The sequence below is a fragment of the Capricornis sumatraensis genome, chromosome 6, assembly GCF_032405125.1.
Source record: "Capricornis sumatraensis isolate serow.1 chromosome 6, serow.2, whole genome shotgun sequence".
In the NCBI taxonomy this organism is placed as follows: Eukaryota; Metazoa; Chordata; class Mammalia; order Artiodactyla; family Bovidae; genus Capricornis; species Capricornis sumatraensis.
The window spans coordinates 82,710,686-82,827,440 of NC_091074.1; the positions used below are offsets into that span (position 1 = coordinate 82,710,686).

The 116,755-nt window shown below is 39.5% G+C and overlaps 2 protein-coding genes across 4 annotated transcripts; one reads left to right on the forward strand and one right to left on the reverse strand.

Moving 5' to 3' along the window:
* The first annotated feature begins 18,444 nt into the window (after positions 1–18,444).
* On the forward strand, positions 18,445–108,743 carry PPP2R2A (protein phosphatase 2 regulatory subunit Balpha). Of its 3 annotated transcripts, none has more exons than XM_068974595.1 (10): positions 18,445–18,551; positions 20,391–20,465; positions 72,286–72,383; positions 84,891–85,056; positions 96,033–96,145; positions 97,667–97,844; positions 99,754–99,918; positions 101,011–101,180; positions 103,259–103,350; positions 106,364–108,743. In XM_068974595.1, the coding sequence occupies exons 1-10, from the start codon at positions 18,545–18,547 to the stop codon at positions 106,641–106,643; spliced, it is 1,344 nt and encodes a 447-aa protein (XP_068830696.1). In that variant the 5' UTR covers positions 18,445–18,544; the 3' UTR covers positions 106,644–108,743. The 3 variants fall into 3 exon arrangements, with proteins under 3 accessions (XP_068830696.1, XP_068830695.1, XP_068830697.1); XM_068974594.1 differs by lacking the exon at positions 18,445–18,551 and adding an exon at positions 19,960–19,996; XM_068974596.1 differs by lacking the exons at positions 18,445–18,551; positions 20,391–20,465 and adding an exon at positions 70,897–70,906.
* Positions 91,093–92,653, reverse strand: LOC138081522 (nuclear factor interleukin-3-regulated protein-like). The gene is given in 2 exon segments (XM_068974707.1): positions 91,093–92,145; positions 92,147–92,653. Coding segments are annotated over 2 exon segments (1,389 nt in total). The 3' UTR covers positions 91,093–91,263.
* Positions 108,744–116,755: the final 8,012 nt, after the last annotated feature.

The window sequence follows — 116,755 nt, forward strand, 5'->3', positions numbered from 1 at the left end:
TGGCATGTGAACTGGTGGTTGCAGCATGTGGGGTCTAGTTCCCTGACCAGGGATTGAACCCACGCCTCCTGCACTGGGAGCTTAAAGTCTTAGCCACTGGACCACCGGGGAAGTCCCATTGGTCATTTTGTTTCTGTGACACTTAGTTAAAGATGGACCTTGGAGTCAGACTGCTGCTGCTGCTAAGTCACTTCAGTTGTGTCCGACTCTGTGCGACCCCATAGACGGCAACCCACCAGGCTCTGCTGTCCCTGGGATTCTCCAGGCAAGAACACTGGAGTGGGTTGCCATTTCCTTCTCCAATGCATGAAAGTGAAAAGTGAAAATGAAGTTGCTCAGTCATGTCCGACTCTTTGCGCCCTCATGGACTGCAGCCTACCAGGCTCCTTGTCCATAGGATTCTCCAGGCAAGAGTCCTGGAGTGGGGTGTCATTGCCCATGTTTAAATCTCACATCTGTCTCTTATTAGCTGAGAGACCTCATCGAGTTACTTACCGTCTCTGTGCTTCCGTTTTCTTACCTGTACAATGACCATGATGGTCCCTCCCTCCTAGGACTGTTGGAAAGCACAAATGAGTTAATGTACATCAAGGGCTTAGATCGCTGTCTGGCACTGCTGGTAAGTGCAAGGTCAATATTTGCTGTCCTGTGTTTTTGTTGCTCCCTCCTGAAAGTGCTTCATTTTCCCTGGGTACCGGCCATGCTGTTGCTTCACATGACACACCTGTGGGACAGAACAGGCGGCATTAACCCTGTTTCATCAGAGTAGAGGACCTAGAAAATATACATTTCTTTCTTGTGAGCGATGCTTTTTTCAACCAGGAGCAATGACTCCCAAGGTCTATCCTCGAAAGGGCCAATATTCTACCAATATAAGGATATTTACTATTCTAAATTGTGTTACTTAGTTGCTAAGTTGTGTCTGACTCTTTGCAACCCCATGGACTGTAGTCTGCCAGGCTCCTCTGTCCTTGGAATTCTCCAGGCAAAATTACTGGAGTGGGTTGCCATTCCTTTCTCAAAGGGATGTTCCCAACTCAGGAATCAAACCTGAATCTTCTGGGTCTCCTGCACTGGCAAGCGGATTTTCTACCACTGATCCACCAGGGACTCTGTACCTTTTCTGTGTTTGGTACAATATACTCTGTCAGCTAATAATTGTCTTTCACCTCATGTCACTGAGAAATGTATTGTTCAACTTCTACTTAAAAAAGACTTCATTTGACTCAGAAGTTATAACAGACAGAAAAAAAAAAAAAAAGAAGAAGCAAAAGAAAACCTTTGCTGGATTATTGAACTCCATCCAATCTCATGACAGTATGCTTTACCGAAAGAGCAAAAGACAAAGAGGAGGTGGTGACCAAAAAAAAAATTTTTTTAAGCTGATTTTGAAAAGGTAGATGACTCAGTTAAATCTGCATGACGTCCAGAGACAAGGCAGAAACATCTAAGGAGGGATGTTCCTTTCATCGTAGGAGGTGAAGACTAAGGTGAAGACTGAGTAGGTGGGATTGAACAGTCAAAAAACAAAAAGTTTTTTCCTGTAGCCATAATTTTAGAACTCAGTGAGACCACTGAGACAGTCAAGTGCCATTTCTTTCATTTTATAGATGAGAAAGCAACCCAAGCTGGTGATGCCCCTGCCTCAGATCTCAGCTTGGAGTGGCAGGATCAGGCAAAGGGCCCAGATTGTCTGAATTCAGTGTTTTGTCATCTTCTGTGATGCCAGGCTGATTGGGGTTCCTATGGCTGAAAGAGATCTGGTGAACAGAGAAAGCTAACATAACTCATTAATAAGGTGACCATACACCTATCATCCAAACCTAGGCACTTTTGAGGGGAAAAGGAAAAAAACAAACAAACAGGCAAACCTAGACTTATTTCCCTTTAAAATCCACTTACTATTATTTGTCATTTGATGTTATCTGTCACCATATTAATAATTCTACCATCAATGATTCTGGAGAGTGGCTGTTAGTATCTTTTCAATACCCTTCAAGTCATCTGCCAGCTCTTTCCATTGAGAACACTAAGTTGTCAATCAAAAGAGAAGTTGGCTGGGGACCACCTGGTGGTTCAGTGGCTAAGACTTCATACTCCCAATGCAGGGGCCAGGGTTCGATTCCTGGTCAGGGAACTAGATCACATATGCCACAACTAAGTGTTTGCATGCTGCATGCAATTAAACAAAGAACAAAGATCCCAAGACTTGGTTCAGCCAAATAAATAAATGCTTAAAAAGAAAAAAAAATCAAACTGGCTGGTAACTCCTGCTATTGCTCTTTTTTTCCCCTCTTTCATCTGGAACCTAGCATTCCAAAGCAGTAACACGTGGACTTTTCAGAGAGTGGTTTCATGAACACATCCTCCTTGGTAGTGAAATCTCAGATGTATGTCCTGTACCTCCTGCTTCACTTCTTCCCTGTGGAGTTTATGGTTATGAAACCCTCACTCCGTATGAAGTCTCTCTGAGTTGACTTCTCTTTTCCAGAGATGCAGTGTTGCTTCCCAGATGAGTGCACTGGTTCTCTTTCCCACCAGAGGTTTTCTTTTCTTTTGAGGTTCTCTTTTTGAGAAGATGATGTTTCAATTTCTGTAAGTTTTTTGCTTGTTAAAAAACAGAGCTGGGACTTTCCTGGTGGCCCAGTGGTTAAGAATCTGCCTTTCAATGCAGAGGACACAGGTTTGATCCCTGATCAGGGTACCGAGAGCCCACATGCTATGGAGCAGCTAAGCCCAGGAGCCACAGCTAGAGAGCCTGAGCGCTACAACTACTAGGTCTGGCCATGCACTCTGAAGTGCACACACCACACCACAACTAGGGAAGCCCACGCACTGCAACAAAGACCCAGTGGAGCCAAACATATTTTTAAATACATAAAATAAAAATATACTAAAAAGGTAAAAAAAAAAAACCAAAAAAAACAGATCTGCCTTCTTTCCAAATTAGGCTCTGTTTGATTAGGGCTGGATTTCAATATCTGCCAAATCTTGAGTAACATCAGTGGGACCTCCAGTCAGTTTTCTGTAGGTGCTAACTCTTGTGAGTTAAATTGTTGGGTTTTACCCTTTGGGGACCCTCCAAGAACAGAGTGCCATCTTATTATATGTCTCTCTTGCACCACCTGGGTTTTCCCCCAAAGGGTCTAATGTAGTTACCAGACTCTGAGATGTTTGATAAGCCTTTATAATCTCACTGCGTTGATATGGAGTGAATTGCTAGTATAAAACTTGTGAGATTGGCTTTTGGGACTCCATTTCTCATCATGGTTGGGACCAATTGGGAACAGGAGTCAGTCAACACAACCCCTTTAAAATATTTAGATCTCAGTTATTAATACTTCAACATCCACCCAGGTGTTGCTGTCTCACCTTCAGATTTCCTAACATAGCATCTGGTTAATTCAATGATTTTAAATGAGCAACTTACCAAGCACTGGTGCTCTTTAGTCAGTTGGCTGTTACTGTCCTTTTGCTAAATGGAAATAGCTTAAGCCTATTGACTTGTTTATTTTTGGCTGCCCTGGGTCTTTGTGGCTGTACACAGGGCTTCCCTAGTTGCGATGAGCAGAGGCTGCTCTCTAGTTGTGGTGCATGGGCTTCTCATTGCAGTGGCTTCTCTTGTGGTGCATGGGCTCTAGGACTCGGGCTCAGTACTTGTGTCCTACAAGCTTAGTTGCCTCTAGGCATACGGGACCGTCCTGGACCAAGGATCAAACCTATGTCACCTGCATTGGCAGGCAGATTCTTAACCACTGGAACACCAGAGGAGTCGCAAGCCCATTAATTCTTTATCTGTGGCACTGTTTTCCAATTTTGTTGGAGTTCCAAAGAATATCACGGAGATAAGAAAGCCTTCCTCAGTGATCAATGCAAAGAAATAGAGGAAAACAACAGAATGGGAAAGACTAGAGATCTCTTCAAGAAAATTAGGGATACCAAGGGAATATTTCATGCAAACATGGGCACAATAAAGGGCAGAAATGGTATGGAACTAATAGAAGCAGAAGATACTAAGAAGAGGTGGCAAGAATACACAGAAGAACTATACAAAAAAGACCTTTACGACCCAGATAATCACGATGGTGTGATCACTCACCTAGACATCCCGGAGTGCAAAGTCAAGTGGGCCTTAGGAAGCATCACTATGAACAAAGCTAGTGGAGGTGATGGAATGCCAGTTGAGCTATTTCAAATCCTAAAAGATGATGCTGTGAAAGTGTTGCATTCAATATACCAGCAAATTTGGAAAACTCAGCAGTGGCCACAAGACTGGAAAAGGTCAGTTTTCATTCCAATCCCAAAGAAATGCAATGCCAAAGAATGCTCAAACTACCACACAATTGCACTGATCTCACTCGCTAGCAAAGTAATCTCAAAATTCTCCAAGCCAGGCTTCAACAGTACGTGAACCATGAACTTCCAGATGTTCAAGCTGGATTTAGAAAAGGCAGAGGAACCAAAGATCAAATTGCCAACATCTGTTGGATCATTGAAAAAGCAAGAGAGTTCTAGAGAAACATCTACTTTTGCTTTATTGACTATACCAAAGCCTTTGACTGTGTGGATCATCACAAACTACAGAAAATTTTGAAAGACATGGAAATACCAGACCACCTGACCTGCCTCCTGAGAAATCTGTATGCTGGTCAGGAAGCAACAGTTAGAACTGGACATGGAACAACAGACTGGTTCCAAATCGGGAAAGGAGTATGTCAAGGCTGTATATGGCCACCTTGCTTATTTAATTTATTTGCAGAGTACATTATGAGAAATGCTGGACTGGATGAAGCACAATCTGGAATCAAGATTGCCAGGAGAAATATCAATAACCTTGGATATGCAGATGACACCACCCTTATAGGAGAAAGTGAAGAAGAACTAAAGAGCCTCTTGATGAAAGTGAAAGAGTGAAAAAGTTGGCTTAAAACTCAACATCCAGAAAACTTAGATCATGGCATCTGGTCCCATCACTTCGTGGCAAATGGATGGGGAAGCAATGGAAACAGTGACAGACTTTATTTTGGGGGGCTCCAAAATCACTGCAGATGATGACAGCAGCCATGAAATTAAAAGACGCTTGCTCCTTGGAAGAAAAGTTATGACCAACCTAGCAGCATATTAAAAAGCAGAGACATTACTTTGCCAACAAAGATCTGTCTAGTCAAAGCTATGAATTTTCCAGTAGTCATGTATGGATGTGAGAGTTGGACTATAAAGAAAGCTGAGCACCAAAGAACTGGTGTTGGAGAAAACTCTTGAGAGTCCCTTGGACAGCAAGGAGATCCAACCAGTCCATCCTAAAGGAAATCAGTCCTGAATATTCATTGGGAGGACTGATGCTGAAGCTGAAACTCCAATACTTAGGCCACCTGATGCGAAGAACTGACTTATTGGAAAAGACCCTGATGTTGGGAAAGATTGAAGTCAGGAGAAGAAGGGGACAACAGAGGATGAGATGGCTGGATGGCATCACCAACTCAATGCCTTGAGTTTGAGTAAACTCCAGGAGTTGGTAATGGACAGGGAAGTCTGGCATGTTGCAGTCCATGGGGTTGCAAAGAGTTGGACACGACTAAGTGACTGAACTGAACTGATTGCTACCTTATCACAGTGTCATTTTGATCAGCCTCTCCCTCCAGGCACAAAGCAATATTTTCCCCTGAATGAGTTGCCTGGGGCCAGGAAACCTAATAGTGGGGTTTATGTCTCTGTGTGCTTAATTATGTCTGACTCTTTGCAACCCATGGACTGTAACCTACCAGGGTCCTCTGGAGTCCATGGAATTTCTCAGGCAAGAATACTGGAGTATTTTCTTCTCCAGGGATCTTCCGACCCAGAGATCCAATCTGATTCTTTAATCAAAGAGGCTAAATTGTTGAGGCAAGTACTTGTGATGGATGGAAATCTTCTTAAGTTGGGAAGGACTCTGGCAGCAGACATAGGTGGGGCACTCGATAGCATCCTCTTGTGACCTTCCAAAGAACCACAAATTTTTCCTTTTGCAGTTTGGTGGGGATTGTGAACTTTGCTATGGTGGAGGAGGTTAGGTTGTGGAGGTGGGTGCTTCAAATAGCATGTGCAAAGAGGTGCCTCAGCTAATTTCCCTTGCCAAAAGCAATTTTGAAGTTTAACTTTTGTTGTAGCGTTATTGCCTTCCAAATTAAGAAGTTATTAAATTTAAATTTTTACTGAAAAGCTACCAACATACCATGTCAGAGAGGGTTTTGCAGGTCTATTAAGTGTAAGCTGGATGTGATTCATTAAGCTTTCAATTTTCTCTAAAGCCATCTTCAAGTGTTGGTGGAAGTGTTTATAAGCTTTTAGGGGGCGAGAGGGGAGTCTGTTCTAAAGATGATGGGGGAACCTCGCTGGTGGTCCAGTGGCTAAGACTCCAAGCTCCCAATGCAGGTGGCCCAGGTTTGATCCCTGGTCAGGGAACTAGGTCCCATATGCCGCAACGAAGAGCCTGTATCCTGCAGCTAAAACCCAGTGCAGTCAAATTAAAAAAAAAAAAAAAAAAAAAAACAAGTAAAGATGAGAGGTACACTCATATTAGACTATTATTTTAGAGCTTCATAGGTGAGTTTATGTACATTGGGGCTTCCCTCACAGCTCAGTCAGTAAAGAATTTGCCTGCAATGCAAGAGACTCAGGTTCGATTCCTAGGTTGGTTGGGAAGAGCCTCTGGAGAGGAAATGACAATCCACTCCAGCAATCTTGCTTGGAGAATCCCATGGACAGAGGAGCCTGGCAGGCTACAGTCCATGGGGTCACAAGAGAGCTTATTTGTGTTACCCTCATGGAATTTTTACTTGACCAATTCTAGTTTGAGTGTTTGTTTTTGGCTGAACTGGGTTTTAGTTGCCACACATGGAAATTTAGCTGTGGCCTGTGGGGTCTAATTCTCTGACCAGGGATCGAACCCAGGGCCCCTGTATTGAGAGCACAGACCTTAACCACTAGATCAGCAGGGAAGTCCCAGTTTGTTTTTGAAGTATGTATTTGAGGATGTATCTTCCGTTAAGTGTTCTGGACAAAATATGATACCAAGGAAAATAGCAGAGAAATAAGCAGCTGGGTGGGATGACAGGAGAAATACTAGATTGAGTGGATAGAGCCCAAAACCGGTTCACAGCTCCCAGCCTCTCCACTAACCAGCTGGGTGACCTCAAACAAGCTGTCAGCATTTAATAACAAATGCCTTTATCTCTTAGAACCCCAAGGTGTCCTCATTTATCTTATGAACATCTTTGAGATAATACACATGACAAAGCTGTTCAAATGCAAGACATTATTGCTGATTTTGTTGTCATAAATAATAATGTGAGGTTTGAAACCTGAATTGTGGTAAAAGCTGAGATGAGCAGGGTTTTAGCTCACTTAAATACTTGCATGGTGAACGCAGGAAGACCTCACTGGCAATCCTTGCCCCCTACCCTTCAGGAGTTTTCAGTGCTTAAGGCAGACTCATTGTTGGACCAGTGTTTGAATTCAGGAGTGCTACTCTTGAGGTTGGACACTAGCAAATGTGTGTGTCAATATCAAAGGCTATTTTCTGGATGGTTAAATGACAATTAAACTGACTGTTGCTGAAGGGCCTCGAAGAAACATGGACTGAACTTGGATATGGTTGAATAGGATTCAGTAGTCAATATTAGAGAACCCCCAGGTTCTTGAATGTATCAGATCCAATGAAAGTGAAAAGTGAAAGTGAAGTTGCTCAGTCCCAATTCTTTGGGACCCCATGGACGGTAGCCTATCAGGCTCCTCTGTCCATGGGATTTTCCAGGAAAGAGTACTGGAGTGGGTTGTCATTTCCTTCTCCAGGGGATCTTCCCGACCCAGGGATCAAACCCGGGTCTCCCACACTGTAGGCAGATGCTTTCCTGTCTGAGCCACCGTAATTACCCAATAGCTTATCAGACCCAATAGCTTATCTAAATAGTGTGAAACTGATGAATAGAAAGTCTATTCATCCTACATCAAAGATCTAGGATTTGGGGTTGAGTGTTCTATGGCTAAGAATGTGTGTAAGTAAGGAAATATGTGTAAGTAAGAATTCACAGGGACTACCCTGGTGGTCCATTGGTTAAGAATCTGCCTGCCAGTGCAGGAGATGCAGGAGACATGGGTTTGATCCTTGGGTCAGGACAATCCCTTGGAGAAGGAAATGGCAACCCATTCCGGTATTCTTGCTTGGGATATCCCATGGACAGAGGAGCCTGGGGGGCTACAATCCATAGTGTCACAAAGAGTCAAACACAACTGAATGACTGAGCAGCAGCAGCAGCCAATGAAGGGAACAATGGGTTTGATCCCTGGTCCAGGAAGATTCCACAGGACTTGGGCAGCTAAGCCCGAGCACCATTAACTACAGAGCCCCCATGTCTCAACTAGAGGATAATCCCACCACTCACTGCAACTAGAGAAAGCCCATGTGCAACAGTGAAGAGCCAGCACAGCCAAAAATAAGTAAATTAAAAAAAAATTTTTTTAAAGAACTCATGGAAGAGCTGCTTCATCAGTGTTGTTAATGAATCCGTAGAAGGATGAAAAGTGAAAGTGAAAGTTGCTCAGTCGTGTCCAACTCTTTATGACCCCAATGGACTGTTTGTGGAACTCTCCAGGCCAGAATACTAGAGTGGATAGCCTTTCCCTTCTCCAGGGGATCTTCCCAACCCAGGACTCAAACCTAGGTCTCGCACATTGCAGGTGGATTCTTTACCAGCTGAGCCATAAGGGAAACCCAAGAATACTAGAGTGGTAGCCTATCCTTTCTCCAGCAGATATTCCTGACCCAGGAATTGGACTGGGGTCTCCTGCATTGCAGGCAGATTCTTTACCAACTGAGCTATCAAGGATGAAGGACAATGCCAATTCTCCTGCCAGAGGGTTTGGAAGAACAATTAGCACTCAAGAATTTCTTATGACTTAACTATAGAATGCTCTGCGTGAGATATGCATAGGACAGGATAATGGCAATGTGTTGACAATAAACAATATAAGAAATGTCCAAACTGAGGTTGAAGCACAGAAACAATAACTTAAGTCCTAAAGTACATTATCAACCACTGGAGCAGGGTCGTGGATGGATGTCTGGGGGGAAATTATGGAAGCAACACTAACTGGCAAGAGGGTTAGAAATGAATAGGTAACAGCTTCAAGCACATCCAAATCAACCTTTATTGCAACTCAAAAACAATGTTAATTTGTAAGCATTGATACCTTTCGATGGTGTTTAGTCATCTTTATTCATGACCACACATGTTCAAACATCACTATTTTGCCATCTCGATAGGAAAGAGATTCATACCCAATGTACAGGCTTGTTTTAGTAAACATCTTAAAACTGAAAATTATTTTTTGGCTGCTTGGAGTGGCTTGTGGGATCTTAGTTACCTGACCAGAGGTGGAACCTAGGACCCCAGCAGTGAGAGCGTAGAGTTTTAACCAGGAACTTCCCTAAAATTGGAATTTTAAAATATAAAGTTCAGATTTATTATGGAGATGAGGCTCATCATAACTGAAATACATCAATGCAATGAAACACTTTAGGGTAAAAATGTGCCAATTAGGAAGGAAAGCAGAGTATAACTGTCAGACAGAGACTTACTTATGTAGGAACGCTGCTGCCCAGTAAATGGACAGTGATGTGCCAGTAAATGTTTAGCAACTTTTTCCAACTTTCTGATGTGGGATGGAGGGAGCCCTAGCATTTGTTTATTTCTGAGGTGCAAATATTCCATCAAGACCAGTTTTCAGTTCCCTACAAATACAATAGACATAAATAACCCCAAGAGCCTAGTAAATAGTAAGATGTAATAGAATAATTGGGAAATGATGAAATTTGAATATTTATTACTTATTACCATTGTTTATAACTTAGATGATTTCATTGTGTTTTTATTATTTATTTATTTATTTTTGGCCACTCCAAGAGGCATCCAGGATGCTTGCTAGTTCCCTCACCAGGGATCGAACCCATGCCCCCTACAGTGGAAGCTTGGAGTCTTAACCACTGGACCACCAGGGAAGTCCATCTAATTAATTTTTCATAATGGCTGTTTTTCTTTTTTTAACAACCAGCTCACAAAATTCCTGAAAATTTTAACAATCAGCTCTTAAAAGCCAGTATAAACAACCACAGCAATGAATGAAGGAACATCAGAACACTTTTAGGGCAAGATAAAAAAGAAAAAAAAAGAAAGAAAGGAAGGAATAGCAGTGAATATTATTTTACTTATAAGAAAATATGGAGAAATGTGAGTTTAGGTTCTTCTTCATTTAAGTTACTTCACTATTGAATGATTATAGTCAAATAACTCTGGCTCATGGATCGAAGTCTCTTGTCCCGTAAGTTTGGTGATGTTTCATGTTAGATCTTTTCTGCTGCAGATTCACAATGTACTGTTGACCCCTGAACAACACACGTTTGAACTGCATCGCTTCACTAACTGGCAGATTTTTTTTCAATAATAAATACTATAGTACAACACAATCCATGATTGGTCAAGTCCGTGGCTCCGAAACTCGGATGGGAGGAGATGCATTGGCAGAGGGCCGACTACAAGCTAAAGGCAGATTTTCAGCTGTGCAGAGGGTGGGCACCTCTAACCCAGTTGCTCAAGGGTCAACTGTATAGTTAAAAAATCACGCAGTAAAGAACCCATTTATACCTCATGTTCCCCAACATTTTTGACCATAGAATCCCTTTTTCCCCATAGAATACTTAAAATCTTGTGGAAAATAGGTGGAGGAACACTGCTCTATACTTCTGCTGTAAGAAGCCTGACCCTCAACATTTGCTATTAATGATTCCCATCAGACACTTTATAGCATGTTGATCAAAAATGTGGATATACTAAATCAGTGATTCTCAAATTTGTCTGCACATCAGATTTACCTAGAGGATTGACTGACTGATAAAAACTGTATATATGCAAGGTATACACTATGGTGTTTTATACACAGACTGAAACGATTACTACAGTCTAGCTAATTAATGTATCCATCGCCTCACATAGTTACTGGTGTGTGTGTGTATGTGTGTGTGTGTTTGTGATGAGTGCATCTGAAATCTACCATCTCGGCAAAATGTTCTTTTTTGGCCATGCCAAAAAAGATCATGGCATCCGGGATCTTACAGAAGTTCCTGGACCAGGAATGGATCATACCTGGGCCCTCTGTAGTGGAAGTGCAGAGTGTTAACCACTGGACCACCAGGGAAGTCCCTAAATATATTATTAATTATAGTCGTCATGCTGTACATCAGATCTCCAGAACTCATTCATCCTACATGACTGCAACTTTGTACCCTTTGACTAACATCTCCCTATTCCTCTTTCCCTTTAGCCCCTGGCAACCACCATTATACTCTTTGCTTCTGTGAGTTTGACTCACAGTTTTAGATTTACATATAATTGACATCATGCAGTATTTTCTTTCTGCATCTGGCTTTTCACTTAGTATAATGTCCTCCAGTTTCATCTATATTGCTTCCAATGGCAGGATCTCCTTTTCAAGGCTGAATGATATTCCTATATACACATCACATTTAAAAAAATCATTCTTCTGTTGACAGACTCTAAGATTTGTTTTGGAGTTTGGCTATTATGAATAATGTTGCAATGAACTTGATAGCACAGATAATTCTTTAATTAATTTAATTTCCCTTGGATATCTACTCAGAAATGGGGTTGGTTGGAAGCTTCTTAAGAGACCTAGTAAATCAAAATATTTGGAGCCTGGAAGCTCTCTTTTTAAGAGGCTTACCCTGTTGGATATATGAGCCAGCTATATTATCTTTGGTTGTGGTAGTCCACTTTTTGCTAATAATTTGTTAATGTGTAATGTACAAATTTTGAGCATGTAATGTGACTGATAATCATGAAATCACAGGGCTCTGGATATAAGAACTTATAAATGCCTTAAGACAATATATTTGAAATCTTTTTTTTTTTTTGGCTGCACCAGGCAGCTGCTGGGATCTTAGTTCCCCAACCAGGGATCAAACTCATGCCCTCTGCAGTAGGATTGTGGAGCTCTAACCACCAGACTTTGGCCACTTGATGTGAAGAACTGACTCATTGGAAAAGACCCTGATGCTGGGAAAGATTGAAGGCAGAGGGAGAAGGGGACAATAGAGGACAAGATGGTTGGATGGCCATCACTGACTTGATGAACATGAGTTTGAGCAAGCTCCAGGAGTTGGTGATGGACACGGAAGCCTGGCGTGCTGCAGTCCATGGGGTCGCAAAGAGTCAGACACAACTGATCAACTGAACTGAACTGACCTGAATCGAACTGAATCACCGGACTGCCAGGAAATTCCTTGATATCCTCTTTTTAAAAAACATTTTGCCACCAAATCTTAAGGTGAAAAATCTTTGGAATAATTCTCTAGAAAGAATTACAACTACATGGCTTTTTAGACTTTCTGTACAAATTAATTGTCATTTCTATGAATTGATCACCAAACTATTACCAATAAAATCTCAATTATAGGAACTTTCCTGGTAGTCCAGAGGATAAGTCTCTAAGCTCCCAGTGCAGGGCGTCCAGGTACAAGTCCCGGTCCCACATGCCACAGCTAGAAATTCTCTGAGCCGCAACGAAGACCTGGCGGCAGCCAAATAAATAAAAAAAATATTTTTTAAGGTATCACTTATGAAGGAGAAAAAGATAAAACTTTCGATTTGTTTATTCAACTTATCAAGTTCCTACTATGTTCCAGAGAATACGTATCAATCCAAAAAATGAGCCATTGGGAAGAAAGATTAAGGAGCTATGTATTAACACCTATGCATGCAAAAGGGCCTAGATTGCAATATTTTTTTAAAGACTTTTTGATGTGGGCTATTTTTTAAGTCTTTTCTGAATTTGTTACAGTATGGCTTCTGTTTCATGTTTTAGTTTTTGGCTGCGAGGCAGCCAATCTGGGGATCAAACCCATACTCCCTGCATTGAAAGGTAAAATCTTAACCAGGAAAGTTAATCTTAACCACCAGGAAAGTTCCCCAAATTACAATATTTGATTATCAAGTCCAGTAGACTCCTGGCAACATTAATGGAAACAGAGTTTGCACAGAAGAGGGCAGGTAACAGTTTTACTCAAATGGGTAATTGTTGGGCCTGAATTGTTATATTTATTTCTGAGCATCACTGTATGATACTTTGGGAATAATTAGATTTTATACAGAGGATATTGACTGAGATAATGCACTGATACATAGACCAAATCTGCATCAAGGAAGGAAGCTTTGAAGAAGTTAAGTTGATTATTGTGGAAAAGAGAAAATGTGGGAGACGTAGCTCTATTCCAGTATCTAAACCACATCTGTGTTCATGTTGAAGAGGTCCCTTGTGGGAGGGCCAGAGTTTGCAGAAGAAAGCCGCAGTGAGGTATTAATACATTTCTGTACAATATAGGGAAGAATGACAGTGATTATAGCTGTCTAAAAATAGAATAGATTTTAGTTCTTGGTTAATTGGAAGTTCCTAAGCAAAGACAAAATGAACACTGGTGGACATCTTGATAGTGAGTTCTACATCTTGAATATTGTGGAATGAATAGTTTTGGGAAACTGTCTTTCAGGCCAAATTTGTAAATATTAAGAAATTATGTAAAAAATGCTGACATCTGCTTATAATGGGCTTTCCAGGTAATGCTAGGGGTAAAGAATCTGCCTGCCAATATAGAAGGTATAAGAGACTGGGGTTTGATCCCTGGGTCTGGAAGATTCCCTGGAGGAGAAAATGGCAGCCCACTCCAATATTCTTGCTTGGAGAATTCCATGACAGAGGAGCCTGGTGGGCTATAGTCCATGGGGTCGCAAAGAGTCAGTCATGACTGAGAGTCTGAACATACGCACCACTTATAATATTCCCTGTAAAGTCCTTGAACCTGCTCCATATCAGAAAGCATGCCCCTGATGGGTATGCCAGAATTTTAAACCATATTATTTTATTTTTCTTAAATTTATTTTATTCAAATATAGTTGATTTATAATGTGTTAATTTCTGTTATACAGCAAAGTGATTCAGCTAAGCACACATATACTCTTTTTCATATTTTTACCATTATAGTTTACCACAGGATATTGAATACAGTTCCTAAACCAAATCATGTTCTAATCAGGAACCTCTCTCATTTTTATTTATTTTTTGGCCACACTGCATGGCATGCAGGATCTTTCCAACCAGGGATCAGACCTGTGCCCTCTTCAGAGGAAGTGTAGAATCTTAACCACTGGACAGCCAGGGAATTCCCAGGGACCTCCCCTCTCATCTTTGAGTTGATGATCTTTCCTAGACACCCTAAGTCCTAATCGCCTAGAGGAAAGGAGCATCTAAATAGTGCCACTTCTATTTACTGAGGAGGAGGTTTGTGTTCATCTTAACTCCTAGGAAAAGAACAACTTTCAAGTGATTCTCCCCTCATCACATAATATTCTTTAAAAAGCCGTCTTGCAAAAACCCACAGATAAGTCTTATTATCTGTGTCCTACTGGTGAGATTGTGGTTGTCCTTTGAGTCTTTCAGTTCAGATTGTAAGCAAAACATGTCCAGGCCTTACAGTCTTTATAGGAGCCCCTCAGGAAAACCCAGAGGGAATTTTCCTCTTCGTGTAACTAAGCCAAACCCAGTTCTGCTGGCAACTATTACTCTGTACATCTTACATGTGGTCAGTTGTTGATGTTCTGGCTCAGGCTCATATGGGAAAATGCTTGCATAATAGCACATGGTTCATATGAGTGAGGGAATGGTGCCCTATGGGATTCTCTTGGGTAATATGTATTCAGGGACATAGGACCACTGGAAGTAGTAGGGGTGACTACCTATAAGCAACTTACATATTTAACCAATTACTGCCTAACAAATGTAGATTGGTATGACCAGCATAATTTGTAAAATGTCTCTTTCTTCCAGGATTAAGAAGGGTGAGTGAAAACACCCACTCAATTTGTGATATGACTTGGTGGTTCAGCAGTAAAGAATCCACCTGCCATGCAGGAGATGTGGGTTCGATCTCTGGGTAGGGAAGATCCCCTAGAGAAAGAAACGGCAACCCACTCCAGTATTCATACCTGGGAAATCTCATGGACAGAGGAGCCACAGTCCATGGGGTCACAAAAAAAGTTGGACATGACTGAGTGACTAAACAACAACAACAAAGCAGTAAGGAGCCAACAAGTCACCATTTTTCTTCCTAAACCAGAGAGATGTGTTCATTCATCCATCAATCCAACAAATTATGTGGCTAATGATATGGAAATGATTAAAACAAATCTCCTGCCTTCACAGAACTCAGTCTAGTAACAGACACATATTAAGGTAATTCTAACATAGTCAAGATGCTTACTTCTTGGAAGGAAAGTTATGACCAACCTAGATAGCATATTGAAAAGCAGAGACATTACTTTGCCAACAAAGGTCCATCTAGTCAAGGCTATGGTTTTTCCAGTGGTCATGTATGGATGTGAGAGTTGGACTGTGAAGAAAGCCGAGCACCAAAGAACCAATGCTTTTGAACTGTGGTGTTGGAGAAGACTCTTGAGAGTCCCTTGGACTGCAAGGAAATCCAACCAGCCCATCCTGAAGGAGATCGGTCCTGGGTGTTCTTTGGAAGGAATGATGCTGAAGCTGAAACTCCAATACTTTGGCCATCTCATGAGAAGAGTTGACTCATTGGAAAAGATTTTGATGCTGGGAGGGATTGGGGGCAGGAGGAGAAGGGGACGACAGAGGATGAGATGGCTGGATGGCATCACGGACTCGATGGACGTGAGTCTGAGTGAACTCCGGGAGTTGGTGATGGACAGGGAGGCCTGGCGTGCTGCGATTCATGGGGTCGCTAAGAGTCAGACATGACTGAGTGACTGAACTGAACTGAACATAATCAAGTAAGAGAGAAGTGCATTAGATCTTATGAGACTATTTCGGAAGGACACCTAACACAGCTGAAGGTGAAAGGGAGCAGCATCCTATGGTCCTTGCCGTACCCCCTCCACTCCCCGAGTCCTCAACCTGACTTTTGTCTGTGGAAAACTTAGTCAAAGAATAAATTTAATCAGAGATGTGAGAAATAGGGAAACAAAAGAAAACAATCAAAGGAGACTAAATAAGAATAACGTACTCATTAAGCATAAAGACTTTTAGCTCTTTCTCAAGGGCCATAGATAATATTCTGAGCCATAGCCTGTAAGCTGCCTTATAGATATTCAAACACCATGTGGAGACATTAACCACTTGATGACCAGAGTATACCCAGGACATGAGCTGCCACAATTCCAAGAACTGATCACAAAGAAATGGGAACAAATGACCCTGGAACTGAAGATTAACTGTACCTAAAACAATCAAGATGTCACACTGCATTGAATTTTTGTATCTTTCAGGTAGCTGAAAGATATACAGGGTGGATTTTTAGTTTGGGTTTGTTCACTGGTTAAGCGAGAAATACTAATGTAGAAATGGAGACATAATACAACACTGCAGCTGTTCCATCTGGAGGGATTTTGAAATTTGCTTTTTGCTAAGATGGTAAAGAATCCACCTGCAATGCAGGAGACCCAGGTTCAATCTCTGGGTCAGGAAGCTCCCCTGGAGAAGGAAATGGCAACCCACTCCAGTAATCTTACCTGGAGAACCCTATGGACCGAGGAGCCTGGCATGGTTATAGTCCATGGAGTTGCAAAAAAAGAGTCCGGACACAACTGAGCGACTGATAGTTTACAATCAAACTCCTCTGCAGATCCAACAATCAGGCAGTGGGCTTTCCTGGTGGCTCAGTGGTAAAGAGTCGGCCTGCCAAAACAGGAGACACAGGTTGGATCCCTGATCTGGGAGGATTCCACATGCCCTGGAACTAAGCCTGTGAGCCGCAACTATTGAGCCTGTGCTCTAGAGCCCAGAGACGCGACTGCTGAAGCCCAGGGCTCCCTAGAGCTAGTGCTCCACAAGATAAGCCACAGCAAAGAGAAGCCCAAGCTCGGCTACTAGAGAGAAGTCCCCACCCCCGCAACGAGGAGAGAAGTCCCCACCCCTGCAACGAGAAGAAAGTCCCAGCAGCAAGGAAGACCCAGTACAGCCGTCCCCCGAGCCCCCCAAAATAAGAATTAGGCAGAAAGTGGAAATAATGTAGAGGAGGTGAAAATAATCGTAAACTTTTCTTTGGTCTCTGAATGCCTTATCACCCTCTTCTGCCTTAAAGTCGAATCCTGGATGTTTTTCGAGGTGTTTCTTATGTGGAAATCGCGATTCTCTCTTCTGTTGGAGTACTGCAGAGACTGAAATATGTAATGTGCATGTTTTTAGGGGCTGCATGCATCATTAGCGCATCTTTTTAAACAAGTACGCATCCTCTCTGGGCCGATGAGGGGTGTTTCCAGTTTGTTTTTATTCTTCAACTTTCTAACTCCACTTTCAATACAAATCTAATAATACCGGCAGCTCAAGTTTATGATGTATTCAAATAATTTAATCTTTGAAGCAATCTTATAAGGTAGGATTGTTACCCTTATTTTCCGCGTGGAGTCAGGATCGGCTGCGTGGTTTCAGCCCAGCACTTAACTACTGTTTCTGTACTTTTGGAGGAACAGATCTGGCTCATCTTTTCGACCATAATCTACTAGCAAACTCAGTTTTCCTTTTTGAAACCATTCTCAACTGTCTTCACTTATCAAGGGCTCTCGCCTTCGTTCCCGGGCTCAAGGGAAGGTAATTTAATTCACCCAAATGGCACCCGCCCAGCCACGTCCTTCTCAGATTCGCGAACTTTCAGCTTGGCTGAGCAGCGAGTCTGCACCACCGTCCCTTTTCCTGGTCTCGGGGCTGCCCGATAGTCATTATTTTAAGTAGCAATACAGTACGAGTATTCTCTAAAGAGATACAGGACCCCATCAACTCTTACGAGCGAGCACGTTAACTGGACCACTGAGCCTGCTCCAGAGTGCAGGCACTGACGCGAAGGTGTGGGCACCGAAGCGCAGCAATACCTCGGACTGGTACAGACAGTGCGAGCACTGTGAGGGCTACAGCCAGGGACCAGAAACGCGCGGGCCGGGCCCGCTGGGACGCAGCGGGCGGGGCGGGGCGGGACGAGGCGGGGCGGGGCCAGGAGCCCGCCAGGCCGCTCCCCGCCCCTCCCCCTCCGCTCCCCTCCACAGCCCCGCCCCGCCCCTCCGGCCCAGCCCGGCGGCTCCGCCCTCCGGGTGACGTCACTGGCCAGGCCAGCCGGCGCCATTTTGAAAGTGGAGTCGCCTGCCCTGCCGCCGCTGCCGCCGTCGCTGTCGTAGCCGCCGCCGCCGCCGCCGCCCGCTGGAGAAAGAGCAAGAGTGGGGAAGCCCCTGAGTGAAATCCACCATCCCGCCGCCTGGTCTGCCCGCCCCTCCTTCCTTCTCCCCCGACCCCTGCCCCCTCCCCCCACAGGTGCCATCCGCGGCCATCCGCCCTCTCTACCCCCCCATCCCCAGGTGAGGGGGGTGAGTTCAGGAAGCGGAGACCCCGAGGAACCCAGCAGGGTCACCATTTGCAGCGCAACATGGCAGGTAAAGGAGAAATCACCCTCTCCACTGACAAGGCACCGCTTCCTTCCTCCTCCCTCCATCACCCCCTAGCGACCGCCTGCGCCTGTCGAAGAGCCACGGGGCGCCCCTCGGATTTCAGGGAATTGGTCGGGTGGGGTGGGGGTGGGGAGGGTTCTGGGGAGGTGAGTGGTCGCTGTGACATCGCCGTGGCTTTTAAAATGAAGGCTGGAGGCTGGGCATGGGTGGGGGTGGGGTGTATGCCGGCGAGCCCAGGGGTAAGGCGTGGGTGGGGCGGGGTGGGGGCGACTGCCGATTTGTCCCTGCGGCCTGGGAGCCGGGAGAAACCTCCGCCCCCGCCCACCCGCGCCCCCCCGGGGGGCTTTTTTGCCGCTCTTCCTTCCGGTAATTCCTATTTTTCTCTCTTCTGCAAGGCTTCTCCGGTGTTTTTACAAATAATCTATTTTGCACAGAGAAGGAAGAGTGCTTTACAAGTTAAAATACAATGGGGACATAGTGTATTTCTTTCCACTGTGGGTGCGTGTATTTTTGAGACTGTAAGCCTGAATTTTTTGGAGGGTCTGGAACCATTCTCCCTTTGGTTTCTTACCCTTTACATCCAAAGAGTGCAAGGCCTCTAATACAGCAAGTTGCGTGAAAAATGTAATTTAAACTTAGGTTTTGCATGTTAGCTTTTGTGCAGATGTCCTTTTCCCAAAAGGGTTTCGTGGAGTTAGTTAAAATAGTTGTGGAGTTCAGAGATATAAATAGCCAAGGGAAGAGAGATTTAGGTAAAAGCTTAGAGGGGGAAAAAGATGCAGAGAGAAAACCAGGTTGGGATATTTGGCAAGGAATGGAGGTGAAGGGGGAGAAAGGAAATTGCTTCGAGGATTATTTTTGTACATTTTGATGTTGCTGAATATCTTCCTTCATCTAGTAGAATCAATTCTAGATCTCGATCCAGTTTCTTGATAGATCCAGGACATTTCCCTCTCTGTGCTTGAAAGTGAAATAGAAACATTCAGGGACTAAACCAGTTTTCTGTGCTTTCATCAATATTTAGACAGATCATTAAATCTGTAAAAAAGTTAACACGTTGGATCGACTTAGGGTTTGCTGTGAATAAGTTGCTTTTTGGCCTCGTTGAATAATTATGTGAAATTACAGTTGTTTTGCACAAGATGATGACAAATGAGCAGAATTCATTCTTTGCAAGGTCCTTTGGCTTCTGAGGGATTAGGTGAACGGGAGGGGAAACAAGCTTCCTGTGGCAGTCCCTTCAGCATTCAATTCAGTTTCTCTTCCTCTCAGTCTGGAGCCAGTGATTTGCTGGTAATGAACTGCAAAGAAATGGGTGGTGAGGTTGTGTTTGCTGTATGAGCGCTTGTGGTGATAGGGTTCATATGAATCACTGCTCTTCACCCAGGCAGTAATGTTCCTGAAGTTTTCTCTTCGTTCCGTGTTTTATGGTAGCTTAACCTTATTAACTCTTCTGCAGGCTTTTGTACCCTTAAAGAAAAACTCTGACTTTTGGTATTTACGTTTTTCTGGTAGGTCTTGCTTGAAGTGAGGCTTTTACTGTATTTGAAGGGAAGGAAAACTGGAAGGAAAGTTTTGTACTCGTATACAGTGGTGATGATAGTACATGGACGATAAATATTTCAGACCTGGAATCTCTCTCTTTTCAACACAAGACCAACTATTGGGGACTAACCTTTTTCCAAATTAGTGCTCGGGATGGTGGTTGTATCTGTGGGTAGTATCAGGCGGTTAGTCTCATGCCAGCCATGGATACCATCACTGTGTTTACGAGAGTAAACATGAACAGAACTCAGTTTTAATTGGTATGTTTTCTTTTTCCAGGAGCTGGAGGAGGGAATGATATTCAGTGGTGTTTTTCTCAGGTGAAAGGAGCAGTAGACGATGATGTAGCAGAAGGTAAGAGAGCTTTTAATAATGCAGAATTTGGATAAAGAATCTTCAAAATCTTGGTTGCTGAAGGGCTTCCTTGCAGCTGAGTGTAGTAGTTTAAGAACGTTTTATGTTTGTTGTCCAAGCAGTGGGAGAACAGTTTTAAAAGATATTCTTAAAATATTTTATTGTTTATGCTGTGTTTTATTTTTTCCTGATTAAAATAAGGAGCGCTAGATAATGATGTATATAAAACTGTCACAAGAAGAGTCAAAGGTCCATATGCTAAAGGTGTCTTTGCTGTGTAAATTTCATGTACCAATAAATGGTGATATATTTTCATGGTTATACACTGTATTTTTATTTTTATTTTTTGAAGCATCTTTATTGAAATATAATTGACATAGAGTAAGTTGCTGTTTTTGAAGACAATGGTCTGCTATTCTGGTTGCCTGATGTCTTCTGCCAACCTACAGAAGTTGTTTTGTGGAGTTTGCTCAGCGTTGAAATGTTCTTTTGAGGAATTTGTGAAGGAGAAGGTGGTCTTCCCGTCCTATTCCTCCGCCATCTTAGGACCGCCCCCCTACACTGTATTTTTAGATAGTTGAGATAGATGCCATCAGCATTTAGCTCAAAAATATTCTTGATGGCATCTTTCATTTTTAAGGGGGGTTTTTAGTTTTCTTTTAACTTGGCTACTTTGAGAGTGTGGTGTTGAAATTGGCATATTCTGTGAAGAAGTGCTGGCTCAAATGATGCCTTTAATTGTCTTTTAAAAGTTAATTTAGGTGGATAAGAGAAGACAGTGTAATGGATATAGAGCATGTCTTCTGTATTCTTAGAAACTGGATTTGATCAGTTGAATTGCTTAAGTATTTATTTTCCCCCCAGATTTATTAGCATATTTCAGAATTCTCAATTTTTGAAACTTCAAGATTTTTGATTTTTGATGGCATTTGAGATGGTCTTAGACGGAGGAGACATTTTTCATAAAGTAGTTGTATTATTTCATTGTCCAGAAATATTAAGGTATGAATTTTAATAGTATTCTGTGTCTTGAATTATAGTAGGAATTGTCTAAAACTCAGATAAAATAGGTACTTTTAATTTTCAAAAATTTGTATAGTGAAAATTTATAAATTCTCTAGATTGTGGTGTTCTCATAATAAGATCCTGTTTCTGACCTCCTGTCCGTGTACCGTTTGTTCTGACAGTTTTTCCGGGTGATGGTAGGATGGTGGCCTTGTGTAGAGCCATTTGAATGCTCGGATTTGCTTGTGTCAGTGTCATTCTAGATTAAGTACCTGATCAAGAGTTTGTGGAGCCCTGTGGGGGAGCCAGCTGGCTTCCATGGCACTTCTGAGACAGCTCTCTCACGTTTCTTTCTCTTGAATCCTCATTCGTTTTGCAGATGAGAAACTGGAAGCTTAAAAGAGTTGAGACTCACTGCTGGTCATACAAATAGTGCAAATCAAGGTTTTCTGGTGAAGCCTGTGGCATTCAGCTTGTTCAGAGAAAGAAATCCTAAGTCCAAGGGAGGAGTCATGTGTTACTCATTTTGTAACTCCATTACCTGTTAAACAGTAGGCACTCAAATATTGGATCATTAGTTCTGTGCTGTTGTGTAATACGCACCAAGTTATGAAAGTCCTGGATCCTTGAAAAACATTCCTTTGTTGATTTCCATTTATTCCCTTTATCAGAGATCTGCTGGGTGCCTCCTAAACACACTAGGGGTCCGATGTGTCTAGAATATAAACCCTGCCCTGAAGGAGTTCATAGTTTGCTTGTTAAACAGGCAAAGACCACATGAATTTTATTTAATCAGAAGAAATTGATGATTTCAAACTTAACTAACTGAACCAAATGATAGTTTGTGACATATATGATGGATCAGGAGTTTTCTTCTGCTAATACTTAGTAGCTGCATTTTGCTACTGATTCATTACATAATTTTTTTCATCTGAGGTTGTTAAATATTACTTTTAACACACAGTATACTCTTGGCATTTTAACATGCTGAAGTGTGGTATGTATTATTTTAATAAAAACATGATTTATTCTAGTACCTGTGTCCATACAAATGTAGTAAGTATAAAAAGCACTCACTTTTCAAAATATGTAGCTTTAATTTGGGTATTTTTGCATAGTGTAGTTTGCATACTATAGTCTGATATGTTTATTTTACTAAGAAAAGGTTTATTTTTCTGAAATAAAAAAAGATTAATACATTTTCTCCTGGCTTCAGAGTGTGATCTGTAAATGATTACATCTGGCTCAGTCTTTGGCTTGCCTGCTTTCTGTTAACGATACATCCCAAGTTCTTTTCCATCAAAGGCTCCAAATTGTCTTTTCCTCCTACACACAGTCAGCTGTCATGGCATGCCCTTTTTACCTCTGTAATGCTTTAATCTTCTTTCCATGCCCACTTTCACCTTGGTTAAGGTTCTCAGTATTTCTCATCAGGATTGCTGTAACTTCCTAAATGATTCCTTGCTTCTTGTTAAATGTTTTGCTTCTAAGTTAATCTTAAATGCTGCCCAAGTTTATTTTCCTTAGATATTTTTAGTGGTCACTGTGTCCACAGGATTATGAATTACCTTCAGATATTTTAGCCTAGAATGTGAGATGAGACTTCTCACCAAGATGACTCCTACTTCTTCGTTTCTTTGCCAGTGTGTTTTACTATCCAGGTGAATGGATACTGTTCTTCAGACAAGTCCTATACTTATTTTGAGGTCTTCGTTTTGTTTTCGTTTTTCTTTTTTGTGCTGCTTCCCTTGGAATGCCTTACACTCCTCCTACTCTTCTCTTATCAGAATCATATTCATCCTTCAAGTCACGTCTGTAATCCTTATACTCATCTCCCTTTTCCAGAAATATTTAAAATCTTCCTTCATAGCACTTTGTATCTATAATATTTAGTACCCCCAACCTTCACTGTTGCACTATAAGCTTAATGCAGGTCTGCTGTATCTTTGTCCTCTATGTGGGACTTTCTACATAAAAACTGCTGTGCTTAGAACAAAGCCTGGAACCGGTAGGTGTTCAGTGTTTACTGAATGGAGGGATAAAAATGTACTGTTATGAGGTTATGAAGGAGGACAAATATGGGTGAAAGATACGATGATTGAGACATACTTTTTACTTGGCAGCTATTTAAGTGGATTGATGATACACATATAGCTGAATAATAGGAAGAAGTGAGGAGACCTTGAGTTTCTATCCTAGTAACAGGCTAGTATATGTCACTCTGGGTTCCAGTATGCTTAGCCTTAAGAAAACAGAACTGGATTAGGTGATTTTCTGTTGTTCCTGGTCCTGTAATCTTATTAATTCTCAAAGATGTCTTAGAAAAGAGGCAGCCTCATGTTGTTACTACTGGTAAGTTAAGTTGGTTGAGATGTTGGATTCTCTGGGGGCCTTAATTTAAAAAGAAGACAGTGGTCTTGGTTACTCAGGGCTCAGGATTTTTCCTTAAGTACATTTCAGAACATTTCAGGGGGACTTCCCTGATGGGTCATATGGTAAAGAATCTGCCTGCAATGCCGGGGACCCAGGTTCGATCCCTGGGTTGGGAAGATTTCCCTGGAGAAGCGAATGGCCCACCCACTCCAGTATTGTTCCATGGAGAATCCCATGGACAGGGGAGCCTGGAGGACTATAGTCCATGGGGTCTCTAAGAGTCAAACGCGACTGAGCGACTGTCACATTTCAGAACTGAGACGGAATTTTGACATTTGATCATATTCTCTTACTGTCCTTTGGTCCAAGTAGGCCCTTCAGAATGTTTACAGCCAGTGTTGGGGTGCTTATTCTGTGCCCTATGCTCTTTAGGCACTTCAAGTAGTTTACCTTTGATGTAGCTGCTTGTCTTGGAGAAGGATGAGGCGCTAAAACCCCTAGCACTCACATAGTCTCATGTAACGTAGTTTTTATTTTAGCCTTCATGGTAGCTTTAACTACATTTTATCATCTTCTGCTTTAAGTTTTCCCTTTGTTGATAGCTGTTCTCTTATGAGACAGTAGTTTGAGCACAGACTGTAGGGCTAGGCTGCATGGTTGGAATACTACCCGGTTGCCTGATGGCTGTGTGGTCCTGGGCCAGTTAACTCAGCCTCTTTGTACCTGTTTTCCCCTCTGTAAAGCGAGGATGACAGTAAAATGTGTCCTATGATGTTGTTTTGATGATTAAATAAGCTAATGTTCCTCGAAAAGAAACCTAGCACATAGTGAGGGTTTAGCTCTTGTTACTTGAACATTTATGGAGAGTAAGGGAGAGTAGGAACCTGGGCAGTTGTCTTTAAAGGCAACTAAAAGCTTACCAGCCAAAGTGAGGAAAATGGCGCGTGTGTTATTGAACTCTGTATGAGTGGAGTCAAGATTACGTATAAGTGGGATGGTGAATGGACCTGAATGGTGGTTGTACAGATGTTTGTAATAATTGATTAATTTTAATTTTCTATATTTGGTAGATTTCACAGTAAAAAAGGTTTCAAAAAAATCCAATACTGTACTGAAGGGTTTGAATGAAAAACGGCAGTCCCTTCCACACTCTGTCTCATATCCTCTCTAGTCCCTCTCATAAGGGCAGTTATATTGAACTCTTCTTCTAGCTGTATTCCGTTGGGCTTAATTACATTTTGTTTGGTAAATAAAATGATATTTCTGTTTCTCGTTGACTTTAAACATTTCCGATTGACTTCCTTCCCTGGTAGATGAAGATTTAGCTGTTGATGTGGTTGTCCCCTTGCCCCAGTGCTACATCACGTGTTATGGTCAAATTAGAAATCAGTGCTTGCGTTGTCATGAGGATGCAAATAATTCATTCCTGAGCCAACACTACTCTGCGATGTTGCTCACTTTTATTGCATCCCTTTATTTTCCCTGAAGCTAATGATTGCCTGTTTTATAATTTGCCTAGTTCTTCAAAAAATTTTTTAAAAAAACTTCATTATGGAGATTTTGAACATTACAGGAAGTAGATGGAATAGTGTAATGAACTCCCATCACCCAGCACAGACATGTGGCTGATGCTGTGGATCTCTTGACTCCTTCCCAGCTCTTACTGTTTAGTAATAGAAATCTCATTGGTTTTGTTTTTAAAATCTAGTTTCAACAAACTTGAAAATCAAGTTCATTTTAATGTGAAACAGTAAGGAATTTTTCCTAATGACTCTATGCAGTGACAATTCTCATAATTTGTTAATTTGTTCAAATTTGACTTGTGAGCATAGGCTTGTTAAAAATTCAGATACATGTGGGCAATCTGAAGTGTGTAATTTTGAGTAAAAAAAAAGAAAAATTTAACCAATATGGTTATTTTAATTATTTTAATGCAGATTTTCACTATTTAGTATTGAATATTAAATAATGAATTTTTATTATTTTCATTAAGTGTAGTTTTTCTTATCTCCAAATTTGACCATCTTAAACTTTCTTTCATAGGGTATTATTTTAGGATATGATTTTCCTACATGAGCCAGTGAAACTTGGATCCAAATGTATTGCATCTTTTCAACACTGCTTCCTGTTTATTTTTGGACTTAGACTTGTGGACTAGTTCTTGGGAAAAAAATTTGCAGTGGGAGAATCTAAATACTCCTCAAGTAATGAAGTAAATAAAATTTAAGAAACAGTCTTTGGGGCATCACAGAATTTCACAGTTTTAAATCCATCCAGCATGTTTAATGCTATAGTATAACAGAACATAACATCATTTGTGTTCTGTGTTTCTTAGAGTAGTATGCATGTTAGATTTACGCACTAGGGTCAGTTAGTAGAAAAACTAGTAGAACCTAGTTTTTTGCAAATTTTAGAGTATTGGCACATCGGCTGTATTCCAGAACTTAATGACTTGGGGCGAAGGTCTTAACATTTTCACTTTGTAACACACGTGACAACTTCTTTCTCTTAACACTAGATTTACTGCTGACAGAAGTCTGGTACTAATGCAGTGCGATCGCATAAAGTAGAGTCACTTTGCTCATTAAACAACATGGATGACTGTATTTCTCTAGTAGTAGGCAGTATCCTTGTTTTCTCCTAAGGTACTAAGGAGTTTTTTCGTACTCCTTTATTGGTTTAAAAAAGGAAAAATGAAATAATGGTGTTGATTGTCTCAGGCTATAAACCAAAAATGACACTTAGGTATTTCTCAGTACTTTTAGTGAACTATACTTTAAAATTCTTGAAAATTGTGGAATAAGCAGAATGATGAGAGATTGAAGCAAAGAATTAATTGTATTAAATCAGTTAAAAAAAAAAAAAGATTGCCATATATTTTGTGTTTATACATCTGTATTTGCCCAGTTTAGTTGAGTTGCAGGGAGAAAGGTAAACTTTAAGATTCTTATGTTAAATAGGAAAATGAAAGGGTTGGAAATAGATATTTTAGCTAATGCCCTCAACTGTCATCTTTTTTCCCTTCTCTTGGGTGATGATGGAAATTAAAATTGAGTAATCACAGGTTTGCAAGTTGCTCCCTTAGTAGAAGGAAAGAGAAGTAAAGGCCTGGTCATATATAAATTAGATCTCTTAATTTTGTGCCAGGTGTTGTTTTAGTGCTTTATTTATATTATTAGTCTGTGAAATACATAGATGCTGTTGTTATTCCACAGATACAGGAAACAGGCCGGAAAGATTAATTTACTAACTGTATCCTTAAGCAGGTGGTGGAACTAGGATTCTCACCTCAAAACTTTAGATTTCCCTACTGTAAGTTTATTTACTTAACTTGAGCTCCTTTTAGTTAAGGTGAAGGTGTTTGAGATTGTTGGAATGTGACTGGTTTAGAGTTAATTTGTAATGCCTAGCATATTATTGTTTTGAAGTAATTGAATCCAACTTGGAGATTTACTGAATTTTCTGCTAATGGAATTCTTAAGCTAGGACATGTAATGTATGTCCTTGTACATTGGTGCATTGTCAAAACAGTGGCCATTTATTCCATTTTGAAGTGTGGTTTGGCAGCCTCTCTTTCTAAAGGTCTCTGAAGTTGAAACTATTTTCATAATCATACTAAGACACTATTTGCCTTTTTCATTATGTTGACATTTGCACCAATGATACAAAAGCAGTGGTGGGTCAATCTGCTAACTTCTTAGCATGTATTAAGGCCTTGGCACCCAAGGGTGGTAACAGTACCACCACAGTCATCTTCATTGCCATGTATCAGCCATTTGAAAATGCACGTTTTACTTAATAATGTCTTTGATGAAGCAGTAAAAATGGATTTTGTCAAGTCTCTACTCTCGAAAATCTTGACTCTTGAGTACACGTGTTGAACATTCTGTGTGACAAAATGGAAAGTACACCTGAAGTGTTGTAAACCAGAGTACAGTGGTTGGAGGAAAAGCATTAGTGAGTGTAGTTATTTGAGTTTGAAGATGAACTAACTAGCTGCTTTTGGGGGACATCATTTTTACTAGAAAGAGCTATGTGTGTGTGAGTTGCCCAGTCATGTCCGACTCTGTGACTCTGTGGACTGGAGCCCACCAGGTTCCTCTGTCCATGGAATTCTCCAGGCAAGAATTCTCCAGTGGATTGCCATGCCCTTCTCCAGGGGCTCTTCCTGACCCAGGGATTGAACCCACGTCTCCTGTGTTTCTTGCATTGGAGGCAGATTCTTTACCATCTGAGCCAGCAGGGAAGCCCCCCCGTACTGAGAAACTATTCAGACGTGAATATTTGGCAGACATTTTCTTAAATGAACAGTGAATCTGTTATTGCAGTGGACAGTGTTTGTTGCTCTTGATAAAATTTGAGTTTCCAAGCAAAACTCAGAAAGTATTGGAAAATGTGCATCTCCTGAGCTTGATTACTTCTGAATATTTACAGATATTGTAGATGAGATCAGTAGTAGTGTTTAATGACAGTGATTTTTGACACTGTATAATGAAATGTGTCAACATTTGGAAGATCTACATAATGGAATCAGTATTTTACAAATGGCCAGTACCTGTGGTGTTAAAGAATTGTGCATAAGTTGAAGTGTAAGAGCATTAGGTTTTTTTAGTGTATGTAATTTTATTTATTTGTTGAATTTTAGCTCTGCTGGGTCTTCGTTGCTGCTTGGGCTTTTGTGGTGAGCAGGGGCTACTCTAGTTGTGATGCATGGGCTTCTCGTTGTGGTAGCTTCTGCATTGGAGCACTAGCCTTGAGGCATACTGGCTTCAGTAGTTGCAGCACATGGCCTCAGAAGTTGCGACTCCCAGGCTGGGTTTTAATATAACAGACAGCTGATAATGATTTCAGATTCCACAGACCTTTAAGAAACTGTCACATGTTGAGTTTTGCAATAGTATCAAAGGGATATCTGTAACTACCTAAAAAACCTGGAAACTGTTCCTACCTTCACAAACACACACCTGAGTAAGACTGGATTTCTTCATATATTTAACCTACACAACATGGTGTAGTATGTTGACTGCAGAAGGAGTTGAATCTCAGCATCTTTTGTTAAGCGAGACCTTGAAAAGAATTGCAGCAGTGTAATCACTGCAGATGATTGCAGCCATGAAATTAAAAGACACTTGCTCCTTGGAAGCAAAGTTATGACCAACCTAGATAGCATATTGAAAAGCAGAGACATTACTTTGCCAACAAAGGTCCATCTAGTCAAGGCTATGGTTTTTCCTGTGGTCATGTATGGATGTGAGAGTTGGAGTGTGAAGAAAGCTGAGCGCTGAAGAATTGCTGCTTTTGAACTGTGGTGTTGGAGAAGACTCTTGCAAGGAGATCCAACCAGTCCACTTTAAAGCAGATCAGTCCTGGGTGTTCTTTGGAAGGACTGATGCTAAAGCTAAAACTCCAATACTTTGGCCACCTCACGTGAAGAGTTGACTCATTGGAAAAGACCCTGATGCTGGGAGGGATTAGGGGGAGGGATTGGGGGCAGGAGGAGAAGGGGACGACAGAGGATGAGATGGCTGGATGGCATCACCGACTCAATGAACGTAAGTTTGAGTGAACTCCAGGAGTTGGTGATGGACGGGGAGGCCTGGCGTGCTGCAATTCATGGGGTCGGAAAGAGTCGGACATGACTGAGTGACTGAACTGAAGTGAAATGCCATTCTTCACACTAATTTTGGAGGGAGGGGAGATAGTCTTTTTCTTTTTATAACTTCTTTGTTAACATGTAGGGCTGCTTGTTACATTTTTAAATGAATAAATATTTTAAAAGGCCTTTGGGGGTCCTCAGATTTTAATAGTGTAAGGAAATCCTGCTATCCAGAAATAGCTTACAACTGTGGGTTTAATCTGTTAATTTCATTGTACCTTTGCTTTAGATGAGTCTCCTGAACTACAAGATTAAGTGAACAAACAGAAAGAATCATAAAGTGCTGCTTTTGTGTGTGAATGTTTAAAGCTTTCCTGTAACTTCAGATTGTTTCAGCTTACTCCCTTGCTGTTCTTTTGGTACCAAATTAAATATGCCTGAAGTTTTTTAGGGGTTTTGTCACTATCTGATGAGGTCCACTATCATTAATACTTAATGTAGGATTAAAAATTCCTTAATGTCTAGTCTACTGCCATTTCTGGGTTGGCTGCCTGGTCATTAGAAATAAGTTGATGCCCTTGCCATTGTGTTTTATTTTGAACCCAACATGTAGCAGTTTTATGTGTTTTTTTTTTTTTTCCCTCCCTTTCTGAGAGCTGCACAGAATTGGCATGGTAACTATTTCTCAACTTTTAAGGGAGAGGAAAGGAGAAGGAACAGTGTTTTTCTTTAAATTCTGCTTTAAAGTGCAGCATAATCCTATTTTTAAATAGTTGCTGAGTTTTCCATTCTAAGAATGCAGTCTCAACTATTTATTGCTCAGTATTTTTGTGGCTATTTTTCTATCCTTTCAAAAAATTTGTCAACCTCTATACAACTTTTAAAACTAGCTTCACTAATTTTCCATCCATGTTTAAACACTGAGTTTATTAAAAAAAACCAACTAGCTTTTTACTAATATGGACATTTTTATTTTTATTTTTATTTTTTTTTGTGCCTTTGAAAGTGAAAGTGAAGTCACTCAGTCGTGTCTGACTCTGTGTGACCCCACGGACTGTAGCCTACCAGGCTTCTCTGTCCATGGGATTTTCCAGGCAAGAGTACTGGAGTGGGTTGCCATTTCCTTCTCCATAATATGGACATTTTTAATGTTAGCTGTAGCTGATTAAAATGTCATCTAGATCTTTGTCTGTGACATACGTGGAATTCTTGGCAATTTATTATTGAATGCTTCTGTGTGCCACTGTACCAAGGTCGGACTTTTATGATTTTAGTTTCTGTATGTTGACTTTCTCTCTGAATGCTCACATATTAACTGGAATTTTCTTTTCCAAAGTCCTTGAATGATCTCTTTTATCCAGTTTGAGGGGATTCATAGACCAGTGACTGTGTTTAAGAACCTCTGCCTTAATCTAAAAGTTTGTCTGTGGCTAATATGCCTATATGGTTAATTTGGAGAAGTCAAGGATATTTTATATGAGAATGATAGTTTTTCATAAGCCTATTAGGATTATTCTTTCTTAGGAATCTTTTTAGTATTTAAACTCTCCTGATATAATTTTAGAGGGATGAATCTTCTGAGATATTGGACTTGACAGCTTTAGTGTAGTCCCATCTTAATTTTTTTTAAATTGAAAAACTGTTGTCTCTTTAACCGTGGATAAAAATATTAGAGAAATATGTTGGATTTTTTACTTGACTTGACTACTTGTTTATACTTCATTCAGAAGGAATCTAAATTTTCATTAGTCTATTAAAAAGGGATTGGTGGGAACATGTTTTAAATTGTTTGAACTTCTGAAACAATGTTACCTTTTAGAACTTGCCACTGTAGAGTTTCAGGTCTGCTCTGTGTGAAGTGGAAACAACCTTTTTGGTGTTAAACATGCATGTACACACACACCCCACCTCCCCACCCAGCCCAGTTTATCTCAAGGTGAGAGTCTTGTGGGCCTGAAGTAGGTGTGTTTTTAAAATAGCATAAGAGGAATCTTTAATATTTTCTCTTGGCTAATAGATTGAGAGGGCTGTATTTCAAGAAAACAAACTGTGGTAGGCAATCAATAATTCTTGTCAAAGTCCTTACCCAGGGATGCACCATTAAAAATGATTATTATCAGACTTGGTAGTAGAGAAGGGATTGCTCCTAGTCTTCTTTCTTTCCTTGAAAGGAGAATTATTTTTTTCCTAGCAGCAAAACTTCTCTAAGTATTTTTTAGTGCCTTGATATTTTTATGTATTTTGCACTGTAAAAAACCCCACAAGTTTACTATTGTGGCCACTTTTAAAGGTACACTTCAGTAGTGCCAACTGTATTCACATTATTGTGAAGCAGGTTTCCAGAACAGGTTTTCATCTGCAAAACAGATACTGGACCCTTGAAACAACTCCCCATTCTCTCCTCCCCTCAATCCTGTATCGATCAGGCTGCTTTCTGATTCTGTGAATTTGACTGCTTCAAATACTTCATACCGGTGGAATCATAGTATTTGTTTTTTTTGAGACTGGCTTATTTCATATCCTCAAGGTTCGCCCATGTTGTAGCATATGACAGGATTTCCTTCCTTTTTAAGGTTGAATAATATTCCATTGTATGTCTATCCCATATTTTGTTTTTCCATTCATCTTTTGACAGGCAGGTTGTTTGCACCTCTTAGCAATTGTGTGCTCCCAATCTCTTTATAGATACACCTGGGGTTCTGTGGGGGAGGAACATTCTAAGAATCCTACTTATTCTGTAAGTAGTTGGAGGTAGACAGGAAGAGCCCTAAGCAGAAAATGGAAGTGTCAGATTAGAGGATATTGAAAAATACAGGTTGTTACTGCTGTGATACAAGTCTGTTATCCCAGATTAACAGTTTGGGAACAAGAACTGGGTTATTTTGTAGGCCATTTCAAGATAAGATTAAGCAAAATCTACATTTTTGACCAGAGTTTCACCTTATTTGTTTTGCAGTTTCTGGTTAAAAGTAGAAAATCCCATGGATTTTGTGTCACATTTCATTACCGTAAAACTAACAATAAAGACAGTACATTGTTTTGTGTGTATTTTAATTAGGCAAAGTCTTCAGCATAATAGGAAAATTTGATAACTGCATTGCATTTCTTTGTAATGAAATTATAGATAAGGAATGACCAAGGTTGCATTTCTTAACAAGCCTTTGAGGTAGACATTGTCATTTTGTACAGAAGGACACTGAAGCCAAAAGAAGTTGAGGAATGTTAATCTAAGATTATGAGTTAGTCAGAAAAACTATTCCTTCTGCCTTTTAGGCTCCCATGTTGCTTCTCTGTGGTTCACTTTAAAAAAATACTATTTGATTAAATCTAAATCACTGGTAATCATAGGGAGTAGTGCTCAGGTGAGACCCTAATTATTCATGTACCAGTCAATAAGTATTTGTTGAGTGCCCAGTATTTTGGAGAATGTGAGGGAAATAGAAGACATAGTTCCATCACTTTAGGTATATTAAGAAAGGTCAGTTTTATTACAGTAAGCATTCTCCATAACACACTGTGGCCTTTGGTATTAACTTGTTCATATTACCAGGAGATGCTTGACTAAGCCCATGTAAAAGTTTTATTAGATGATGCTGGGGTGTGAGTAGTAAATTATTTCCCGCGTTCCAGGTTGAGGTTACTCTGCCTGATGCTGAGGTGGTGTTTAGTACAATACTTAGCTGTTCAAAAAATCATAAATATCTCAAGTCTTTTTTAAGACATAACTATGTCTTTGTGGTTACAAATGGTTGTGAGTTGGATTTACTAATGAATAAAACTGGAGATTTCTCCAGGCAGATGTTTGTGGGAGTTTACATGTCCTTTTGTCTCTTTCCTTTGTATCCTATGTTTCAAAACCTTCATTTGAAACTTTGGCAGTTCCTTAAAAAGTTAAACACTGATTTGCTATGTATATATAACCCAGCAATTCTACTTCTATGTATATACCGCAGGGAATTGAAAACTTGTGACCGCAAAACTTGTGCATGAATATTTATAGCAACATTGTTCTTAATAGCCAAAAAGTGGAAACAGACCTCATATCTGTCAACTGGTGATGCATAAAGAAAAGGTGATGTAGCCATTATTGTTGTTGTTGTTCAGTAGCTATGAGACGGTAAATTTCTGTTGTTGGAGCCACCTGTGTTTTTTATTTTGTCATGGTGGCCCCGCGTGAACTAACACAGGATTTTTCTTGTTCAGTCGCTAAGTTGTGTTCGACTCTTTGGGACCCCATGAACTGCAGCACACTAGGCTCCTCTGTCCTCTACTATCTCCCAGAGTTTCTTCGCATGTCCTTTGAGTTGGTGATGCTATCTAACCGTCTCATCCTCTGCCACCCCCTTTTCCTTTTGCCTTCAGTCTTTCTTTTCTAGGGAGTTGGCTCTTCGCATCAGGTAGCCAAAGTACTGGAGCTTCAATATCAGTCCTTCCAATGAATATTTAGGGTTGATTTCCTTTAGGATTGACTGGTTTGATCTCCTTGCAGTCCAAGGGACTTTCAAGAGTTTTCTCCAGCACCATGGTTTGAAAGCTGAGCAGTTCTTCAGTGCTCAGCGTTTATGGTCCAACTCTCACATCTGTACATGACTACTGGGAAAACCATAGCTTTGACTATACTGACCTTTGTCGACAAAGTGATGTGAGGTCTCTGCCTTTTAATATGTGTCTAGGTTTGTCATAGCTTTCCTTCCAAGGAGCAATCATCTTTTAGTTTGTAGCCACAGTGAACATTGTATAGCCATAGAAAGGAACAAAGGCCTGGTACATGCTGCAGTGTGGATGAACTTTGAAAACATGCTAAGTGAAGAAGCAGTTATAGAACCGACATGTTACATGGTTCTGTATGAAATGTCCAGAATAGACAAATATGTTGAGGCAGAAAATAAATTAGTGGTTGCTAGGACTTTGAAGGATGGGAGAAAGGGAAGTGACTACCAGTAGGTACAGCATTTCTCTAAGGGATGATGGAAGCATTCTGGAATTAGAAAAGTGATGATGGTCACAAAATTCTGTAAATTTAGTAAAAACTGCTATAATGTACACTAAATTTGAAAACATAATAATTGTAAATGAGCTAAAAAATAAACAGAGACAAAGTAGGATTCTCTTCCTTAAAAAATTTCTAGAGCCAATAAAAAAACTCCCATTCACAAAGAAAAAAGTAGTACTTCTCACACACACAGCACATCTACGTCTGACTTTCCCTTCTGTAATAACCAAATTTAGTTTGCATGTTTTTTTTTACAAACCAAATGTAAGACAATTATTTTTGTGTTTTATTAACCAGGATTTAATATAAACATTTCCCACCACCACTGCATACACATAGACATATATACTGGTAAATCCACATGGTACAGGAGGTATACGGTAAAAACATTTCTCCCTCTTAGCATTCTCCTAGGTCCTATGTCCCAGATATACTGTCAGAACTTTCATATTTATTATTGCAGAAACATTTCATATTTGCATGTTTTTGAGTAATGCAGCATGTTCATCATTTTAGATTTAAAGTGGGTAAATATATTCCAGAAGTCCTTGATGGGCATGGTTTGTAGGCAGGATGTTTAGAGAGGATCTAATGAATTGCCCAAGTAGCTACCGTTTCTTTTAACTGCTCTGTGATTTCTATAGCTTCAGTCTGAAGAGTTGCTGTGAAGATTGTACATGTTTGAGATGTGAATCTAGATATGTGATCAGTGTGTTATAAATACAGCTAAGTAAAATTTATAATAGCTTCTAAGATATCAGTGTCTTTAAAAATAACATTTGGGTTTATTGATTCCTGGTGTCCCTGTCTTATTCCTTTTTAAATTAGACCTTGAGCTGTTTTTAGTTGAATTTTACTCTTCCTGGTAGAGTCTGAAGCCACCTGGTCTTTTTGGTGATTCTTTCATTAGGCTTATACTGGATGTTATAGAGTAGGCTGGTTCCCAAGGACCTAATTTTTTTTTTCTAACGTGTTTTTCTGACTGTTGAGTAAATACTTAGGTCCTTTAGTTAGTATATCCACCATCTCTAATTTTCAACTGAATTTCTTGGGAATTTGGTTAACATTGTGTAAAATGCCAAAATTTGGTTAATGTTAGTGTACTGCTCAGGTTGATGAGAATATAGCTTCATCAAATTCTTGCTATGTGGATATTTGCTAATGTTAAAAATTTTTATTCTTTCTGAATATGTTTTAAAAAATAAGTGCTCAAGGAACATAAAGTGAAAGTCACTCAGTCGTGTCCGACTCTTTGTGAACCCGTGGACTATACAGTCCATGGAATTCTCCAGGCCAGAACACTGGAGTCGGTTGCCTTTCCCTTCTCCAGGGGATCTTCCCAACCCAGGGATTGAACCCAGGTTTCCCACATTACAGGCAGATTCTTTGCCAGCTGAGCCACCAGGGAAGCCCCAAGAAACATAGCTGATTGCCTATAGTGTAAGCACTTTGCATGCATTGTCTTGTTTAATCTCTGAGGGTGGGTGGTATTATCATTTTCATTTTGTAGATGAGGAACTCAAGGATTAGATAAAGTATCTTGACCAAGGTCACACAGTTGGTAAGTGGGAGAGCCAGGGGATGAACCTGGTTCTTTTGACCTCAGAACCATCATAAGTAAATGAAGAAAATCACTTGTAATCTCACTATTTTTAGGTAACGTCTATTAACATTTTTGCATAGATTTTTCCAATGTACAGTCCGTTTTCTGCTGTGAATATGTATTTTCAAAGCTGGCATTAAATGTATAGTTACGTATTAAGCTTTTTTCCCCAGTTAACATTTAAGAAGATAAGTGGCTATATTTAATTGGCTGTGTGCTGTGCTGTGCTTAGTTGCTCAGTCGTGTCCGACCCTTTGTGACCCCATGAACTGTAGCATGGGAATTCTCCAGGCAAGACTGGAGTGTGGTTGCCATGCCCTCCTCCAGGGGATCTTCCCAGCCCAGGGATCGAACCCGGTCTTCTGCATTGCAGGCAGATTCTTCACTGTCTGAGCCACAAGGATGCCTAATATATTTAATTTGGGCATATTTATAATTTTTGCTATTATAAATTATGATGAACATCCTTGTGCGAATCTTACTACTTTAGGGCATATTTCTAGCAGTAGAAGCTAGTGGTCAAAAGGTGTGATCTTTTCTTAAATGGCTGATGGTAGTACATGGCCACCCACTCCAGCATTCTTGCCTGGAGAATCCCATGGATGAGGAGGAGTCTGGCAGGCTACAGTCCGTGGGGTCAAAAAGAGTCTGACAGAACTACAGCAACTTGGCGTGCGCGCAATGGTATATATTATCAAATATCAGTAGAACTTGGTGTTGACTTTCCCTTTCTCCACCAGTGAATGGGAGTGCCCATTTCCTGACCTGTTGACAATGTCTGGCTCAATACTACCATTCAGAAAAATCTTTTCCACTTATTTGCACATGTTTTAAGTGTGTAGATTCTGTTCCTGTCCTTTGTCTGTTGTTTGGGGACGCTTGTCTTTTTCATATGTATGAGCATCCCCACCTTACCCCCTGCCCTTCCTGCTCCCCCTCCCAGTCAGGTGATACCTGAGGGAGGTTGTATGGAAGCACAGAGAAGAAATAATTTGGGTCTAGAGTAGATGGGGGAAACTTTCTAAAAGAAGTGGTTTTGTTTGTTTTTGACAAGCAAAGGAAGGCCAGAGGGTAAAAAACCAAACATTTGAGAACTACTGTTGTGTTTTCTGTCTATAAATGGGGATAATTACTAGACTTGCTTTGTTATTCGGATTAAACACTTGTGTGTCCTTCGTTTTAACACATACTAAGTGCTCAGAAAATTTAGGTGCAGTTATTTAGCTATTTAATGCTAACAGGTTAGCAATCAACATAAGAATAAAAGCCTATTTGAGCCCATACATTTTTTTTAAAAGTTAGTTTTGAGATTTGGGGCAGGTTTGTACAAAAAAGATCTTCACGACCCGGATAATCACGATGGTGTGATCACTCACCTAGAGCCAGAAATCCTGGAATGTGAAGTCAAGTGGGCTTTATAAAGCATCACTAAACAAAGCTAGTGGAGGTGATGGAATTCCAGTTGAGCTATTTCAAATACTGAAAGATGATGCTGGGAAAGTGCTGCACTCAATATGCCAGCAAATTTGAAAAACTCAGCAGTGGCCACAGGACTGGAAAAGGTCAGTTTTCATTCCAATCCCAAAGAAAGGCAATGCCAAGGAATGCTCAAACTACCGCACAATTACACTCATCTCACACGCTAGTAAAGTAATGCTCAAAATCCTCCAAGCCAGGCTTCAGCAATACGTGAACCGTGAACTTCCTGATATTCAAGCTGGTTTGAGAAAAGGCAGAGGAACCAGAGATCAAATTGCCAACATCTGCTGGATCATGGGAAAAGCAAGAGAGTTCCAGAAAAACATCTATTTCTGCTTTTATTTGCATTTATTTTTTGCGGCATTTATTCCCGGGCCATAAGCTTTTGTTTTTTCAGTTTCTTCTGGGATATCTTTTTCTTCTGTGCAACCTCCTCTTCTGGTTTAGGAACAATCTGTTCTTTTTCAGTAAGGATCATCTCAATGTGGCAGGGAGAGCTCATGTAGGGGTTGATCTACATCTAAGCCCTTAAGTTCAGCATTACTCTCTGCATTTTTGAGCATGTGTAGTAAAAATTCAGCACTGTTTTTGGGCCATCGACCCTGAGTCCAGCCCCACTGTTTGGCCTGTGCACACCTGCCTACTCCACCGTTGCAGCGGCGGAACGGCACACACTGCTTCTTTAACGTGACGTCCTTCAGATACTTGGTGGCTTTTCGGATATGCATACCCTTTATGGCCTGGGCGGTTTCACGAGTGTTCTTAAAGTGTACACGAAGATTTGAACCTCTTGATTTGCATGATTTTGTGGGGTTTTCTGGGTCAAGTGAATAGCGCACCATTTTTAGGAGTCATCTCAGGCCGCTTACCGGAAAAGCTATTTCTGCTTTATTGACTATGCCAGAGTCTTTGACTGTGTGGATCACAATAAACTGTGGAAAATTCTGAAAGAGATGGAAATACCAGACCACCTGACCTGCCTCTTGAGAAACCTGTATGCAGGTCAGGAAGCAACAGTTAGAACTGGACATGGAACAACAGACTGGTTCCAAATAGGAAAAGGAGTACGTCAAGGCTGTATATTGTCGCCCTGCTCATTTAACTTCTATGCAGAGTACATCATGAGAAATGCTGGACTGGAAGAAACACAAGCTGGAATCAAGATTGCTGGGAGAAATATCAATAACCTCAGATATGCAGATGACACCACCCTAATGGCAGAAAGTGAAGAGGAACTAAAAAGCCTCTTGATGAAAGTGAAAGAGGAAAGTGAAAAAGTTGGCTTAAAGCTCAACATTCAGAAAACAAAGATCATGGCATCCGGTCCCATCACTTCATGGGAAATAGACGGGGAAACAGTGTCAGACTTTATTCTTGGGGGCTCCAAAACCACTGCAGATTGTGACTGTAGCCATGAAATTAAAAGACGCTTACTCCTTGAAAGAAAAGTTATAACCAACCTAGATAGTATATTCAAAAGCAGAGACGTTACTTTGCTGACTAAGGTCCGTCTAGTCAAGGCTATGGTTTTTCCAGTGGTCATATATGGATGTGAGAGTTGGACTGTGAAAAATGCTGAGCGCCGAAGAATTGATGCTTTTGAACTGTGGTGTTGGAGAAGATTCTTGAGAGTCCCTTGGACTGCAAGGAGATCCAACCAGTCCATTCTGAAGGAGATCAGCCCTGGGATTTCTTTGGAAGGACTGATGCTAACGCTGAAACTCCAATACTTTGGCTATTTCATGCAAAGAATTTACTCATTGGAATAGACTTTGATGCTGGGAGGGATTGGGGGCAGGAGGAGAAGGGGACGACAGAGGATGAGATGGCTGGGTGGCATCATGGACTCGATGGATGATGGCATCATGGACTCGATGGACGTGAGTCTGAGTGAACTCCTGGAGTTGGTGATGGACAGGGAGGGCTGGCGTGCTGCGATTCATGGGGTCGCAAAGAGTCGGACACGACTGAGCGACTGAACTGAACTGAACTGAACTGATAGACACTTTGAACCAGGGTATGTTGCCATGAATACAGCTGTAACTTGGTTGGGTTAGAAATTTGGAAAATCCAAACACAGAAGTGGGAAGATTAGTTTCATCGGAATTGGGGTTAGGCTGGGGTTTGGCACTTTGCCTGTTAATTTAACTAAATTACTGTGTGGCAACAAAATTTCAAATTTTTTTTTTGCTTCCTTTTCCCATTTATCTCAAGTTCCTCCATGTTTTGTTCTTCCCTCTGATTGTATATTCTGCATCTTCTCTGAAGAATAATACAGTTTGGGAGTGGGGGGGAGCTTGAGACAGGCAGTAGAGCCCAAAAGCACCCTTCACCATTAGTTTCATTTTCCCTTAGCGTGTAAGAGTGGAGTTTGGGACACCTGAGGTTGTGAGATTATCAGGAAAATCCTCTTAGAAGTATTGATCCTTTAATTACTGAGGCTCTAAAAAGCTTTCTCATACCCCCCCAACCCCCCTCCCATGTCGAAGGCAACTTTATAAGTGCATTATTTTTTTATATTGTTTAAGTGTTCTCAGTATTCTTTCCTCCACTCTTTAGCTGTTTCTATGATGATCTAAATATTTTACCAAACCTTGAGTAGACTGATGATTATATGTATAACTCAGAAAAAATTCTACACGAGTCTGAAGAGAAAGTTTTGTTATACCAGTGAGCACCCTCCATTCTGTTTAGAAGTGTGCTGTTTTGTTGTCAGAAGGGATGGTGTTAGCCCAGTACACGTACTTGTCAAGCTTTATGCGCTTATGAATTTCCTGGGTGGAGCCTTTGATTCTGCCTTTGTAACCAGCTCCAGTGATGGCCATGTTGCTGCTGCTGCTCTGGTGGACTGCGGTCCACGGATTGAGCGACGAGGCGGTTTACAGCCTTTTTCAGGGGAAGGAGAACAGGTAGGGTAGTAACTTAATTTGTTGACTTAGCATTTCTGACAGACTGAATAGATCCATTGTACTGTTGTCACATCAGTTAACATTTGTTCAGTCAATGAATAAACACCTCCTGGAGAGCTTTGTACTAGTGTTAAAAGAACAGCTTGCATCATACTACTATGCTTCAGCCATCCGTAATTGTTGGGTTAAGTTTGTGTTTGCAAGTGCAGTTTAGCTCAAGCCAAGATCTTACTTTACTTATAGCCTTGCTTTTGCTAATGATTTACTTTTATAAGTAGATGGCCTTCTAGTTCTCTGAGAAGGATGAGTTTAAGAAGTGAAGTCTTAACTCCTTAATTGGTTGTTTCATTACCTTTAACACAGATTTTTAATAAGTATAAATAGTTACCTTTTCATTCTCTACTAGGATTTCTCCTTCCCCAGCCACCTAATCTTAGTTTTATTTTAGGTTGATTTTTATTTTATCCATATAGTTCATGTATATAATTTAACAAATCGGTAGTTTCACAGTGCTTTTGAGGAAGATTAAAAGTTTTCTGTCCCTCCTCACCTTGACTCTTTCAGCAGTTTCTTCTGGTATTTGTTTTCCTGTTTCTAAACAGTGTGCTCATATAGTTGTTCTTTTATCAGTTTTAGACATCCTGAGATGTAAATAGTAGCTAAGAATTGAGCTCTGTTCTGCCCCTGTTACCACTCCTGCTGTTTCCTCAGGATTGTTGTACCATTATTATTGTTTATACCAGTATTCAGAGTTGTAGCAGGCTAAATAATGGCCTCCCTCCCCCAAAGAAGATACCTACTTTGTAGCCCTGGGAATGAGTGTGTATTACTTGGAAAAGGGATTTGAGATGTGGTTAAATTAGGAATTTTTTGAGATGAGGTGGTTATTTGGGTTTATCCTCCTAGACCCTGAATATAATCACAAGGGTACTTGTAAGGAAAAGAGGAGGAGATTAGGATCTAAGGAGGAAGTAATAGATGCAACCCCAGAAGCAAGAGGTTGGAGTGATGCAAGGAAAGGATTGCCAGCCAAAGGATGCAGGTGACCTCCATCAGCTTCCAAAAGGCTGGAAATCACGTTCTTAGAGTGTCTAGAAGGAGCTAGGTAGCCAATACCTTTATTCCAGTGAAACTGATTTTGGACTTTAGGCTTCCAGAACTGTAAGAAAATAAATTTGTGTTGTGTTTAGCCACCAGATTTAAGGTTAATTTGTTCCAGTAGTCATGCGAAAGAAGTACAGAAGTAGACGTTATTATGTCCATATAGATACTGTTCACCACTGTCAGATGATGAATTATATCTTTGCTGTTATGACATTGTTTTCTCTAGAGTTTATAATTATCATGTTTTTCCTTTTTTTTGGTTGTTGTTTGTTTCAATCTGCCATCCCTGTTTTCTTTCTGCACCTTTCAGCAGCTTTTCCATATAATTTTCTACATGGCTAAAAGAATCAGATAATCAGTTGTTTATCTCCCCTTAACCCCTGGAGTTCTCCATAGTGTTGTTTCAGTCTGGAGTGATTCATTTTCTGTGACTCTGTCATTGAATCACCCTCAAGTCCTCTAAGAGACTAGCTCTCCTGATAGTATTTTAAAGTACATCAGGATGTTCTACCAGTTTCAGTTTTTCCTTGAACTCTGTCCCTCTGAGACAGAGGGTGCCTTCTAAGTTTATTGCATACCTTTGGGATTTTTCTTTGTTCTTATCATATTCACGTCACCATTGTGGGAGTTCCTTTTGTCTTTCCTGTGTTGAATCTTCCAGTTTGGGGGTGGCATGTTTTGTTTCATCCCCACCCCCACCCCCCCATTGGTAGAAGTGTTTACCTGCTTGGAAAGGATGTCTTTCTGTTTTCACACTTTGGGGTTTGGCTAGTTACCTGGAATCACTTTTCCTCAGAGTTTGGAAGGCATTTCTTCTGTCTATTAAGAGTTCAGTGTGGCATTTAAGGAACCTCATGCTATTCTGTTCACTGTTTTCCTCTCTAGACAGTGTGCCATGGTGTATCTTTTTCATTAGTTAGGCTAGTACTCATTGGCCCCTTTCAACCTGTAGATTGATTTTCTTCAGGTTTTTTTCTTCTCTGTCTTAACTCTCTTACTCTTTCTGGAACTCCTGACATGTGAATCTTGGACTTTCTGCATTGATCCTCTAGTTTTTGTGTGGGTTCTTTTCCCCCTTCTATTTTCCATCAGCTTTACATTTTGTTTCTTTTTGGGAGAGTTCCCCACTTTTGTTTCCAACTATTTCACTGATATTTACAAATCCGATTATTTTTGAAAGCTTTTTGTGATGTATTCCTTTTTCAGCAACCTTTGCTTTGTAGATTGGAGTATCTTTGAGAGGATTGATTCTAATCTTGGCATTCTGTTTCCTTTGAGATCCTTTTTTTCTTGTGTTAGTAGACTGCAGTATCTGATGATCCTTAGTTGTAAGATGCTCAAAGGAGATTGGAAGGGCTGTGTTCACTGGCAGAGCGAATCAGCTGGTGGGCTCACTGTAAGGTGATGAACTGGGGACTCTCAGTGTCTCAACAGAAGGAACCACGTTCAGAGGGAGTTCTATGTGAGGGGGGCATGTCATGTCTTAAGCCTGGCTGCTGACATTCTGAGAGCCAGGAAGGTCAGCTCATGGTTGACCATGCATCCTTTCACTAGATCTCATTTTCAGTTTGTTACTTGGCCTTCAGCTCCAACCCATATCTTCCTGGCTCAGTTTCTTCAAAAGCTAGTTCTCTCCTTGAGATTTAGATTTCTCTGCATCTTAAGCAGATGCTTCAACCAACAGCCTTATTTCGAATCTCATGTCTCACTGTTGTCTTTTCCTGACCCCTGGCACCGTCTGCTTGGCAACCCCCTCCACATGCTCTTAGTTTTCAATTTCCTTTATTTGCTAAGTTAACCTCTTTCCATTTTCTAGCACATTTGTTGTTGTCTTCTGCTGTTTGCCCACATGTTCTTTTGTTCTTAGTGTCTCAAACTGTTTTTATTCATTTAGTGTCATTTTAGTGGGCTCTAAAGGGGAGAGATAAATGTTTTGAATCTTTGTATGTAACAGGTAGATCAGTAAACATAGGTCTGTTTCCTCCATGTGCTAGGACACTTGATAATCACTTTCCCTGTCTTGCAATAGGAGAATTCATGGTATAGTATTTCTCATTCTTTTAGTGTAAAGGTAGATTTAATTGTTTTCTCAGATTTAAATTCTAACATTGTGTTCTTTTATGCTCAATATACTAAGCCTACAGCAAAAAAAGAGAGAAATTAAGATACACTATTTTCAAACCAAATTTTAGACATTAAGTAGTCAGCCAAAATGAGTGAAGTTTTAAAAAATTTGCTATTACCATTTTTAAACTTTGAAATGTATTCTGATTCATTAAACTCTACAAGGACCAGTTCTTTATTTACTGTGATACCTTCAGCGCCTGCAACAGTGTCTGCATATGTAATAGCTGCTCATGAGATAATTTGTTGACTAAAATTATATGTGAAATTTGCTCACATTTTTAAAATATCAAGAGAAAGCTTTTGCTCTATTAGAGATGACTTTTACTTTTTTTCCCCAAGTCCTAAAATCACTTAATTAATTGAAATATTTGTCCCAAAGTAAATAGAATAAAATTATAGTCAGTTACTGACTGCAGGGCAGCTGAGTTCATCATTTTCTCCTGGGAACATCACTTACTGAAACCAAGACAGAATTAAGGGAGTGATAGTTCTTCTCTGTTTTTCATCCTGAGCGTTCATCCCCTGAAACTAGTACTGTACTTTTGTTCACTTAGTGCCAGGGTGCCTCTGCCTGCCTCTGAGATCTTGTCTGTCATTTCACCCTTGTGTTCCATGAACATACACAGTCTTGTCCTTGTTGAAGGCTTTGAGCTTGCTGTTTTAACCTGGAATATCTTAAGTTTTTGCATGGCTTTAGTACCTATGTAAATTGAGTCCCCTCCCAACTCCAAAGTGTACTCAGTGTTATCTGCTTTTTCCCCCTCCTTTTCCCCATATTATTATTTGAAATAATCTTACTATTTGTTTGTTTATTGTAGGCTTTCTCTCAAGTTTATAAAGTTTTCATGCATGAGGCAGTGAACTCTTGTTTCTTTATTTCTATCATTTTATTCTTAATATGTTGAGTAGTCTCAGGCATGTAGCAGTATTTGGCACTCACTGGGCATTTGGTAATTATCTGTTGAATGGGTAGATAAATTGTGCAGAGAATTTTCATATGTCATTCCATTTATTCAAATATATGTAAAACTTCAGTTTTTATTTTACCCAAAGTATATATTTGTGCTTTTATTTAATAACAGAAGATACAGCCAGCTAAAGAAGTTAATGGCATTCATATCATTCTAATCAGCTTTGTGAACCAGTAAAATGTTCAGCTGGTAAAAAATCTGCCTGCACCAGAAATTGAATCCACATCAGTACTGGCAGACAGATTCTTTTTTTTAAAAAAAAAAAAGAATCCGCCTGCAATGCAAGAGACCCTGGATTGATTGCTGATCGGGAACATCCTCTGGAGAAGGGATAGGCTACCCACTCCAGTATTCTTAGGCTTCCCTGATGGCTCAGCTGGTGAAGAATCCACCTGCAATGCAGGAGACCTGGGTTTGATCCCTGGGTTGGGAAGATCCCCTGGAGAAGGGAACAGCTGCCCACTCCAGTATTCTGGCCTGGAGAATTCATGGACTGTATAGTTCATGGGGTCACAAAGAGTCAGACACGACTGAGTGACTTTCACAAAATGAGACCCAGAAAAATACCCCAAGTCATACAAGCTGTTACAGACCATGCTGTTGTAAAAGACCCAAATACACAGTGGTTCCCCAAATTGCAGGCTTATTTCTCTCATAAGCCACCAGTGGTAGAGAGGAGTCCTAAATGGATAAGCTGCTTTTTTCCCAGGGATTATCCAGCACCCCGGGTTTCTTCTGTCTTTGTCCCTACCCTTCCACAGTGTGTTGCTCTTGTCTGCATGGCCAGGTCTGGGTCACATCTGTGCTTGTTCCTTGTGAGGGAGCCAGAGAGGAAGACAGGGAGCTGTTTTTAAGGATGTGACATGGGAATTTTACACTTATATCCCATTGTTCAGAGCTTGGTCACATGGCCTTAGGAGAGCCCAAGAAATGTAATCTCTACTTTCCTGTTAAAACTGTGTGCATGGTTTTGCTAGGGGTATGGGTGAGGTGCTGTGGGGAGTACCAGGGTGTTCTGTTACTAAGCAGAGTGGAAATGGCCACTTGCAGGGTCATTGAGTTTGTTACAGCTCGTCATTCTTAGCAGTGTTACTCAGGCCTGTTGTCTCCTTAGTTCAGTGCTCTTTCCTTCCTATCTACCTCACCTTTAACATTAGATATTTTCTTCAAGGCATGAAAAAGTTCAAAAATGTTACTGTAATTTTCATTGTCAGATAAAATGTTGATTATTTGCAGAATGGAATAGGTTCTAGAGTAGTAACAGTTAAAATTCTTAAAAAAATTAAACTTTAAAGAATTAAAATTAAATCTCTTTAAAATTAGAACTTCTGGTTGTGTCTTGTTTGCTGCTACTGCTGCTAAGTCGCCCCAGTTGTGTCCGACTCTGTGCAACCCCAGAGACAGCAGCCCACCAGGCTCCCCCGTCCCTGGGATTCTCCAGGCAAGAACACTGGAGTGGGCTGCCATTTCCTTCTCCAATGCATGAAAGTGAAAAGTGAAAGTGAAGTCGCTCAGTCGTGTCCGACTCTTAGCGACCCCGCAGACTGCAGCCCACTCCATGGGATTTTCCAGGCAAGAGAACTGGAGTGGGATGCAATTGCCTTCTCCGGTGTCTTGTTTGAAGTGGGGTTGAGTAGGCCTACATCTCATTTTTAAGAGGTGTGACTTCGTCTTTCCCAGTCATGAGTGTCCTATGTACTGCTGCTACTGCTAAGTCACTTCAGTCGTGTCCGACTCTTTGAGACCCCATAGACGGCAGTCCACCAGGCTCCCCCATCCCTGGGATTCTCCAGGCAAGAACACTAGCTTGGTTAGAATTGGGGAGATTATCTTTCTGTTTTAGTAAGGGTTTGAGGGAAATATGCCAACTTAGATCTTGGTTTTCATGCTGGTTAGTTAGGAAAAAGCCAGTCTGCCCCCCCACCCCCAGCTGTTATAGGTGGCTTCATAGTTTTAGGACTCAGTTACATGTGAAATAAGGTCAGATAGATTTCTATACAACGAAATATGAAGTGCTGTCTCCTAGGGGCAGGAACCAGAGGGGTGGTTGGTTCCCTGAAAGGCTTTGCAGCCCGTTAGAAGAGACCCAGGGAGGAGAGCACTTCCTTTTTTTGCTATGATGTATGAGAATGTATCTGGAGTTGCTGTATTCACTCAATTGTTCCTTTTCATCTTCTGTTTTGAAATATTTTAAGCCCACAAAGAAGTTGAAAAATAAATTTGATAACCATTCTCTATTTATATTCACGAATTACATTTTGCCACATTTGGTTTATCTATACCTGCACTCTGGCCCCTAAGTTTTTTTGAAAGTAAATTACAAACAGCATGATGTTTTACCCCTAAATAACTCAGCTTTTATCTCTTAAGAACAGGAATATTCTCTTAAAACCACAATACCATTTATGTTACCCAAAAAATTTAGCAGAAATTTATTCAGAAATGCTCTCTATTACACAGTCCATTTTTAAACTTTCCCAACTGACTTAAAAATCATCCTTAAAATTTTTTTTGTTTTCAATTCAGGATCCAGTCAAAGCGTTTGGTTAATTTTGAAGAGTCAAGGCCTATTATAAAATAGCTCATTTTCTGGATATCACCAATTGTTTCCCATAATGAAATCCATGCTAAACATTTCTGGCCATATCACTTGGTCATGTAGTATATGCTAAATCTTGCCCCAAAAAAGGCTTTATTTCCCTCTTTTGTATCAATAAGTGAATCATTGATGGCCCTTGCCTGAGGCAGTTATTACATTGGTGGATGCAGAACAGTAAGAGAAGTGCTAAAATGTTTGAAAATCCTGTTTGACTCAAAACATACCACCTAGAAATCTGATCAGATCAGATACAGGGTTTAACCTGGGGCGCTGTACCTTTTGTGTCTGTGCAGGATGCTGCTTGTGTAGGTTAAGTCCTGTGCAGCAGCATGTGGTGGCCTTGTGTTTACTTAAGGCATTTGTGTTAAGTCCCTTCTTAATTATGTTTTCCACATATTCATCAGACAAAGAAACTGAATTCCGTTTGTCCAGTACCAGCGTATCGGATCCAAAAATTTGTTGACATCTGATTGAGGGTTTTTTATTTTTTTCCATGTGGACCAGTTTTACAGCCTTTACTGAGTTTGTTACAATATTGTTTCTGTGTTTTATGTTGTTTTGGTGTTTTGGCCACGAGGCATGTGGGATCTTAGCTTCTTGACCAGGGATTGAACCTGCACTATCTGCATTGGAAGGCAAGATCTTAAACCACTGGACTGCCAGGGATGTCCCTTGAGTTTTTGTTGGTTCTCTTCCTATTCTATTAGTTTTGTAAGCAAATATGGCAAATAAATTGTCTTCCTGGGAATGAGGATGGGGTAAGAGGAATAATATGGTATAGGAAAATCTTTTTTTATTGTTAAACCAAAAATGGATATTTTGGTTTGTGAGTTAGAATACTGTTGGTGTTTTGACTGAACCTGGGCAAACTTCAGGAGATGGTGAGGGACGAGGAGGCGTGGTATGCTGCAGTTCATATGAGGTTGCATGGGGTTGCACAGAGTCAGACACGACTGAGTGACTAGAGAGCAACATCTACCTTCTAAGTGTTTTGTGTCCATCCCATAGTGCTCGGTGCCCCCTGCTGGACACAGTGGCAGGGGCGTCTTTACAGCCCTCTTCTGGTTAGTTCATCCCACTGAGTGTGTTGAGATTCCTTAAAGATGTTGTTAAAGTGTTTTTTTTGCTTACTAAGTTTTCTAATTTGTGTCCGACTCTTTGCAACCCCTCTTGGAATTCTCCAGGCCAGAATACTGGAGTGAGTAGCCATTCCCTTCTCCAGGAGATCTTCCCAGCCCAGGTGTTGAACCCAGGTCTCCCACATTGCAGGTGGATTCTTTACCATCCGAGCCACCAGGGAAGCCCAGGAATACTGGAGTAGGCAGCCTATGCCTTCACCAGTGGATCTTCCCGACCCAGGAATCGAACCGTGGTCTCCTGCATTGCAGGTAGATTCTTTACCAGCTGGGCTACCAGGGACATTACATTTTCTAATTAGTCACATCTTAAGCTGAACTAAGTTTGGTGACACTGCATTTTTTTTAGAAGTCAGCAAAATTTAGTTACTTAAATTACCACAGAATAAATCTGGGAAATGGTATAGATTGAAATCTTTGTTTTATCCAACAACGGAATTGAATTATATGACTCGGAAAATCAACAAGCATTTCTTGTTGTATTTATCAAAACAGAGTCTTTGAAAGAGTGTGTAAAGTGTTTAAGTTAAACAAATAGCTGTGTTGACACCCAGTGGAGGATGATGATCTAAGCTCATGTGTTAAAACAGACAGACAGACACACTGAAATGACCAGCAAGCATAATGGGGAGAGTGCAGTCTCCTTGGAAACCCTGGAAGTACCATAACAAAACGAAAAGAATTTTGTCAGGAAACAGTGCAAATGAGAAACAGAGTGAGGAAAGTCCTTACTGGCTGCGTTGGGTGCATTCATGTGGTTGAGAGACCCTCCTGTGCTGTGCGTTACAGGAACCTACTTTGAGTAGCTGAAGCTAGAATTGAAAGTTGTTCATGGAGCAGTTGGTTAGTGAGATGTTTTGTTCTTGAAGCTGGGTTCAAAGCTGAATGATAAATTTGAAAAGTGATCAAACGCTGAGCCCAGAAATAAAATGGAGTAAACCTGGTGTCCTTACCATGGTCGTATCTGGAAGCCAACTACTTGGATATATTAGCTGATCAGACATACCCCCTGCATTCTGTTTCATTTATTTAATAAAAAAATAGTACTCACAAAAACAACAACAACAACAGTGATACAGACTGGTTCTTACCAAGGAGAATGTGGCAAGTGGAGAGGGGTTGGCTCCCTGTGGTTGTAGGAGAGAGACTAACCGTGAAGCAGTGTTGAAACTCCCCGCTCTGATGCCACCTTCTTGGCTTTGTAATCCTGCTTCCTGACTGCACATGACTGGGTCGACAAGCTGACTAAGGATAAAGTGTGGCAGATAGCTTCTAAGGTGGCCCCAGTGACCCTGCCTCCTGGTGCGCATGTCTTGTGTGTTATTCCCTCCCCTGAGAATGGCTGGATGTAGTGACTTGCTTCCACAAGTGTGGCAAAAGTGATGGGATGTCACCTTCAAGGTTAGGTTACGAAAGGCTTTGGGTTCCACGTTGGACTGCTTCTCATTTGCTCGGAGGGAAACCATCTCCCATTTTGTGAGCTTCCCTGTGGAGCTCATGCAGCAAGGAGCTGGTGTTTCTGGCCAGCAGCCAGTGAAGACCTGATGCCTTGCCAGCAGCTGTGTGCATGGGCTTGGTTTACAAGCCAATCCTCCTTCCACCAGCCTGCATCAAGCTTTGAGATGACAGAGACCCTGGCTGACACATTGCTGCCTTTTGAGAGATCTTGAGCCAAATGCGCACCCCTCAGCACACCCAGGTTCTTGATGCCAGTTTGTTGTTTTAAACTGCTAAATTTGAGGGTAATTTGTCAGGCAGGAGTTGCAAGCTATCAATAATATAGGAGGTAACCATGTAAACATCTCCCCATCCTTAAAGATTTTAACTTTGTTTTCTAAATGGTTTTTGATTGAACCCAGTACAGTTCCATAAACATAGACCTTTCTCTTTAAAGTTAAATACACGAAAAGATAGATACAGACTCAGTCTAAGAGAAGGTGACAGATTTATTGCAAGAAATAAGAGAAAATGTTGAAATTTAAAGAAAAACTAGTATTCTCAAGGAGACTCATGAGCATTTGAAGAAGTATCAGAGAGCAGAAAATGTTCTTTGGTGAAATATGTGATTCTTAACCTGTTGACTCTTCCGAGGCAGGTAGGTGCAGGGTTCTAGAAATATTCTTGCAACTTAGGGGAAGTAAATAAAGATGAATAATGTGGACACAAATGTAAGAAACACAAATAATAGATTTCTGTTTAGAATGAGAGTTCAGAGTGAAAAGTCAGAACAGATCAAGAGGGTTCGGGGAACATACTTTGCATGTATTGAGCACTTAGTGTATGCCCTGTGTTGGGCAAGTTGAAACTCATTTAAAATTGTCTACACAGCTTTCATGTGGTAGGATCTGTTGATATTACTCTTTTACAGGTAACTGAAGTGCATACCAAGAAAATGAGTGGGACCCGCACCTAGAAATAGCCTAGTGGATTTCTAAGTTTTAGGATGTGGAAAGAAATAATACAAGTATTGAGGCAGGAAGGAAGGTATATCAGGTAGACATCGAGTTTGTCTTCTGTATGCTAGAATTGTTCAGTTAGTGGTAGCCACTAGCCTCATGTAGCTGTTAAATTTAATTCATTACATTCCCTCAGTTTCACTCCTCTCAGTTCAAGTACTCAGTAAATAGCTACGGGTGGCTAGTGGCCACCGTGTTGAACAGTGCAGAATAGAACATTACTCTGATCAGAAAGCCTTGTTGAACTATGCAGAAGTACCTTGTTGAACATGGCCATGCCATTTTCCCATGGGACTTAACAAAGAGATGTATTCATAAGGGGCAATGACAAAGGAGAGCAGTGTAGCCTTAGGTTAATTTAGCTTGTGTTTCATAGTCCAAAACAAAATTGTGAAAAGCTAGACTGTAGCATTTTGCCTGACTAAAAACTTGCGGGGCCCTTTTCTGGTTCCCTCCTTCAATCCAAATCTGCCTACTCGGTGGCTTTATTGAAAGGTATAAGATCAGAAAGAAGAAAGTGCTGAAGCTCAAGGGAGCAGCTAGGCCGCTGACGTGAAAATGCTCTCTTCCTCACTTTTGCTGTGTTGGTGAAAAACAGTGGAGTGGCATCTAGACAACTTAAGAGGAAAGCTTTGTAACCCAAGAATCTTTGGGTGGTGAGACTGTCCTTCACATAGGGAAACAAAATAGCATTTTTCAGGCTTGTAGTGACTCAAAAGTGTATCACTCAAGTGCTTTTCACTGTCTCAGTACACCCAGCCCCCTGAGAAGTCAGCCTCTCAGGAGCATGGTGAGTCAGCTTCAGTGTTTGCTTAACCCTCTGGTTCCCAGAATAACCCAAAACATAGATTCAGTAAAAGTAAGGGGGGGATCTTCATCCATGTCAAACATAAAGAGGACGCCCTCTGTAAACCACATTTCAGACTGTCAGAGCACTGATTTCAACCTTGCCAGCTTAGCACCAGAGGTGCTTCTCCTGACAACTGTAGAATAAAGCCACATAAAATAACTTACTTTAAGGATGCCAGTCCACTGAAATCAAGATTGGAATCAAGCTGGAATCAAGATTTCTGGGAGAAATATCAATAACCTCAGATACGTAGATGATGTCACCCTGATGGCAGAAAGTGAAGAAGAACTAAAGAGCCTCTTGATGAAAGTGAAAGAGGAGAGTGAAAAAGTTGGCTTAAAGCTCAACATTCAGAAAACTAAGATCTTGGCATCCGGTCCCATCACTTCATGGCAAATAGATGGGGAAACAGTGGCTGAGTTTATTTTTCCGGGCTCCAAAATCACTGCAGATGGTGATTGCAGCCTTGAAATTAAAAGACACTTACTCCTTGGAAGGAAAGTTATGACCAACCTGGACAGCATATTCAAAAGCAGAGACATTACTTTGCCAACAAAGGTCTGTCTAGTCAAAGCTGTGGTTTTTCCAGTGGTCATGTATGGATGTGAGAGTTGGACTATAAAGAAAGCTGAGTGCCGAAGAATTGATGCTTTTGAACTGTGGTGTTGAAGAAGACTCTTGAGAGTCCCTTGGACTGCAAGGAGATCCAACCAGTCCATCCTAAAGGAAATCAGTCCTGAATATTGATTGGAAGGACTGATGCTGAAGCTGAAACTCTAGTACTTTGGCCACCTGATGCGAAGAACTGACTCATTTGAAAAGACCCTGATGCTGGGAAAGATTGAGGGCAGGAAGAGAAGTGGACGACAGAGGATGAGATGGTTGGATGGCATCACCGACTCAATGGACATGGGTTTGGGTGGACTCCGGGAGTTGGTGATGGACAGGGAGGCCTGGCATGCTGCAGTTCATGGGGCTGCAAAGAGTTGGACATGACTGAGTGACTGAACTGAACTGAATCCACTGAAACCACTTTTGTTGAAATCACCCCAAAAAGCTGCATGTCACCAAATCCAAGTTTAGTTTCTCAGCCTTTGCTTGATTTCTGTGCACTTTGGGACACAGTTCATCACTGTCTCCTTCCTTTATTTATGACCACAGCATGCGGGACCTTAGTTCCCCAACCAGGGATGAAACCTGTGCCCTCTGCAGTGTCAGCGTGGAGTCCTAACCACTGGACCGTAGGGAAGTCCCTATTACTGCCTCCCTTTAGAAAGACTGTCTTATCTGGCTTCTAGAAACGTCTCCTTACCTCACCAGTAACACCTGGGTATTCTTTCCTTTCTGCTTTCTCCTTTTCAGCTAATTGTGAGAGAGCCTGAAGGCTTAGTCCTGAGGCCAAACCTCTTGTTTTCTTATCTGTCCTTGTTCACTAGGAAATCACATTTGGTCCTTAAATGCCTCTATTAATTGATGATATACTAATTTATATCTCCTCTTCCTTCCCTAAATTGTCAAATCTGTCTAGCCTCCTAGATGGCGTTTCCACTTATGTGTCTGGTCGAAATCAACACCACAGATGGAAAATGGAATTTGGGGCTCCTTTCTTAATCCAAACCTGCTCTTTTCCTGGTATGTGTCTCCTCAGTAAATGGCACTGACTGTTGCATTGGATGTGGTACTAAAACCTTGGAATCATCCTTTGACACCTCTTTTGAGACCGCAGCAAGTTTTGCAGTGCTAGCTTCAGAACGTATTCTGAATTCATCCATTTCTCTGGCTACCACCTGCGTTCGGACCATCGTTATCTCTTGCTTAGGGTACTGCAATAACTTAAGAACCAGATAACGGTTTTAAAACTAATTTAAAACTCTTCAGTAGCTTCTTATCACTGTCATGACAAAGTCTTAGTCCTCCCTTGGCTTATAAGCTGAATATGGTTTGTCATCTGTTAAATGTGCCATCTCTGCTCCACCTTGTTCTGCATTAGTCTTATCAACTCATTTCTACTCAGGTCCTCTGCTTGTAATGCTTTCCTTATAAGTTAGGATGGGTGATTCCCTGTTCATTTTGGTTTCTACCTAAGTCATCTCAGAGAGGCCTTCTCTTACTACCCTACTGTGTTTGTATAGTACTTAGCACTACCAAATACATTTTATGTTTATCTTTTATTTGTATAATATGCCCCCATCTCTAGAATCTATGGTCTGTGAGACTGTGGATCTTTTGGGCTGTCTTATGAACTCCTGCATCCCTAGCACTTAGAAATGCTGGCGTAACCTGGAGTGTCCAACATGTATTAGGTGAAGGAATGACTCTTAAGAATTTGTTGAAGGAATGAGCAGAACAACAAAAATGTATAAGATTTATGTAAAAGAAAAATAAGATCAGTTCTCAGAAGAATAAACTTTTTGTTCAGCTAAGTGGAGAAAAACTTTAATGTTTAATTCTCTTTCAGTGAGATCCATGAAAGAAATTGCATCTTTGAAAATGGAATCATGAAATTAATTTCAAATTTTTGAGAAACATGACTATAATTGTTTAAACAGTATAGTAGAAACAATGATTACAGTGTAAATACAATTGAAAAGAAGATCAGGGAATTATCACCTTGTGCGGACTAATCTAGAACTGAGACGAAAAAGATTTAAGATAGGAAAGATGAGCAAAAAGAATGTTCTGAGCTAATTTTTTTTTTTAAGTAATATATGATATATCCCCTTTGGTTCAAGAGTTTTCATGAAATCATTCTTGACATAATCTTTAACTTAGTTAATGAAACTTAGCTTTTTTCTTTTACTTGAAGTCAGACCTGTGAGTTGTGTTGTTTAGTTGCTAAGTTGTGTCCCAACTCTTTGCGACCTCATGGACTGTAACCTGCCAGACTCTTCTCTGTCCAAGGGATTTCCCAGGTAAAAATTGGGGTGGGTTGCCATTTCCTCTTTTTCAGGGGACCTGCCACATAGATCCTGTTAAATAATACCTAATGTAAGGAATATATCTGTCCACGGATGATAGTAAGTATTAATACATTCAGCCAGCTTGAGGAGCTGGACATTGTGCTTGCTTTCATCTTCGGTTCTCCACACGTTAGCAGTGATCAAGCCTTGCTTTATATACTTCATAAATAGATTTTAAAGTCTGTAGACTTCTGTCCCCTCTTTTGCCTCCATGCTTTAGTTTCTTCATCTCTTAAATGGATATGTTAATATAATCAGCTTCAGAGGTTTGTTGTGAAGATTAAATACTTAACATAAAGTGAATTTCAAATGTTGGCTACTTTTGGTAATATTGTTACTGTGCTAATACTGATTCCCTTGGGTCATAGTCATCACATAGCAGGATTTCTGGAATGACCCTGGGTTTGTCTCCAGAATGCCCCTTGCTTACTCTCCTGCTGATTCCCAGGCTGCTTCAGCCGTGAATAATCTAAGGTGTATATCTACCCAGTGGGCTTCCTTTTGTCATTGGAATAAAGTCTGTAATATTTTTCCCTATCGTAAAGTTCTCTTAACCTCTTTCTCGAAAACATTCTGCCTCTTTATACCCAGTCTGTAGGTGAGCTGAAGGAATCCTGTCAGAAAACACATTTGTTTTGGTTGTGAGTCTGTTAAGACCTGTCCAATGAAGTGCTTTCTGGTTCTTGTAAATGGCCATAATAATCTTAGTTTGTAAAGATTTTAGAGAGATATTAGCAACCAGGTAACCATTCTGGTTGTAAAGGTATCTTAATAACATGCGAAGATGCAGGAGCTTTGTGCAGTACTGCTTGTTTGTATCATCTCCGCGAGAAACTATTTAGTCTATTTTGATAAGGCAACTTAATGAGATGATTTGTTTACAGGACTTAATTATGACTTCCTTAAAAGTTGGTGAACATCTAATGAATATGGTAACTAGTTTAGAATGGTCAATTTAGAGTTCTTCTTTCAGACATTGTATGTAACATTCGTACACAGGGCTTGTTTATTAAGATCACTCCTGTAGACTAAATGTATTAGCAACTGTTTATCTTTCTGTTCTTCGTTGCAGGAGGGTATGGTTCCATTCCATTTTATCCAAACATGATATCAGATTATCCAGGAACAAGTTAAAAAGAAGGGAGACTGGTTCTAGAACACATCTCTGGAAATTCCCTGTGGACCCTGACTCTCATGGCAGCATCGCAGTGCAGGTTCCGTGTGAGCATCGGCAGCCAGTGGTCTTCGTGGAGCTTATCTCATGACATGTTCTGGTTCACTGAGTCAGAGGCTGAGGAAAGGCTTATTATGTAGGCCGCTAGCACTTTACGTTGTTCTTGGAAATGATGGTGTAATTGAGGGAGTATTTGGGCCGAGAGATGGGAGTAAAAGATCCCGTTCTGTCAGTTGTGCTTCAGCCTGAGGCCTCGTAAGTGTCTCTGCAGAGAAGCAGCAAGCCAGGCAGTTGCAGGACTTTGTTCCTAGTTTGGGCTTTAGCCTCAGGCTCCTGGGAGCTACGCTGGACCATTTGGAGAACTTTTTTACTTAGGCTAGGATTCAGCAGAATAGAAACAAATAAGGCTAAATGCTTGTTTCTGCTTCGTGCAACAAAGCCCAGATCCCAGCCCACGTCATTTTTTTTTTTAACCAGTGTGCCTACTGTGTGCCTCATTCAAGGCTCATTTCAAGCCCTAAAAGCAACTCTGATGAGGAAGCTAAGTCTTTAAGGTGCTGAATTACTTCTTCAGGGTCATATGGACAGGAGAAGTAGTGATTTGACAGTGGGGAAATGACCAGTCTGGCTTCTGGTCATTTGCTGCCCAAGTTCCCTGCAGAAGTGGCCCCAAGAATGGGGTGCAGGTGTGCTAAGATAACAATCCCTCAGTCCTTGGAGATGGGTTCTTGAGTGCAGATGGGAGCAGCCTCCCCTTCCCTCTGTGCTAAGGTTCTCTGGCTGGAGGGAGGAGGTGGTGCACTGGCTGCAACAGTGAAAGTCATGTGTCAGCAGGAGTGCTCACAGCCTTTCAGATGACAGTGATCTGGCCTAGTCAGTGCCAAGCAGGAAAGAGGAGTCAGGGAGAGAGAAAGAAATGGTTGGGGTCTGCTCATCCCAGGAGCGGGTAAGCAGGTCATGTCATACTCAGTCCTGAGAAGCAAGCAGTTCCCATAAGGGGATGGCACACACTTACCTTTCCCTTCGAAGTGCTGAAATTAAATGTTCTTAAGTTTTGAACACATCAGATTTGTGGGAGGAGTGTCCTGACCTTGAGGGGAAATGTAATAAGAACTTGGAGCTCCCTCTAGAGGTCAACAGAGATAAATGAACATCATAGTGGTGTGAAGGGAAATAACTATCCTTAAAGCTTGCCAACCCTTTGTCAGGAAACTAGCATTTTATGGCTGCATTATCCAACAAAGTACTTTCTTATACTGGGGAGGAATTAGTTACCTTTGGGAAGAAATCTGGGTGAATGATATTCTAGTTAGCTATGTGGGGCCAATCCTGAAGTCCGGTGTTTGCCACACAGGTTGTATTAAATGAATAGAGGAGAAAAGATTGTAAAAATTGGTCATGTTTCCAAACAAGATAACATGCTTCTTAATGAGAGCTCTAATTGTTGAAACAAACTGGATCAAAATGAGAATTCATTTCTGTGCTGTTACGTGCCAGAATGTTTTGACAGCAGGCCCCTGACTATAACAGAGAGTAGTTGGCTGCTGTGTTTTAACCCCATCTCCCCAACATCTGAAAAGAAAAAAAGCAGTGAGTACCTGACGATTAGCATTAAGAAATCCAAGTGTGTTGGCTAACACACACAGCTTCTTAACTTCTAGAACCTCAGTTGACCAAATGAGAATCTGTTCTAGGATATAAATCTTTGTTGTTGTTTAGTCACTAAGTCGTGTCTGACTCTTTGGCGACCCCATGGACTATAGCCCGCCAGGCTCCTCTGTCCATGGGATTTCCCGGGCAAGAACACTGGAGTGGGTTTCCATGCCCTTCTCTAGGGGATCTTCCCGACCCAGGGATTGAATCCATCTCTCCTGGATTGGCAGATGGATTCTTCACTGCTGTGCCACCGGGCCATATAGAAATCTTAGTCATGGTCAGTTATTCCAAGGATGAGAGCTAGTTATGGTGCTAATCTTTCTTTTAGTTACTCCTTTTGTTTTCAGGATGTTTATACTTCAGAATTGAGAGTTCAGTTCTTAAAATTTAGTATGTAACTATAGAATGAAAGAGTTAGAAGTCATTTTTAATTTGTGGTAATATTAAGACTATCTGAAAGTTTACATTAAAAAGAATATTCCAAAGTTTCTCGAAAAGCAGAAGAATAGGAAAGTGTCAAAGGGACCCAGGAACCAACCTGAAAGAGTTCTCAGTGGCCAAATCTGAAGCAGTTTGAGCAGCACAGTAATTACATACTATTAGATTATAACCCGAAGTACGACATTAATACCTGTAAATCCCTACTGATAAATGATTGGTTGGATAAATAAATGAGGGGGAAGAGACAAATTTCCCAGACAAAAGAATTCTAGATAATTTAGCCACTCCCCTTCAAATAGATGGAGCTTAGTTAATGCATATACACTCAGTCCCTTTAGTGATTTTCTTCTGGAGTACCTTAAGAGGGTGAAGTGACTGGTGGAGAAACTTAGCAAACCATACCTTGGCCAGATGATCTAGATTATCATCAGTAAGTCATACTGGTAGGATGTCCCCTTGCTATAATGTGATAAAAATGGTATCTCATCTCTGTGATCTTTTTGCCAGTAAGCCCCATAATTGCAGCCTGGCCTTGAGGAAAACACATTGCAGTTTCACTTGAGGTACTTGCTGCCGAGTACCTGACTAGTACTCTTCAGAACTGCTAGGGTCGTCAAAAACAAGAAAAGTCTGATAAATTATCACAGACCATAAGAAGCTAATCGCAGTATCCTGGAGCTGGAAAAGAACACCAGGGAAAATCGAATGAGATCTGAACAAAAGTTTGGACTTTAGTTAATCATATTCAAGTGTTAATTCCTCAGTTTGTGACAAATGTAGCATAGTAATGTAAGATATAAACAGTGGGAGGAACCACCTGAGAGTAGATGGGAACTCTCTGTACTGTCTTTGCAAGTCTTCTATAGATGCAAAATTATGCTAAAATAAACTTACAGAAGCCAAAAAGATCCAGCTCAATTAACTCACGTGTTATTCAGCTTTTGTTCTGTGACATTGAAAAAATGGGGAACTTTGCCGCTTTGTGTATATGTATTAAGCAGTCTCTGACTTTGTGTAAAAGTGAGGAAGATGCCATTTCCTGAAGTTGTGTGATGACAGATGACATGAGAATCTCTGGTGCTTCCCTGCCGCAGCAGTGGCTCACGTTGAGCAGAGCAGCTTCATTGTCTGGGTTCCATTCCTACTTCACCATCGAGTAGTGTAGAACTAACTGGAAGTAAATCACTACTGTTAATTAGTTCCACATTAAAGAAGAAATAAGTCTGGGCTCCATTTTTGTCAGTGTGTGACCTTCAGTAGAGATACATGGTCCTCAGTAGAGCCATGCAGCTTTTGCAGAAGGGTTGTCCTTTCAGTCTTTAATTTCAAATATTAGATGTTTATGCATCCTAATAAAAGCTTGTTATTTTCCTCCAGCCATTATTCTGTTTTCTTCCTCCCTTAAATATGTTGAGTTTAAGTGTCTGAGTTGTGTACATGCTCTAAGACCTTCTCTGAAGAGATCATCTATCCATATTTCTTTGCAGATAAGAAATTTGAAGTTCATAAAGATTAGTTGACTTACTCATAGTCAAATTCTTACTTAATAGCAGAGCTGAGACTGTTTCCCCAGGTATCTTGTTGCTCTTCCTCTTCATGGTTAATGAAGAGCCAGAGCTTGTAGTGAATATGGAGGAGGATTAGAGCAAAATGTGAAAGGATATTGGTAGAGTAAGAACATTTGATGTTTCTCATATATTCTTTAACATTTTAAATAACTTATAAAGGCATTAGTGACTATACATTAAAAAATTGGGGGGTGATTATTTCAGTAGGATGACTTCTGGAACTGATCAAGTTTCAAAGGAATGAATGTTTTGTGGCTTCTGATATAAATTATGGAATAGTTTTCTACAGTAATAATTTATGCTTTTGTCTACAATGTAGGCAGGTAACCTACGTTGTAGATAAAAGTATAAAGTGACTGAGCACATAGAGCAAATACCAGCTTTATGAACAATTTGTATTTTTCCCTCTAGGAGATAGAAAATGGTGTCTTATTAAAAAAATGTATTTAATTTAATTTGACTGGCTGTTTCCTTATGTTTTACTAGTATTCTTCTTCTGTGAATTGTTTTGCTGCATTGTAAGAACTGTTTCTAAAAATACAAGTGTTTTTCCTAGTCCATTTGGCTTCTATTTATTTATGTAAAAATCATACTTTTCTTTTATTACACTTGTAGATTGTAATCTTCTGGTGTAGCTCTACCTCACCAGAAGTTTAATGTGAATTAATGCTTTTTTAAAAAACTTTTCCCTGATGGGGCACATAGGGAAGGGCTGAAGGAACTAGGAGAGGAAGGAGGGTATTGCAGGCAAGGTAGACAGCGTATCCAGGGTAAAGAAGAGGTAGTGAGGCTGGGCATAAGTATATATGTGGGAGGTGTAAACATGAGCTTCACTGGAGAATGTGGTGAGTGCTGTGGTCCTCGGAAGTAGGTTGGTATGCTTAAGGGAAGGGTTCATATTATGGAGGAGATGGAATGCCACTCAGTACCTCACAGATCTTGCTGTAATCCTTAGAGGACCTTGAAGGTTTTGGAGCAGGAAAGCATTTTGTAACCTGTAAGTAAAACAGAAGAAACACATTTTGGCATGTCTGAGATTCCAGGATTTTGTTGTTTTCTTGTGGTATAATTTACATCCTGTGAAATTTATCCTTTATGTACAGTTCTTCAACTTGGTCAACATAAAAAGCAGTTCTATCACTCCAAAGAGTTCCATGTCCCCTTTAAGTCGGCCTCTACCCTCCCTCTATCCCTCTAGTTGTACCTTTTCCAGAATGTCAGATAAATGGAATCGTATAGTGTGCAACCTTTTGAATCTGGCTTCTTTTCGTTAGCATGATGTGTTTTGAATTTTATTCATCTTACTGCTTGTATCTATAATTTGTTCCTTTTTGTTGTGGAGTGGTACTTCATTGTACGGATATATGCCACATATTGTTTATTCATTCACCAGTTGAGAATCCTTTGGGTTGTGTCCAGTTTTTGGTGATTACAAATAAAGTTGCTCTAAGCATTTGCATTCATAATTCTGTATGAATAGTAGTTTTCATTTGACTTGGGTAAATATCTAGTGATTGCTGGGTTACATTGTGTTTGGCAGTACTGAAAAACTTTTTTCTTCCCACAAAGAGGGTTGCATTCCTACCAGCTATATGGGAGGGTTGCAGTTCCTCAATACCAGCACCAGCCATTGTCAGTTTAAAAACTGACAATAAAAGTTTAGTCATTTGAATGCTGTGTGGTGCTAACCTCACTACTTTTTTTTTCCTTTGTAGAGATGAGTCCGTTTGTTTGTTTACGTGAACGAGAAAATGTATCTGTACCTGGTCTCCCTATCTAAGCTCTGGTCACTAATTCCATAATGCTCTGATGGATTTGTTTATGTTACACCAGTAGGATAAAGCATGATTTGTTACTTTTAAAATATATATTTATAGATAACATTCTTTCTCAGTACAATAGATTTTTTTTTTTTTTTTTGTACTGAGCACAGGAAGTACATGTGGACAAACTTTGGAAGGGTATACTGGACTGAAATTCTTTCAGAAGTGGGGTTAAGAGTGAATGATTATCTTTTTTCTTTCTTTTCTTTTTTACAAAATAGTTATTTGTGTGATCAAAAAAAAAGTAAAGTTAATTGTAATTCTGTTACTGAAATTGATCTTACAGAAATCATAGTATATATGAATACATCTGATAAGTATTTTGCAGTTTGCATGAGTTTGCTAAAAGATTGTTCATTTATTACCTATAGTTGTTACTCCTTGTGGTGGGATTTCAGATTTTTTATTTCAGTTTTTATGTTAGTTTTATAGTGATCCTTGTATCTCTTTTTTTGAAAAAAGAACAATATTATCTTAAATATTTATATACTTATGTTCCTGTAAATCTTTAAAAATATTTTTATTGCAGTACTGATTTTTGTCCTTGCCCTTAGAGTTTTAAGGTTACTAAGTAGTTGATTAGAACCAGTAGTTACTTATCATTAGCTAATTTTATTGTGCTTAGACAAGACCACAATTTTATTGTGGTCTTTAGAATTCTTTAAGGGACTCTATCAGTAAATGTGAGTTTTTTAAATCGCAAAGTTCTTTGAAAGAAATAACATATTTTGTATTGGTATAAAGTTCTGTGTGTGTATCAGTTACATTTTTCATGTGTCTGTCCCTTCTTTTCCCCATTTCCTTGCCTCCTACCCCACCTATTTTTAATCTATCAGGCATGGAAAAGGATTTGTCCAGCTTCTGGACAATTATTGTCAACTCTTCTACTCCTGGTAACCCTGAAATATATAAAGTAACAGTCTTTGGGCATAAAGATTTATGACTGTTACATCTTCACCATACCTTTTATCAAATAAATATAAACGTAATATAAACTCTTGTCCTATTGAATTCTTTTTTTATCTAATTTTACCATGAGTGACGGCATTATTGGCATTTACTAGTCATAGGCTTGAGCATACTAGCTATTCTGCAGTTTTCAGGACACTCTTTAACTAGAAAATGTCCCATAGTCTGCATTATTGAGAATATTTTGCCATGTTTGTGATGTTGAAAAAAACTATTTTCTAAGCCTAAAAAGCCAACTCGTTTTTTGTTTTTTTTGCATGTGTTTATATACTAAAGTTTACTTTGTAAATTAGGGAAATATTATGCTTTGAAATGTCGGATTTCTTCATGGTTTTGCAGTCATATCCTAAAAACAAGACTGCTAAGTTGTTTCAGTCGTGTCTGACTCTGTGACCCCGTAGTCCCTGGGATTCTCCAGGCAAGAACACTGGAGTGGGTTGCCATTTCCTTCTCCAGTACATGAAAGTGAAAACTGAAAGTGAAGTCACTCAGTCGTGTCCAACTCTTAGCGACCCCATGGACTACAGCGCACCAGGCCATCCATGAGATTTTCCAGGCAGGAGTACTGGAGTGGGGTGCCATTGCCTTCTCCAAAAACAAGACTAATGAAATTTATTGAGTTGCCATTACTGTGTACCTTTGTAAGTCTGTGTTTATACCTTGGTTTGATTATTCTGCATATAATGTCATGCTGGTCATTTTTTCAAATATTCCCCAACTTTTCCCCTGAGACTGCAGTGATACATATGTTGGAACACTAGATCTTCTCCTGCAAGACAAGTCTTTGTTCTTTTTTTTCCCCTCTGCATCATTGTGTTTTGACTTTGTTATGAGACCTTCAAGTTCTTGATCTTTTCTGTTGCAGCATCTAATCTGTTAATCACATTCAATGTATCTTTCTTTTCAGATAGTATACTTTTCATTTTAACATGTTCCTTTGTCTTAAGCATATGGAGTGTATTTACGACAGCTGTTTTAAGGTCTTGTCTTCCAGAAATGATTCATCTATCATTTTTGGCATTTCTGGTTCTGTTTCTATTGGCTTATTTTTCTTCTGGTTATGGATCACATTTTCCTGCTTTCTTACGTTCCTGATGATTTTAGACCCCAGACAATGTGAATTTGCGTTGGTGAGTGTTGGATTTTGTTCTTGCACATAATTAAGTTACTTGAGATCAATTCTTCAATGTGAAGCTTTGTCAGGATGAATTCTGTTTGGTGCTGACTTGATCTCTGAGGTGATACTCTTCTGAGGACTCCACCCGATGCACTGTTAATTTACTCTGGCTGGTGGCTCAGTTGGTAAAGAAACTGCCTGCAATGCAAGAGACCTGGGTTTGATCCCTGGGTCAGGAAGATCCTTTGGAGAAGGAAGTGGCAACCCATTCCAGTATTCTTGCCTGGAAAATCCCATGGACAAAGGAGTCTGAGGGACTACAGCCCACCGTGTCGCAAGAGTCAGACACAAATTATTGATTTAAACCATTGTCAACCAAGCCTCCTCTGGCTGAGTGGGATCTCTGTTTATGTTGAGACCTTGTAAGCTTCCTGATAGTTCTTTTGTAGGCCTTGTGGAGTGTTACACCATTACGTGTGTGTGTGCTTGCATGCTCAGTTTCTCCAGTCATGTCCAACTCTTTGTGGCCCTATGGACTGTAGCCTGCCAGGCTCCTCTGTCCAAGGGATTCTCCAGGCAAGAATACTGGAGTGGGTTGCCCTTCTATCCTCATATCAGTATTAAACCTTTTAAAGATTCTAAGTGATTTCTGTAGACCCCTTGAACTTTCTGTCTATTCATTTTCTAGTCATTCCCAGTTAGAGGCTGAATCCAGACTGTCTTGCTTCCCCATGGCCAGAAGCAGAAAGCCAGTTACAGATTTTTAATTTTGATTTTTCTCTTTCACTTCAACCTTTTGAAGTGCTAAAAGTTGCTTCATGTTTTCATTGGTTACTTTTTGGAGACAGTTTATGCCGGTAGCCTTAATGTTCTTTGTTAATGTTTGTTTTTACTGAAATATAATAAATAGGAAAGAAGACTGATTACCTTGGTAGAATTTCATGGGTAATTAAGTACTATTTGCAGAAAGGTAAGATTCAGCATAGCCAACTTGCTAATAAGCTCGTTTTCTTCCAGACCTGCAAGGCCATGCTGGCAGCAGCTCTTGCAGCAAGTCTTCACTGACAGTCACTTCCCCCCCAGAGCAGTCCCTTTTGAGATAATGTTCAGAATGTAGAATTTTAAGAAGCAGTGGTTATTCCTAGAATTTTTGTTAACCTCATGTTTTTCTGTGTGAATATTTCGAACCTCTTGTCTTGAGATTTATGCTGTCTCGTGATGCATAAAGCAAATGTGCCTGAATTTTTAGAAGTATTTACTGTAACAATGTTTATAGTATCTTATGAGTATTAACCTTTTAAATTGTCTTCTCTATTGCTTGGCCTTAAAGACTAGTTGTATTGAGGGTATTGAGCACAGTGCCCTGCAAGCAGTGTATAAATATGAGCTACTTTTATAGGGGGCTTTTACTGCTGATGTCTCAGTGACAGCACAGTGAGAGTGAAGTAAAACAAGTCAGCAAAAATTAAAAAACAGAGAGTTAGCCTGTTGACAAAAATAACAGAATCAGGTGTGTCAGCATTCAACGGATGCTTTGTTAACTGTTTCAGGCGAAACTTTGGGGACTGTATAATCCAGAAGGTTAAACATATGAGTGAGCGGTTTCTTCCAGTTGATTTCCTCCCTCTTTATTTTTATAATAAAGGGAGCTTCTTTATGTATTTACTCAGTCTTTATGTCTTAGAATTCATTTTATAATGCTTACAATATTCCTTCTTTGGTTCTTTTAAACATTTACTAAATCTTTTCTTGGCTAGCTGTTTATCTGTTCAATAACATTTTGCTTTTAAACCTCTTTAAAGGGTACAATTTAGACTCTGGATCACCCAGCCCCTGGAGTATAGCAGGTGCTGGAAAAATGCTTAGTTTTATTGTAGGGCCAGACCAGTAATTGTAATGAGATCATTAGTAAATAGTGTAAAGTTGATGTAGTTTGACCTTAAGTGTTCTTTTGAACACAGGCACTTTGGCAGTGAAAAAGAAGCCGTAAACTGAACACTTATTTATTTATTCATCATCCAGTGGCTTACAGGATTTTGTGCTGCCTCCTTATATGTAATGATTGTTCACACCTGCTAAATTTGAATCCTGGCTTTGACACTTGACAGGGGTGTGAAAGGCAAGTTACTTAATGCCTCAGTGCTTTTGTACACTCTCCTATTAATTGAAAGTGATGTCTCTATCATAGTGGCATGATAAGGATTAAATGAGAATATATATATAAACGCTCATTTAGTACACTGCTTGGCATATTATAGTTGAATCTTTCTGGAGATAGAGTGTGCTTTGACATTGGTTTATCAGGTCTCTGTCCCCACATAAATCATATTTGTTCTTTTAATGTTAATATTCATTTATTCTTGCTCGGAGAATCCAAAGGACAGAGGAGCCTGGAGGGCTACAGTTCATGGGGTCACAAAGAGTTGGACACGACTGAAGCGACTTAGCACAGCATTCAGTCGTATTAATATACTTGAACAGTGGTTGACAAGCATCTTCTATAAAGGACCAGATAGTAAATATTTTCAGTCTGTCTCAACTGTTTAGCCCTGCTGTTGTTAATTGAAAGCAGCCAAAGACAATATGTAAACAAATGGGCATGGCTGGGTTCCAATAAGATGTTCTTTACAAAAATAGCTGGCGGGCCATAATTTCCCAGCCTAGGTACTAGAGATTGGTTTTCTATCTCCTCATTTTTGGATGTTGGAAATACGTTCATCTTATTTCATTAGAGGCACATCTCAGATATTCAGGATGTGGCTCTAGATGACTGCAGTAAATAGAGTCACATGAATTTTTTGGTTTCCCAGTGCGTATAAAAGTTGTTTACACTGTACTGCAGTTTCTTAAGTGTGAGATACAGAGTTGTGTCCCCCCAAAATGTACGTATCTTAGTTGGAAAAATACTTTATTGCTAAAAAAAATGCTAACTACCATCTGAGTCTTCAGTGAATTGTAGTGTTTTTGCAATAGTAATGTTTATGACCACTGATCACAGATCGCTGTGAAAGGCATAATAATCAAAATGTTTGGCATATTGAGAGAATTACCAAAATGAGACACAGAGATATTAAGTGACCAAATGCTGTTGGAAAAATAGCTTTGATAGACTTTGTCTACACAGGATTGCCTCCAATTTGTTAAAAACACAGTATCTATGAAGCACAGTAAAGGGAAGCACAATGAATGAAGTATGCCTGTATATAGATAATTCACCTATAACCATGTTGGTGCTAATTTTAATTGGTTTCTTTCAGATAATTTGTTTGAACTATAGTCCTCAAGTGGAATTATAAAATCACTGAATAACCCATAAAGTTTCTTACCATGCAAGAGTTGACATATTTAGAGAATGTCAGAGCTAATAATAATTTGAACACTTAATATATAGTAATTATTGTTAATTACTACCATTTGTACATATATATTGTCTATTAATTTTCCATCATGAGATTTTTATGTTGAGTGAGTTGTATTTTTTAACCACTGGCTGTCTGTGTCCTTTTCCATTGATTAGAGTACATAAGAAATAGAGAAGGTGAGTAACAAGGGAACGGTGTGGTGTGCCTGATGAAGTAAAGACAGACCAGCAATTGCGTTGGCACCCCCCCCCACCACCACTTAACCATTCTTGCCCCCCAAATAAAGCAATCATATCATCATCTTAGGATGAAACCTGGATGCAGATGGTTTAGGAAAAAAAGGTTGGAAGAAATTGAGTTCCATTTTATATAACACATTATAAATTTCTTGGTTTTTATTAATACTATGTAGAATTTCAAATCAAAGGTCAAAAACACTGTGGTTAAGTTTTCTTGCCAGCAGTCAGATTGTGCCTTTCAAACCCTGTCTTTAAGGTGCCTAGAATGGCTGTGTGTTGACTTGATGCACAGTAGAGGGTCCTTGACTGAGGTTCTCGTCCAGAGTCCTTCCTTTTTATTAACTGTATTCGAATGTTCTTTTATATGATATTAAACAGGCACTTTTTTTCATTGTGAAAAAGCATTTGTACTGGTCATAGGAAGGATTCTTATGAATCCTTTATGAGAACAGACATAGTTGACGTGTTATACTGGACCCTGCCTCGAGTTCAGTAATGTGACTCTAACAGTGAGGTTAGTGTCTTTGCCTTTTTAAAGTATGTGATAATTATTTTAATCTCAAGAGTAAAGTTTTCGCAAGTTTTCAAGGCTTTCATTAATACTTTGTTTTAAAAGTAGTATCCAGGAATCTGAATTTTCATGAAGTACATTCATATTTTCAGCCTGCTCCTTGAGGTAACAATCTGGGTATGTGCATTCACAGTAGTTTTACCTGTTTAAAATTTACTGTTTAAAGTTTCAGAATTCTCTTAGCTTCAGCATTCTTTTCTTTTAAAAGTCAGTGTCCACTCTGTAATGTTTTAGACCTAGACCCTCCAGTACTGTAGCCCCTAGCCATATATGGCTAAAGTTAAAAATTCAGGAGCCACACATGGTTAGTAGTTGCTGTATTGAACAGCGCAGATACAGGACCCCTCTATGGTAACAGGTTTCTGCTGAACAGTGCTATTCCTGCAATCATCTACTGTGTAATTGTTTTTAATGGTAAAGAAATCAGAGCAATGAAGAATATTTTCTAGGAGCAGGGTTATTGTTATTTTCAAAAACATGAGATAGCAGTATTTGACCAGTCTCATCTGGGGATCGCTACTCAACGATATGGGAGCACTGTTTTTAGAGCCATGCTTCCTTATCTTTTCCACATTGTGGCATGCTTGAGAGCAAAAATGTTTCTATGGCACTCTGAGGTCAAGTGCGGGCTCCAGGCTGGAGGTCTTAGGTTTGGGTGGTTGCAAACCCATATCCCCTTCCTGGCATGCTAGTGTGCTGCAGAGAGGCACATACAGCTCCAAGCTTAGTTTCATAGCGTACTCCTTAATGGATTCCTGGATAAAATTTCTCTTGGACTGTAAAGCAGGATTTGATTTTATTCTCCCTGTTATTCATCCTTTTTATATGTCATATTCCCAAGAAGACCTTGTGAGATCTAGGCATTTTACAACTGAGAACAACTTTGAAAGCATTCATACACTTGGAGATTTCATAGGTGCTTATGTACATGGTGGCTGTCTCACTTCACATATGGATGGCCAAGCCTACAGAAGTCATGGTGTGTCATTTCTCCTTTATTTGGTGGGAAGGAGGAAGGAACACCACGACATGTACCTATTTAATTTCACCATACAAGTCATGAAAATAATTTACCTATCTGAGATATGACCATATTAAATACACACAGTAAAAAATATTACAGTGAGGAAGCCATGAATCTGCGTACCCCTCCCCCAGATCAAATTCCACTATTATTCTCCTAAGCATCAGTGGCTTAGTTAGCTATTTCTGAAATTTTATGTTTGTTCATTGGCATTTCACAAATAGTCACAAAACAATAGTGCCTCGAAAACAGCTGAAATGAGAAAATTATTTGCCTTTCTCTCTGTATTTCCCACCCTCAAGGATTTAATGTGAGTTGACTTTTATGGTGTAAATCTTTGGCTCTTGTTATTTCCTGACGGTCAGCCTCTCGCTGTTTAGATCAGTTATTTCTAGGGTTCCTCAGCCTGTATGACTTCCTGTTACTCCATTGAGTGAATGGGAGAATGAATCTGGAGTTGGTATGAAGTATGAGCATTTCACTAAGCGAAGAGTATTTACTGGAGTCCAGAGGTCGGGAGTTTTTGGTATGGCATGACTTTGTAGCCAAATTAGCTAGTTCATTTCATGGGAAATACAAAGTATGAATGCTGTAGGGAAAACTGGCTGAGTTGGATTTAAAAGAAAGGAGAAAGTTTGCATCTCCAAAGTGGTGCCTGTCTGAGGGATTTGAATTTAAAGATAATTTTTACTATGTATGGGAGTTTTTTCCCCCCTTATTCCCTGATTTTATAATCTGACCTACAAGTAACATGCAGCTCTGTTAAATAGTTAGCCCCTGCTTATTTTCTCTCTGTAACTGTACTATAATGTGCTTTTAGTGCAAGGACTGTGGTTTTAATCCCTTATTATACTCAATACAGAAGTAAATACAGAGCACTTAATAGAATGGCTTTTAAGTACTGGTTGATGTTGGGCTTTGTAGAATAAATAGTACAATATATTCAGTTTTACACCTTGGTGTTACATATGCATGTAGCATAAACATGATCTAGATCTATTCCTTCCTCCTGATAGCACCGACCATGGTGAGTTGTCTGGGCCAAAGGTTTTAAGCTGGAGATGGGGTGCTGTCCAGACCTTTTGAAATTACGTGCAAATTTTTGTGTGTACTTAAATGTGTACAGTTCCTTGGGAGAGTGTGTATAACTTTGAGTAGATTCTCAGAGAGTTCCAAAAAGATAAAGTGCCTTGGACCTAGACAATGAAGGAAGCAAAGAAAGCTTTGCAAAATCAAGCTCAACTTGAAAAATCACTAAAATGAAAATGATAAAATGCAGTGCTGGTCAGTTTATTGATGTGCCACATTGGTCAGTAAGTTTTAAAATTTAAAGTATATAATGTTCTTTATTATATGTGAAGTTGCTCAGTCGTGTCTGACTCTTTGCGACCCCATGGACTGTAGCCTACCAAGATCCTCCATCCATGGAATTTTCCAGGCAAGAATACTGGAGTGGGTTGCCATTTCCTTCTCCATTATTATATAAAGTCACTTTAAAAATTCTTACAGTGAGCTAATGTTGGCAAGAAAATGACCCTTCTCCCATAGTAAGAGTTTGCTTTTTTATGTAACGTGCGTTTGATGGGGTCTTCCCTACTTTAGCATAATGCTTAGTAGTGAAGAACTTGTAACAGTGGGGAATTGTGTAGTGTGATTGCTTTATCTTAAAGCCCAATTCTGTAACTTAGATTTTTTTCTTTAGGAAAATGACTGGTGTCAAAAAGCAAGGAAAAAAACCTGATAATTTTATTTGAACTTGACTGTGAAGTTAGCACTGACTTTGAGTGTAACATGACTGATTCTAGTAGCCCCTGCTGTGTCTATGTGTGGGAGCCACAAGAAGAGCTGTGCATTTTGAAGGTGCATAGCACAAAGCATTGCTGGTATAAGTGTGTTCTATTTACAAACATTTGTTTGAGGCCATAATTTGAATTTATTTATTTATGATTGTTAAAGTTCTATCTGAAATTATTTTTGCATTTAAAGAATTTCCCTTGAAGCAACTGACAGACAACTAATCTCAAAAATATAAAAGCAACTCCTGCAGCTCAATTCCAGAAAAATAAACAACTCAATCAAAAAATGGGCCAAAGAACTAAACAGACATTTCTCCAAAGAAGACATACAGATGGCTAACTAACACATGAAAAGATGCTCAGCATCACTCATTATCAGAGAAATGCAAATCAAAACCACAGTCAGGTACCATTTCACACCAGTCAGAATGGCTGCGATCCAAGTCTACAAGCAATAAATGCTGGAGAGGGTGTGGAGAAAAGGGAACCCTCTTACACTGTTGGTGGGAATGCAAACTAGTACAGCCACTATGGAGAACAGTGTGGAGACTCCTTAAAAAACTGGGAATAGAACTGCCTTGTGAGCAAGCACTCCCACTGCTGGGCATACACACTGAGGAAACCAGAATTGAAAGAGACACGCGTACCCCAGTGTTCATCGCAGCACTGTTTATAATAGCCAGGACATGGAAGCAACCTAGATGTCCATCAGCAGAGGAATGGATAAGAAAGCTGTGGTACATATACACAATGGAGTATTACTCAGCCATTACAAAGAATACGTTTGAATGTATTCTCAGTTCTGATGAGGTGGATGAAACTGGAGCCGATTATACAGAGTGAAGTAAGCCAGAAAGAAAAACACCAATACAGTGTACTAACATGTATATATGGAATTTAGAAAGATGGTAATAATAACCCTGTATGCGAGACAGCAAAAGAGACACAGATGTATAGAACAGTCTTTTGGACTCTGTGGGAGAGGGAGAGGGTGGGATGATTTGGGAGAATGGCATTGAAACATGTATAATATTATATAAGAAATGAATCGCCAGTCTAGGTTTGATGCAGGATACAGGATGCTCGGGGCTGGTGCACTGGGATGACCCAGAGAGATGGTGCTGGGAGGCGGGTTCAGGATTGGGAACACGTGTGCACCCATGGTGGATTCATGTTGATGTATGGCAAAACCAATACGGTATTGTAAAGTAAAGTAAACTAAAATTAAAAAAGAAAAAGAGGTAATTAAGACCATCAGAGCTACAAAACCACATGCTTCAAACTGATTCAGACCTTTCACTAAATTAGATCATCTCAGAATGTGTTGGAATCATGAGGTTTTGCCAGCTGTATAATCAGTTCCTTATTCAATTCCTTAAATAGAGATTCGTTGATAAACCAACCTACTGTTTTTAAAAGGAAGTTTTTTGGAAAAAAAATAATAAAGCTTTCCTTAAAAAAAAAAAAAGAATTTCCCCATTTTAGTAATATCTGTCTTAATTTTATAGTCCTTGGGTTTGTGTATATCAGCTTATCAGAAGTATATAAGAAAAAATTAGCACAATAATTATTAATGTTTAATGGTGCTATCATGGAATGTTTCATGAATTGTTGATTTCTTTATATTCATGAATTTAGTGAATTATTAATAAAGCACTGATATTTTTTATTTGTTATGTGCCTATTTAAAAAAAATAGTGTCATTGGTTTACTTTGGGAAGAGTTTTGTGGGGGGAGTGAACCAAATATTCTTGACTCAAAATTTCATGAAAGAACTTTAGATTTACTTTATTTCTGAGGGCAGGTTGATATATAGACGTGGAATATATTAGGAAAACATGCTGAGTTGTTACTAAGAAACTCTGTCGTGAGTTGGGAGAGAAGAACTAATGTCTTTTTTGTTTGTTTCAATTATACAGCAGATATAATTTCTACAGTAGAATTTAATCATTCTGGAGAGTTACTAGCAACCGGAGATAAAGGTGGTAGAGTTGTCATCTTTCAGCAGGAGCAGGAGGTAAGTGTTTAAAGTTTGATATCTAAATATCAGTTTGCTCTTGGGACTGGAGCTTATGCTGGAGAATCTCATCAGAGGATGTTGGCAAATTTTTCTTTAAAAATTTGTTGTATATCAAGCAGAATATTGAATGTGTAAGTAGCTCTAGTTCTCTTAGCTTTGTGTGTCTGTGTACATGTGCCTGTTGTTTTGATTTAATTGTGAAAGGATTTGGTTAGAGAAAGGAGTGAGAAGGGTGTTATACAAGATTTTAACTGATTTTATAGCCTTGGCCCTCATTTTTTTTTCTCCTAAAATTCCATAAAGTAAAATTGTTTTGACCTCTTCTCAGTGTATAATCATCTTTGTGTAATTAGGGGTGGGAGCCTGGTTTAAAGGAAAAAGCTGCTCAACTATTTTGATATCAGTTCATACTAATACAATTACTGCAATTTAACTATAAAGGTTTTAAATGATAGTTGCATGTATACACATGTAATGTACATAATTTATAAGCTTAGTTACTCTTTAAGGTGGATTTGAACATTGTTTTCCTTTCTTTTTGAAGAAAGGGATTTCTCATTGCAGAATCTGTGATTAAAGTAGGGTTGATTTGGTTTTGTATACAACATAGGCACACTTCTAAATCTGATTGACTAGATTTCTCACTAAAATTTTATACTAAACAAAATTTGTCACACTAGATTTTCCCTTAGTCTCCCTCTCCATTTGTAGATCAAAGCTAGTTTATCATTTGCTTCCAAACATTCTGTCCCTGTCTATACTATCTTCAAAAAGAGTTGAAAGTAATGTGGATAAAATGCAGGGCTTTATGAACAGATGTCTAAATCATAACACAGAGTTAGCTTTTAAAGGATTGTGAAATTCCTTAAATAAGCAAGAATCTAGTAATAATACTACTACTTTGCACTTCTATAGCGCCTTTGACCTGAGGATCTCAAAGTGCTTTACAAACACTAATGAATTAATCCTCACAACACCCAGTGAGGTAGGTAATTTAATTTTAAAAGAAATGATTAATAGTGTCTGATTAGAAGATGCACAAGCACTAAATATGTCTCCTTTTATTATTTTTCTTTTTGGTTGGAAGGAAATATGAAAATAAGACTCAAGGTTTTCTTGACAAAGGATGTTTTTGTGGGAAGTGGGGGCAGCTAAAAACTTGACCATAACAATCTAGGAAAACTTGGAGTTGAAATAGAGCCTTACAGATCATTATAGTTTACCTTTATTTCCAAATGAGAAAGCAGATTGTTAAGAGATCACTTGATTACCCAAACTCACAACCAGAACCCAGAACTTCCAGCATGTCCCCTCTCGGTGCACTCCAGTGCCTTTCATGTTAAGTCACCAAAATGTGAGTTGTTCTTTAGAAGTTAGAGGTGGATTTCCTGTAGACATTCTCTGCCTTTTTGTGGTTTGGTTTGGTTTTTTACTGAAAATTAATGGCATTCTATATATTGTTTTAAAAACAAAAGGTGTTTGGAAAAAAACATTTAAATTTGTTTGTTTCCCAAGTGTTTCCATCTTGAATGGCTTTACATTGTGGGTTTCTGAGCCTACATTTTTAGTGGGGGCTTTGTGTTGTTTAAAAGTATAAATTGTCATTCTTAACTGCATGTAAGTGTTCAAGACAGAAATCCATTATCTAGAACCTCAGATTAGTAGTATGTCTTTTGAGAATTACTTAGTGTAAATCTCAGTGTATTTTTTAGTGATAAAAAAGATGATTATTATTCTCCTTCTTGAAATTTATGTTGTTAATGTTAATTTGATATTTCACCCAATATATTTTCCACATTTTTTAAGCCCTTATTCTGGAGCTTCTAATGTTATGCTGTTTTCAGGACATTCCGTACCTATGTTAATTATAAATGTATGTGCCTTATATCAGTAGCTAACATACTTAGGTTAGATTTTATGAGTTCATAGCTAAATGTCTGTAAAATAGTGTTAGAGTTTGAAAATTGGAAGCGAACTTAGAGATAGTCTCTTTCTAATGTTTAGGTAAATCTCAGCAAAAGTTTATATAAAGTTATATTGCTCAGTTTAATAGCAAAGGCCTGGGATTAGAACTTGGATCCCTAAATTTCAGTAGCTTCTTCTAACCACCACTGCTGTTATATGCACATCCCAGGGTATGTTGGCACTTAACAAGTGAGCGGTTTTAAGAACCTGCTAGTTCTCTTTGCAAAATACAGTGATGTTTGAACTATTGTGTCTACAGTGGCAGGGTTCCTTGCTAAAATTCTCTTGACTGGAGACTTAAATATTTCCACTCACTCCTTGTATAGTCCTTACTTAATTAAGAAGAGAAGGTCATACTACAGTAGCAGTGAGCCTTGCACATCAGACTTTGACCGCTGTATCCCACTTTTCTGTCTCATTTTACTCTTAAGGTGTGGCAGGTCCCCTTCCTGTCATCTTGTTGGGCACACTTTGCTTCCTGTCCATCTATTCCCCAGGCGAAGAAACCGGGTGCTCATTTACAAGATTTTCATTTGGTTCAGGTGTATTTCAGCCTGGTGATTCTGTAGCATGTTCTACTGTTTTGTGTGTGTGTGTGTGTGTTTTAAACTAACATGTTTGAATGATTTTCTGTTTGACAGAATCTCTGAGGTAGAAGCGGGGCATGTAGGGAAATTGAGGCACAGGGTAGATCGAGTTTCCAGGAGGCATCACACCCATCACACAGTCAGAGTCCAGACTTTCGAATTTCACCCAGCGTTCTGTGTAGTGTGTCCTGAAATAAGGCGCCCATCTTGCTGATTTTCACAGCTTGTGTGTGTTAGGTTGGTACAAAATTTTGAATCATGACGAGGGTCATACACGTATTCATTAATCAAAATAGGAACCACTACAGTCAACACATTTTTGCCAAATAAGAATGTTTATTCCTATAGTATAAAAGTCCGTACTTCAGGATTTGACGAACTCTTGGAAAGCATTTTCTGCCTCCTGCTGGTTGTGGAAGCAGTTTCCCTGCAAAAACTTGTTGAGGTGCTTAAAGAAGTGGTTGGCTGGTTGGTTGGCAAGGGATCAGGTGAATGTGGCGGATGAGGCAAAACTTTGCAGCCCAGTTTGTTAAACTTTTGAAGCCTTGTGTTGTGGAGAAGAATTGGGCCCTTTCTGTTGATCAATGCCAGCTGCAAGGGTTGCCGTTTTTGGTGCATCTCATTGGTTTGCTGAGCATACTTCTCAGGTGTAATCATTTCACCGGGATTCAGAAAGCTGTAGTGGATCAGACCACCAGTAGACCACCAGTGACCATTACCTTTTTTTGGTGCAAGTTTGGCTTCGGGAAGTGCTTTGGAGCTTCTGCTTGGTCCAGCCACTGCCAGTTTTCATATACAATCCCCTTTTTGTCGCATGTCGCAATCTGATTGAGAAATGGTTCGTTGTTGTTGTGTAGAATAAGAGAAGACAACACTTCAGAACAACTATTTTTGGTCAGCTCATAAGGTACCCACTTACCGAGCTTTTTCATCTTTCCAATTTGCTTCAAATACTGAGTGACCATAGAATGGTCCATGTTAAGTAAGTTCTTCTACAACTTCTCATGTAGTTGTAAGAGGATCAGCTTTGATGATGACTCTCAATTAATTGGTTATTGTCAACTTCCCATGGCCAGCCACTGTGCTCTTCATCTCAAGGCTCTCGTCTCGTTTGCAGAACTTCTTGAACCACCACTGTACTGTACATTTGTTAGCAGTTCCTAGGCCACATGTGTTGTTGATGCTGCGAGTTGTCTCCAATTCTTTATGACTCATTTTTAACTCAAAAAAGTAGCTCAAATTTGCTTTTTGTCTGACGTCATTTCCATAGTCTAAATATAAACACCTAGTAATAAGTCATTAGCAGAAAAAAACATATAGCAGGAAATGCACATTAAAATGGTATATAACATAACCACATTTATTTACGGATGTATCCCAAAAAAGGCAATGAATGCCAAAGACTGTTCAAGGTACTACACAATTGCACTCATCTTGCACGCTAGCAAAGTAGTGCTCAAAATTCTCCAAGTCAGGCTTCAACAGTACATGCACCAAGAACTTCTAGATGTTCACGCTGGATATAGAAAAGGCAGAGGAACCAGAGATCAAATTGCTAACATCCATTGGATCATAGAAAAAACAAGAGAGTTACAGAAAAACATCTACTTCTGCTTTATTGATTATGCCAAAGCCTTTGACTCTGTAGATCACAACAAACTGGAAAATTCTGAAAGAGATGGAAATACCAGACCACCTGACCTGCCTCTTGAGAAACCTTATGCAGGTCAGGAAGCAACAGTTAGAACTGGATACAGAACAATGGACTGGTTCCAGATCAGAAAAGGAGTACATTAAGGCTGTATATTGTCACCCTGTTTATTTAACTTATATGCAGTATACAGCATTTGAAATGCTGGACTGGAAGAAGCACAAGCTGGAATCAAGATTGCCAAGAGAAATATCAATAACCTCAGATATGCAGATGACACCACCCTTATGGCAGAAAGAGAAGAAGAACTAAAGAGCCTCTTGATGAAAGTGAAAGAGGAGAGCGAAAAAGCTGGCTTAAAACTCAACGTTCAAGAAAAGATCATGGCATCTGGTCTCATCACTTCATGGCAAATGGATGGGGAAACAATGGAAACAGTGACAGACTTTATTTTGGGGGGGCTCCAAAAGCATCACAGATGGTGACTGCAGCCATGAAATTAAAAGGTGCTTGCTCCTTGTAAGAAAAGCTATGACATACCTAGCACCATATTAAAAAGCAGAGACATTACTTTGCCGACAAAGGTTCATCTAGGTAAAGCTATGGTTTTTCCAGTAGTTGTGTATGGTTGTGAGCGTTGGACCATAAAGAAAGCTGAGTGCCAAAGAACTGATGCTTTTGAACTGTGGTGTTGAAAAGACTCTTGAGAGTCCCTTGGACTGCAGGGAGATCAAACCGGTCAATCCTAAAGGAAATCAGTCCTGAATATTCATTGGAAGGACTGATGCTGAAGCTGAAACTCCAGTACTCTGGCCACCTGATGTGAAGAACAGACTCATTGGAAAACACCCTGATGCTGGGAAAGATTGAAAGTAGGAGGAGAAGGGGACGACAGAGGCTGAGATGGTTGGATGGCATCACTGGCTTGATGGACATGAGTTTGAGTAGGCTCCAGGAGTTGGTGATGGACAGGGAAGCCTGGTGTGCTGCAGTCCATGGGGTTGCAAAGAGTCTGACATGACTGAGGGACTGAACTGAATTGATTCCAATATCAAAACTGCAAAGTTCAACAGGTACAAAACTGCAGTTACTTTTGTAACAGCTTAAATAATAGCTTTTGACATCAAAGTGGATGGGGCAGTATTCTTCTGATGATGGTAATGTGGAGGGAGAGCCCAGGCAGCTGTCTGACTGTGGTGTTCCATACTTTTTAAGGAATCTTTATTTCTGTGGGTGCTCACAGGAGATGGTCAGCACTTGTTGAAGTAACTGGTTTCCTGTTGGCTTTGGATTGCTCAGACCTTCTTCTGGTTTCTCTACAGCTTTTTGATACATACAAGCTAAAATGTTGGGGAGGGTTAATATTTTTAAGAGACAGTTAAGGAGAAAGGTGAACAGAAAGGTTGTTCTTACTGATTTTTCTGGATTGTTATGCAGCCTTTGTTTTCGTTTTCTACCACTGCTGGTTACTTACTAGGATTTCTTTCTCACTTTTCTGTTCTTAATGTAGTATTCCTAAAACTTAACACGGTTTAGGCTTCCCTGGTGGCTCAGCTGGTAAAGAATCTGCCTGCAATGTGGGAGACTTGGGTTCGATCCCAAGTCTTCCCTGGGTTGGGAAGATTCCCCTGGAGAAGGGAAAGGCTACCCACTCCAGTATTCTGGCCTGGAGAATTCCATGGACTGTCCATGGGGTCGCAGAGAGTCGGACATGACTGAGCTACTTTCACTTCACTAGCATGGTTTAGAAGAAACCTTTAGCATGCTTATCTCAAAAAGGTGGATAGTATTGTTTATATGTTTGTATTCCCTTTCTAAATTATTTGGAAAGACTAGAATGAGACTCAACCGCGTGATACTGTTTAATAGAATTTAATATCATATATACAAAGGGCTTGGTTTAGTGTATTGTTTATTAAAGTGAAGGGACAGAACCTGCTGTTTTAGGGTGACAGGGTAGCATTCTTGGGAGTTGAGTAGTATGTTGGACCTAGATTTGCAACTCCTGGCAATGCAATTTGCTTTTACCAATAAAGAAACGGAGGAGCTCAGACAGATTACTGGTCAGAAGTCGTACAGTTAACAAAGAAGTGAACTCTTACTCTAGAACCTTGGCTGTTCCTCCCAATTCCCTGCCCATTGCATTCCCCTTTCTGACCTGGGTTTAGCAACAACAGTTGATGTGCCACACTCTCTGCCAAGCTCCCTAAATCTTATTAATTCTCACAGTAAAGTAATGGAGATGTTATGCTTACTTACTACGTCTCAATTTATTACAGATTTATAAGTGAATTGAGACCTAAGTTAAATGCCTTTTCCAAGATCGCACAGCTAGTCAAGTGGGTTAAAAAATGAAAAGCTAATCTGGTATAAATTGGGATGAATATCCACAATGAAAAACAAGTCTTAACTCCTCTAAGTAATGAATCTTATAAATCAAGAAAATCAGTTTCATTTATAGTAATGAGAAAAGACTTGGACCTCAGACTTTTTAATAATAGCCATTAAGGAATGATGTCTTCTCTGTAGAAGTTTAGTGACAGAAAAGTTGGAGTTTGGAAGTCTCGAGAGTTTAGAGACCTGGGCTCTCTCTAGTCCTCATTCATATCCATTAATTCGTCCAAGCACCTCTCTTGTTCAGCCGTCTGTTCTCCAGATTCCTAGTTTCAGTTTACCTCTTAATATTCCCAGTAATTAAAATTGCTCTATGCCTTGCTCTTATTCTGTGTCATGGTTTAGAACTAAATTATTCTGGGTAGTTGGTCCCATCACTTCATGGGAAATAGATGGGAAAACAGTGGAAACAGTGTCAGATTTCATTTTGGGGGGCTCCAAAATCACTGCAGATGGTGACTGCAGCCATGAAATTAAAAGATGCTGACTCCTTGGAAGAAAAGTTATGACCAACCTAGATAGCATATTAAAAAGCAGAAACATTACTTCGCCAACAAATGTCCGTCTGGTCAAGACTATGGTTTTTCCAGTGGTCGTGTATGGATGTGAGAGTTGAACTGTGAAGAAAGCTGAGTGCCGAAGAATTGATGCGTTTGAACTGTGGTGTTGGAGAAGCCTCTTGAGAGTCCCTTGAACTGCAAGGAGATCCAACCAGTCCATCCTAAAGGAGATCAGTCCTGGGTGTTCTTTGGAAGGACTGATGCTAAAGCTGAAACTCCAGTACTTTGGCCACCTCATGCGAAGAGTTGATTCATTGGAAAAGACCCTGATGCTGGGAGGGATTGAGGGCAGGAAGAAAAGGGGATGACAGAGGATGAGATGGCTGGATGGCATCACTGACTCGATGGACATGAGTTTGAGTGAACTCCGGGAGTTGGTGATGGACAGGGAGGCCTGGCATGCTGCTATTCATGGGGTCACAAAGAGTCGGACACAACTGAGCGACTGAACTGAACTGATACAGTCTGAATCATAGCACTTTAACCTTTTTAGATTTTATAACATTTTAAAGCATTACAGTTAACCCTTTGAACAACATGGAGTTAATCCCTATATAATTTCCTGCACTGTTCAGGGATCAACTGTATTAACTGTAACCTACACATTTCCATGGTTGGTTGAATCCACAATATAGAGGACCAAGTACCAGTTATACCTTGGACTTCCCACTGTGCAGAAACTTGGCACCCATAACCCCTATGTTAATACATTTTTGCATACATTGTTTTTCATTAGGTTATACTTTGAAGTGGAATTGTTGTGTACATCTTTTAAGGCTTTCAATAAGTATTGACAGATTATTCTCCAGAAAAGCTGTGTAAATTTATACTTCTCCCTGTAGTGTATAATTTTTGTCCATATTCTCATCTTTAAAGCAATGATCATTATCATTTTTTAAATTCTTCTTCGGTTTAAAGGCAAAACATTATTCTTTAATTTTGTGTACTAATGATGAGTAGTTACATATTTGCTGACCATTTTTTAGGTAAGCTACCAACTGTTGACCTTTTCATCTCAAGGGGGAGAGTGTTAATATTTTTACTAATTATTTTTAAGGACTTGAAAAGATAGTAATATTTTTTACACATGAAAGGTAGTAACCTTGTCTTATGATGCACTTTTCTCCCTAGTATGCTTTTTTTTTCTTAACTTTTAAATATTTTTCTTCTTACCTTGTCAGAAGTCAACCTTTCTCTGTTCTTTGCTTTCATTTTTATATTTAGAAGCTCCTTTTCACTTGAGAATTACATTGAAATTCACTACTGTAATTTCTCTTAGGTTCTTTTATGTACTTTTTAAACATTTAATTTTTCCCTCTGAAATTTATTTTTGTGTAAGAAATGAAGTTCTAATTCTCTTTCCAAATGTTTGTTTGGCTCTAAAACCATTGGATTTTACTGCTCTTTTCTATTTTGGTTGGTTGAATCTCAGGGGCATACTTGAGTTCATGACACTACCACTAGAGATCATGGCCAGGCCCTTTATTTAAGTAAACATACACATAGGTGTGCAATAGTGCACACATTAACTTTTATTTGCGTGATGTGCTGCCGTTCACCTCCCACCTCATAGATAACTGTTTGAATGTGTTTTTGTAATTCTCATTTTGTTTTTGTGTACTGAACTGTATTTATTTGTAGCAAAATATAACATTCAACTTCGCAGCAGTTTCCTTGTGTACAGCAGGGTTTTGCCAACCACATGCACATTACTGTGCAGCAGACCCCCCAGTATAACTGGAACTCTGTACCCCCTGAACAGCAGCTTCTTGCCATCGACCCTCCTCCAGTCCCTGGCTGTCACCATTCTACTTACTGTTTCTGTGAGGTTGACTGCTTTAGATAATCCATATACATAAGTGGAATTGTGCAGTATTTATCATTAATGACTGGCTTTTTTTTTTTTTTTAGCATAATGTCCTTAAGGTTCATCCATGTTGTAGCCTATTCTGTGAGGTTGACTGCTTTAGATAATCCATATATATAAGTGGAATTGTGCAGTATTTATCATTAATGACTGGCTTTATTTTTTTTTTCAGCATAATGTCCTTAAGGTTCATCCATGTTGTAGCCTATGATAGTTCATTTTTTTTTAAGGCTGAATAATTTATATGTGTGTGCACATACCGCCCACCACATTTTCTTTATTCATTATCCATCAGTGGACATTTAGGTTATTTCTGCCTCTTAGCTATTGTGAGTAATGTCTTTTGAGATTCCTTTTTTGCTTCTTTTGGATTTATACCCAGATTGCCAGATCATCCAGTAGTTTTTTTCTTTTTTTTTCCCTCAGTGTGGCATATGGGATCTTAGTTCCCAACCAGGGATCTAACCTGTGGCCCTTAGAGTAGAGGCATAGTCTTAACCGATGCAATGCCAAGGAAGTCCCTATTATATGTTTTTGAGGAACCCCCATGGTATTTTCAAAGTGGCTACACAATTTGTATGCTAGTTTAAAAAAAAAAAAAAAACTCTGTTGAAATATACACAGAAAAATGCACAAAACACTAGTGGATTATCACGCAGCAGATATCTCAGTCAGGAGCTAGAACTTCCCCACTTCTATCAACCCTCCTCATTCCCTTTCCAAGCCACTCCTTTCTCTTTCCTCCTTATAAGTCTAGTTTGGCTTGTAGTTTTAGCACTTTTTATAAATGGAATCTACAGTAAGTATTCTGTGTCTGGCCTTTTTGCTCAGTTTTTGTTGATGTAATAATTTGCTCACTTTCATTACTATATTGTGGTCTTCTGTATTACTGTACCACAATCTAGCCATTCTGTTACAGATGCGGATGTTTTGGTTGGTTCAGTTTGTGGCTATAAAGAATCAAAAGTTTAAGACAACATAGTAAAAAAAAAGACAGCATAGTAAAAAGGGAAGCCTGGTGTGCTGCAGTCCATGGGGTTGCAAAGAGCTGGACACGACTGAGTGACTGAACAACAATAGTAAAAAGTGGTTCTGCCCATTCTATTCTCATATAATGTATGAGAATTCTGGATCTTCAACATCTTTGCCAATGCTTTGTCCGTAATTTTATAATTTAAGCGTTTTGAGATTATGAGGGTGTCTTGTTATAGTTTTAATTTGTACTTTCTTGATTAATACTGAGGTTCAGCGTCTTTTTATGGGTTTATTGGCCACTGGATATCATCTTTTGTGAAGTACCTACTAAAATTTCTTGCACTTTTTTCTGCTAGATTGTCTGTCGTTTTTCTCACTGATGTGTAGGCTTAGCACCTTTTGAATATTAACCCTTTGTCACTTGTATTTGTTGGAAGTATCTCCCATTCTATGTTTTACCTTTTTATTTTTCTGAATGATATCTTTTGGTAAGTAGAGATAATTAATATAATTCAGTTTATCTATATAAGTTTTTCTCTAGACTTACTGCTTTTTCTTTCCTGTAAAAGAAATACTTCTCTACTCCAAGGTCCAGGAAGATAATATATTCCCATTATTGTTTAGATATGTGCTTTCCAGTATGGTAGTTACTAGCTCCATGTGGCTATTTAGAATTTAATTAGTTAAATTAAATGTAAACTTCACTTCCTTAGTCACAGTGGCTACAGTGGTATTCAACAACCACATATGACTGGTGGCTACCATATTGGACAGCGCAGGTAAGGACTGTTTCCATTGTTGCAGAAAGCTCTCTTGGATAGTGTTGTACTAGAAGCATTTACAGTTATATTCCTGATAATTCACTTCGAATCAATTTATATGAGTGGCTTAAGGTGGGTGTAGTAAGGGTCAGGGTTTGTTTTATTATACTGAATATATGAATAACCAATAAACCGAAAACTATTCAGTGGAAAGGCCATTCTGGCCCAGCAGTTGCACTTTTGCCCTAATTCAGGCCTACCTGAATTATATGGACTGCAGTTTCTACTCTTGACTAAAGCTTCTTATACACAAGTTACCTGAAGGCTGAGATTCTGTGTTATTAAATCTCTGTATACCTCTGAGACCCAGTGTACATAGTACTGTAGTCTTTTGCTTACATTAAAAATAGCATTCATATTAAAAATTGAATTGCTGTTTATTGTAACTTTCTTGGAGAATAATAGGACAAATGTTTTGAGACCGAGTAAGTAATTTTCAGTGGAAGATATATGGAATTTCTTCTAAAGAGATACTGGTACATAACTATTAAATGGGTTGGGTTATTAGATTTGGTGTAAGAGTATTATAATGAGACCAAGATTCTCCGTTTGAATTTTACCCTTTCCACATCCCCAGTGTGCATTATGTTCTGTGACATGTTCTGCATTCTCAGTATTGGTGAACGCACTCAATAATAATTAATCCAGATAAAACTGTGACCATGAATGATCAATCCAGATAAATGATAAATCCAAACTACTGGAAAAAACAACCTAAAGCCTGTGCTTGTGAGATAATGATTCAATAAGATTTTCTTTTTATAAAGAGTAATAATAATGACCAACAGGCTATTCTTAGTATCACGTCATCCTAAACATTTCATTTGTTAATTCATATTTAGTTAAAATAGTTGATTATAAATACTACCTTTCTTTTAAATGAATTTTCCATTGGTTCTTTGAACTAGACATTTAATGTTTTTGGTGGAAATGTTTTTGATTGTGTGATGATGGATTAATAAGTGAAACTCTAGAAATGATTACAATTTTCATTTTTGCTAAGGTATTAGTGTTAATTGAAGAAGTTCACAAGTAGTCTCTATCCAATAGCTTCAGTTATATTCACTCGCACTGATACTAAATGAAATAAATCATTGGTGTATGCTAGGCTCATAATTAAGAAAGATAATTTAAGGAGGGTTTTTGGGTAGTGTTGGATGTAGTCTCAGTGAGTAATACAGCCCTGTAAATGTGGTCTTGAGTGGGGGAGGTTGGGGTCAAATGTACCATTGCACTTATGAGGGCTCTTCTCTTCAAGAGCTTTCCAGCAGTGAAATGACCTAAAGGCAGGCATGAGAAAGGCAGAGAAAGAAGGTGTGCCTCACCCTTCTTTCTGCTGTTTCTGATGAGTTTTTCTTATTTAGTCTTTACTTTTTGGATGAAACTTGTTATGTATGCTCAGTAGTCCTCTATTAAGTATGTCATATATAATGGTAAAGTAGCAATCAAAATGATATATATTTTAATACCACTTTTCCTAATAAATTGAGCCTAATTAAGTAAAGGGTTTATCTAGCTTTTCTTTTTTTTCTTTAAAGCATTTGTATCGATTCCTTGGAAGCTTTAAATATAAAAAACAATAGAATTGTATATAAGATGATACAGGGTCTGTTAGAATTGATTAAATGTTTGATTAATTTGAAATATTTCTCAACTGGTCCAAATATTTTTGTTTCCATTTTAGAACAAAATCCAGTCTCATAGCAGAGGAGAATATAATGTTTACAGCACCTTTCAGAGCCATGAACCAGAGTTTGACTACTTGAAAAGTTTAGAAATAGAAGAAAAGATCAACAAAATTAGGTGGTTACCCCAGAAAAATGCTGCTCAGTTTTTATTGTCTACCAACGGTAAGTGTACATTTTTTCTTTTCATATACCCACTATGTACACATATCCTGTGGATTTCTTTCCCCTTTTCAAAAAGGAGTAGTTGTTAAGAGGCCTCTAGAGATAGACATTTGGAAATATTTCTTCTTCATATAGAATGTAAAGTCTTTTTTTTGTCTTTTTTATTTTCTTTCAGTTTTTAAATTCTCTGAAAGAGCTCCTTAGATGTCCTTGTTCTTTAGTGCACACACTGTTTATAGTAAAAAGAATGAGGTTTACATCTGCTTTGGGTCAGATTCTGTTCCTGCTCCTGCTTAGCTTAGGAGCCTTGGGCAGGTTGCTGACCCTGCTTGGGTCTCCTCGTCTGCGCACTCAGGGTGGTAGATTTGCATTACCATCTGGTTGCGGGGAGTACACACGATGGGTGTTCATTTCTTTCCCTCTTCATTTTTAAGTGTGCCTAACTCTCCAAAGAGTATTTCATACTGTAAATGCAAAACACTGTCAAAGGACAGTCCCCACTCCAGGACACTCTCTAGAAGAGCTCTCGTCTTACTTGATCCTTGTTCAAGAAGGACACAAACTGGAGTTGCCTCATTGCCATACTCTCGTGTTTCTGTAGGAAGAGTTACTAAATGAAGGTTAGAATTATATAATGATTCTATCAGAATTTAAAGTCCTTTATGACAGGTTAAGAAGTGGGTCATTTCTTTTTGTTCTTTTTACTTTCACCTGAGTTGTGACTTGGCTTATCCCTGCGGATTTGGGTCTAGAGAGAGTCATTAGCATAGTTGAGGAGTACTTCCAGGTGTTCTGGGTAGCCAGTCTATAAAAATTTAAATTAAAAGCTTTTTGAGGTTGGAACAAGAATTGGGGAAGACTTCCATTTTCTCATTCCCTTGGTATTAGTAAAATCAAATACTAGCACCTAGAACTCACCATTCTTTAGCACTTGAAGAATCTAAACTCAGGTGACTTTGGTTGACACAGTAGAAAACATTAAGTGCTGGCTTCATCACCTTAGGCCTTCTCACCCACTTTGTCAGATTCTTGGAAATGCCTTCCACAGAATGATACCTCAGGCTGATAACATGAACTGCATTTTCCTCTCCTTATTAAAAGGAAAATACATAGAAATAATGATTTAAAGCTTGTAATTTACAACATTATAAATGGAGGCTATGTGTTCACTCATGTTGTATGTTGGTTTCTAATCTTGGTTCAGTTTTTATTTGTACAGTTAACTAAGTTCTTTCAAACAGCACTTCAGGTACTGCTCTTTGACATCAAATATGTATTATTGTGGAGAAGGAATGGCAACCCACTCCAGTATTCTTGCCTGGAGAATCCCGTGGACAGAGGAGCCTGGCAGACCATGGTCCATAGGGTCACAGAGAGTCGGACATGACTGAAGTGACTAAGCTTGCATGCAGTAGGTGTTATATAATTTAGGCAGTTTCTACTTTGGAAGTAAATGTCCTAGGAAGTGTGTTTGCTCGTAGTAATTTTGGCAGTTCACTTCTTACAGGCTAAATTGTTTTATTTTTTATAGAGGGGAATTTTTAAAATACAAGCTGAAGTAGCATAATGAAGTCCCATATACCAGACACCCAGCTTCAGCAGTTCTCAGTTCATCACCAGTTGTGTTTCGCTGGTACTTCTTACCCTGCCTTCTCAGTATTATTTGAAAGCAAACCCCATTTCATCTCTCAGTTTTCATTTGTATCTCTGCGTGTTGTCCATGCAGGTTTCCTTTGTGATTTGAAATAAATAAGGCATCATACAGTCAGCCCAGTCTTTCTAGACACTGAACTCGACAAGAGCTCAGTGGAAGGAGAAACCACTGGAAATTCCAAGGGTTGGGTCAGGGGTTATGTGAATCTAAGTGCTGTTTTTGTGTAGACAGAACAAACAGTGTTCCCCAAATAGGATTATGTAAATTTGAAAAATCGTTGATTAGTAATACAGCTTATTTTTAAGGGCAATAACAATGCATTGTACCTGTTTGGGTTTTTGTTATTGTTGTTGTTGTTAATGGATACTAAGTAAAACACAACTTTTGGGATGGTAGCTGTATTATTTTTTGTGCTAAAAGTAGAATCCAATGTGGAAGAATGTAACAAGTATGCAAATTTTACTAACCACAGTATCTGGGGGTGCTGAGAATAGGAAAAGGGATGAGAGGAGTAGGACTTGAGCTGCATCTGAAAAGCTTGATTCTTTGAAAAGAGAGAAGGCAAATATGGAAAAATGTCAATTTCTGTTAAATCTGAGCAGTATCTGACAGCATAATACCTGTACTTTCTCTCTTCATAATGTAATGGGTCTTTATACTCACAGAAAAGTTAGAATTCTAACTACTGGGGAGACTGATGGAAAATAGGACCAAACATTCCAACTTTGAGTAATGAGAATTAATCTTCATCTTTGCATTGGCTTTCTGTGATCGTCACTATTCAAGTATTTCCCAGATTGTTTTTACTTAAATAATTCCATAGTCCTCTTCTTATAACTTTATTCATTTAATGTTTCTTCAAGTGACTTTATTCTCTTTCTCTTTAACCTCCTTTGCCGTTCTCTGAATTCTCTTCAGTTTCTGTGTGTTGAAAAAACATTCAGCTCTAAAATCTGTTGACCATGGGTCTTTGAATATATGACTAATAAAAGTTTACTTGTGAATAGGTTGTCTTAACAGCTTATTCAGTTCAGTTCAGTCGCTCATTCGTGTCCAACTCTTTGCGACCCCATGAATTGCAGCACGCCAGGCCTCCCTGTCCATCACCATCTCCCGGAGTTCACTCAGACTCTCGTCCATCGAGTCCGTGATGCCATCCAGCCACCTCATCCTTGGTCGTCCCCTTCTCCTCCTGCCCCCAGTCCTTCCCAGCATCAGAGTCTTTTCCAGTGAGTCAACTCTTCTCATGAGATGGCCAAAGTATTGGAGTTTCAGCTTTAGCATCATTCCTTCCAAAGAAATCTCAGGGTTGATCTCCTTCAGAATGGACTGGTTGGATCTCCCTGCAGTCCAAGGGACTCTCAAGAGTCTTCTCCAACACCACAGTTCAAACGCATCAATTCTTCAGCGCTCAGCCTTCTTCACAATCCAACTCTCACATCCATACATGACCACAGGAAAAACCATAGCCTTGACTAGACAGACCTTAGTCAGCAAAGTAATGTCCTGCTTTTGAATATACTATCTAGGTTGGTCATAACTTTTCTTCCAAGGAGTAAGCATCTTTTAATTTCATGGCTGCAGTCACCATCTGCAGTGATTTTGGAGCCCCCCAAAATCAAGTCTGCCCCTATTTCCACTGTTTCCCCATCTATTTCCCATGAAGTGATGGGACCGGATGCCATGATCTTTGTTTTCTGAATGTTGAGCTTTAAGCCAACTTTTTCACTCTCCTCTTTCACTTTCATCAAGAGGCTTTTTAGTTCCTCCTTACTTTGTGCCATAAGGGTGGTGTCATCTGCATATCTGAGGTTATTGATATTTCTCCCGGCAATCTTGATTCCAGCTTGTGCGTCTTCCAGCCCAGCGTTTCTCCTGATGTACTCTGCATATAAGTTAAATAAGCAGGGTGACAATATACAGCCTTGACGTACTCCTTTTCCTATTTGGAACCAGTCTGTTGTTCCATGTCCAGTTCTAACTGTTGCTTCCTGACCTGCATACAGATTTCTCAAGAGGCAGGTTAGGTGGTCTAGTATTCCCATCTCTTTCAGAATTTTCCACAGTTTATTGTGATCCACACAGTCAAAGGCTTTGGCAGTCAATAAAGCAGAAATAGATGTTTTTCTGGAACTCTCTTGCTTTTTCCATGATCCAGTGGATGTTGGCAATTTGATCTCTGGTTCCTCTGCCTTTTCTAAAACTAGCTTGAACATCAGGGAGTTCACAGTTCACGTATTGCTGAAGCCTGGCTTGGAGAATTTTGAGCATTACTTTACTAGCATGTGAGATGAGTGTAATTGTGCGGTAGTTTGAGCATTCTTTTGCATTTCCTTTCTTTGGGATTAGAATGAAAACTGACCTTTTCCAGTCCTGTGGCCACTGCTGAGTTTTCCAAATTTGCTGGCATATTGAGTGCAGCACTTTCCCAGCATCATCTTTCAGGATTTGAAAGAGCTCAACTGGAATTCGATCACCTCCACTAGGCTGTGTTCGTAGTGATGCTTTCTAAGGCCCACTTGACTTCACTTTCCAAGATGTCTGGCTCTAGATTAATGATCACATCATCATGATTATCTGGGTCATGAAGATCTTTTTTTGTACAGTTCTTCCGTGTATTCTTGCCACCTCTTCTTAATATCTTCTGCTTCTGTTAGGTCCAGACCATTTTGTCCTTTATCGAGCCCATCTTTGCATGAAATGTTCCCTTGATATCTCTGATTTTCTTGAAGAGATTGCTAGTCTTTCCCATTCTGTTGTTTTCCTCTATTTCTTTGCATTGATCGCTGAAGAAGGCTTCCTTATCTCTTCTTGGTATTCTTTGGAACTCTGCATTCAGATGCTTATATCTTTCCTTTTCTCCTTTGCTTTTCACCTCTCTTCTTTTCACAGCTATTTGTAAGGCCTCCCCAGACAGCCATTTTGCTTTTTTGCATTTCTTTTCCATGGGGATGGTCTTGATCCCTGTCTCCTGTACAGTGTCACGAACCTCATTCCATAGTTCATCAGGCACTCTATCAGATCTAGGCCCTTAAATCTATTTCTCACTTCCACTGTATAATCATAAGGGATTTGATTTAGGTCATACCTGAATGGTCTAGCTTTTTTCCCTACTTTCTTCAATTTAAGTCTGAATTTGGCAATAAGGAGTTCATGGTCTGAGCCACAGTCAGCTCCCGGTCTTGTTTTTGTTGACTGTATAGAGCTTCTCCATCTTTGGCTGCATAGAATATAATCAGTCTGATTTCAGTGTTGACCATCTGGTGATGTCCATGTGTAGAGTCTTCTCTTGTGTTGTTGGAAGAGGGTGTTTGCTATCACCAGTGCATTTTCTTGGCAAAATTCTATTAGTCTTTGCCCTGCTTCATTCCATATTCCAAGGACAAATTTGCCTGTTACTCCAGGTGTTTCTTGACTTCCTACTTTTGCATTCCAGTCCCCTATAATGAAAAGGACATCTCTTTTGGGTGTTCTAAAAGGTCTTGTAGGTCTTCATAGAACCGTTCAACTTCAGCTTCTTCAGCATTACTGGTTGGGGCATAGACTTGGATAACTGTGATAAGAAGCCTTTTGGATTGTATGTGAAAGCCGCACATCCACAAAGGAAACTTGGTAGCATTGGTTTACCCTGTTCTAACCCTCTGTGGTGAGGGGAACACCGGGACTCTGAACTTCTGAAACACTTTAGATATCAGTATTCACAATTTCGGGGAACACTGTAGAACAGTGGTTCTTAACTTTTTGACTGTAACAGTTCTCTCTGAGGAATCTAATAACCCTCTTCACAGAAAATGAGTATATTCACATAGTCTTGTGTGCAGTTTTTTGGAGTTTGATTATTCTCATGTGCCTCCAACTACAGGGCTAAAATTCCAGGTAAAAGTAACTGCTGGACTTTTCTGGTGGCTCAGTGGTAAAGAATCTGCCTGCCAATGCAGGAGACACAAGTTCAATCCCTGGTCCAGGACGATCCCACATGCTGTGGAACAATTGAGCCCATGTGCCACAACTACTGAGCTTCTGCTCTAGAGCCCATGGGCTGCAGCTACTAAAGCACCCTAGAGCCCATGCTCCACAGCAAGAGAGACCACCGTAATGAGAAGCCTGCACACTGCAACTAGAGAGTAGGCCTCTCCCCCTACCCCCCAAACCTCTTGCTGCCACTAGAGAAAGCCTGTTCACAGTAACAAAGACCCAGTGTAGCCATAAATAAATAAATAAATATTTATTTATTTTTATTTTTATTTTTTTGTGTGTTTGTCACCAATCCTTTATTGAAACTGGTAACTTACACACTTTATAATAGAACAACAAAAACAATGTTCAATATATACAGCCTTTGCGATGGACTATTTGACTATACACAAGGCAGAGTGATAACACAGTCTAATCTTCATAATAATTTGTGCACAAAAAGACACCCAACAGACAACATGTGAATGTTATACAGTGAAATGACATCACAGGTCCAGTGAAAATTCAGCCTAATACAAAACGTACTCATCTATTGCAAATGACATCTCTAAAGGCCCAGAGCTTGTTCAGTAGTAATTTTACCCAGAGTCTGAAGCAGAGATTTGGTGTGTGGCTATAAGTCTTTTAAGTGAGACGACCTCTGCAGACAAGTTTGCTATACCCTGCTTCAGAAACAAATTCTCTGGGTCAGAGACTTTGTAACCACTGTCTTTCACTTCCACCACTCCAGTTTTGAAACTACTCTGAATTTTGCCATTAAGTTCTTTTTGATGCCAGTGTTCAGATTTGAGAGACCAATCTTGAATGTTAGTCACTTGGACTGAAAAGGGAGTGAGAGAAGACTGTACCAGGTTGGGGGTGGTATGCTTCTCAAGTTCGAAATGTCTCTTCGACGTCATGTCAACAGGAGAGGAAAGTTTTTGCGTGCCCTCAAACTCATGATCGAAGGCTTCCACTTTTATCTGCATGGCTTTGCCTTTAATCCGAAGCTTGTGTGGCAAGGCAGAGGAATTCACTTCTGGAACTTTAACCACTGTGGCGTGGACACGCTGAAGTTCGACGGGAGAGTGGATCGGGCCCTTGGGAACCTGTTGCTCATCTTCTCCATCGGATGACTTTCCTACTGCACCTTCATCAGTTTCTGATGTCCTCGGAGAGTCACTGGAGGACCAGTTGACCTGCAGCAGAGGGGGAGAGTGCGAGTATCTGGGAAAGGAATTCCCCATGTAGTTGTGATACACGGCCCCTCGGTAGGCACCCCGGTCATCTCTGGGTTCCCTGGCATAGCTCTCCAGTTCCATTGGCTCTTGCTTGATGACCTGGAACTTGCTTTCTGGGCTTCTGCAGCCACTCTGCACAGGGCCCTCCTGTGAATGTTCTAGCGAGGATACTTCTGAAACATCAGACAGAGAACTCTGAGGAGAGTGCTTGATGACAGAAATGCAACTGCTGGCCACCATTGGAGGGCTCATGCTCATCCACAAAGGTGCTCACAGTGGATTTGGAAGTCTGGTAGTCTTGAAAGGACACAGCTGTAGAATTACTGAGTTTCTGAATCTCCTGGGCGTAGGCTGTTGAGCTAATTAAACCAAACTTTAATTTTAGGGAAAGCAGTTCTGCTTTTAAAGTGGCGTTTTCTTCTCCCAGTGCAATGAGTTTGTTCTCCAAAACCAGGTCATTCGGTCGACGTTTCTCCCGGGACCTCTTGGCAGCTTCGTTATTTTTCCGCCTCTTTTCCCAATACATGGCATCTTTCTTCTCGTCGGGAATGAATTCCCGTTTCCTCCGACATGCTGAGGACTTGTTTTTCCCCACACTTCCTTCACTGAGAAGGAGTTCTTCCCCTGTCGTCAAGTCTTCGGAGACTTCGGTCAAGGCAGAATTAAACACCATCATCTTGTCCACACTGGTACCAGCATCAAGAGATGCCTACTCTTCCTTGACGCTCTGCATTTTTCTCAGCTGCATCGGCTGCACCTTAACGTATATATGCAGTGCAGGAGAAGAAGTTACTTCCTCAGTATTCTCAAGTGCTTTAAAAACTGCAGTTTAAAATCCATCAATATTCTTCCTTTTGTTCTACCATCCAGAATAAATCTCTTCTGCTCTTCTCGCTGAATGAAGTAGGGGTCTTCTAGATGACCGTGATCCTGCTCTCCGGCTGGCGAGTTGGGGCGGCGGGAAGAAAGAACGGGGGCCAGGAGCCGAGCCGACGGCTTTCGGAGACCGGGGTTCGGCCGGGCCTCCGGGGCGGCAGGCGGCGGTGAGGGCGCGGCGCGGGAGGCAGGCGGCGCGCCTGGTCCGCGGGCCCCGTGGCCGTGCCGGGAGATGTGTGTTAGTAGGTCAGTTACGAGCGCGGCGCTACGTCGCCACCCGCCAGCCCCGCCGTGACGGGCGGCCCCAGCCCCAATCGCCGCGCCCGCACCCGCCCCCAGCCCGCCGCCCATAAATAAATATTTAAAAAAAGAGAGAAAGCAACAAACCTACAAGCCCAGCAGCACAGCAAAAAAAAAAAGTTTTCAAAAAATACTATAGAGCATATAAGAATTTAGATTTTTTAAAAAAATTCCCAGCCTGCCTATTCACAAGCACTGTACTGATATTGCGTAGTACTTCTTGGTCTTTTGTGTATGCCATTAAAAGTTTTTAGCACTATCTTAAGTCACAGATTTTATCACTTAAAATTTTTCGTTCTGAAGTTTAATTTTTTTTCAAAAATCTGTTTGCCCAGTTTTTTTTCTTTTTTCTTTCTCTTTCTTTTTTTTCTCTATAACACTACCAGGAACCACAAACCAATTACGTCTTATTTGAAATGTTTGTTAAGTTTATTGTGATTTCTTTATCTGGATCTTTAATAAGGATGACAAATTTGAGCAGGCCATAAGAAATCATGGGAATGTGTGTGTGATGGTGTTGGAGGGGTTCATCCTTATTAATCTTCAGATGATAATTTCTCCCAAAATGTAGAATTCAGGCATGGCTCATTTATATGATAGATTTGGGGACAGGTTAAAGACTCTAAAATTTGTCATTCTTCACCTATATTATATAAATATATATTAACCAAATGGCACGTAGAAAACACATATAACTTAACTGCAGTATACCTGAAAACTCCAGTTACATAGGGTTCAGATGAAATAGTTAGCTGCAAGCTAGTAAAGTTGGCAGTTGTTCTCTGTGTACATGTCATCTCTGCTGGGGCACCCACAGTGGTGCTTAGCGTGCTCTTCTCCACTGGGCAGAGGGGCGGCCAGGCCAGAGCAGTTCCTGCCGTGTCTCTATATGATGGAGCACTACAAAGTACTCTATACACTGCTTTTCAGATTCTGGTATATTCATTTGCATATGAAGGGCCATTAAGATGTGGCATTTTATAAGTCCAGTTTTAAGCTTATAATGGGCATGCATGCTCAGTTGTGTCTGACTCTTTGCAACCCCATGGGATGTAGCCCACTAGCCTCCTCTGTCAGTGGGATTCTCCAGGCAAGAATACTGGTTTGGGTTGCCATTTCCTGCTCCAGGGGAGCTTTCCAACGCAGGGATTGAACCTGTATCTCCTGTGTTGGCAAGTGGATTCTTTACACTGGGCCACTTGGGCACATAGAGTTAAATAAATGTGCTTGATTCCATCGTGATGTAAGTGGTTGATTGAGTAAATAAGTGGGGAGAAAGGTGCTGGTTACAGAGAATTCCAAATAACATGTGGATGGCTACTCCTCCCTGCCCGGACTGTAACTTGCCCTATTAGACATGGATGGATTTAATGCTTCATTTCCAAAGGGGGAGACAGTAAGTGTGCAGTGGAGAAACCTGGCAGTTTCTTTTCCTAACCAAGTGATCACCGGTGGAAAAATCATGTCAGTACTGTGTATACATTTACTTCATTCTGGGCTTTTCCTGATACCCCATGATCTCAATCTGATCATGAGGGGAACAACAGACATGCCCAGTGGAGGGACATTCCACACAGTTTGCCACTGCTTCTCAGAACTGTCAGGATGAAGAAAAATAAGACAGTCTGAGAAATTGTTGCAGAGAGACTAAGGTGACGTGACAGCTAAATATGGTGTTGTTTGGATCCTGGAACAGAAAGGAGCTGTTAGTGGAAAACCTGATGAAATCAGAGTAAAGTCTGAAGTCTAGTGAATGGTAACGTGGAATGTTAATTTCTTAGTTTTAACAAATGTACCGTGGTTGCATAAGATGCTGACATAAGGAAAAAACTGGGTAAAGAGTATATGGAAACACTCAGTGCTCTTTGCAATTTTCTGTAACTCTAGACTTACTTCAGAGGTAAAGTTTATTGTAAAAAACACTTTTATGTATCCTTGATACTGAATAATTTTGTCTTGAAGGACTTGGGGACATGTGCTTTTAATTGGTAAACTATTTTCAGGGCCTTGTACTTACTTGAATTACAAATGTAACTTTACTCTAAATAGTCCCTGGTGGCTCATATGGTAGAGAATTTGCCTGCAGTGCAGAAGACCCAGATTCCATCCCTGTGTCAGAAAGAGAGCCTGGAAAAAGGAATGGACGCCCACTCCAGTATTCTTGCCTGGAGAATTCCATGAACTAGGAAAAACTGAGCCTGGTGGGCTATACAGTCCATGGGGTGGCAAAGATTAGACATGATGGAGCAGCTAATCCTTACGCTATTTTAACCGACTTTGGTTTTTTGTGTAAAAGTTAAATATTAAGCATTATGCATATATATACATATGACTAAGTGTGTGCTTAGTCACTTAGTTGTGTCCAACTCTGTGACCCCATGGACTGTAGCCCACCAGGGTGCTCTGTCCTTGGGGATTCTGCAGGCAAGAATACTGGAGTGGATTGCCATGCCCTCCTCCAGGGGATGGACACACACACACAGAAACACACACACACAGAGTTTCCCCCACCTCCTCTAGCTCTAATTTTTTTTTTTAATTTTATTTGTTTACTTTACAATACTGTATTGGTTTTATACATTGACATGAATCCACCACAGGTGTACATGAGTTCCCAACCCTGAACCCCCCTCCCACCACCCTCCCCATATCATCTCTCTGGGTCATCCATTTTGAAGGATAAGGACCTGGCTGTGACCTGATTTTAATATTAAGTGATATTTAATGAGTGCCATTAACATAGATTTTTAAAATTTTCTGTGCTATTTCTATATGTACAGATGTTTTCATTCACCTGGTAGTAGAAAGTTTGTGTTTTATTAAGTCAGATCAGGGATTTTATTCTTGGGATCCTTTTGGGTGAGATGTGGAATCGCATGTTTAAATAAAGTATTTTTCTTCTGTCGAGGTTAATCTCTCATTTTTTAAGACTTTCTTTATTTTTTCCCCAGATAAAACAATAAAGTTATGGAAAATCAGTGAAAGGGACAAAAGACCGGAAGGGTATAACTTGAAAGAGGAAGATGGAAGGTATAGAGATCCTACTACAGTCACTACACTACGTGTAAGTACATGTTAAAAAAAAAAAATCTGATTCCAATGAATAGTCTTCTGCACTGTTATTACGTAATCTAGATCCTCAACAGAACATGTATAGGAATAATTGCACTCTGCCCCTTCCCAAGATCGTGTGACCAGAGACAGCATTAAAGCCCCCGACTTACAGACGAGGCTCATGGTGGCCAGAGGCTGAACTAGCACTAGACACAAGACTGTGTTTTGACTTGTTTTTCACTGTGCCACCATGCTCTCTTTTGTTCTTACGGTTTGGTTGTCAGCTATTAGGTTAAGTTTCAAGATTAACTTTCTTTGGAGATCAAAAAAAAAAAATGGACTAAATCTTCTCGTTGCAATGAAAAAATACCAAGAATTTGATGCTTTGGGCTGATTTCCTTTTTAGCCACTTTAAATCATAAACATTTATTAGCTTTGCAAGTCTTTCAAGCAAAAGATTGAAACTAGGAAAAACTGTAAATTCTGATAGTATTGCTCTCTGTTCAGTTGGGTTCAGTCGCTCAGTCATGTTTGACTCTTTGCAACCCCATGAATCGCAACACGCCAGGCCTCCCTGTCCATCACCAACTCCTGGAGTTCACTCATGTCCATCGAGTCGGTGATGCCATCCAGCCATCTCATCCTCTTTCGTCCCCTTCTCCTGCCCCCAATCCCTCCCAGCATCAAAGTCTTTTCCAATGAGTCAACTCTTCGCATGAGGTGGCCACAGTATTGGCGTTTCAGCTGTAGCATCAATCCTTCCAATGAACACCCAGGACTGACCTCCTTTAGGATGGACTGGTTGGATCTTGTTGCAGTCCAAGGGACTCGCAAGAGTCTTCTTCAACACCACAGTTCAAAAGCATCAATTCTTCGGCACTCACAGTCCAACTCTCACATCCATACATGACTACTGGAAAAACCATAGCTTTGACTAGACGGACCTTTGTTGACAAAGTAATACCTCTGCTTTTGAATATGCTGTCTAGGTTGGTCATAACTTTCCTTGCAAGGAGTAAGCGTCTTTTAATTTCATGGCTGCAGTCACCATCTACAGTGATTTTGGAGCCCCCCAAAATGAAATCTGACACTGTTTTCCACTGTTTCCCCATCTGTTTCCCATGAAGTGATGGGACCAGATGCCATGATCTTCTTTTTCTGAATGTGGAGCTTTAAGCCAACTTTTTCACTTTCCTCTTTCACGTTCATCAAGAGGCTTTTTAGTTCCTCTTCACTTTGTGCCATAAGGGTGGTGTCATCTGCATATCTGAGGTTATTGATATTTCTCCCGGCAATCTTGATTCCAGCTTATGCTTCTTCCAGCCCAGTGTAGGAAGGCAAATTTGTTTTTAATTTTTCTTTCCATATTAGCACTTTAAGCAATCAATATCAGTTGCTTTATAAAACTAAATCTGTGTAGTATTATGCTGTTTAATATTACCTCAGAAACTAATGAAGTCTTCTGAACTTTCAGTTCTCTTGTAGAAAGTGAATATTTTGTAATCACTTCTTTTTCATGTCTTATTGACAGGTGCCAGTCTTTCGGCCCATGGATCTAATGGTTGAGGCCAGTCCACGAAGAATATTTGCCAATGCTCATACATATCACATCAACTCAATTTCTATTAATAGTGATTATGAAACATATTTATCTGCAGATGATTTGCGGATTAATCTTTGGCATCTGGAAATAACAGACAGGAGTTTTAGTATCCATTTGGTTTCCTTTTTCGGTGTTGGGTAACGAAGGCATGTTATCCTCATACTGGATTTATTTTCATTCTCTCCGTGGTGTTTGATTCTCATATAGTTGCTTATTATTTTATAGCACTTTTTTTGTTATTAAACACTAGGTGAAATTATTTGATAAAAGCCATAATGTATCAGTTTAAAAACTGGATTCTTGGAATTTTAATGAATGTTTCTCTGTACCTATGAAAATAGAAAAAAAACTTTTAATAGCTGTTTCTTGTAACAGAAACAAATATGCGGAGTATTATCTTTAAAATGTTTTTAATTATAAAAGTATTCTCATTAAGGTTGGAAAAAGATTTGTACAAGTCATGATGCATGATGGTCTAAATACTTCTCATTGTTTATGTTATCCTAAAAATTTTCTGTGATTATGAGATACACACACAAATATATAGAAATGTATATACGTGTTTGTTTTTAAGTACTTAAATTCTTGATAAATGTTAATTATCATGACTGCTATTAATGTATATCTTTCCAAATAGATATCGTTTGAAAAATTAACACTGTACTGTAATTCATACTCTACCAGTGCAAGCATACCTCGGGGATATTACAGATTCAGTTGCAGACCTCAAGAATAAAGTGAATACTGCCCTAAAATTAAGTCACACGAATTATCTGGTTTCCCAGTGCTTATAAATGTTAGCGCTATATTGTAGTCTATTAAAGTATGTAGTTGCATTATGTCTTTAAAAAAAAACAATATGTATACCTTAGTTTAAAAATATTGCTGAAAAATGCTGATCATCACCTGTACCTTCAGCAAGCGGTAATCTTTGTGCTGCTGGAGGGTCTTGCTTCATTGAAGCTTGCTGACTGATGAGTGGTGATTGTTGAAGGTTAGGGTAGCTGTAGCAGTTTCTTTGAAATAAGACAGCAGTGATGTTTGCCACATCAATTTTGACTCTTCCCGTCATGAATTATTTCTTTGTAGTCTGCAGTGCTATTTGACAGCATTTCACCCACAGTGGAACTTCTTTCAAAACTGGAGTCAGCCCTCTCAAACCCTGCCACTGCTCTATCAACTAAGTTTATGTAATGTTCTAAGCCCTTGGTTGTCCTTTCAGCAGTTGACTAAATTCACCACCTTATGTGTGTAGTTCATGGCGCCCCCACACAATTATAGTAGTAACATCAAAGATAGCTGAGCTGATCACAGATCGCCAAAACAAATGTAATAATAATGTAAAGGTTTGAGCTGATGATGTTGGGAACATGGTGTTTGATAGGCTAGCTTGATGCACAGTTGCTGCAAAACATCAATTTATAAAAAATGCAGTAAATCATAGGTGAAGTGCAGTGAACTCATAGGTGAAGCACAGTAAAGCAAAGCAAAGAAACAAGGTCTGCCTGTAATGCATAAAAAGTGCCTGCTTTCCTATACCTTTAGTGGTCTAGTTAGTGAAAGGGTCTCTTGTTTTCATTTGCTGCTTTCATCCTTAGTAGACTTGAGCATGTTTTCATTTTTTCAACCATTTCTTTTTGTGCTTTTCCAAAATTTTCACTGGATTTGCTTATATTCTTATTGGAGTTTTTTTTTTTTTAAGTACCTTTTTAATATCAAGTAAATCAGCTCCATTGTTTGTGTGCAGCTTCCCCACTGTGCTGCCTTCCAGATTTTTCCTTTTGTTTTGTTTGGAAATATGGTAAGTTTTTCATATTTAGGATGATGGCCTAGCAATCTTTTCTTCATGTCTTCTGGGATTTATATCATACTCAGGGGGGGAAAAAAAACCTCTACATTCTAAAATAGAATTAATACGTGTGCTTAAATCTGTGAATGAGCTGTAGATTTGAGAAATATAAAATTATACTTGACCTTTCTTTTAAGTGGAAATTCCTTAATAAAATGCTCTCCAGATATTGTGGATATCAAGCCTGCCAATATGGAAGAGCTGACAGAGGTGATTACAGCTGCAGAATTCCATCCCAACAGCTGTAACACATTTGTATACAGCAGCAGTAAAGGAACGATTCGGTTATGTGACATGAGGGCATCCGCCCTCTGTGATAGGCATTCTAAACGTAAGTTTATTTTCAGATGGTAACATTTTCTGTTCAGCTTCAGATGTGGTAACTATATTTACACAGGTTTCCTTGGTGACTCAGACAGTAAAGAATCCTCCTGCAGTGCAGCAGATCTGGGTTCAGTCACTGGGTTGGGGAGATCTCTTGGAGCAGGCCATAAGCAACCCACTCCAGTATTCTTGCCTGGAGAATCCCATGGACAGAGGAGCCTGGCGGGCTACAGTCCATGAGGTTGCACAGTCAGACAGGACTGAGCGACTAAGCACAGCACATGGATCTTAAACCTCCTGTACCTTTTGGTAAGCTGCTTGACTCAGCCTGAGACTTTACAGGTTCTCCTACTGGAATAACATAGAAGACTGTCTCTGGGGCCCATCTGTTGAGTCCCAGTGGATGTACTTTTAATAGAATGCTATTCTTTGGGAACTTGGGTTGCGTTCTCCAGTCCTGTCTGCAAGTAGAACATTTCCTTTCTTGCCTGCTCCCTTTCTCTTCTCCCCACTCCCTTCCTTCCTGTTTTGGGCTTGCTAGGAAGATTTCTTCCTGAGAAGAGGTTTCTTCGGGTCGTTTAAGTTTGAAGAGTACAAGGTTAAGAAATTCAGGGGTTGCATTATTCTTTCCTCCATGTTGAATTTTTAAAAAACTTACAAAGACTGTTACTTATCTCATCAAACGAATTTTACCTGACCACTCAAAACCGTGGGTATGTATGGGAATGGCGAAGGTGGTCTGTGTCTTGTGGTGACGGTGTAGGCAAAGTCAGTGCGGTATATGTAGGACCACAGACCTGACACACGTCAGAGGTGGCAAACGAGTGGTTCTGGTGAGTTAGCCACGGGACTCTGGAAAGTGCTGTGCTACGTAATGCACTTGGGCCTCTTCAGCTTCTGTATTATGTCATTCTCATTCTAAGGAACTCTCTCAGGGAGGTTACAATCTTAAGAGATGTTCTTTGAGATGTTTTCCAGTTCTTTATTGGCCTGTCATTTTTAGCTCACTGCTAGGAAGTTTGTGAATGATGTTTTGTGTAAATGCTTTGTCCAACCCAGAGTAATTACAGATGGTCCCAACCTCTTTTGCTTGTTTTAGTGTTTGAAGAACCTGAAGATCCCAGTAACAGGTCTTTTTTTTCTGAAATCATCTCTTCAATTTCTGATGTAAAATTCAGCCATAGTGGTCGATATATGATGACTAGAGACTATTTGTCAGTCAAAATTTGGGACTTAAATATGGAAAACAGGCCTGTGGAAACATACCAGGTATTTGGAATTCTTTCTTTCAATGAATATATAGCCTGTATGTGTTAATCCCAGTACAAAGTATATGTTCACCATTGGGCTTTTTCCTTCAGAGATCCATGAATACACTGCTTTTCCTTATGTTAAATTTATATCTACTTCTATAGATTGTATTTTCTATTTAGTTTTACAATTAAAATGTAAAGCTACCAATTTGTTTCAATAATAACTTTTTTTTCCTACTGTTATCTACATTTGAAGTGAGGATGGAATTAAGGTCTCTACCGAGGTCTGGGGAGAAGACGGGCGAGAATGGCCAGGCCTACTAGAGGCATCCCAGATGGAGTGAGGACACTGCTAGTTAAATTAGAGGTTAACCGTGGCGTGTTGCCCAGTCAGGTGAATTGGCTGGTAACTGTTGTCTTAAGCTGAAGGTGAGGGGCTTGTGAGTACCCAGCAGACAGCTTTGGGAGCTGCCTGTGTGTCGTAGAATGTCAGTTCTGGATTCTCGTTAGCCAAGCTGCTCCCGTGGGTCCCTTTCTTCTGGAGCAGAGAATGAAGATGTGCACAGCTGGAACAGGGTACAGTTTTTCTACCTGTGCTGACCTGGCCTAGTGATTGGAGTAGACTCACATCATACTCAGTGTAGCAGGTACAGATGCAACTCCCACTGAGTTTGTATAAGCATCTAGCTGACCTGTTTTCTGACTGAACGGTAATGTAAATATTACTGTTTGCCTCACATACTCATTGTGGGTCCTAACCCACAAATTTTGTAAATCCTCGGTGTTAACATTTTCACTTAAAATGTCACACACAGTGGTCTGAATCATTCCATTATACTTAAAGATAAAACGGACACTTAAAATGATGTTAGGTTGTTTCATAGAGAATTCTAAGCATTGAGATGTTCTTTTCTATCATTACTTCATTTTAAGGTTCTCATTTAAATGAAAAAGAACAGTGAGATAGAGACTCCTTTTTTTCCCTTATGATCACAACAAATACTTTGGAACTTTCCTTTGTAATTTAGTAATATTAATATAGAAATGTATCATTTCTAAGAATACTTTTAAAATTTATTTTCTAGTTGATCCCTTTGTGGAAAACTAGTGAATATAGAATTATACTTAAAAAAAACAACTATTTTCATTAGCTTTGGGTACTATATAAGAAATGGGCTTCCCAGGTGGCTCAGTGTAAAGAACCCACCTGCCAATATAAAATCCACAGGAGATGCAGGTTCAGTCCTTAGATCGGGAAGATCCCTGGAGGAGGAAATGGCAGCCTACTCCAGTATTACCTGGAGAATTCCATAGACAGAGGAGCCTGGTGGGCCACAGTCACGGGGTCACAGAAAGTTGGACATGATTGAGTAACTGAGCACATACTGTGTGTAAGCAATAACAAGTGTGTCAGATATTTCCATGATGCATACGTGAAGTAACCATATAATTTATCACTGGATCAGGGCACGGTCATGCAGTACATAACATAGGCACTTAATGATACTGTAGGCTTTAGTTAGTTATGCCCCAAAAATGGTAGTTGAAGTAAAGTCACAGTATTGTATGTTTTTTAATCAATAATTAATAGAAAATCAAGTGTTGGAAAATTCAAATATTGCTATATATTCTTTAATCTGTGTCTTATCTGTGCCATTTTAAAATGTTTTCTGGCCTACTATTCTAGTCAAACTTACGAAGAGTAAATGTGCCATTCCCAGGAGGGTATATCTCTCAGTTGTATGAAAGATAAATGTGTATTTGTGGAACAGGGAGCTCAATACCTTTACTGTTTCTCAGAGAATTGAGTTTTTGTTTTGTTCTGAGAATTGAGTTTTAATGAGATTTAAGTATGTATATGATCTGAAGAATTCCATGGACAGAGGACCCTGGTGGGTACAATCCATAGGGTCGCAAAGAGTTGGACACAACTGAGTGAGTTTCACTCAATCCATATGTCTATATAGTCCTTCTTAAAAAGATACAGACTTGTTAAATCATTTTCTAGTTTCAAGAGCAGTAGATCATGTGATGTAGGCTAAGTACACATATGTGTGTGTATTTGTGTATAATATTTTTTTCTCCCCCCGCCAGGTGCATGAATACCTCAGAAGTAAACTTTGTTCACTGTATGAAAATGACTGCATATTTGACAAATTTGAATGTTGTTGGAATGGATCTGACAGGTAAATTGATTTTAATTTGAACTGAACATCTTATTCAAATGTGAATTCTGTTAGAGGAAAGAAATTTACTATTTCACTCTTACTATGATTGCCACATTTGCTAATGGCCAATGTGTTTTTTGACTGAGATAAATGTTTCCCAACTTTATTTTCCTCAGGGTTTCCTTGAAATCTTACAACATTATTGGCAGATAAAAATTAAACATTGTGTTTCACTAAGTAAATGTGAAAATACACTAGAAACTTATGGATATAATAAGTTATTATATAAATTTTAATTTTTTCCTTTAATGAACCAGATCAATCACTTTGTTTATATACCAGGAGTTAAAATAGTGAAATTTCAGTGTTTGTTACTTTGCTGTTAAATTGGTTTCAGAAATATTTAGGTAGTAGATACTTCATTTGGAGTTTTACATACCAGTTTTTCTGGATACTACATCAATACCTCATAGAAGAGAAGAAGTAATTACTATGTATTATTTTAACCATATTACCATGATGATTAGGCTTGTTATAATCCACAGCTTTGCCATAGTACAGTTTCTTTTTACTGTGTCATCAAAACGTGTACCATTATTTCAAAGGACAAGTCTTAATCTTTTCAGTTTGGTTGTCAGTATTTATTCAGTTCAGTTCAGTCACCCAGTCGTGTGTAACTCTTTGTGACCCCGTGGACTGCATGCCAGGCTTCCCTGTCCATCACTAACTCCCGGAGCTTACTCAAACTTAAGTCCATCGAGTTGGTGATGCCATCCAACCATCTCATCCTATGTCATCCCCTTCTCCTCCTGCCTTCAGTCTTTCTCAGCATCAGGGTCTTTTCAAATGAGTCTGTTCTTCACATCAGGTGACCAGAGTATTGGAGCTTCAGCTTCAGCATCAGTCCTTCCAGTGAATATTCAGGACTGATTTCCTTTAGGATTGACTGGTTTGATCTCCCTGCAGTCCAAGGGACTCAAGAGTCTTCTCCAACACCACAGTTCAAAAGCATCAATTCTTCAGCACTCAGCTTTCCAACTCTCACATCCATACATGACTGACTACTGGAAAAATAGTCACATTTGACTAAATGGACCTTTGTTAGCAAAGTAATGTCTCTGCTTTTTAATATGCTGTCTAGGTTGGTCATAGCTTTTCTTCCAAGGAACAACCCTCTTTTAATTTCACGGCTGCAGTCATCATCTGCAGTGATTTTGGAGCCCAAGAAAATAGTTTGTCCCTGTTCCCATTGTTTACCCATCTATTTGCCATGAAGTGATGGGACCAGATGCCATGATGTTAGTTTTCTGAATGTTGAGCCAACTTTTTCACTCTCCTCTTTCACTTTCATCAAGAGGCTCTTTAGTTCTTCTTTTTGCCATTAGAGTGGTGTCATCTGCATATCTGAGGTTATTGATAGTTCTCCCGGCAGTCTTGATTCCACCTTGTGTTTCATCCAGCCCGGCGTTTCGCATGATGTACTCTGCATATAAGTTAAATAAGCAGGGTGACAATATACAGCCTTGACACACCCCTTTCCCAATTTGGAACCAGTCTGTTGTTTCATGTATTTATTTACCATTCATTATGTTCCAGGAGAACAGACAATAGTAAAAGAAAACATAATTCTGGAATTACTAAACCTGCCTTCAAGATATTCATTAGATTACTTTACTCAACAATAGTTTTATCACTGAAGCTTGATATGATTCAGGTTTCCTGGTGCTATTGAAGATAACAGAACTTGACTCATTCATCTGTTATCTGATTTTTTTAAAATTATTTTTATCTGGTTATAATATGAGACCACATAGTAGGCTGGCCACAGTAAAGCTGAAGGAGTAAGCAGGCTTCGCCTTTGACCACCACTGCCCTGCCTGAGGCGTCAGGGGAACAGAAAAGGGAAGGTGGTGCTGGAGTAGCATGCAGCGCGCAGCTATACCAGCTCATTCTCCTTTGTTTAAACAGCATCTCGTATTATAGAAAAGCTGTTTGTTTCCCTTAACATAAAAATTTTTTGGAAAGATGCTGTCCTATATAATGACTGTGCAGGCATCTAAGGCAGAAAAATTCACATGGATGCAGTACTGCTGTCTAATCCACAGATCCCTGTAAATATCACAAGTTCCCTCAGTCGTGTTCTTTGTCCCATCTCATTGTCTCTTTTAATCTGGAACAGTTCTTCATTCTTCTCTTGCCTTTCATGATCTCAGCTTGTTTTAAAACCACAGGCCATTCATTGTATAGAATTTTCCTTCATTTGAGTGCTGTCTAATACTCCCTCATGATTAGATTAGATTCAGGTTATACCTGGCAAGAATACCATAGAAATGCTGGCTAGCAACACCTTTTAAATGGCTATAGACTAGGTGTCAGAATCCATTAACATCCATTAAAACCTCAAAAATGCAGGTAACATGGGGATGCCAGTCTAAACTACCCAAATTATAAAAATATCTGTCAAAAATACTTGTTTATAATATATTTAGTGTTTAGGTTAAGTGATTTTTTAATCAATAAAAATGATATATGCTACTTGTTTTATATTCTTTGAAGCAGATTTCTTAAAAGCATTCATAAGAAGCTGTTTGAACCTGACATGTCCTAGGAACATCAGTAGCTTATAATGTAAATCAGGGAATAAAGCATTGTTTTCTTAGAAGTGTATACCACAGTTTTGTGTTGTGTTGTTGGTTGGCTGGTCTGGAGGACTGCATAGACTGGGGTTGTAAATGTTTTCAACTAAGACCATTCACTACTACTTACAAGCCTTACTTGAGGATGCTTTCAACTTTGGTGACAGTTTGGGCAGTCATGAAAGGAGTCATGAATAGACATCAAATTAACTGATACCGTATTCCTAGTTTATTCCAGTGATCGGTCTCTGGGTTGGTGCCAGCAGCCCTCTCCCTACACCCAGATCTGCTTGCAGTAGCTCTTGCTTTGAAGCATTAGGCAGAGTTTCACCAGCGAAATGTCCATCGAAAACTCATTTTCATTATTTGACTGGATGCTCTGTCTCCTTTTCCAGTGTTGTCATGACTGGATCTTACAATAATTTCTTCAGAATGTTTGACCGGAACACAAAGCGAGACATAACCCTGGAAGCATCACGAGAAAACAATAAACCTCGCACGGTTCTGAAGCCACGCAAAGTGTGTGCAAGTGGCAAGCGAAAGAAAGATGAAATCAGTGTTGACAGCCTAGACTTCAACAAGAAAATACTTCACACAGCCTGGCACCCCAAGGAAAATATCATTGCTGTAGCTACTACAAACAATCTGTATATATTTCAAGACAAAGTGAATTAGGGTTGGCCTTCCTAGCAGAAGAACCCACTTCCTGCTTAGTTGAGATAGTTGAATCTAGCATTCGTACTTAAAAAAGAGAGAGGTCCATTGTGGCGCCCCTTTTCCAGTGTTTGACAATGTGCCATTCGACAACACATTTTCCATAGCTACATGGAGAAAGCTCTGTGGATCTCTCCCTGTGGTGTTCTCCATGTCTGCTAGCCATTTAGGTAAGGGTAGGGCACTTTTAATTTAAATGACTTCTTGCACCATCTTGCCTAATGGACTAGATTGGACTGTGTCAACATTGATTTACTCCACTTTTTATGCCTTCCATTGTGATGACGTCAAACACAGTGAAAGCCTTCAGTCATGCTTATGGGATTTAATTGTGTATCCTCATTACTGTATCATTTGTGGGGTACACCCCTCCTCCCCTTTTTTAAATTAAATACAGCTCATTCTTACTGTGGCTTGTAGCATTCCTCCTCTCTGGCCTCCTGGACTCTTCCCTCTCATCTCTCTTCCCCTTGCCCCTCCACCCAGTCTTGGTGGTGGTATAAAAAGGAAAGAACGAAAGCACACAAACGAGTCAGTTTGGGGTCAGTGGTAAAGGGGGTACATGTTGCGAACAAATGTTTTAATAACAGTTGGCTGTAATCACTCCTTGCCGTGTCTGGCACTGAAAATAAGGAAAAAAAATACTACTACTGAATAAAAGTGACAAAGAATGGAGAATCTGGTTTCCTTTTTCTTTTTAATCTACCTCTTTAAGCCAGTATTTTGTGTCATACCTTTGGGCGCAGTGAAATGAAATGAGGTTCCATTGTTTAATTGGTATTTTTGTTAATTATTTTTTAAAAGTGTTCTTTTACATGGAGAAGGAGAGGTATTGGTTCTGTATGAACATATTTTGACTATATATTGGTATTCCTAAAGATATCACGATCTATATACATGCTACTAGAGATTTTTTTTATTGTAGTTATAAGGGTACTGGATACATTGTGTCTACACTTAATTCATTATCTGTTAATGAAAACTGTTGTAAATGGGAACCACATTTGTAGAACTTCATTTTTAAAGACTTTTTACAGTGCTTAATTTCATTTTTGCATTACTGAATACTAAGTCAAAGACAAACTTTTTAAACAAAACTTTTGGTTATTCAGTCATACCATAACAAAACTATCCTCAAGTGATTTACATAGACAGAATTGACACTGCACTAATATTGGGGGGGAGGTATTTTACTGCTGTCAAATCTGAATGAAATGTACTTTGCCATAGATGTTTTTCTTCTATTTTTGGTTTTCCAAAGCAATTAATATTAAAGACAAACTTTAAAGGTACAGTGTTCCAAAAGTGCTTAATGGACTCCAACAGCTGCCTCAAATAAAAATTTAGTAATGTATATGATTACATTTTCCCTAAATGGTGATACCTTGTCCAAAGATGAAGAGTACCCCTATTTTAACAGGTAGAAGGAACCTTTGTGTCAATCTTGCAGAAGCTTTAATGGAGAAAAAGATGGACTTTATTTTTAAAAGATAAATGAGTAGGCATTCATATTAACAGAATGGTAGTGTGTTTCGGTTGAGCAGTAGTACACCGCCTTGAATTTTAGAGGACCCAAGTGCTTATCTGTCCACTACCTTGTTCTGTTCTCATCAATGAAAAATGATTAAACAACTCCAGCGTAACCCCTCTACACGTATACAAATAATGTGTCTTGTAAGTTACATTGTTAGCACACAGGATCAATTATATGTAATAAAATTACTGTATCTTTTGGACTTAACAAATCTGAATTTGTATTTAAACACTTTGATTATATGTCTGATAATTCTTAAAATAATGGCACTTTTCCTAATTTACTTGGAGATCTTGGGTGCATTTGTACTTTGTGCTATTCTTCATGCTTGACTTGGAAGTGGGCTATTCCCCGGCTACAAGCAGATGCTGATCACTCTGATCAGGCAGTTTTCCAGATTTTTCCCTAAAGAGAAATTGTTTCCCTAAAGAGAAATTGTTTCCCTAAAGTTTGGGTGTAGGTGTTGAGATAAACATCGTCAGACAGCTCTCAGAAATTTCTTCTTTGATTTAGCAGTAGCTATGATAATTCTCCTCCATGACACTAAGGGTTAGTTTTATATATTTACAAAAAAACATCGCTTAAAAATTAAAATGCCTCTATAAGATGAATGCTATTGTAAATATTCTTAAGAATCAATTTTTAATTTCTTTGATGTAGTGAACTATAAGCCCAGCCACTCATGGTCATGGTTAACCTTTTCATTAATAAAAATTATATCAGAGTAAACGTAGTCTTGTCAAGTTGCTTATATTCTCCCATTCTCTTGACACCTACAAACATACATATTCTGTCCCTCTGTCTTAACCTTTTTGAAAAAAAATAATAGGAGAACTTTCATTCTTTCAATCTCGATCTTTAGTGGCTGGGCAATAGTTATTATCTAAATCTTTGTATCTATATAAACATGTTCATGTAACTGTTGGATATTAAGCTTTCTTCTGTGAAGCCCTTAGACTTCTGGAATAGAAAAGTGCATTCACACTTTTTCCTTTCAGATTACAGTGAGGATTTTTAAAAAACCATAAATGTGAGAATTATTCTGGTCATAGACATTCCTAAAGAAAACAATAAAATTGAGGTTCTTGCCTTTTTTTAACAGTATTTATACAAGTAATGTGTTTATTCTTGGAAAATTATTTGTGAAAATGAGACAGTTACTGAGTGAAATTTAGGCCATTACCTTGCTGGGGGACACTGCTTCAGCATCTTTCTCTCTGCCACATAGAAATTCAAATGGAGATAGTAGTGTGTACTTAGAGAAGAACAAAACCAAGCCCCAACCTTCAGACTAGAAAGGTAGTGCTAGGCAATCACGAATGAAGTCCATTTACTGTAGTATATAAGAGCACTACTATTTTAGGTACTTATATGTTCAGATGGTGTATAATTAAAGCTGTGTGTTTGTGAGAAAGAGATACCATGGTTTAAAAGGGTTTTTTACACACCCCTCCTCTCCAAAAAGCCTTGGAAACTGATTCTGCTTCATCTTTCAACTATGCATATAAGGTCAAGACATCTTTAGTATTAATCAGAAGTTTAGAGAATTTACAACATCTTGGGATTCTCAAGTGTTTTAAGTGTAATAATAAATTGAGTTTTGTCTGCTTGACAGATTATTGCTTAATGGTTTTAAATTGTGTGACCTACTATGTAAGAATTGCACACCTGAAGTTAATAATACATATGAAAAGGCCACCTTAGCACAGTACCTATAAAAAGGAAGACCCTACAAAATAAAATTTAGTTTCTCCAAAAGAAGGAATTCAGCAAACAAAAATACGTGAATAGCAGCGAATTATTTGAGGACTTTCCCACTAGGGGGCACTAGTTAAGCCTTGACCAACATTTAGGAGGTATTTTTGAGAATGCATAAATAAGATACCGAAAGAGCTTCATTATTAAGAGCCACACTGGGAACCAAACAAAGGGAAAGTCAAAAGTGTATTTATGCCCAAACAAAACCACTATTCTACACAACCCTAGAGTGAGTGACTGAGGGGCGACCCAGATGTCAACTCTGCTATCTGTCCATGGTCTGCCTTACCAGAGAAGTAGCAAAAATGACACTGAAAAGAGAATCAAGAGCTGCCTTTTCTTTTAGTCAGAGATTACTCAGCCTGCCCCCTTCCCCTTGCAAAATCAGATCCTTATGTACCATAAAGGAGACCAGGAGTTTCATGTTGCTCTTAACTCTGGAATGTCTAAATTCCTTTAAAAAAAAAATTTAACTTTTTTCTTCTGAATACATGTTCTTCAGAAAGAACAAAAAATACCCCAGAAGTAATCATGCAGAGAAAATTCCCATTCATATTTTTATGTATTTTCGTTGGCTCTCTCCTGGGTGTACTTGAAGCCAGATTTCCCCTTCGAATAGCCTCAATGTGTGCCTGATGCATTACTTATTTAACTAGTCCTGTTATCAAGAGAGGTTTTTATTTTCATTTCTGCAAGTGGAAGTATTGGAATAGTGAACATACACACCAGCCTTGGTGTGTAAGATTTTTAGGATACATTCCTAGAAATTACTGTATTAAAGGATATGGGTATACTTACGATTTGGTACATATTGTCAAATTTCCATTCCAAAAATGGAAGTTCTGTCACAAATATACCCCTAAGGATGAAATTATGTTTTATTTGTCAATCAGAAAAAGTAAAAATGATAAGCCAAATTGTGTTTACATATTTCTAGTCAGATATTATTTCCTATAATCTGGCTACAAGACTTAGCACCCATGTGCTTTATAAATATTTCTCAGAATGAGGCTTGCTTTTTCTTTTCACAGAGCTTTTTGAAGAGCAGAAGTTCTTAATTTTCACAAAAGTTCACTTTTTCAATTGTTTCTTTAATGGGTTATGCTTTTGGTATCCTATCTAAGAAATCTGCCTAACAAGGTGACAAAGTTTTTAATTTTAGAAACCTAACAGTTTTCAGTTTTTACATTTAGTGATGTGAATGTGATCCATTTGAGTTTTTATGTACCATTTTATGGTACATAAAAATATGTACCATATATAAAGGTTCATTTTTCTTTGCACCTTTGTTGAAATCAGTTGACACACCATTAGTCTGTTCTGAACTATTCTGTTAAGTTCATATGTCTGAACTTTCACTCATACTACACTGCATGATCATGGTAGCTTTGCATAAATAATACAGCTGTGTTCTTTTTGAAAACTTTTGCTAATTTTAGATCCTTTGCCTTGCCATATACAATTTAGAATCAGCCTGTTGACAAGAACAAAACCACCTGCTTGGATTTTGCTAATGATTTGCATTGAATCCATAGACCACTTCAGGAAGAGAGGACATCTGAATATTTGCCTTCCAGTCCATGAGTGCAGCATACTGCTCCATTCATAGAGGTCTTTGATTTCTTTTATCAGTGTTTTTAGATTTTAGCATAAAGACCTTGCAAATACATTATCAGTACTTTCTGGTTTTCTCTGTGTGTGCTTTCATAAATGGTACTTTAAATTTTTTCAATTTCCAAAATGTTCATTGCTAATATCTAGAAATACGATTGATTTTTGTATATTGACCTTGTATCCTGACACTTTGCCAGATTACTTATATAGATTGCTTTAAAGTTTTCTACATAGCCATGTCTGCAGATTATTATTATTTATAATAAATGTTTTATTTTTTCCAGTCTTTTCAATTTTGCTTTCCAAAGCCTTTTATTTCTTGTCTTGCTGCACTGGTTAGACCTTCCAGTATGATGGCAAAAAAAGAGTAGTGATGCCAGACAACCTGCTTCGTCACCGATATTGGGGAACAAGCATGCAGCCTTTTAGCATTAAGTTTAGTAGTTGTAGGTTTTTGTAGATAGTCTTCACCAGGGTGAGGAAATTCCCCTTTACTCCTAGTTTTCTGAGTGTTCTTAATCACAAATAGATGTTGGGTTTTGCTGGATGTTTTTTCTGTATCTATTAAAAATGATCATGTAGTTTTTCTTCATGATGTTGACATGGTGGATTACATTGGCTTTTAATTGTGGAACCAGCCTTGCATTCCCAGAGCATTGCTGGATTCTTTTGCTAGTATTTTATTGAGTATTTTTGCAAGTTTCATGAGGGATATTGACATACAGTTTCTTTATCTTTCAATGTCATTGTCTGGTCTGTGTAGTATTGGCCTCATAAAATGAGTTTCCTTTCTTACCTATATTATCAAAGACTGTAGGCAAAATTCATATAATTTCTTCCTTCAGTGTTGGATAGAATTCACAAGTGATGCCATTTGGGTCTCTTTAGAAGGTTAACTGAGTTTAATTTTTTTTGAAGACATAAAGTTACACAAATTGTCTATTATTTAAATGAGTTTTGGCTGTTTTTCCTTCAAGGAAATTGTCCATTTTACAGTTCAGTCGCTCAGTCGTGTCCGACTCTTTGCAACCCCGTGAATCGCAGTTAATAACACTCATTTTTTAATCTGCTCAAAATACTATAAACTGGGATTTTTTTATTTTATAGTCAAACCAAAGAGTTTTAGGAAGGTCTTCTCCAGCTTAAAATGAGAAAAAGTTACTTTATGTTCATATTTATATTTGATGCTTTTTTTTTTTAATACATTTTAATTTCTATTACTGGTGTTCTTGTTTGAATTCTGACCTCTATTAAAGGTTATGAGGTAAAAATTACTACAGGTGAAGTGTTCACTTCAAAATACCAAATAATGTCCCTCATTAGCATTAATTAATCTTGACCTATACATCAAAGAATTACTTTATGGTTTAAAGGGACCTCAAACTTCATTAAACCAAACTCCTCGTTTGAAAGATGACACAATATAAAATTGCTCTGTTGAGGGTCATGTTAGTTGTGAGTCACTACAAAGAAAACTGCAGTAGTATCTGTCCCTTTTGAAAATTGAAATGTATTAGTTTTATTATTCTCTGAATCTCTCAGCAGAGTCGGCAGAATGAACCATCATAATTTGAAGTTTTCCAAGTGACATGTTGCTTCCTCACAGGATCTTTGAAAATGTTAATGTATTAGCCCCAATCTAGATCAAACTCTTGCTGCCAAGTTTACTTAGTACTGCCTGAAAGGATCCACTGATCAGGCCAGGTAGCCATTGCCTTCAGTAGGAAAGAACAAGGTAATTAGGATGTGGTGAAATGCCACACCAGGAATGCTGCCAGTCTAAGAAAACACTATTTAAAGTTCTTTCCTCCTCTGAGCCTCTTCACTGTCTCAGCTGGCAGCCGAATGCTGATGGACCTTGCAGAGAAGTTGATCTGGTCACTGGATGAGAAGGCTTCTCAGAGCTCATGCTTCGATTCTACCACGTTTGCTTCCTTTCCTCCCTTCTGAAACCACTGAGTTCACACTTCTTCTAATTTAGGGCCAAGACAAGGCAAAATTATTTGTAATTGGGTACAATATGCAATCAACACTCAATATAGTTTATAATGGGCTTCCTGGGTGGCTCAGTGGTAAAGAATCCGCCTGCCAATCAATACAGGAGATGCAGGAGATGTGGGTTGGAGCCTGGATCAGAAAGATCCCCCAGAGGAGGAAATGGCACCCCACTCCAGTATTCTTGCTTGGAAAATCCCATGGACAGGGGAGCCTGGTGGGAACACAGTCCATGGGAGTCACAAAGAGTTGGACACGACTGAGCAACTGAGCACACAAACACACAATAATGGTTTGCAGAGTACATCATGGTTATGTCTTACAAACATCTCATTTGATGCCTACTACATCCCCGAGATGGTGAAAGAAGATTACTTTTCCTAGCTGACCCTCGATCAGGCTCAGAGAGGATGTGACTTGCCCAGGATCTCATCACTGGAAAGCCTGGACACAGACTCAGTTTTTCTTACTCTGGGTCCCATGTTTTTTGCTCTATCTTACACACGATGCCTCTCTGAGATTAAAGACATATGTATTTTTACTTAATTTCCATTTCATAATGGTAATGATGATAGTTGCACTTTACTAAGGATTTTACACAAATTATTTTCTCAAAGTAACTTGCCCAGAGCCACATGACTAGTAAATACTACCCAACTGGGTCATCTCCAGAGCCCACAGTCTTAACTACTTTAACAGACTGCTAGGAAAGGAAGATAAAAATCAAGTCTATCCACACTTCTTCCTCTCATATCATTTCTTTTGCTCTTATATAGATACAAAAGCTGGAGGGCTATTCATACTGTTCTGTAAACTATTTTCACATGGGCCACATTTTCCCATCACTGATCAACATCTTTATTCTTCATGACTACATTCATTACAAGGAAGTACCACTGTTATTAAATTGACTTTCTGTTGGCCACATCTAGATTTTTTATCTAAGTTTTTTTGTGGCCAATAATACTGCACTGATTATCCATGGACAGACCTCTTTGATTATTTTGTTAGGCCAATTTCCTGAAAGTAAAAGTTCTAGACCAATAGACTACATTTAAAATCTGGATGCAGGCTGTACCAGAATGGTTGTAGACAAAGCTTTGTTACATAATGAGACAAGTTAAGGTCCTAATTTAGCTATCAGTGTTATAGGTACCAAAGCAATTTCCAAAAATTGTGGATCAAAATGTCCATTTCCTGACTGATTTATATCACTTGGTGCTTATTTTTTCAAAAGCAATAACAATGCAGTGTTCTCAAACTTGACAAAACTTCAGAGATCAAGGAAAAACATTTTCTGCATGATACAATTATGGCTCTTCTCTTGAAAGCAAAGTAAAACTATAATTTGAGAGAAATCACTCCCTGGATTAACATACCAGGATTAAGGCAGCTTTTTTTTTTTTTTTAGTGTCTGAAAGGAAACATTCTTTCCTACCAATCAAATGATAACTAATTATACCTAACATACTGAACTTTGCATAAGCCCATAATTGATAAGTAGGAACTCTGTGATTTATAGTAAAAAGTTCCAAAGGAAGGGTGCCTGGCAGTGCAGCTGATTAGGATAATGCAGACTGTATCCAGGTGGGATCTCTGTAAATTTGGGTAAAGAGGAATCTGGCTCAACCGGAACCATTTTTCTAGACAGTGCCTTGGAGGCTAAGAAGCAAGACGATAATCAGAATACACTGGCAGCTTTATTCACATGTGTGTGGAAATGAAACGGGAGCACGGTAGTGGTGAGTCTGTACTTGGCAGTCAAATGGTTCCAGGTCCAAGTACCAGCTGTATCGCCATCATGTGTATGGTCCTTGGCAAGTGTCATGGTTTTCTTATTTATAAAATAGTAACAACACCTAACTCCTAAGATGGTTGGGAGAATTAAATAGGAAATTAGCTCAATGAGATAGTCATAAAGCCTGGCTCAGATTAAGGGCACAATAGGTTTAGCTGCTGAGCTTCCCAGGTGGCACAGTGGTAAAGAATCTGCCTGCCAACGCAGGAAACATGGATTTGATCCCTGGTCCGGGAAGATCCCACTTCCCGCGAGGCAAGTAAGCCCTCGTGCCACAACTATGGAGCCTGTGCTCTAGGGCCCGTGCTCTGCAACAAGAGAAGCTACCACTTCGCTTGCGGTATGGGAAGCCTGCACAACACTGGAGAAGAGCCCCGCTGGCCACAGCTAGAAAAAAGTCGACGCAGCAACAGAGACCCAGCACAGCCAAAAATAAATGTATTTTTAAGTTAGAAAAAAATGGGTAGAAGTACATCAAAATGATGCAACTAAATACAAATATCAACAATAATAATGAAACCCAGAATCATGATTTTAATATCAGACAAGGTTGGACTGAGGACAAAACTATGACCAATTTATAATGATAAAGACACACTTATGAACATCTATGCATCAAATAGTGAAGCCTCAATTACAACAAAAGAGAAGAAATAGAAACATATCAGGAGTGAAATACTAACTGACCTCTTGAAATACACAGAAAGAGGGAAAAAATATAAAAAACAATTATTAAGATAGTTCCAATAGATACATCAAATGTGCTGTATTCAACACAGGAATCATACCTTCTTTTCAAATACTCATGGAACGTTCCCCAAATGGAACCATAAATTAAGCGCCAAAGAAAACCTAAGAGAAATTGCCAAACTAGAAGTAGTTCAAAAACATAATCTGAACAGAGAAAAATTCTTAAACACCCGAATAAATAATGAATGGAATAAGTATCAAATGTAAGAAGTTAGAAAAAATCAGATATAACTAATGAGCATAGGGTTTCTTTTGGAGGTGACATAAACAGAATTAGATTGCGGAGATGGCTGCATAACTCTGTAAATAAACACTGAACTGTGAACTTTAAATGAGTTAATTGTAGAGTATGTGAGTTATATCTCAAGTAAGCTGATAAAGGACTTTCCAGGTAGCTCAGTAGTAACGAATCCACCTGCAGTGAGGGAGATGGGGGGTTCAATCCCTGTGTTAGTAGATCCCCTGGAGAAGGAAATGGCAAGCCACGCCAGTACCCTTTCTGGGAAAATCGCATGGACAGAGGAGCCTGGTAGGTTATAGTCCATAGGGTCGCAAAGAGTTGGACACGACTGAGCGACTCCACTCACTCACTCAAGATGTGATAAAGGTGTACTCTCAAATCAG

Excerpts from the sequence above, each read along its gene's own strand:
- PPP2R2A (XM_068974594.1), top strand. The coding sequence starts at position 19,960 with ATGTTCCTGAAGTTTTCTCTTCGTTCCGTGTTTTATG. Across the intron at positions 19,997-20,390 it reads TCTTCGTTCCGTGTTTTATG|GAGCTGGAGGAGGGAATGAT; the intron begins GTAGCTTAACCT and ends TTCTTTTTCCAG. Across the intron at positions 96,146-97,666 it reads CTACAGTCACTACACTACGT|GTGCCAGTCTTTCGGCCCAT; the intron begins GTAAGTACATGT and ends TCTTATTGACAG.